This window comes from Pieris brassicae, chromosome 2 (genome assembly GCF_905147105.1).
Source record: "Pieris brassicae chromosome 2, ilPieBrab1.1, whole genome shotgun sequence".
NCBI lineage: Eukaryota > Metazoa > Arthropoda > Insecta > Lepidoptera > Pieridae > Pieris > Pieris brassicae.
The window spans coordinates 18,420,506-18,546,598 of NC_059666.1; the positions used below are offsets into that span (position 1 = coordinate 18,420,506).

The 126,093-nt window shown below is 32.9% G+C and overlaps 7 protein-coding genes across 12 annotated transcripts; 4 read left to right on the top strand and 3 right to left on the bottom strand.

The window, feature by feature from the left end:
• Window positions 1-8,614: 8,614 nt before the first annotated feature.
• On the bottom strand, window positions 8,615-21,220 carry LOC123719989 (acyl-CoA Delta-9 desaturase). The gene is given in 8 exon segments (XM_045676366.1): window positions 8,615-8,778; window positions 8,780-8,805; window positions 9,030-9,199; window positions 9,578-9,763; window positions 12,769-12,980; window positions 14,510-14,640; window positions 15,616-15,890; window positions 21,080-21,220. Coding segments are annotated over 7 exon segments (1,083 nt in total). The 5' UTR covers window position 15,890; window positions 21,080-21,220; the 3' UTR covers window positions 8,615-8,694.
• Window positions 21,221-25,849: 4,629 nt separating this feature from the next.
• LOC123720350 (acyl-CoA Delta-9 desaturase-like) lies at window positions 25,850-45,292 on the top strand. Its single transcript, XM_045676914.1, has 8 exons — window positions 25,850-25,962; window positions 37,731-37,847; window positions 39,071-39,183; window positions 40,473-40,635; window positions 41,179-41,352; window positions 42,281-42,466; window positions 43,980-44,140; window positions 44,741-45,292. Exons 2-8 carry the CDS (start codon window positions 37,759-37,761, stop codon window positions 44,941-44,943), a joined length of 1,089 nt encoding a protein of 362 aa, XP_045532870.1. The 5' UTR covers window positions 25,850-25,962; window positions 37,731-37,758; the 3' UTR covers window positions 44,944-45,292.
• A 22-nt stretch (window positions 45,293-45,314) lies between these two features.
• LOC123720351 lies at window positions 45,315-47,717 on the bottom strand. The gene is made up of 2 exons (XM_045676916.1): window positions 47,366-47,717; window positions 45,315-46,436 (listed from the first exon to the last, which is right to left on the bottom strand). The coding sequence occupies exons 1-2, from the start codon at window positions 47,715-47,717 to the stop codon at window positions 45,874-45,876; spliced, it is 915 nt and encodes a 304-aa protein (XP_045532872.1). The 3' UTR covers window positions 45,315-45,873.
• An 8,788-nt stretch (window positions 47,718-56,505) lies between these two features.
• Window positions 56,506-72,223, top strand: LOC123720070 (glutamyl aminopeptidase-like). Of its 4 annotated transcripts, none has more exons than XM_045676525.1 (18): window positions 56,506-56,637; window positions 60,036-60,221; window positions 61,226-61,587; window positions 63,168-63,303; window positions 63,674-63,950; window positions 64,071-64,241; window positions 64,738-64,835; window positions 65,367-65,501; window positions 65,828-65,994; window positions 66,575-66,715; window positions 67,322-67,407; window positions 67,846-67,976; window positions 68,386-68,586; window positions 69,381-69,457; window positions 69,919-70,070; window positions 70,400-70,529; window positions 71,181-71,403; window positions 71,988-72,220. In XM_045676525.1, the coding sequence occupies exons 2-18, from the start codon at window positions 60,036-60,038 to the stop codon at window positions 72,147-72,149; spliced, it is 2,835 nt and encodes a 944-aa protein (XP_045532481.1). In that variant the 5' UTR covers window positions 56,506-56,637; the 3' UTR covers window positions 72,150-72,220. The 4 variants fall into 4 exon arrangements, with proteins under 4 accessions (XP_045532481.1, XP_045532480.1, XP_045532479.1 ...); XM_045676524.1 differs by lacking the exon at window positions 56,506-56,637 and adding an exon at window positions 57,160-57,272; XM_045676523.1 differs by lacking the exon at window positions 56,506-56,637 and adding an exon at window positions 57,293-57,458.
• A 528-nt stretch (window positions 72,224-72,751) lies between these two features.
• LOC123720275 lies at window positions 72,752-76,316 on the bottom strand. Its single transcript, XM_045676820.1, has 5 exons — window positions 75,712-76,316; window positions 75,260-75,359; window positions 74,656-74,760; window positions 73,533-73,691; window positions 72,752-72,811 (listed from the first exon to the last, which is right to left on the bottom strand). Exons 1-5 carry the CDS (start codon window positions 76,299-76,301, stop codon window positions 72,752-72,754), a joined length of 1,014 nt encoding a protein of 337 aa, XP_045532776.1. The 5' UTR covers window positions 76,302-76,316.
• Window positions 76,317-84,416: 8,100 nt separating this feature from the next.
• On the top strand, window positions 84,417-103,426 carry LOC123717514 (acyl-CoA Delta-9 desaturase-like). Of its 3 annotated transcripts, none has more exons than XM_045673553.1 (5): window positions 84,417-84,535; window positions 93,707-93,915; window positions 97,069-97,199; window positions 100,790-100,995; window positions 102,672-103,426. In XM_045673553.1, the coding sequence occupies exons 2-5, from the start codon at window positions 93,711-93,713 to the stop codon at window positions 103,147-103,149; spliced, it is 1,020 nt and encodes a 339-aa protein (XP_045529509.1). In that variant the 5' UTR covers window positions 84,417-84,535; window positions 93,707-93,710; the 3' UTR covers window positions 103,150-103,426. The 3 variants fall into 3 exon arrangements, with proteins under 3 accessions (XP_045529509.1, XP_045529500.1, XP_045529518.1); XM_045673544.1 differs by lacking the exon at window positions 84,417-84,535 and adding an exon at window positions 86,140-86,294; XM_045673562.1 differs by lacking the exon at window positions 84,417-84,535 and adding an exon at window positions 87,311-87,414.
• A 2,181-nt stretch (window positions 103,427-105,607) lies between these two features.
• On the top strand, window positions 105,608-109,154 carry LOC123720276 (neuropeptides capa receptor-like). The gene is made up of 4 exons (XM_045676821.1): window positions 105,608-106,343; window positions 106,570-106,667; window positions 108,106-108,213; window positions 108,842-109,154. Exons 1-4 carry the CDS (start codon window positions 105,608-105,610, stop codon window positions 108,938-108,940), a joined length of 1,041 nt encoding a protein of 346 aa, XP_045532777.1. The 3' UTR covers window positions 108,941-109,154.
• Window positions 109,155-126,093: the final 16,939 nt, after the last annotated feature.

The following is a 126,093-nucleotide window of genomic DNA, read 5'->3' on the forward strand; positions in this document are numbered from 1 at the left end:
ACTGACCGAATCTATTATAACATATGGACTTTCAAGCTATGGAAAAACATGCAAAACTTATCTAGATCCAAAGTTTGCAATACAAATACGTATTTTAAAAGCAATTGATCCTGAGAAATTTAAATTACAATATAAATAGTACTACATAAAAATATTTGCATGTTTTAAATTATACCTATACAAGAGAAAGTACAACTAGCAGTATTGAATGAAAACTAATTTATAGAAATTACGTTAAAACAATTGAAACTCATATATTCAATACGTAGAAAATTAAAACAAATATTTCATGATTACCTAAATACAATAATCTTTATTGGTAAAAACATTAGAATAATAATTCCAAATTTAATAAACTTGGTACCAGCTGCACTTCTCAATGAGATAATTAAAAACAATATTAAATTAAAATGAAAAAAATATTACATAAATAAAACAATTATAAAACGTCGAAAACAGGTTTCTGGTAATATGGCCTGGCGTTGATGTTTCACTTTCTTTGTTACGTTTTACGTGCAATGGCTATAGGTAATGTTATTTTATCTTAGTATGTTATTGGCCTTAGTATATAAGTTAATTGTGTAAATCTGTTGGACTTCCTGGTGGACAGAAAAACTGTGTCCAGTTTGTGTTTCCACTACACTGTTATAAACTTCTTTTTTATTTCTGACTATGTATACAATAGATAAAGAAATGAGTTTTGTTGTGGCCAACCACTTCTTTTGAGTGTTAACTACTATGCCAAAGTCAGTAGTACCTGCTTTGCTAAATTTGACTTCGGGCTGGTAACAATAAGCAATGATAGTTCTCCTGGGGGCGTCCAATTAAGCATTCGGCGTCAATTGCGTATTGTTAAGTCCTTTGCAGTCCTGCCTTGTTGCGGTTCTCGCAGGTTCGCTTCAGGTTCTCGCTTTTCTTGAGTTTTTTCTGGGCAGTCATTCCTTTGATGTTCCCCTGCGCAGTGCGAACACACTTACTTGTCTCTCGCAACATATTTTAGTGTGGCCATAGGCCTGTTGCACAAGGGACGTTTGATTATCTACCCACACTCTTTGGAGATCAATGTGAAGCCTCTCCGCCTATGTTAGAGCCATCCACATCCTCGGGGAGACCTGTACTATAACGTGGCATTCATGTGGATTTCTAGTATTTTGTCTGTGCTTTTTGGTCATAGTCCAGTATTTCTCTTGTATGTGTTTGGTCAATTACTTATTCCACGTTTTCATGGTTTGTTAATGTCATATTAACAAGCCATATTAACGGATTGGCGAAAAGACTTAGTTCTGCAGCTTACGTGGTTAAAAAGATTCGCTCACTAACTGATGTCGATACAGCTAGACTTGTTTGCTTTAGTTACTTTCACAGCTTAATGACTTATGGCTTATTATTATGGGGTCATACTGATGATGTCGAAACTATTTTCATCCTGCAGAAGAGAGCTATTCGTGCACTCTATAATTTAAAATGTAGGGAATCGCTGTGAGATAAATTCAACGAAATTAATATACTTACCTATCCCTCGCAATATATTTATGAAAATATTATGTATGTATACAAAAATAGTGATAAATTTACCAGAATACAACGTACGCATAATGTTAACACTCGGAACAAACGCAGGTTGCAATTTCCGCGTACTCACTAAAGTTAGTAATTCTTTTTTGGGAAAAGGTATACTTTTATTATTTATTATTAAGGGATAAAATCTCAGAGGCTTTTTTATCTCTGCCTTTTAATAAATTTAAGAAATGTATTCAAGAAAAGCTGTGTAGAAAGGCTCACTATAAAGTTATGTATTTAGTAGTATTTAATTAAAGGAAATCTCTCACGTTTAAGGCCTTTTTTCACGAAATAACTAATAAATAAAATTATTAGTTATTTAGGCTAAGGTGAGAGTTTCAATCTAAAGGAAAGTAATGTATTAGAAGGCGATTTTGTAAACGATTGTAATTCAAAATAGTCAAATAAAAGTGGATGGAAAGTTATGCAGTAGCAATTCCTGCGAACACAGTAGATCGCTGAAAATACATTACATTTTCATAATTACATTTCAGAGACTGAAATGTAATTAATTTTGACCATAGAGGCTTCCTTCATATTGGTGGGTGGGCTTATATGGTTTGCCTGTTTTTTATTCAATGTAACTTAATTTAAAATATTTATTCCTGGTTAATACCGATAAGTTATTTTGATGAATTCAGTTCTTACCACTGGCTACTCAAAATAAAATATTTTATAGATTGGCATTTCAGTTCATTACAACAAACTTAACATATGAAATCTGGGCGGTTAGATAGTGACGCATTTTCTACCCTAAACAATATCTTTTTCTCCAGAGTTGAACCACCTGGGAATTGAGATAAAACCATTTAACAACAGGCGTGACCCATGATGACACGTGACCGCCATGGGAATTTGTACGTGGGTAAAACTGGGTAATGTTTAGAACTGGCCAATTAGAAACATTGCTAATGAAAACTTTTTTGAATTTCAATTTTAGAACTCTCTTGTTACACGTGAAAATGACCGTAATGCGAGAAATTTATGATGATTTATTATGACTTTCGTTGTGGTAAGCCCACAACAAAACTATGATAGACTGCGATTAGCATTTCTTAATGAAGCCCGTCTCGTGCCACTTACAATTGGTGAAACGAGTTTTTAGGTTCGTTTGGTTTATGTTGATTGGTCCTTATTTGGTTAAAATAAAACTTCCTAATAATTCGTTGAGAAGAGGTGAAGATGGAATGTGGAAATGTGTTTAATTTTTAAAACTGTAGATTTATATACAAAAATTATCCTACACTGGCCACTAGTGGTAACATGTGGTACCAAGATGCGAAGGGTGCGTAGACGATAAAATCGAGGCGCGGCAAAAAGTTGTCCTTTTCTGCGCGCAAACGTCGAAGGGTACGAACGTGTTCTTCTCAGAACAGTTCGGGAGTGTTTTTGTCCGGGGTGCATACACCGTGCCTTTTTCAAGGCGCGTAACAGCCCCTCCGCTTCCTCCAAGTCCTGTGCACGGCCGGGCCTCCTAGTAGGCACGTATTGGGGAGTAGGTACGCCAACTACTCTCTAGCAACCGGCTAAACACAGGTCCACTGTTGGACGGGTCCTGTCACATCCGTAGGGGCTCTTATACCCAATCTCCTACGGGCTGGTTAGGTCGGTGACAAACCACACCTCCGCTATCACCAGCGGAGACACACCACATTGTAGGGCAAAATCACTAGCTTAGGTACTCACCTCACTTAGGCAAACTAGGTACACACACCCGTCGTCAACCTGTTGGCTTCCCGCCTTCAGAATGGCGTCCGGGGATCCACCCCCTGACATAAGAAGAATTCTGCTCTTTCTCCAAGAGCGCTTCCCCGACGCATTGCGGGCTTTTAACGAGTCCGTAACCGCGGATTCACCGCGTTCGCCGTCGCCATCGCCGCGTAAGGCGAAGAAAAATGCCTCCGGGAAGGCATCTCGACCCGTTACCCGATCTCGCTCGCGCTCGCGCTCACCACTCCCTGAAGTGGGAAGCGCCAGCGATGAGGAGACGGGACAAAATTCACGCCCCTCTTCGGTCATGTCGACCCAATCCGCTCCGGCGGTAACAGATGACGAAGCCGCATTAATCTCATCTTCCGAAAGCGACGGCTTTCAAACCGTCGGTCGGAAGAAAAAGCGTTCGGCCAACGGCGGTCCCCCCGCCAAAAGGCCCACTCAAGCCGCCAACCCTCCGAAGAGGGATATTAGTTCCCTATTACCGGGAAAACCTGCGCCCCCCGCCCCCGCGGACCGCATTAAAACCCCCCCGCCCGTATACGTTAGGGACAAGGGTGCCTGGCCGGCCCTTTCCAAAATTCTCGACACAAAGTCGATAAATTACAAGGCCCGAACGCTCAGGGATAACCTTTGCGTTCAGGTCTTTTCATCCGACCACCATAGATTTTTAACTTCATACCTTCGCTCTGAAGGTATCGGTGGCCACACCTTCCCCCTACCCGAGGAGCGCGTCCTAAGGGTAGTCATTAAGGGCATCCCAAAGGAAATAGACTCCGGGATAGTCCAATCGGACCTTGTCGAGCAGGGATACCCCGTAAGGGATGTATTCCGCATGCTCAAGAGAACAACTAAAGAAGAGTACGACATGGTACTCGTTGTCCTCGATCCCACCCCGAGTGGGAAAAAGATATTTAGCCTGAGAGAGTGTTGCAAGCTCTCGGGGCTGAGGGTTGAAACCCCCCTCAAACATTCCTTCACACGACAGTGTCACCGCTGTCAACTCTACGGGCATGCGGCCCGTAACTGTTTCGCTAGGGCACGGTGCGTAAAGTGCCTAGGCGACCACGGCACGGCGGACTGCAAAAGAACGCTTCCGTGCGCTGAACCACCGGCGTGCGTGCTTTGCGGGCAACAGGGCCACCCAGCGAATTATCGTGGGTGCCCTCGTGCCCCCAAGGCGCATAAGCCGGCGTCTGGGCGCACGGCGGGGCGCGATGCGGTCCGTCGTGGCGCGGGAGCAAAGCCCACGTACGCGCCGGCCCCACCTCCTAAGAATAGTGCTTGGACCAAGCCCCCCGTTACGGAGGGCCCTCCCCAGCTCACGTCAGAGGCCTTCCCGCCTCTGCCAACAAAATCGGCAGCCGTGAAGCCTTTCCAGGCGCCGGCGCCGACCCCCGTCATAACGGCGAGGCCCACACGCAAGGTGAGCCCTCCGGCTAAAGCCCTCAGCCACACGGCGGAGGCCGCCGCGGAATCAGAAAAGGTCCGCGACGCCTTAAATCTCGCGTTTAGCATCGTAGACGCGTTAGACATAGACGCTCTTGTCGCCTTCTCCGAGGCTTTCAAATCCGCCAATAACGCGGAAGACAAGAAGCAACTTGTAATCGAGCACGTCCAGCTCCTTAAGTCCGTGCGACAATTTGCAGACTCCACCACACCGCAATAGCTACGACCACGTCTAGGATCAAGGCTCGATCACTGTCCGTAGTGACTTTTAATGCAAACGGTTTCAAGCCGCAGGCAGATTTGGTTCGAGATTTCCTCGTTCGCCACCAAATAGATATTTTCCTAGTACAGGAATCTTTCCTCAAGCCCAGCGTTCACGCTCCCAGATTCGCGAATTACAACGTAGTGCGAAACGACCGACCTACGGCGAAAGGCGGTACGCTCATTTATTATAGACGAGCGCTTCACTGCTCGCCGTTAGACCCGCCCTCCCTTACCAACATAGAGTGCTCTGTGTTGCGCGTAGCCATGACCGGCCATCAGCCGATTATTATCGCGTCGGTGTACCTCCCTCCCGCCAAGGACATACTAGAGAGCGATCTCAGAACCCTGTTTGCGATGGGCCCCTCGGTCTTATTAGTCGGGGATCTCAATAGCAAACACGGGGACTGGAATAGTTCAAAACAAAACCCTAATGGGTTAGCCCTCAATAGGCTTATAGACGTGCTCAATTTCAACGTCATTGCCCCCATACAACCGACTCGCCGTGGCATAACAGGCAACGGCCTTCTCTCAACGGACGTCATAGACGTAGCGGTTTTACGTAACGTGGCACTACAGCCGCGAAGCGTAGAGACGTTACACGAGTTAGACTCGGACCACTTCCCGGTTCACTTTGAATTCGGCCCTCCTAACACTCGAGAGAAGAGGTTCAAGTCCATTGTCGACTGGCAGAAGTTAGACGAGGCCCTCAAGCCCGCCGACACCTCTGCCCTCCCAAATGTCCCCGACAATTTAGTCTCGTCCGCTCACGCGTTAGACGCGATCTCCTCGGTCACTAATCACATTCAGACCAAGGTCGCCGAGTCGTCCCGGAAGGTCCCAGATGAGTTCGCTCAACGCTGGGAGCTTCCCCCGGACGCGAGGCGTCTATTGACCGAGAAGAACGCGGCGACTCGCGCCTTCGCCAGAGCACCGACCGACGAAAACCGCAGAGCACTCCGCGTCTCGCAGCGCCGAGTCAAAGAGCGCATGCGGGAAATTAGAAACGAACGCTGGGACCGTCTTACCAGCGAATTGTCACCTTCGCACACGGCCTATTGGTCTCTCGCGCGTTCCCTAAAAACCGACACGGTGGCGTCCATGCCCCCTCTCAAGCGTCCAAATCTGCCTGACGCATTCGACGACGACGAAAAAGCCGAGTGCTTAGCCGTCAACCTAGTGGAGCAGTGCACCCCGTATCTCGATCATAGCGACCCGGCGCACGTGGAACACGTGAACCGCGAGGTCGAACGCATCGTAGCACTGCCCCTCCCTCCCGAGCCGCTCCCTCCTACGTCGATCGCCGAGGTCAAAACTCTAATAAAGAGTTCACTGCCTCGTAAATCTCCAGGTCTCGACGCCATCTCGAACAAGGTCCTCCGGTGCCTCCCGCCCCATCTGATATGCCTACTAGTGTCCATTTTCAATTGCCTCCTTGAAAACTGCACCTTCCCGGCGCAGTGGAAAGAGGCCATTGTCATTGGTATTCACAAACCAGGCAAACCCCGTAACAACCCCACCAGTTACCGCCCTATCAGCCTTCTCAATACGCTTAGCAAGCTTTACGAGAAGGTACTTAAAAAGCGCCTCCTAGACTTTGCCCTAGATAAGGGGCTCATTCCCGATGAGCAGTTTGGCTTCAGGCCGGCCCACTCGTGCGTTCATCAAGTCCATCGAATCACGGAGCACATCCTCTCCGGGATGAATAGCTCCCTGAAACCGAGAGCCACGGGTGCGCTCTTCTTCGACATAGAGAAAGCTTTCGACAAGGTCTGGCACAACGGCTTGGTTTACAAGCTCTACCACCTTAATGTGCCACTAAGACTCGTGCGTATCGTACACGACTTCTTGTCCGACCGCTCAATGCGCTATCGCGTAGAAGGAACGTTATCGTCTCCTCGCCCCATCATGGCCGGAGTCCCTCAGGGCTCGGTCCTCTCGCCCCTTCTGTTCACGCTGTATACCGGCGACATCCCTAGGGCTCCCAATGTGGAGCTAGCCCTCTATGCCGATGACACCGATCTCTATACCACCCATAAAGATAGAGGTGTCATTGTGGACAGACTCCAGACCGCTACCACGTCGTTAGGCGAATGGTTTCGGAAATGGGGCTTCCAAATAAATCCCGAGAAAAGCGTAGCAGTTCTCTTTGCCAGGGGCAACCCCGGTGCTATCGCTAGGGATAAATTTCACCTCAAGACAGAGGTAACCCTATACGGGCAAGCCATTCCATGGCAAAAGTCCGTTAAATATCTAGGAGTCACGCTCGATAGCGGCATGTCTTTCCGAAAGCACATAGCCGCCGTTCGCAAGAAGGCACATTTTGTCCTCTCTCGCCTTCATTTCCTCCTAAATAAAAGGAGTCAAATGTCTCTTAGACACAAGGTCACCCTGTACAAGGCCTGCATCCGACCGTGCATGACATACGCTAGCGTAGTCTTTGCGCATTGTGCCCCCTCCTATATACACCGACTACAGGTGCTTCAGTCGCGATTCATGAGAATCGCGACCGGTGCGCCCTTCTATGTGAGAAACGTCGATCTCCACCATGACCTGGAGCTCCCTACCATAGCCCAATGGATGAAGTTGGCGTCCACACGCCACTTTGACAAGGCTAAACACCATCCCAATCCGCTGGTGCGTAATAGCATCAACTATTACCCCTTCCCGACAAAAAAGGCTCGTAGGAGGCCCCGACACATACTAACGGATCCGGACGATCCAATTACTGTAGCAAACAATAAATTAAATGCCGCCCGCGCGGCCAATAATAAAAATAGCCAATCACAGTTTAGGGTAAAAAACCGCCTTCACCGGGGAAGGCGAGGACCTTTACTTCGCACTTCGCTCACTACAGTGAGCTTCCGTCCTGCCCTTCAGGCGATTGACCGCCCCGCGACGGCCCAAGCCGAGGTTCGAGTCTCACAGGAGACGCCCTTGCGCTAGCCGCGGGATAAAACGCCATTCTGGCCGAGCTACGCTCGCCAAAACAGCCCGAGCTGAGCTGTAAAGGCCCTTAAGGCCAACAGAGAGATTCCATTCTCAAAAAAAAAAAAAAAAAACAAAAAAATCAGAACAGTTCGATATCGTGGTCTAACGATAACGCCAATTAACTGTTCTTTTCAGAACAAATTATTGTTTCATGACGATAACGTTTACAACTGTCCTTGTCAGGACACATCACTGTTTCATTACGACACGTACTAATAATCACCTACAAGTTTAAGCGTGGACGTAGCAATCTCAGCGACTACTGAAGATAACTAAAGATAAAATTCGAGTTATTTGCTTTACGAGCCCTGAAGATGCGATGAAAGCGTACGAAAATGCCATAGAAGAGACCCCTAAGGAAGAATGGGCCCACTGCTTTTCTCAGTGGTTCCATCGAATGCGATGATGTGTAGAGGAACGGAGATTACTTCGATAAACAATAAAGGTATTGGCAACTTTCTACATTAAGCCGTTTTTCATTTTCTAAACATTTTCAGTGTTACCTAGGTATGAGAACGACCCTAACAAGTGACCATTTCCACAAACTGGTTTTGCTTTACTGATGCTTGTCGCAAAGAGACTCAAGTCTCAAGCATCAGGTCAAGTTAGTGTTATTGAATTTCTTGATGATAAACAAATAGTCACAACATTCAATAATTTTTATTTGTATAAATAGATAATATAAAATATTGTTACATTAAATATAAAGTATACTTTGATCTAGTAGGAATGAAAGTTATGTTTGTGGATAAGGTTCTTCTTGGTGGTGGAATGTGCCATCACCGCTTCGCTCAGCTCTGTTTCTTATCATTGACATTGTTGCTGCTTTTACTGAAAAAAAAAATACATATTTAAATATCACAAAAATTTGTCGCAACGTTACTTGACTGGGATTTTAAATGGTAACCGACAAAAAGGAATCGCAAAAAATTACTGGCGTCAGTTGTGAACGTGGTCAAAGAACAAAGGTTGGGCAGGGAATCTTATGTATCCTATAAGAAAATACGTATCCTATATCCTAATATTGAAGGATTATTCAAATTGCAAAGTCTTACAGTCATACGCCCATCCAAATCTAGCGAAGAAGTCAATGAAAGATGTAGATATATTAATTTTGCCGAGTTCTGAAGTCCTGTAGTCCCAAGGGAAGACGTGGTGATAGTTATGCCAACCTTCACCCAGGGCGGCGAGGCTCACGATCTGGTTTTCCACAGATTTAATATATCTAAAAAATAAATTAGATCATGTAATTCTATCTGGAATTGCAATTCTATATAAAAAAAATCCATCTCAAATAGGCATTATATTAATGTTAATGCGATATCGCAACTGCAGGCATATTACTCGTTCGAGATGTCATACATTCAAAAAATATTTTAATTATAGCGCCTTTTGAGTAATACTTAGCAATCTTGCATGTAGCGGTAATAGATTTAATAATGTTTAAGAATTCGTCGCCGTAGAAGCTTGTAACATATCATCCCATTAGAAGCGGATGTCTTGTTTTCGGACCAATTAAACCGGTAATGAAGATCAAGAGCGAAATCAGCTAATACTTAAAAATAAATATGTAATGTATTAGAAAACAGATATAAATACGTACTTGTCATAAGGTTTATTTCCCCATAAATGTGCGAAGCTGTTCACACAGTACGCAATGTTAAGTGTGATGGTAAATCTTAGTACGAAGCTGACTGAGAAACTCGTCATCCAGTCCTCGTCCCAGTAGTATATGGGAATACCCAGAGGTAATATGATGTTAAGTATTAAGAATAGTGGAATGAAGAACCTGAAATTGAAAAAAGAAATATTTAAAAAAAAGAATCCCTGAAATATTTCATAACTTTCGTATGAGGCCAATAAAAAAGAAACATATTTTCTTTTAAACGTCATAATATGGATATTAAAAGTAAGTGAGAGAGGCTGTAAGACAATTTCGACGTTTAAATTACCTTGGATAATCCATTTATTGAGGAAACCTCTAGGCCATAAAACATAAAATTAACTAGGTAAACATAAATCCTTTCACAGACACATAATGACTTATACAAAGTATATAATATGTTCTGATCCTTTGAACGAATTGATCGAACGGTGAAAATCAACCATTTCATAAAAGGTTATAGCGTAAAATAAAAAGAGTTTTTATAATGAATTTCGTCCGTTTTATTTATCAATTGCCAAGTTAATCACATTATTTTATTAAGATGAACCACATTTAATATCCACTATTTACAAGTTTTCATATTAAATGAGTTTTACTATGTATAACCAAAAACAATTACTTTGTCCTTGATATAGCACACTTATCATAGTTTAGTCATCATTATTTTTTGTCTTTCAGCGTGTGCCCCTTTAGGGTAAAGAATTGTTCACGTAATAAAGTTTTATTTAATTTGACATGGTTATTCAATCTATTAGTATTTTATTAGTCTAGTAATTCATAAACGGAACGGACAATTTTTTTTAACAATTAGTAAATATAAACAATATTTACTTGTGTAAATTAGTTTAAAGTTTTCCGTAGTCTACTATCGAAAAACAACTGCATTCCTATAAGTAATTACTATACACTCATGTTGGACGCTAATTTGAGTCAGTTGATAATTATAACAAATTAAACGCTAAGGTTTACATCACGTGTGAACTTTGTACGATTTCAGAGTTTACAACCATTTTATTCTAGGACAATGATAGTGCTTGGAAACTATTTCATCAGATGCCTAAAAATATTTGTTAAATAACCAGATTAGATTCTAATTTAAGGAATATAGATTCTAATTAATGGAAGGAAGCTCACATTATGTTAAGTGATACAGCTGCCCATGGACACTCTTAATGCCAGAGGGCTCACGAGTGCCTTTTAAGAATTGGTATGCTCTTTTCTGGAAGGACCCCACCGAAGTCGAATTGGTTCGTAAATACTTCAATAGGCAGCTGTTTGCACATAGTAGGTATTCGCGCAAAAACGCTCAGTTGTCGGACGTCGAGGCGGTACGGGTCGAATAATTTATTTTTAACTTCTATGTTCTAATAAATATTATTATTATAATTATAGTTGTATGACAGTAGTATTTAGGTGTTTAACGCTGTTTACAAGTTTTACAGTAAAGCTTACTTAATATATTTACTTAATTTTTTACGTAGTACTAGCCAGTTATGAAATAAATTGCCGATTATATATAGCTTATGTTTATGAGCTATTGACTTGATATTTATTCCTTAACGACGATCCTCGTTTTAAGGAATAGATATCAGTAATGTAAAAAGTAGAGTTTATGATTACCTGAAATGTAATCAGATTACATATTGTTGTTGGAAAAAAGATAAAAATTAGATATGACATGATAGCAGCTTTTCTATGAAATTCGTTCTTCTTTGTTGTCTACAACAGTTTTTGGTTAAGTCATCGATTAAATATTATGTGTTAGTAATTTATAAAATTTTAATAATATAATTTGGTAATATCATCTATAGTAAAATATTTGGTATTAAAATTGACATTACACATAATAAAATACAATGGAATAATATAGGTAACAAATACGAACTTATGGCTTAAAAAAATATTGTAACTTTATGTGAATTCCCAGTTCTCACACAACTAGCTGCCCCCGCGAACTTCGTTTCACCTTAATGTGGTTTTAGTTAGCCTCAATACCATGACACGAAAGAAGAATTTCACTGTATTATCGTCACTTTAATTTGAATTTGATTTACACTTCGGTCTAAGTAACACGTGGTTGGCTATGCTAACACCAAAAATGTAAAAAAGTAGAAATAATTGAATTTCACGGTGTTTCGTTTACTACAAAATAAATTTAATTTATACTTTAGCCTCAATAACACGTGGTAATCATGATATTGAATTGTAGCTTATATGACACGTTTGTCGGTTTACCAGAGCAGAGCCATCTATTGATCACTTACTCAATCCAATCGAAAAGTATCGACATCTGTTAGAATCTTTTGGAGTTAACAGATAATTGTGACTGTCAATTAATTTTAGACAAATAATTTGCAATAAAATAAAATTGCGCCTATAATTAAAGATCTAAGCTATTCTATCTCTTAAGTTGGACCAGACTGCTCACGGTGAGCCAATTTAATTTAAAATCGGCTAAGTAGTTTAGGAGTCCATCGCGGACAAACATCGTGACAGGAGATTTATATATATTAAGATAATTAAAAACTGGTATTTTATACCTAACGGGACCTACACACAGGCTACACTTTTAATAAAATATGTGGCTACATCATTGCCGAAAATACAAAAACATTTAAATGCAGCACGTGGCTGAAAAATGTAAATCTCGGCAATATTTCTGTAAGAGTATATGTCACATTATTTTGTCTTCACACTGTTTACATGACTTGGCTAGTACTTATAACCAATATAAACAGAAACAAACACACACGAACATAGCGCTATTCGAACGCATCTTGGCAAACTTCATATAGCATGAAAAAGGGACGCACTTAAGCTGTACTGCGAGACAGCAATAATATGGCTGAGAAATATTGCAGTATTTTCGATTGCAAAGCGATAGATCCGACCATACGTCAGGGATACTAAACATTCATCGGGCGTGCAAAAATTAATTTGGCAATACATACCAGCCTTAATAAAAAAAAAATTAAGTAATGCCGTAAATGCTGGCTGATAATACGACCACGACCACGACCTTGCAGCTATACATTTTCGTGAAAAAAATGGCCTGGCTAAGAGCCCCTCTTCATATGAAGTTTGTTTTTGTCAAGATTTCAGGCAACGCAGCTCTATTAATTACTTACAATTTTTGGAATCTAACTACAGGATCGTCTATTAGATCTTGTGAGGTTTTGTTCAGAGCATTTCGGCGGTTCTCGACAGCTGGGTGAGGGGTCAGTACAAGCCAGCCAACGTGGGCGAACCAAAACCCGCGACGGACATCGTGAGGATCAGCTACTGTCTCCGTATACTTGTGGTGTACTCGATGATCGAGTGCCCAAGTATAGATATCCCTCTGAAATTAATAAAACATGAATAATATTACATATAAATCATTTTTTCCTGCATTTCATATGATAAAATAATGGAACATTAAACAATGACAATAGTAGCGAATAATGTATATTTGAAAATAACGTTTTGCAATGAATAATGAAATGCATGCTTATAGTTTCGTGAAACCAAAAGCTTTGTGCTTTATATCGCGTAGGTACGTCATTCGAATTCTAGTTCAATTTAAATAAGCACAATTCCCCCTAAATTATGATTAAACATATTTTCCGCGTAGGCTGTAATACTATCAACCTTGATAATTTTCAATGTATGTAAATTCTGTTATCTATTTGTATAGTGTATATTCCTCATACAAGTTCTTATCTATCTTAGGTCTCGGTGGTAAAACATTATACAGACGATCGTTGAAACTTTAATTACATTTTATTAGCATTAAATATTATTAATTCTGCCTCTATTTTTCACTTTAAATTTATTAATATGGAGTAACTTTGAGTTTATAATATCAACATCGCTGTTTAATATTTGTCATGAGTGATACGTACATACGTGATAACATTAATTAAAGTTTTAATATCATCCAACCGTGTTTGGTCGGGATACGGTTTTTAAAAACTCATGCATTTCGCATATTTCATTTGCACAGTAACTGAAAGATAATTTTATTCAATATGTATAAGGGAAAATCGGGGAACGAGATACCAAAGCTAAGAGCAAATTACTTTTAATTTCAGTGTGGAAAATATAAATGTTTTATTAATAAACAGTAGTTTCTGTTTTTATTTAAAATATACAGGAAAAAATAATAAAAAATATAGCATTTAACACGCACTAGGCATACAAAAAATTATGAGAAAACCGGCATATTTTAAATCCAAAAGTCAACAGCATGTGTTAGACGGAAGGCTAATCATCTTGTCTATGAAATAAAAATAATCAAAGAAATGGAGTTAATGTGAAGGCAATACCCACAAAGGATCGAATGTGGCCACTGGATTATTATTATATTGGTATTTTTTGTCCATTTGTTCTTTGTATCAAATTCGTCCAGACAAAGGCATATTTTCTGTAAAGTATATGTAATGAAATGGCTCTCGTACAAACAATCCTTGAAATATATTTTAATAAAACATTGTTTCGCATTAATAAAAATGGGTCAACCAATTGACTTGTAATTGACTCACTTGACATTGTAATGACGTATTTCTATTGGGCAACCTAATTGTCTGTAATTGTCAATTATTACAGAAAATAATAATTCATATTTAGATACAAACCAAATGCATATTTTAGTGAAATGAATTTTAGTCTTACTTAGTGGACCCAAGAGTGGCTTCACTTCAAAATGAATATTCTTATTATGTAAATATAACATACCATTCCCATGTGTAACTCTTTAAACTAATCGAAATTGTGAAAGTTTTGGGGCCGGGTAAATAAACATGGACTATCTTATTTGTCCGGTATCACCAAACTGTCTAATATATTGTTGGTATAATGATATAGATTGATACAGTATGAAGCACTTACTTGACCTGTAATGGTGAAGAGTAGAGCGAGCAGGCATCGCAAGGGTAATTTCGCTTTATATGCTCTATGTGACCACAGACGATGAACTCCAGCAGTAATTCCGAAGCCCGATGTATATATTGTAGCAAGGACTGGAAATTTATAAATAATAATAATAATGTGTTAAAGCAGCCTCGTGGTTTCAATATGCGACTGTGAACGAAAACATTGAGAGGAAGGAGGACGTGTGTCAGGCACAGACGACTTATCACCTATGTGTCTATTAAGAAAAAATAAATGAAGTTGCAGAAATAGCACGTATACAAATTTCAAAAACTTCAAATCTTTAATAACCAGAAATATGTTTAACGACCGCTTGCTAGAGCCTTTATCTGGCTAGCGGTCTAGATAGCAATACTATTAACGATTAAATAGTTCACATTTAGGCATTATACTCCTATTATAAACAATAAACCTAGTTAAACTAATAGAGATGACACCCTCAAAAAACTGAAGTTATTTGATGTTGACAGATGTTCTGTTGTTCGTTTGCCATAACTGTATCTTGTATAGGGCCTTGTAATAGTGGCCTGGATATCTCAGTTACAGGATTTAATATTGTTATTTTACATTATATATCATAACATTAGATAAACATAAGGATAACTATAGGAAAATGAAAGAGTTCAGTGGTTTCCTGATAGAAGGAAATCCCACAGAATATATATGTCATTGAATTTTTTAATTAATACATATGTCGTTTGAACTTAGATTATAGACAAGAGTTCCGGAATAATACAAAGGATAACGGGAAGCGAGACCCTTCACTATATTCGTCTGATTGAAATGTTGTTTGGAAACATACATTACAAACTAAATAATTACTTTTTGGTGTTAAAGTAAAATAAGTTTTATCATTATTATTGACGAAAAAACTTCATACGACGTGTTTGAAGATACATTACCAGGTTTGGGTTTTTAAATACCTTTTCTGTGGTTGTTAGGAGCAAAATCAACAGTCCAAATTATTTTTGACTAATAGTTCTGTAGGTAAAAATTTTTATATATCAAATGATATCAGCTATAATATTTACATAATAAATTAAATAAAAAGTAAGTAGACTTACCAAATAATAGCGTATAAAATTTAACTTGATTCGTTAATATCAGGCACAGGCCATAAATTGCAACTAAATGTAGAGATATTTGAACTAATAAATCAGGCCATCTTATCTGTGGTTTAAATTCAATGCTTTCATAAAAGCTTATGTCAAAGTCATCACTTTTGTCACTTATATCACTTTGTGTCAAATTGTTCACTGTGCTGTTACTTTTTATGTCACATTCTTCTAGAAGCGTGACACGACGAGAATGCAAACCAACATTCTGCGCCGGCGGCATCCTGTTGATTAAAATTATAAGTGCATAACATTACTTATATAAATGAAGAAGCGATAAAACTCTATAAATATTATTGTTTCACGAGACTAAATAAAAACTTTAAAAATAAAATAAATAATAATTAATAAACTAATTTTGTACGATGACATCACCACAAACAATTAAAACGAAAATCGTTGATACCAATGTTCAAGACTTGACACTCATTGAATAAATACACATAATAATTAATGAAATATGCATCAGAAAAATAAAAATTCCGTTTAAATACGGGTATTAGCAGCATATCCAGATCGCAGAGGACATGTAATCAATTAAGGAACTTATTTTCGACAGAAAATCACATGTAAAGGATGGCATTTCTACAACCATAGTAGCTGCAATAGCCTTGATTGATTAAACGAGAAACTATTCGATTTGAAATCAGACGTCATAATACTCAGGCCTTACTTAGTATACGAAGGGCACCACCACGATTCTGTTAAATCTTAATTTTCAGGCCTGATGAAGAATTGTTTCGCTGGTAGTCCAATCCCGAACCTGAGCTATTTACTACGTGTGTTATCAAGATATATTACAAATATATATATAATTAGAAAAAATATATTTAATATTTATATTAGCCTATATAATTTATTTACCTGATAGTTGTTCTATTTAAAACCTTCATAGTCATTCATAGGAGTTAAATCATACAATATATATGTGTATTTATATTTATATGAAAATTCTTGTATCAAATAAATAGGGTCAAACTTTTTAGGGCTGTCATAGGGATTTTTAAATATTAAATAATTTCGATTCGATAAATAAATTAAATATATTATAATAATAAATAAATTATTTAAGTAAAAAGAAAATGATAACTATAAACAGTACACTATAGTACATTCTTTACTAGAACAATGCTAAACTGCTTAGGTGTTCATTATTGTTAATAATCTAACATCGATAATAACGCATAAAAGAATCGTATAAATGCAAACCTCAGAAACCACCCATTTACAAACTATACGCTGATAACGAGATTACTGATAAGAAATAGCCGGTGTTTATTATCAAACACCTGTTTAGCTTACATAGGCTTTAGATTAGGTTTTGTTTATCCTCCGCCGGCTGAATTATAAATATATTAATAAACAATTAGAAGATAAAAAACATTTGTGTTTAGATATGTACACGCGTTAGAAGTTATACTTCTTTGGCGTAACAAGATAATAATCTTGTTGAAAAATGTTTTGGCTTTCGCCTTAGAGAAAACGACACTAACAATAGACAAAAGGTATTCAATACATTGAAAGTTTTATTATAACATTATCTAGGTAAATAAAGTATATTTAAAAAGACATATTCTACATAATGAAAGACATGGACATTTTTTATTTTGAAATGTTGACTATGCTAACTACAGTATGTCAGTTTATTGTGACGGTGGGAGGGTATCGGCTTTTTTCACCCTCTGTGTGGGTGTCGGTTTTATGCGACGGTGTGCGCGCGCATCGTAAAAATTTGCTCTTATAATTTTTCCCTAACGCGCTAAAAGAATTATAACTTTAAAAACCTGTATAAATAAAATTTAAATTACTTTCATTTTAAGCTTGTAACTTGTCATCTATCATTTAATGAAGTGGGTTGAGCCGCACTCGTTATTGTTATAAAATGGCCGTAGCTTCTATAAACTGTATCAAAGTCAATTTAATACGTGAAAACATCAGCATATCCGTTGCCTACAGCTCTGAAAATGAATTTCTGGTGATTAAAACTAAAATAATAATCATTATTTAATTGTACCTGCTCTCATACGTTATGAAATATTGTCGATTCTCACACATAAAGACGCAATAACTTTATTTTCTTCATATGACCTTCATAAGTTTTTGACATTTAAAGATACTTTCGGAATAGTATTGCGAAGCCGAAATCGTTCATGTAATAAGACGGAGCAATGTAATAACATCAAAGACTTATAAAAAACTTCCTAAATGAAGCAAATTTGCTAAAGCAGGAAAGACCATCCATCAGTGCTGTATAAAAAACTGACTCCAAGACACTAAATCTATTTTCTACTTCCAGACCATGCTTCTCATTCAACGGAAGTATATAAGAATTGTGTATTATTTACTAAAACGAGTTTTTTTGCATTTTTGACCAACAAAATTGGGTTTTCTGTTTAGCTTGTGTTGTAAGTTTGAAACTGTAGATAAAGATGATTATTTTACAATAATTGTCATCAATTTAACGGTACTTGTGAATAGATTCGCCACTGTCGCATGTTTGACTTCTTGCCATTTTTAATTTAATGTATTTAGCAATCGTACGGACGTGACATAAAATAGCATTTTCATGTATTGCTCGGTTTAACATTACAGGTACAGTTCAGTACAGGTACTTAGTCCAAATAGTACAACTATTCGCTAACTAAATTCACTCTAGTAAATTGCGCTTATGCAAATCCGGGTGAGTAAATAGAATACTTCATTATTGGCAAATTAGGTTAACGACAGTGTGGAAGCCGTACACTGGTTATAAATCCACAGTACTCAACTAATTGACAACTTTGTGTGTTTTAAATTAGATTAATTCGTATAAAACACTGACGAATTTATAGAAATATTTATTGAGCCTTCAACACATATAGATAAGGATTTCCTTATTTATCAACTCTAGTTAAGTGTTTTGTGCCTTTTTGTCAAACATTACGTTGTATATAATACTATACTATAATCATTCCCGACACAAAACAAAATTTATAATTATAACGTCAAATAATAATATATCCTAGCAATATTTATGCCTGAGGTCATGTGTTTGAACCCAGGCTCTGCAGAAATGGATTTTTCAATGGCCGTAATTACTTCAATATCCTTCACCATGTATGTCATATTCAATAATTGGTATTGACGGAAGGAATACCTTTCAGCCTATGATGTGAGTCAGCCACTCGAGGCTCTACTTGTAGAAAAAAACGGTCAATATGCCCAAGGCTATGTGCCTCCCTGAAGCTCCAATTCAGGATTCGGTTCAAAGGTACTTCGTTTCTCAAAGAATTACATTCACTTAGTGAGAAATTTTAGAGTAGGTTAGTAATGCACCTACTAAGAAACTATCCAAAAATAAGTTATATAAAATAAAAATATTAATCGGTAACAATATGTACAATATTTTTTACAAAACGCGTATTTTGTGAGTACATAATTAACATAACATGACTTCAAACGACAAGCGACCAGTGTTATAATTATTATTATTTATAAGTAACGAATAAAAAGTAAAGGAGAGTTACTATTACTTAAAAATACAATGTTAATTATCTACTATTATATTTTCGCTATTGAAGGACATTTCAGTGAGTTGAATGGACTTTATTGGTGCTTCTCTAATGGAATCTCACAGAAAAATGTTGACAAAAACCAGATTATATACTATTTGAATATGTATTATTTGGAACAAGTTTTATTAATTCTGCCCCAAATTTATTGAAAATGCAATGCCATTCTTCTAAATATTCGACTAAATGATGTTATGAAAAAAACCAGTTAAATGTTGTTCATATACGATGGTTTCAACAGCGTTTATCACTCACTATTTCCAATAGCGTTTATATTGATGTTATGAAACAACCTTGACTCGTTATAACCTTAGTCCAAATTTCCTTTTGCTTTTTAACGCTCCGTTTTCCTAATGCTGTTTTACGGACAAGCGCCGATTAACAGAAAAACGTTCTGTTAAATATACCTCCATATACGATATTAGACTATGACGCTATTAGGACGTTTCAAACCTAAATACAAGATACGTGTGTTCAGATGATATCATTTCTTATAATGTGTCATTCTTGCAAGGTTGCAATCTATTAAAGTTTTAATTCAATGTTAGCAGAACATAAGTATTCCATATCATTTACTCTGCAAAGAATTATTTTTGATTCACTTTATGAATTCACAGTAGCGATATTGTGTGTTTAAAGTTATATATTTTATTACATTTAATTTTATTTTTCTCGACACTATGGTTTTAGCATAGTATGTAAGGATAATGTATGTATTTCTACAAATAAATAAATATTTTACAGGTTCATAGTGCTTAGTCGTCATATTTTTATTTTCCTCAACTCACGTAAGATAATAGTATAAACAACACAAACAAAACGCACACACCTCAACAAGTAAATTATTAGTATATTGTCTTCGTTAGTACATAATGTTCTTCGTGTCATTCGTTTTGACTATATATTTTTAATTTTAAAATTGAAATTTACAGTCAAAATCTGTTATAACAACATCGAAGGGACTGAAAACATATGTGTGGACATAAAAACCGATAGTCGTAACAGCCGATGACGTTGTTATTAAGTACATAAAACATAGAATTCCGCTGGGACTTTTGATTTTGGTCAATATAACCGGTATGTTTTTCTACACACACACACACTACAATTATTTGAATATAATAGTTGTATGATGTAACTAGTGGGTCTAATGGTGTTACTTGTATGTGTAAAATTGTAAAACTTATTTAAAATATTATCTATATAAGTAATGTACATATTCTAGAACAATGAACATAATTAAATATATAAAAGGAAGTAGCTATTACATTATTTGGAATTGTACCACACACTAAGTTAAATAGAAATAAAATTTGTTAGTAGTTTATGGAATTATGTAAATTAGTCTATATATATTATAAATATTGTTGGCATCTATGCTGTAAATGAAGTAAAATAATAACTCCGTCCAAAATACCATTGAATTTATCTTAGAGTAAGAACTAAGGTCTTCGGGTTCTTGACTACGGGCACCATAGGTATTAAGATGATAACACCTTTGCATATTAATTTAAATTTAAAATGTTTTCAATATACATACTAATTATTTTTGATGATTATTGATAGTAAAATATTTTAAATTTAGTTACCAAGTTTGGATATTTAGCACAGACGATTAAGGAGATCGTAGATACTATACATAGATATTTTCAATTTAAAAAGTTACTAAAAAGCGTAATTACATAAATTTAATACGTTAGAAGTTGGAGTTGTAAGCGCGATGATAGCTACTTTTACTTACAACTCCAACTTCTTCAAATACATTTTAAAATTCGAACAAACCTTACCGCCCTAGTATCAAGAACTCCTAACTACTCGTGAAACGGCACAGAACAATATTTTTACATATATGGGGAACTAACCTTACTATGTGCGCGCGAAGTTCCTGGAAAAACTATAGACTGAATTAGTCATGGCGTCAGAATGCCGGCGACAATTTTTCCTATCGATACCAACAGCGCGCGCGACGGACGATGGTGAACTGATGGCCTAGAAGCGTCTATACAGTCCAATTCATGGGACGGTGTCGAGGCCAAATATTTCTATAGACTTATCTATGGTGTTTGCATTACACACCATTACGAGACCTCCCTTTGTTTTGTCGCGGTCCAAGTAGACTGTTGTTCGTAACTAAAGAAGGTTTTTTAACTGATTAATGAAATTATTATATTATGACTTACAGGATTAACAAGTTCAACGGCACGGCTCACAATACGCTTAGCCGATTTCATTTCATTCAACTGTTGCATCATAATATTAGATATTTTTTAGTACAATATATCGTGCAATCACCGGCTCTTCGGTTTAGTGGTACATAATACATATATTACGTAGGTAAGTCTTGGGTATGATCAAAAACAACACTAATAAAACAACTGAAACAACTGAAAAAACTTAATGACATATCCTAATGATTAATATGTACACAAAGAAGTAAAAAGGCGAAGATTTTTTTACCCCTTGGCCAATTTGGGAGTATATATTAAATATATTATACAGGATGTCCCAAAAGTCGACGTCAAGGCGAAATTTCTCATAGGTAATGCCACACCAGTTATCAGAAAAATTTAAAAAAAAATAAGTCATGTATTTTTGAAGTTATGGATATTTTTTTTGTTATTCCAGAAAATGCACACCATGTGACAGTTTTTTCACTCCTGTTGTTATAAATATTTACTTTTTGCCAATTTTTTTTCTCTTACGTCATCCCGAATAGTGTTTTATGTAACCTATGATCCTAAACTCTGTGCTGATCACTCCAACTTTTAGGAAAGTGTCATTTTATACCGTACCAAGTTTTCAAAATTAATTTTCGCACTACTTCAACTGATCGTCCTGAAATTAAAATGTATTACTCCAGTTTGGCAAGTAGCTTTAAAAGTTAGCGCATTTAATAAGGATTCTACAGTGGTATAACACTGAGTCTATTATTTCTTAGATCGGCCATAAGAATTATTTTTGTTAAACAAAGTCTGTTTTTAACAACCTCTTTGAAATTACAACAAATGATTCTAGCGCACCCAAAACGTTCCTAATGACCACAGCGTGTTTTAAAGGAGAGAGATATTCCATAAAATGTGAGCGAGACAGATAGTGACACAACACCAATTATTGTGTCTAATATAACAACTAACTTTAAGATATATTTAGGCTCTTGTGACTTGTTCTTATTATCATTCGAGACGCAATTAAAAAATAAATATATAAATCGAATTTTAACGATTAATATGCTTATCTATAGTATAATAATAAGCTATACTGTATTGGAAAATCTAGACTCTTAAGCTTAAGTCCCATACTAAATATCTTAAATTGAAAGGAATAAGTTTTATTACTCTCTGTATTTGAAGATTGTTTAACATTTATAAGGTAAATTGTCATAACCCAATCGGTCTCAAAACTACATACAATTAATTTTAAATTACAAAGCTTTAATTTTCATAAAACGTCTCAAGATATTGGTGTGATGCGAACAAAATTATAGTTTTGTAGATGTGTCGCCACCGATGCGTCATTTGGCGGCAAAGAGGCGAGGCATGTTAGCCCACGCTTTAAGTCATGTTTTCGCTGAAAGGAATTTCATTCACCGGCTAACTATTGGATTCGGCTCTATTATTCTATACAAGGTAATAGAAAGATTGTTACCATGAATAGAAAAATATACGACTAACCTTTTGTAATAACTTCCAAATTACATATTAAATCAATATAATTATACATTTTAAGTAATTGTATCACGTGAATGAGCGTGAATGTATGATGTATTGGCCACATTGACCTTAAATATCTCCTCTTTGGCTAGGAATTCCAAATTATAGTTTTTTACTCGTGCATTTGTTTTTCGAAAAACATGATTCCATATCATTTTCCCGTTTAATCATTTTTTGAATGTTAAGTCACTCTATTTATAAAATGGAAAATACGAATTATCGCGTTATTTACGAGCAGAGTTCCACCGTGGCACCAGTGCTGCAGAAACGGTTCGATGGATGAATGATGTGTAAAGCGACAGTGTCGCAAAAGAAAACACAATACCTTTTTGATTCAAATTTATCGTCAAATCTTGCCAAATCGTGCCCCAAGCGATAGATAATTGACTCCGAAAAACTTACTTGGTGGACTAGTGCCGTGGTCGTTCACTAAATCTGGCCAGACAGTTACGGCAGATAATTCAGGTCTATTATCAGCAGCTGCAAACCATAATGGAAAAGCTAGCTGCTAAACAACCAAGGCTAGTCAGTCGCTCTAGACACTGCTGCTTCACGACAACGCTAGACCACACACTGTATGACAGACTGCAACCAAAGTAGAGCTTCAATTGGAATGTCTAAGGTTCTTCCCGGACCTTGCTTGCAGTTGAAATTTTTTTTCATTCAAAGATTTTATTTATTCCCGTCCAAAAGATTTTTAAGTAAAAGGATCAATTATTATATTTAAAAAAAATCTACTTTTTGTTCTTCCGATACAGAACCAATTCGCCTGATTGATTATGTTAAGCAAATCTTCATAAACTATAATTTGCTACGGCTTGCTCATGTATCTGAAATGTCTAAGGTGAAAAAGACTGATTTCACCTCTCAAGTCTCTGTCAATCTTGCTTGTAATTACTGTCGAATTCGAATTTATACCTGCATATGAGTTTCATCACCATTTGTCTCGACGACCCCTGACGACACGTTTTTTGAGGCAATATTTATCGCGCAACACCACTATGTGGAGCTACACACTGAAATATTTCCGAACCAAACCAAATTCTTAAAAAGCCAGCAACGCACTCGCATTTCCTCTGACAGTGTGAGTGTTCCTGGGTGTATTAGAGGTCTTAGAAGACCATAGGAATACTTGGCCTTAGAATAAGCGTTCAAGTATTATGTAACGAATATTTTTCCTCTTGTAAAACGTTACGAAACGGGGCGGGGATTGAATTACACGTTATTGTTAATATAATTTTCTACTTTCCAGTACTTTACAACACATAATGGTAAGTTGTACGTATAAAGAGGCACTAGGTGGTCACGAAACGTTTAACTAGTGGGTACAGAAAAAGTTACGGCGCGTTTCATGTGGGTCTCCAAATATTGCGTGACGTGAACGCTCCCTAAGCTAGTAGCTAATTTTATTCGTTAAATGTATTCGGCGTTCATAAAAATATAATTCATTGCTCCTCAGGAACCCTTTTAAGTAAGGAAATACCTGGTCAGGGTTCGCATTTCTTTCACAACAAACTTAATAGTAAGTTTCATTTAAAAAAAACAGGTAATACGGTACAAAAACTTAATCCTATATTCCTATGATATGTAATAATGATCATATTTATTGGGCCACAGACACAGACTGGATGTTAGAGTTAATGACTAAGTCCCTGAGGCAGTTATCATGTTTTCCGAGCCGATATAATTTCTTTGCTGGGATTCGAACGCGGCCTAAGCCTACAATAAAAGTCAATAGTATTTGACTAAGTAACGGATGCGGTCAGCTTCAAGGATTATCTTCACATGGAGTTTTCCTTCCACTTACGTTCAACTCAAACAATAACTATTTGTTCCTCGCTAATTTCCCTCGAACTCTCAAGGTCCTAACATTTTTTCAGTGAGAAAATATTATGAATGGAGCTCCTAATTAATTATTAACATGATTATGTGCGTAAGCACATAAACTATGCAAAAGAACATTACGTAATACTTCTTTAAATTACTAATTATTTCATTATGTGTTTCCATATATTTTGTTTATTGCTCAAATTTGACGAATCGGTATTTTCTCAAAGCATTTTTTTATGTGATTAAAAATTATTATCCAGCTTAAACATTCATAATTATTATAATTTTATAATTAGTATTATGAAACTTTATGTGCACAATGCAAGAGAACCTAATTCGCTATTAATGAAATTAAATTTATAAATTATTAAATTAATGCATTATTCAATAATTTATTGTTATTTATGTAATTTAAAACTATTGTATTTTTGTATATGTGGTGTGCATGTTTAACTTGGTGCATGGTAACAGATCATGTAGATAAATAATCCATGTTTTATTTAATTAGTAGACACACTTGACTGTGAATAAAATAAATTATAAAGGGTTGAATTTACGAAATAACTAAAAGCTTATAGGCTTAATAGCTTAATTTATCTTACGATCGTCTTTTTCTATTGTTTCTGTCATTTTGCGGGCAAAACGTACCTTTGTAAAAATAAAAATATTATTTTTGCAAGGTTGCGTAATACATCAATTTATTTATACAACATCATATTTTTATTTTTCTTTAAATATTTTTTTTTGATGCTTTATTAATGTAAGTAAAGTCGAAATGAACACTTTTTGTAGTGAGCGCAACGAACAATGTAGATGCTTAAAAAAACGCGTCAGAAAGTAATTCAATGTTGTATATTCAAATGCTAGTATACCATCTAACAACATAATCTTTAGGCGCCGCTTAATAACCAAAATTGTTTTTAAACACGAAATAAATCTTTCTTTATGTCATTATTAAGTATACAACGTGCATCATCAATTTGATTTTTCAAAAAGTGAAATTACTACGAGATGAACTGGTGGGGAAAGTATTACACGGTTAGCCGAAGCTATAAGAAAGACGCGAGACCGCGCGTGCGCTTAGAGGTACAGCCTTTGTGGAGTCGGAGCCTGCGTCGGATGTTGAGTTGAATTGTTTACAAGTGCATAGTGAATGGACGATTGATATCGTAAAGAAAGCGGCGAGTACTCCATTCATTTGTAATGTAAGTAACTTTTACTTATGATTGACCTTTTGTGTAATTGAGGACACGGTATACTTAATTTTAGTACAGTTATGTTTTTTTGTATTCAAGTACAAACTACTTATATTATTGGAAATCAGCACAAAAAGGTAAGATATTATATTATTATAAAAACATATATAAATATAGGTTAATTTACATTTTCTTTTATATGTACGAAAAGTTTAAGTAACAGAAATATTTTTTATGAGAGTGATAAACGTAAAATGATTCCTTCTTTAAGTAAAACATTTTTTTGTTATTAAGCGATAGACGTACTAGATATAAATATATTTTCTGCCAAATTATACATCTTTGCATATAATTAAGTAATTAATAATCAGATGCATGCAATGATTTAATTGGTGAAAATGAAATCATTTGAATAAACAATCAAAGAAAATAATAAGTTAACTAAAATTTGTTGAAGAACACTTAGGCTAGTGAAATAAGAAGGAATTTAATTGTTAAATTTACCTGCCCATAAAGCTGTTCCCTCTTTAATTCGTGTTGACTCTAGGTGTATCCAATAGGTTCATATTTTTCAGGACCTTTTGATTTGATTTTTCACTTTACCTGTTGCTAAATTCATTAAATATGTAACATCTGCTATGTCACGACTAACTAAGAGAGAAAGCATGTGGAAATTCTTGCATACTGTAGTAGTTAGGTAGGAAGGTCTTAGCTTTATACTCGATGTCTAATAAATGTATTTTGTATGGGTTCCACACTTGCAAGGGATACTCTACGTTAGATCTTATATAGATAGAGTACAGAACTTTTTGTGTCTTTACTTGGATGACTTTAGACAAATCCTATCTATTTTATAATCTTTGCGAACGCTGAAAGTGTAAACTCCAAGATATTTAACTACCTTAACATTGTTTAATACAGAGTTTTTAAGTTTATAGACTAAGCTTCGAATCTATTTAACGTATTGTAAGCTATTATGGGTCAAATGCGGTATACTTTACAGATATATTTTAAGATTTTTCTATCGCGTCGCGTATAATAATATTTTAGAGTGATGAAAGCAAGTTTGAATATCTGTTACAAATAAAATAAACATGTAATATAGAGAATGATTAGTAATCGTTAAACATTAATTACTTTCACTATTTTTTATGCCCTAAATATTGATATCTTTTGATCTTTAAAATTTACCTTTATGACCCGGCGCCGAGTCTTGCTGGAATGACCATTCTTGGTTATTGAACATGGTGTTTTTGAGGCGCTTTACTACCTTCTCAGAATTCGTATATTTATATACTTGTGCCGATGTTTTGATTCCTTTTTCATAAAAGTATGGCTCAGTCACTCCATAGCTAATACCCCATCAAACCATCGCTGTACTCGGTAGTGCCCACGTTGCACTCTGTTGACTAATTGAAAAGCTTCCTTAGAGCTTTGAGCAAAAATACGGTCATATAGATTGTTTAAATGTTGCTCAATTGTAAAAAAAATCTCATCCGTAAACAAAAATTTTCTGTGACCTCCCTTTGCGTACAGTTTCAGTAGTTATTTCAGTTTTACCTTTACCTATTCTATTTTAAAATATCAGTTAATAAATGGCTAGTGCGTCTCTTATAGGCTACAAGTCCTAAGTCATCTTTTAAAATACGTGACATGGTTCTAGGTGTTATCTTCATCTCCCGAAATGAAAAATCTTTTGATCTTTTAAAATCTTTCGCAGGATTTTTTCAAATTCTTTTCCTCACTGCTTTGACCACCTATTTCGTACGCAGACTACGTGGACGTCCAGATCATTTTCTGTCACAAACAGTGGAGGTCTTGTTGTACCTATTAAAACACACATAAACATTTTACTAAAATCAAGCGTATGGAGAGTTTTAAAAATTGCAATTTGGCTCCACTTCCTTCGTGTAATGCAAGTACAGCGATTTGGTTCTCTTTATTACACAGTCTATATAGACTTAATTGGAATTAAGATATTAATATTTATATCGCAAAATATTGTACAATGACCAGTAATATTTTATACATTTTTAAATGTAACATTATTTATGACCAGACTAAGTATACAAAAGTATTAACACTTAATAACAGTACAGTACTTAACGGTTAAGAACACAAAAATTCGTTTCATTAAAAAACAGCTCACTTGTCTCGTTTGTTTTCAGCCGTTTGATGTGTGGAATTATTTTGTTTGATGTTTAAAAGGTAGGCTGAAATCTTTTAAATAAGAAGAATGATTGCCTGCTATTTTTTGTGATATTGTATAGCATAGGCTTTTATATAAATCATTTTGTTTATATTCCGATGGATATTTCATGTCGTGAAATTGGGTCAGTTATTTTTGTCATTCATTGAATACAATAGTCAATTCATTGAGATTTACACTTACACGTTATTTGCATAAGCTTTCTAAGCATATAAAGTTGAAGAGCGTATTTACTGTGTAAATGAAAAACAATGTGAAAGTTAACACGATAATATTAGTTAATCATATTTTAAAACAACCTACATCCTACATATTGTTATATACACAATATTATTTTATCTAAGTAATTCCAGTAGGATGTGTTTTAATGGGGTTTAAATATTATTTTTGTTAATTTGAGCACATAACCAACACTATATACTAACACTACATTTGGAACCTATTGTAGACGGAATGTTTTATATGGAATTGTATATTGATAACTATAATACATATACGTATAAATAAAATATATATATTAAACTATAATTATTAGCCACACTTCTTCAATGAAGACACTTTATATTTGTTATGGTACCAATAGTGGATCTTAGTTAAACCCGTTATTGTAATTTATTTCTGCCAATTTTATAATTTATCTGTTAGCCTTGGCGCTTTAAGCTTACGACTCTTATGCATGGGTCCGAGCCCGTGCTGCATAGTGCCCCAATGTACTTTTCTGTCAATTTTAGCAGTTACACACACTCTAACGGTTAAGAAAAACATCGTAAAGAAATGCATGCCTTAGAATAATAATATATAATAAATGATCACGAAACATATATAGATATTGTTATTTTATATTTAAAGTATTACATAAATATTACGAAATATTCCGATTTAAATAAATTATGGTCCCAGTCTAAGTAGTCTAATAGATGTATGCTGTTAGCATTTTTAAAATGTTGATTAATTAACGTAATTTTTTTCTCAAAAAATATTTGGCTTCATCAATGAAAAAACGACTCAGCCTTAAGGGCAACTTTGAACTTTTATCTCATATCATTTCATCAAATACAATATTCAAATAGTTCTACAAAACCGAATTTATATATAAACTGTTTAACCATAGATGAAAATCACCTATTTCTCTTCGTTCAACTTGGCAAGATTTCTCGATGTAGGGAAAGTTCGTACTTTTAGTAGCATCTAACGACTTGCTAATATATGGGCTGGTAACAAAACAAATTCTCGTTAGGACAACTTATTGTGACCAACTGTCAATCACGTTAAAAAAAGAAACACAAAAACGGAACTTGCAATCTTTATAGAAAGGAAATTTTATATGTCCTACTTTAATATGTATTACTGTTAAGCACTTAGAGGCTTTTGTCTGACATAGCTGTACATGGCAGCTAGTATAACCATAGCCAGTATGTTATTATTATTGTAATTTTATTTTTGCATTTTCGCTATGCAAAAACTTATTTAATGATGTGAAGTATTTTAGTGCTTGTTGGTCTAGTGGCTTCAGCGTGCGACTCTCATCCCTGAGGTCGTGGGTTCGATCCCCGGCTGTGCACCAATGGATTTTCTTTCTATGTGCGCATTCAACATTTGCTCAAACGGTGAAGGAAAATATCGTGAGGAAACCGGCTTACCTTAGACCCAAAAAGTCGACGGCGTGCGTCAGGCACAGAAGGCTGATCACCTACTTGCCTATTAGTTTAACAAATGATCATGAAACAGATACATACGTCTGAGGCCAATACATAAAAATGTTGTAGCGCCATTGATTATTATTATTATTAAGTTTTTAGTGGCTGCTACAAATATGGCGCGGAATAGAATACATGGCCAAATAAATAAAAAATCACGACTAAATCTATGCTACACGTTTTTTAATTTATTTTAAATAGCTATTAGACTCAGTTTGATTATGCCTACTAAATTCTCAGCAAATAATTTGAATTAATTTAGTAATTAATACTCGTATGTATGAATTAATGTTCGTTATAGCAGCACTTCGATATTAAACGAATTTATGAGTACAATCCGTACCAGCTTCAAGTTAAACGGTTGAATAACAGTTACCCGTATTATAGGTTTTTTTTCGTTAATCTTATTTATGATGTTAATAAAAGTAGTTTGTACAGTTTCGATTGAATATAAGTGATGTTTACAGTGGCATAATGCATTCCAGTTCCGTCTTCGTAAGGATGACTTTTTGTTTATAATTAATCTAAATAAAGCATTTGTTCTGTGAATGACTTTAATACAAATAACTAAATACTACGGCTTAAGTAATTATTAGATCTTTATGAAGAATACTGGAGTTCATTGAATGATAGTGATATCATCACGAAACCTGCAAAACCCGGTCTAATAAAAATATTACACAATTTTAGCGATGTTTACCCCTTATTCTATAATTGATTAAAATGTATTTTATTAAATCATTTTTCACCGAATTGCCAATACTGCGATAAGCTTCAAGTTGGAAATGATATTTACATTTGATAAGAGCGATAAGTGAATACAGTCAAAACCGTGTACTATGATATCGTAAACGGCCTTATAAAAAATACAATATATATCTTTAAATGACTACATTTATCTGTAAATCTGTAAGAACGACCAGCCGTATTGTAAACATTTGAATAGGTGGGGGCAGTATCCCCTTTCCACATCTGGCACACTAAAGTCATTGAGATCTCAAAAGTAAAAACGACTCGATTTAGGGTCTATTGTGCGTTTGAAATCTCATTATAGAAGAATGCTAGTGTTAAAGTTAATTCAAAACCTTGAAAGTAACGGCCAGAAAAGCTTTACGGTTCTTGATGCCATTTGATGATATCAGAAACACCTCTTGACTGTTTTGCGAACTGCTTTAGATATGCAGGTTTCAAACACCTCTTGAGAATATCCCAAGATGATGTGACTGTGAAGAGGACAATATTTCTTTGGGTAAATTAGCCCAAAATTTATTATAATTTGTTTTATCTACTATTGAATCAGAGCAGTTTATTCATCCGGAGAACACTATTGTAATTTGTGCACCAGCTACGGAAGAAAGTATTGTACAAGAAGTTCAAGAGGAAAATGACGAACAGTAAGAGACTGAAGAACAATTTACAGTGCCAACTTTGAATGATGGTCTCTTACTCTAAATTACTCTTTTTAATGAACAGTTTCACATGCAGGGAAATTATGACAATACTTTAATTAAAATTCAGCGTGAACTACAATGAGCGTACGTACTACAGAAGTGTTTCAAACAAACTAAAATAACAGATGATGTTAATGTAGAAAAATGATAATTATATGTACGTCTTTTTATTATAATTTGCATATGAAATAAATAATATGTAGTTTTATTTTATACGGAGTATATTAATCACACATTCAAAAATAAGTATTGGGTACTTAATAACAACGTCATCGGCTGTTACGAGTATCGGTTTTTAAGACCAAAGATGAGTAGTCTCTTCGAAGGTTGTGACCTTTACTACGGATCGAAGGATTGAATTTGGGATGCTGTGTGTCTAGGATGTGGTTACTTTTATTGGGTAACTTTGTCACGTGAGTTATTTGCTCTCTTAGTAAAGTTAAATAAACTATAAAAAAATAGGTCAAATAAACTGAAATTAGTCGTGTAAATTTAAAAACATTGTTAAAGTGGTTAAAATCTTTACGTTTGTATTTAACGTAGTACAAAGGGCTGGTTAGATTAAATAAACTAACTCAAAAATTTACTCTCAATTGGGAGAGTTAAGATACTTTGAGTCCCCTTAAATAAGAAATGAGTTCTCATAGGATAAGATTTAGCCTCGAGACTTAGCGCTTAGTATGACATCCGTTTGTCAATTCCACTACGTTGTCATACGAGAGTCACAGCATTATGTCTAAACGAGGACCTCAATGGCTGATTCAAGATATAAATTAATTATGCCCGAACTCATACGACTTTGACTTAACTAATCACTAAGTCTTAACGATAATTGGGTGTTTTCCTTACGCATAATCTTTAAATAAAAATAATTACTATTAAAGATTAATCTGAATTAAATTGTTATATATGAATTAAAAACTATACTGATATAGTTTTTATTTCATGTATAACATTTTTACTAGTATTAACAAGCTTTATTTATGTTGGGTATATAAGAAGGTTTCTTCCTAATTTAGCTTTGTAAATAATATTTATCAATGTACAATATTCGGGTCGTGGCTTACCTTACATTCGTGAATATCACAACGATCTAGTACTATAGCTGTAAAACTGTTACAGGGTCGGGCTTGAGGTTTTGCATTTCGATTATTTTAAAGAGGCATCTAGAATATGAGAACCCAAAACTTTGAACCGGTCTGTTTATACAGAATGTTATAAATATGAAGAGTTTAAACGCGTTTAACACAGGGATAACTGTGTCGAATTAAAAATATGCTTGTGTTAAAGGATCTTGATTAGATATCTAACCTAACTAAACAAGGCGTTTATCTGTGAAAATGTTTAATTTAACATTTCATAATTTAACGATAAACACACAAAGAAAATAAATTTACCAAATCAATAAATATAAGTTGATATTTAATGTATATTTATATAAAACAGTTGATTACTCTTTACTCTAAGCAGTCGTAGTCAGGAGTTAAAGCATTATACTAAGCTAATACACTGATAGTTAACGGCCATTAAATATCAATTATTTGCATTTTCTCTGGAACGTAAAATGTCATTTGCGCAGATTGAATAGAAACTAAACAAACTGAATTAGAGAAGAGTGCACAGTGCCAAGCTTTATTGAATTTTTTTTACCAACTTATTTCATGACCATGGTTTAATTTAAAATTAAGTGGGGTGTTTACGAATTAAATATATTATTATTGCAAGTCCAGAAAAATTAAGCTAAATAAAAAAAGTCTTGATAATCACGAGGATATTTATAATCGAATATGGTGTATCACACCTATGAGTAGATTATTTTAGGAAGTTTTTTTGCTACCTATTCAGAAATAATAGTTCTATTTGAGTCAATTTAATGAACCATGATATTATTTTAAACTCAAATTATACTAAGAAATCGTGTATGTAAATTCAATTTTTAGTATTGGAGTTTATCGCTTTCAAAAGACCACACGCGGCCGGAGTGCTACTTATCATTTTAAGGACTTACTTCATGGTTATCCAGGCATCAAGATAAGAACCTGTTATAAAATATATTTTAATTGATAAATGAAAAAAAAGTGGCCTACGGATCTTCAAACAACGTAGACAAACGCTAGGCAAGTACAAACAATAATTTCTTTACTTATAGATAAGTAAATGTTGCTAAATAATTCGTCATCTTTGTGTTGAGAGAATAAATTTTACGACGAGTTTCTAGGACGAAACTATAAAACATTCAAACTTTTGTTTGGGTTATTTTCAATACTAAACGATTCATTCACGGTGGTAATAAAGTTGCTAAAATTATTCAAATTTCGATTGATGTAAACAGTTGTAATATATTGCGGTTGCTATAATTCACATAATATTTATTTAATATGTTTATTATTTCTTTTCATGTTTGGTATTGCACTTCTGAGTGACACACAGTTTTACATAATTATGTTTTTTATAGCCTTACAAGATTAACAGAAAAATTCAAATACTTTCAAAAATGTTCTGTGTTATATTTACAACATAATTGTCCTCATCTGTATATTAAACGTGTATTTAAAATTGTTCCGAGTCTGTTTGTATACAATGTCTTGCCATGTAAAAAATTGTTACTATGGCAACTCTCATCTTATGTCTCTCCATTTGTCGAGTCCTAATTTCTCTATTTACGTACCAACAAGTCAACAAGTCTTGTAATCAATTTTAAATCATTGATTAATGTATTTTGAAGGTTTTCCTCGGCGGTAAATTTATAAAATCAGTATGCGCTACATTTCTATGTGAAATGTTAAAAAACAATTAGCTATACTTTCTCGTTTTTAACGTAGCCCTTCACATATTGTTATTTGGCTGGAATGGTCATGTTTTATGTAGTACGTACATTGTAGATGCATTAGCGTATAACTAGAAAACATAATGTCACTGCTACTACGTAATAATTTAAGATGAAATCTAGTCTCATTTGACAAACTGTGTATAATAATGTTTGCAGGCAAATTAGTTGCAAAGAGCGATAGTTATTAGCACAAATAATGCCCACGACATCTTCAATGTTCGAGAAAACCGTCGTAAGTTATGCGCTTATGAGAAAGTTTTGTACATAATATTTTATATAGCTTCTAAACTGAGACGTGTAAGCTTTAGGCTAGACAAATACGCAGTTCCGTGTGACCTAGAAAAGTGTTTTATTTGTATAAATATCGAAGGGTAATATGATATACTTCAAGTAAAGAATTACAATTATTTATACTTCATTGACATATAGATGTAAATATATGTGATTTATAGAGTGTGTTTGATAAATAACGGTTTAACAAAAGATGTTGAAGTGAGAAGTTTATACTTATTTTTGAATATTAAACAGTATTAGTAAACATATATAGTATATCTATTCAAAAGCCCACTAAACTTTAAACAGTATATATTTTTAAATAGGTAATCAGCACATAAACAGTATTAAAAAATCGATTATATTGTTAAAGCAATTCGAGACGATTTCAATATTCAGGTTTTCGAATTACATAAGCCGCTAACGCTTATCAATGATACCACATTATAGTGAAGTACGAGCGCACGAAGTAATCATTGCACAGTGACGATGTGGTGAAAGTGGCATTGGATAGCAAATTCACTGACGTTACTCACAGTCGAGGTCAAGTGTAAAACAGGTTCTTCACACTTACTTTTCTTTCGAGGAAATACAAGTTACGTGTGCTTTCTGGCCGAGCTTATTTGTTTGGAATGCGTAATAAAGGTTAAAATTAAATATTTTTAAATTAAGAATTCTCTCAAGCCGGACATTCGAGAATTATAAGCGTTTATAGATTTAAAAAGTAAAAGCCTTTTAAATCGGCTGCGGTTAAAGATATTTTAAATCAAAGCAACATCTTTATTTTAAAAAGTTTCTTAAATTCTTTAAGACAGTTGTTATCTGCATCAATTCAACTCAGTACCTCAGCTTGTGGCTTAACCTCTTTAAACATTTTAAGTATTGCAATTTATCGTTTGTTTCCTAATTTCACTTCTGAGGATAGTTTAAGGCTACAGGAGTTTTCTGAGATATATTTGTCACGCGACAAAATCATTTATTGAAAATATAGATTCAAATCATTAACCTTCAAAGAATGATATCTATGTACTTAACTGCTTATATTCTGTGCGACTTGCGTCGTTGGTACGAGAAAAGGAAAATCCATCACTTTCGAATTTTAATAATATTATGCGTAAGTTTTCGTTTTTACTACATACCAAGACAGACGGCAGAATGTTTTATGCTTTGTGCTTTAGTGTTATAAAAGCGACAGTCGAATTGTTAATTGGCATCTCAAAAGTAATATAAAAGTAAAAATCACATTTAAAGAAATATTTAGTCTCAACTAAATGACAAAGGTCAATACAGAAGCGAATCGAATCGTGAGTCAAAGTCAAAGTTAAAAGTAAAAATCATTTATTCATATAGTAGGTAGGTAGGTAACACAATGTAAACTTATCAAAAAAGAAAAACAAAATAAATACATTTTTATATTTACTGCCAGTTCTCAAATCAAGGGGAAAGAAGGGGGTAGAAAGGAAGAGAAGAACTGGCAATAAACTCTCCGATGCTCTTTTTGATCGCCAAGTTTTTTGTTTTACACAATGTTTGTAAGGAACTGCAACCATTACACCATGTTCCACGTGACTTCTTAAGTAATTAATAGTAGCAGCACGGAGGCAGGCAAATAGGAGCACACACTTTTATTCTCGTGAGAACAACACGCAAATAAATAGTTGAAATAACTAACATCACCGCATACACAAATTCAAGTCTGACCAGTCACCTCAAGTTCCCGTTCACGAGTATGACGCATGGCCACCCATCGGCCCCCTCGCCATATTTTAGGGAGAGGGACTAGCCGACGCATGAACGCCGCCACAAGCATCCTTGAAATGTGGTCTTGGCTACATAAGAAAAAAAATACTAGTTATACTAAAATAATTTGATACCATATGAATCACGGTTTGTTCCCACTTTACATTAAAACAGTCGTGGATATTGACGATCGCCCCGAAGTCCGGAAATGCAGCCGAGAGATTCAGTTTAAGCAAGTCAGTCAACTTTAAGCACTAGGATCGTTTAAATATTCATTAAGAAGGAACAGGTCTATTTACAATTTGAATTCGGGAGAATAATATTTTTTATTGTTCGTTTTTACAATTAGAAAAAGTTCAATTGGTAAACGCATGAATTGCTAAACTCTGGGCAGTTATCTTTAATTAAATTACTGTGCAGTTGAATTTATGATTAGGTATTGTTATAAAATCCAAATGGTTATTAACATTTACATATAATTCAACAGCATAGGTATACTTAGGTATGTAAAACGTGTGAAAATATGTGTTAATTAATTTATTTTGGGACTATAATTAGTACATAAACAGTATACTACAACTATAATTTTATACTGTAAAAAGTTAACATCCGTGTCACTGCCGACAAAATTTTGACAAAACTACAGACTAAATTTTGCAATGGCAATGGAAATAACTAACATTGATTTACAAACATTTTTTTTTTAAATGAAAAACAAGAGCTTATATACAATTTACCGTTGAAGCGTGTATTTTTTTTATTTTTTGCGTATGTCCAGTCTCGCGGGTTTTGGACGAAGAATTTGTCGGCCAATTCTGATGATTGAGGTCAAATAGGCATCGAATTCTCTTTTACCGAAACGGATATAATTCTTGGACGGAACAGATGTTATTTATTTATTTTAAACATTTTAGCACATTTCAATTACAACTTCTTTCTATCAAATAAATTTAGAATATAAATGTACTATGGTTATTTTAAAGGATAGAACACAAAGTTCACATACCTATTTTGCTTTTTCAAGTCCCATATATTATCTTTTGAAATAACACATTTATTCAGTTAAATAATTTAAATTCTCATGATTTGTATAGTAAATGCGATGTGACATTGAGAGATCTATGCGATAGAAATTAAGAACTTTAGAAAAAAAATGGTCCCTTCCTTCTAATATGATGAGCGTAAAATGGTTTTGACACCGTTTCTTTACCGTTAAATGGCAATTCAATACGTTTACCAGCGAACTCCAAGATCGGTACAGAGTTGCCATGTTTTTAGAAACATATAAACATATGAATAATATTGCAGCAGTGTTGGCTTCAGCGTGCGACTCTTATCTCTGAGGTCGTAGGTTCGAACCCCAGCTGTGCACCAATGGATTTTCTTTCTATGTGTCCATTTCGTCCAAAAAGTCGACGGCGTGCGTCAGGCCCAAAAGGCTGATTACTTACTTGCCTATTCGATTAAAAAATGATCATGAAACAGATACAGAAATCTGAGGCCCAGACCTAAAAAGGTTGTAGCGCCATTGATTTATTTATATTTTATGAATAATATATATTCGTTTTATTTTTCAGATTACGGATAAAGCCTAGACTATAGACAATGGCTGCTGAGACTGACAGCAATGCCAAAAATGTTGATGTTGACTTTTCTAACTACGTTGCGTTACGGAACAAAAGAAGAGATTATGAGTAAGTTATAATTTATGAAGTCACACAATTTTTTTTAGTAAAATGATATGATAATTTCACATTAACTTTTTAGTAAATTGTTTTATTAAATAAATTAAAAATATGCATTATATATTTTCCTTACCCTATATAGTTTCATTTATAATCAGGCAGAAATCATTACTTATCATCACATATGGTAATCAACACAGGTAATTCTCGTAATAATTGCACGATTATTCACGAGAACTAACCGCATGTTATTCAAAAATTTCATTTACTCTTTATACTATTAATAATGGCAAAACTTGTGAGAATCGATAAACGAACGAACGTTTTACATATAAAGTCATGTATATTATAAAGATAAAAGTGTTGATGAAGTTGACATAAAATATTCACGCACAGATAAATACGAAAATCTCCCTAAATAATCATCTATTGTTTTTGATAGGAGGGAGGAATGTTTATATTTATATTATAAATTTATTATAATTCGATAATAATGCTTCAATTATCAGTTGTGAAAATATTTCATTTATCATTCAATTATTAGTTCTTAACAACAAGATAAATAATTAAGAATTAGCTCGTGAACCCCCATTTCTTATCTTACAAAAATATAAAGCACTATACGTCACATGCCTTCAACTATCATTTTTTTCTATTATCATAAATCTTTGATCAATTAGTGTTTATTGGTTCCTGGCTCGAAGCCTCGTGACTAAATGCTTTGTAGAGGGACCGCGGCGATAATAATGTTAACGTTTGGTTATGATGGACCAAAGACAATTCAAACAATGAGCGAATGGAACGACGTTGATACGTTCTTACGTACGTAAAAAATAGAGCTATTACAAAATAGAGTTGCAATTAAAAATAATTTTAAAAATGATCAAACGGGACCCACCAGCGTTTCGTCTTTCCTAACACATTAATTAGACTTCTTCATCGCTGTCGGGCTTTAATAACTTTTATTTAATACAAATGAAGGAATAATGGAGCTACGACATGGAAGGAAAGATACATTTAACACTGATATAAAAGGATTTGTAGAATACAAAATAAAGGGACTAGCTTATTTATCTATCAACTTATGGACTAGTTATGAATAATTGTAAATTTATAAAGCCTACCTTCATTTTACATTTACCTTACTCTTCTTCTATTATCCATACTACGTCACTTATATAATTTTTCTGACCTGAAGTTTCCTAATTTATAATTTTTACAATTTTATTCAGATGGCAAATAGTATGGAGAAACGTTTTAGCGTTTATCTACTTACATGCAGCTAGTCTGTATGGACTATATCTTATCTTCACTGGAAAAGCTAAGGTGGTCACGTTTTTATTTGGTAAGTATTTATTTGTATTTGTATTAGATCATATCATTTTTTTATTGACATATATGTACACCTAGTAACGTTAATAATAAAAAAAACACAAGTAGTTGTTTATCTACAAAGCATGCTCTTCTCGACATCAAAATATATTAAAATCTCTTCAGTCCCCCATTATATATAAAATATACTTTGTTATTCGTTTTGAGTTTTGAAATTTTTGCCAGTTTTAAATTTCACATATTCTACGTATTATTGATAAATGTACAAACTATTATGAAAATATACTTTGATGATTTGAGCATAGTCTTGTTTCGTTAGTTTTTTTAAGTCTGGTTCATCTTTTGGAGAAAGCTGCTCGCCTATAAAAGATATGTTTATCACTAATGTGGCTGCTTTATTATAAAATACTGATCCATTAATTTGTAATATAGATTTGAACATATTCTTTATTATTGAACCTGTTATTTTAAAAAACGGTTTTAAAAAGTGATCAAATTAAGCTAAACTTACTTAATGAACATACTTCAAAGAATAAATTTTAAAAACTTTGATCTTATCTTTATTTATAAAAGTGTAATTTTCATAAGTCTAGTTAAAAATAGGTGCTAATTAAAAAAGATAAACCAGATATTGAAGTTAGAAGATAATAACAAGAATCTAAGGCGGAGGCTATATAGGTGGCTAATCCACCTCCGCGAGTAATAAGGTTGTAATTTTAGAGTTTATTTATCGGGGTACACCTACTTGCTTAAACTCTGGCTGAATTCACAAGAGAGGCTAGTTTTATCATTTTTTTCGAGATGACATAAATAAACACGAGTAGAGCACGTACAGACTCGAGCGGTAACGCAAGTTCGGCGCTGTCGAGAGCAAATAACATATACGACGAGAAAATGCTGAGGTATTTGCTCCGCGGCTAATAAATGGACTACCCATTCAGATATTAGATAGTCTAACGCCAACCAATATGAACAGTAAATTAAAAACTACTTTTATATGCATTTGTTTTACAACACTGCTATATTTACACATAAACAAACCACAGGGGTTTTCTAATATAGCATATTATTAATTTAATATATTATTTTGTAAAATAAAGAAATTAATCAAGAAAATCTTAAAATTTAATATAATTAGTTATGGAATTTAGGAAGATACATATTTTATTTGTTTTTTTCGTAGAAATTGTGATAGGTTTATATTTTGTGTTTATAGTTTATAAATTGTGATAGGGATAGGATAGGGAAAGAGATTTTGTGAAAATAAATAAAAAAATTAAACAACTTTTTCTTATGTTTCAGCCGTTGTTTTTGCTTCTATAGCGGCTATGGGCGTTACAGCGGGGGCTCATCGGTTGTGGGCGCATAGAGCTTACAAAGCTCGATGGCCACTGAGACTGTTCCTGGCTATATTACAAACTGTAGCATTTCAAAACCATATTTACGAATGGGTCCGAGATCACAGGTAAACTGGTACTTAATATGATAAGCAAGGTCAGATCTTGCATTCACCTTAGAAGGGTCACACAGTGAAAGTTAAAAAATATAAATGAGACTGTATATTAAGGTATGTGTGTTTATATTTTCTTTCTTTATATTATTTTATTCAAATATTAGTAAAATAATTTAAAGAAACCCTGCAAAAGGACCCTGGATACGCCCTTGATTATACAGGTTATATATAGGTTCGAAACTAATTTGTCTCTTTTGTTATCCAGACCTAAGCTTGTTAGCATATTAATAATATATATAGAACTTTACGATGTTTTACTTGATATATTTGAAAAAAATAATACACCTTTTAAAAATAAATGTAATCGTTAATGACGTACGTGACTTTTATACAGTAGACAATTATTCTTATATTCTTATTTGTTTATTACTATAACATTTACATAGTTACAACTTCATTATACATAACTTATATACCGTAGCGTAGACATAGTTATCTATGTCTTTATTTGATTATTCAGAATTTTTAAGGCTTAAAATTTCTTTTTTTTTTCAGAGTTCACCACAAATTCACAGAGACAGATGCGGACCCTCACAATGCAAAAAGAGGATTCTTTTTCTCTCACATTGGATGGCTGATGTTACGAAAGCACAAAGATGTCTTAGAAAAAGGTGCTTTGGTGGATATGTCAGACATTGAAGGCGATCCAATCGTCATGATTCAGAAAAAGCAAGTATTCTACATATTATTTAAAATTTTATACGTTATTTATATATTTTTTTTTATATTTATATTTGTCGTACGAAAGATTTTGTGAATGATTAAGGTTTGAATAAGTTATATATGTCACACTAGAGAAAAACATATATCATGCCGCTGTAGTACACTGTTACTGAATTAAATTTCATCTAACAAGTCCACTCCTATATGATGTTTAGTTTATATGAATATTATAATAATATGAATTGTTTGGGCAGTCTTGGCATAGTGCTATCGTCAAACGACTCGTGCGTTTAAATCCTTGCTGTGCCAATGTATCTATGTGCATATGCTCGTAGGGTGATGAAACATATTTTCGATCCAAAAAATCATTGGAATCAAAGGCATTGAAACATATGCTAAGATGTGCCTTAGTAAGCCACAAATCTATACGGACTCCCATAATTAAGATTATCGACTACCTATTGTATAGATTTGGATGAACTTTTAAAAGGAGACATAAATGTCGGGTTTCGTAAAACACTTTTAATTATTTCCTTAATATACTACTAAATAATGCATCTAAGAGATATATGTTTCAAGAGATTAAGTCATTATTTCTGTTTAAGGTAATGAGACGTAACGAAACTATGCGTATTTACTATTATTTCTCCCAGTTGTAAGGAGAGTATAGAGAAAGGAGAATACCTAAAAGAATTGTGTTCATTTCATTATTCAAATATCTTTTGTTAGTAAAAGTACCGGAGTGAAAGAGTTTACTACCTTACATATATAAAATATGAAAATACTCATGTCTTCGCATACGCTAATAAAACATAACATTTCTTCAGACGCGGCTTGATATATTGATTTAGCAACAGTTCCACGATGAATTTTTAAATATGAAGTATTACTTTGTTTCTTTTCTCATATATAACATTAATATATCAATTTTCAGGACGTATCTAGTAGTGATGCCACTGCTATGTTTCATCTTGCCCGCATGGATGCCAGTCGCTCTATGGAACGAGAACGCTTGGGCATCCTGGTATGTGGCATCCATATTCCGCTACACAATATCACTCCACTTTACATGGTTGGTCAACTCAGCAGCCCATATCTGGGGCAATCGGCCGTACGATAAGTAAGTATTACTTTCGCTTTTTAAATACGGAGAAAGTTATAAGCATAAACGTTGACCATCATGTTATGTTTTAAATCCCCCCCCCCCCCGTCCCTGATCGTCACTTGTTATGGGCATATTAAACGAGTAAGCACAAGAAAATGATAACTGAGATATGCACTGAGAGAAGCACAAGAAAATGATAACTGACAATGACGGAGTTTTTGGGATTCAAACATGGCACATTCATTTTACGTAAATAGATATATAAATATAATTATATTTATTTTGGTTATCTCCCTTATTCATATATTAAATACGAATTATGCAATAAAGCAAGGTCAGAGGACAATGTAATAATAAATGTAAAAAAAATAAAGTAAAAGGGCAATGGTCTTTATGTAAACCAGCCGTTAGTTACTTAATAACTTAATGAACAACTCTGATTATTTGATTTAGGCTTCAAATTTGCCCTAACGTTATAAAAGGATTATTCTGCATATACGTTTATTAAAGGCGGATTCGATGAATATTTAGCATATTTATGCCAAGTAACTTAAAAAGTAAGTTTTTTTCCGATTTTACATAGAAAACGTAGAATATATGAACTACCTTCGAATGACAAGCGCCCGATACGTAGCGACGAGTCACATATCTCTATATATATAAAATTCTTGTATATATATAAAATTCTTGTATATATATATAAAATTTTCTTGTCACAATGTTCGTTCCCATACTCCTCCGTAACGGCACGAACGATTCCTATGAAATTTTTTATGCATATTCAAAAAGTCTGAGAATTAGCTACTATCTATATTTCAAACCTCTAAGTGATAACGGGTGTCCACCCAAATATTTTATTTTTATATTTTAGATTTTTTTTAGTTTTTATTTTTTTATAATACAACATACAAAAATACATATAACCCTTAATTGTCACCCCTCTACGATCTACCCCTATTTTTTATTATTGTAGATAGTTATTTTTATTGAACTCAAAAAATGTTTCCTTTAAATAAGATACATGGCAAAACGACGTTTCAGCTAGTAGATTATATAATTATATAATCTACTAGCTGACCCGGATGGCTAATTAGCCATCATAGCATAGCATAACTAGCTACATGATAATATGGAGAAAACACTATATATTATACATAATATTATATATTTCTATCAAATTTAGAGAGACACATTAAAGACTTATTTAAGTAATTGAATTTGAGAAATGTAATATGATATTTATGAAAATGTAAACCTAGCATAGTCATTATAACATATTGGTTTAATCCGGCGCAAGTAACACATGCTTGCCAATATTAGTAAAATTAGGATTAACGACTTCGTTTTCATATTATTAATACAATGGCTTTAATATATATTATTTATTATTGTTTAATTCATTTTTGTATTATATTTTACAATGTATAAAAATACCTGTTCACACTTCTTTGGGTAACCCAACCAAATATGTATTATTTATATAAGTCGTCCTCGTTTCAATGTACATGGCAACGTTTGCTACTTACAGATACATAGGCGCTACAGATCATAAAGTTGTCGCGATGTTAGCCTTTGGAGAGGGCTGGCACAATTACCACCACGTGTTCCCATGGGATTATAAGGCGGCTGAGCTGGGAGATTATAGGACTAACCTCTCAACAGCGCTAATAGATTTAGCTGCGAAGTGGGGTATGTAATAATTTCACTACCGGTCTTCAGGGATCACCAAACTCATGCCTTCTTGCTGTTGCAGGGTTTTTATTAGCCTCCGATAAATTTGAAAGCAAGGTACTATTATAGGAAATCTACATCAGATGATTTAAGGCTGATGTAGTCATTGCTGTTCGCTATCGCTTGGTTTCAATATCTTACCTTAAATCAAACTAGTCATGTATTTTCCATTAGGGAGCGTTTAAGTATTACGTCACGCAATTTTGGAGAATATTGACCCCCCCCCATGAAACGCGTCGTAACCTTTCTGTATCCAATAGAAAAACGTGGCCAACCCCAGTGACTCTTTATACCAAAAAATTACCATTATGTTGTGTAAAGTACTGGAAAGTAGACAATAATATTAAAAGTAACGCGTAATTCAATCCCCGCCCCGCATCGTAACGTTTTACAAGAGGACCCCCCCCCCCCTTTTCGTTACGTAATACTTGAACGGTCCCTTACTCAAAAGTACATGTATTTTGAAAATCATTTTAAGCAGTAAAGACGCTGTCTGTATTAACATAATAGGAACCCTTCTTTTAATATTTCAACATATTAACGTTTTATACTCCGTAGGTTTAGCTTATGATTTAAAGACCGTTTCCATGGAGATGATACGGAAACGAGTTACAAGAACTGGAGATGGAACTCATCCATTAGGAATGAAAAACGAGGAAGACGACCACCATCATCCTGAGAACCCAATTTGGGGGTGGGATGACACGGATATGCCGGAAGAAGACCGAAAGTTAGCAGAAATTGCTAACAAAGTGGACTAAAGAAATTAACAAAAAAATATTAAATAAGAATCTATTTATATTGTAAAGTGTAAATATATGTGAAAACGCTTTCAAGTAATAAGAAAGTTGGTAATTCTGAATGATAACGTGTAGTTTTAATTCAATTTAATAAGTATTTATGTGAGTTCCACCTACAAATATGGGTATTGCGTAGAATTTTTCTTGCTGTACCTTATAACTAGCATTAGGATAAGGTTCCCAAAATTATAGGATTATGTTATATTAATTTTGGTTGTGTTGACTACATAATATAAGGTTAATGCTTATATTTGTGATATAGATTGATTATAAGTCGATTTTTTTTAAAGACAATGTTATGTTATATGACCAGAAGGGATGCAATAAAATTTTTATAAATTATTACGTTGCTTTATTCTCATACAGTTACGATCATTGTGTCGTTATACAACCTAATTATATTCATATCTTTAGCATACTCATTAAATTATTTACGCAAGAAACAATTTACTACGAGGAAATTGGAAAATATAATTATAAAAAAAGATCCTAGTGCTCACAATAAACTCTCTGCGTTACTATATTCCTACCTCGAATTACGAATTACTTCGTATTCCTACCTTTATAAATAGTATTGTTACTCCTTAAATATAATATACAAGGCAAGAACTAATTTACACATTAAAGGGAAAAGTATCGGTTTATTCTAACGTTTACACACATATTTTTAGAAAAATAGAAGGAACGAAATCACACAAATAATATTTTTACTTCCTTTGACACTTTAGGGGTTTGTTAGTTTCATTGCGAAAAAATAATTTACTATATACATGTAGACGAAGTAGAAGCCGAAATCCTATTAAAGAAAAAGAACTGTCGAAGTTAGAGAACATTTTAGACGCCTACTCAAAATTAATAGCAATCTGTGGAATATAAAACAACTTGGCAACTTCATCTGTTGCTTGCAGGAGGCCATTTGTTGGGCTTCCGCCAATCAGTTATACTGGGTACTTCACCAATTATCTGCACGTTCTTTACCTTTGTGGGGCTATTTTGTGTGTTTTTCAACCATTCTTCATTGAATGGATATGAGATACCGGTATTGGGATCCACTCCAACGAGGTGGTAGTCCTTTGTGTCGTGGGTGACCTCTGTGCTGTATTCAGTTACGTGATTGGGTTCAACTACCTCATCTAAATTTTCTGATGGTGCGTTCGCCAAATGATCATATTTGGGTCTACCGTAGCCGTATCCATATCCAGCATTTAGATAAATTACCTTTTTCGGATAATTACGGTCGTTAAAGGCATTATTTCTTAGAAGCATGAGCACAGCTCCGACTAACGCCATATTATTAAGCATTACTGTAGCCATGGTAGCCATTTTAAGCGTAGGCAAGAAAAATGGTAGAATTGCAGACATCACTATTCCGGGGAGAAGTAGGAAAGGCAAAGCTTGGTAGAACATCTTTGTCATCTTTTTTGTGCTTGTCCGTCCGGTGTTTGTGTCTTTATCTGAAATTTTAATGAAAACTTTTAAAAAGTTTCAGATTCGATTTATTGGAACCCATTTAAAGATGTGCTCATTTAGCTTAATTACACTTTAAACTTTTAATGACTGTTTAAAGTTATTTGACATAAAGTTTAGGTACGCACAATTTACATTTCCTTATATAAATAAGAAATAAAAAATATGTCGACAAGTAAAGAACATATATGAGAAGCGCTGTTATCTTACTACCGCATTACACAAAGATTATATGCACGCAACATATATTGCATGTATCTTTTTATATATATACATTCATAACATTTGTATTCTATTAACGTATGATTTATTTATCTCGCATCGCTACACATGTAAGGAAGTATCTTATTACATGAAATTTCTGCTTTCCTTCCGCTTTTAAAATATTAAATTATGACTTTGGAACTAAATTTGTTTACAGCACCCGGAAAATAAATGACAGCATTTATTTAATGGCCTTGTGTTGAAAGCGAGTAATAATTATACGATTGCACATTCTATGAGAAATAGAAAATTTGCGACATAAAACAAACGTTTTAGTCAAAGCTTCGAAAAGTTTTATTTATAGAACAAGGGGTAAATGTGCTCGTTTGATGTTAAGTAATCACAATGTCAGAGCTCGCGAGTGCGCTGCCGGCCTTTCAAGAATTGGTACACTCTTTTCTTGAAGGACCCTATTCGAAATGGATAGGAGTATTCAGTGGAACCATCACGTAGTGGTGGTGTGCAGCAGAAATTGCCTTGATAAACGCTCAGTTTCCGTTAAGAGTACAAACTAAAACGTTTTGAAGCGTTTGTTTCCATGCCTACCACGATTAATTAACTTTTTGCCGACTTTTCGATTATAATATGAAAGATATGATATAGAAGTAATATATAGAATTTACGAATAGGATTAATATTAAAAAGTAATTACTTTCTATGACGTCGAAATTAAGCAAGTTATTTCCCGAAGACTTCATGTTCAGCGTGTAGCGATCACCAAGATCCATAGTTAATGGACGATACCGTAACAGCCTCTCCGTACCATCACACAACCTTGAATATAGTTCCTCATCAGTATCGTTAACATAATCAATCCAAATAAACTCATTTACATCCGGTTCGAGAGCCCTTTCCGCCTTCCATACTCCGAATGCGACAACACATTTTGAAAAGCTATTCTGTTTAACACAATTTGTAACATCGCGAAGTAGTTTTGTATTTTTCGTTTCGCGTAAGCCATTAGTACATGTGGCGAGGAAGAAAATCGCGACGATTGCTCGCATAGTTGTAAGCTAACTGCGCGGACTGGCTTTGCTAATGCGCAGCGTCCCCTCTCTTGTAAATAAAGTTGTTCTAAACAATTGACTATTACGGCTAAAGAAATCGAAAGCTAAAGGAAATGATACATATTATACATTATTTATTTAGTTTATTGCACTTTGTAATGAAAAGCGATGCAATTTCATAACTATAATCGAGTAACATATTTGGTCTTTAAACCGCACACAAAGCATTAAATTAAACATACTTTCCATGTTTTATTATATATCTCAATCGATTCGTTCAAATTGTGAGAAACAAGTGCAGAATGCAAAAGGACGATCGTGAATTTCTCCAAAATCGGCGCATTGCTTTGATACGCCGTACACACATCTGAAAAACGTTTTGAGGGAAAGTTTCGCATTCTTTGTTAGCAGGAAATGGCCTATATCTCAAATGCAGCGGTAATTAGCATACACACGGTCACGGACGAGGTGTCGCAGTGGGCGCTTGGTCGTCGAACTAGGTTTCTCTACGTGACGCGATTTAGTATGAAAAATGTGTCTCGCACGCATCTCGTAATTTGCGTAATTATTCAAGTCTTTCGTGTTACTTTATACTTAATAATTTTCTATATCATGAACACCGCAACAGACCAAGCACCCAGACAAAACGCTTGGTTGTAAAAAATCTGATAGGCAAGAAGTGCAAAAATACATGTTATACACAGTTATTAAGACAAAACTAACCAGGAACAAAAAAAAACAAACTAAACTAAAAAGATGATACATTAAAAATAGAAAGTAAAAAAGTAAATTAATAAAGTTTCTTACTTTAACTAAAACGTTATTCAAATTACCGATACTTAAATAAATCTTTTAGAAACACTTAATTGCAAATTTTCTAAGCGCTTACTCTTCTCTACGTATAGATAGGGAACATATTTACATAAATAATTTTTTCGATAAATAAATAATTTTGGTAAGATATAGACAAATTGTATTAGTATATAGTTACAAGTTACATGCAATTATAATCGTACATGCCTGTGAAATCCTTTTTATGCCTACTAATTATTCCACACAAAACGCATGAAACGTTTTATTTTTATTTATTTTATTTTACAACTGCGCTACAAGCAGGTAGATTTTTTTTAAAGATTTTAATACGCTATTGGTTTGTAGGGCCTTGATAGTTCAGCTGGGAGTCAATCGCAGCTCTGGCGAAAAGAAAAAACAAACGAATAAATAATCATATCTAAATAAATCGGTTGAATCATTAAGTATTTACGAGCAAATATAAGATCGGACATGTACATACAATCTTGGATTTTGCTGATGGTATACGCACATCCAATCTTATTAGACTTCAGTTAATTGAATTTCTCTACGAAATGAACATATAATAAATTTATGTTAATGAAAGTTTCCTTGTCTTATATATTACACATCTAGGTTCATTCAAACCATTAGGTTTTAATATGATTATAAAAAATAATCTTTATGTAAAAAAATTATAAAACGTCAAGCTAAAGGGTTGAGATGATCAAATGCACATATTCCGTACCTAACCCAGGTGAATGCCATTGTGGACCCAGAAGGCTAATTATTGTGTAGAGGGCATTTTTAGTAGTTTCAAAGAGGATTTTCAGTTCCAGCCCCACAGTACCCACTCACCTCAAGTCCGTGTACGGATTATTAACTAAAATAAGCAATTCTTTAGCGTGCGACTTCGGTTGTCGTGCGAACCTGGTGCCTTTTCTGTTGTGTTGCTCTTAACGTAAAAATTTGAGACCGTGAATTCAGTTCTCGGTAAAACAACGCTATTAAGGCATTAGCAGTCAAATATTGATCCTTTTGTTGACAAAAATATGTTCAATGCTCAAATCTTTTGTGGGTTACTAAAGTTGTCCCATACATAAACACTTCAGTACACACTGCTTCCGTGTTCCAAAGTAACCACTGGTAATTAAACCAAAATATGTTCTATTAACTGTCACTTTCGCGAATACGTGCATAGATAACAATCAGAGGATGTTCAAGGTACACCGTTAATGATTCGACATTAGTCCTTAAAAGTATGCCGTTATCGGGGTCGAAATTTCTACGGCACGATCACGTTGTCAATCGCTTTCTTTTCGATTTACTTTGCCCATTGTCTTCCGCAGGACACTTTATATCCTTCCAATCGATCATATGGCAAGCAGTCAAATTCAAACAGCCGAGTGATCATCATCATTTTTGTAAGCCCTTCAAGATGTGTAAAATTTTCGGAGTTCTAAGCTTGGCTTACGTCGCAGTTTTTGCGTTCGCGATGGTGAATTGTGAGGATGTGTCTGAAAAGGGATTTGTGGATTATCTAAGTAAAGGTAATAATGGAGTCCTGCTGAATAGTTATAAATCGACGTAGTATAATCGTCTATAATGTATAATTGCATTGACATTATTCCTAAATATTTCAGTAATTTATTGCGTGTTTCTGTATAATTATTCAAACGAAAACTTTCATGATAAAATATGTTTGTATCTGTCAAATTGTAGTATTAATGAATCTTTCTAATTGTTTCATGAAATAAATATATTTATATAAAAGCGTAAAATTTAATATAAACACCGAATATATGATTTAATTTCAAGTAATGAAGTGAATAATTATTTGAAGTGTACATGATTTGTGAAATTACTCAAAAAATATCATTATCTCTAAGAATTGACTTGAAAAGAGTTAACGTTAATTATAAGAGACAAAAAAATATTAAGTGAAAATATCTTCGTTAGTTCACTATCTTTTTTTTTCTTTTAGATAACAGCGTCGGCAGAACGTTTGGCCACAATGCTCTGAAACGACTATCCTTCATCTTCTTACCGGTGATGTTCACTCTGGGAGTTATCTCTACTCTATTAATGGCACTGGCCGTTATATCAGTGAAAAATCTTGCTATTGGAGTCATGCTTTTAATTGTATCAGTCAGTCAGGTAATTAAGATTCGTTTTAAGGTACATCATAAGGAATGTATTGAAAATGGTTATTTTATATTTAGTATATCATGTATGACATTTTGTTATTATTGATTACATCAATTTAATTAGTCGGCCTACGGCTTGTTGAAGTACGGCGTTGAAGTAAAAAAATAGTAAATTTATTCGGACAAACCAACCAGGGAAAATCAGTCGTGGGTAAATGAATCTTATTTCATTACAGATATAAGAAAGATGTAATGAGTTGCCTCATCCCACCTAACATTAATCAATTTTTACAGGCTGTATCCCGGCTATTCTCAGCAGTACCAGCTTCACCCTTGGTATTTCACCCACGCGCTGAGGTCATCCCACCGGCTCTACCAGCTCCTTGGCCCGTAAATGGGCCTTTGCTATCACCATGGGCTAGATCCGACAACGAAGCTATCATCGAATAAAGACGAATTCCAATGTCTGATTAAGGTTCCATTTACTCGCTATACTACCATAATAACAGTCTTGACAGTGACAAAGATATGCTGATAAAAATTAAATCAAGCATATAGAACCTTTAATGTGATGCCCGATTCCCGATATATTGGGAATTACAGCTCAATTTGTACAAAGGGAATGATTGAAGAGTGTTGTTAAAGAGGATCATTTCCGATATTTAATTTCCCCGCTATTTTTATTCCCGAGATATTTATATTTGAAAATTGTAAATGGAAACCTTTTTGACTGTTATCAGCTTTTCGAAAGATATTTTGCATTTAAAAGCATTGTGTATGAAATACATTAAATGCATTTACCTTTGTCTGTATCCCATGATAGTCGTGGAAGACAGACGACGATGACTAGTATAAGATTATTTATTTAACCAATAAAGTATTTTAATTAGTTTGTGTGTTTTGTTATTAATAATGACCTTGGCTTTTTCGTTTAAATTATTTCAATTGTCTTGAACTTACTGTCGCATTTTATCTGACAATGAAAACTCACACCAATGAAATTATCGATTGTTATAGATATAGATATAGAAATAGAAAGTTAAAAATGTGGAAATTACTCTTAGAAAATCAAAGAAATACTGCGTTATTCCACACAATTATCAGAAATAATATGGTATATGAAGAGACAGTTGCTGAGATGTATCCGTAACGCTCTGAATCATATTTACAATATCACGAACACAAAATTGATCTACATTTATAAATGCAAAATTCATATTTCTTTAAAACACCAAAACATTACCCAACCATTTTCAAATATGAATATAATTTTTTTATACCAAATCTACGCCTCAAAAGATCTGAACAGCTTACGATTCAACGAGAAATATTAATCGATTGTAAGTCAGCGGGTATGGTTTCAATTTCTAACCAGTTTAATACAGGTTCCATTCTAAATAGGTAAAACTTCCCTGCATCGATGTATATCTAGAGACAGGAGAGATTTCACTTCATTGAAAAAGTTGTTAGCGATACATGCCATACTAAGAACAATCGAGAAATACGAAAATATTTCTATTACGGTCTGCTTATTCATATCAATGGATCAAATGGATATAAAAATTAACACCTTTTGTCTTTAATTTACCAATAAAATAAAAGCGAAAGCTACCACAGAAACTTGTCACATGAAATGTTTCCTTATTATATTATATGTTTCCTTATAATTCAATGTCTGCACGAAAGTAAAAAAATAATGAAGTTATTGGAAAACTTCATCAACACATTTCTAGCAAATCTATTTTCGTATCATTAACTGGTTTTTCCCTGAAGAACAAACATGTAAGGAGTAAAACAGTTTCTGATATTGATTATTATAGTAATTTATTTTGGCGGAATGCTCGTGGCTATTGTAGCAGAACTTAGCTTTTCTAATGTCGTTGACTGCAAGGGTGGTAAGGAGGGGCACGGTAAAAACATTGGTATCGTGACCGTGACAATGAACGGACATCGCGCGCTGCGTTTGCTCGTTATACTTACAATAGCACTTTGCCAAGTCTCCTGCAATGATACACAGCATATACAAAGAATGGAGATATATGATGGTGTATACGCAAAGATTCCAGATGGTAAAAACACGGATATCCCAATTTCCTTTGAGGTAGACCTGGGCAAGGATGTGGAAAGTGGTAAGTGTTACTCTCACAAATCACTTACTAATAATTATTTATTGTTTATAAATCTCGTTAATACTGTCATTTTGTATCATCGTCGTCGTGATCCATTAATCCATTATTACAATCTCATTAATATAAACACGTTTTTATAGGTACAAACTTTTGACACCCTAAATGAGGTCTGAGTGTAGAGCACAATCAATATGTATAATTAAATAAATTTATTTTTTAAAGTAAAATGAATTATTAGAAGAAGAAATCTGTTTTTATACGCGTGTCGTGCATTGTGCGTCTAGAAAATTAATTAATAGCGAATGTATATAGTGTAAAAGAAAATTGAGAAGTCATTAAAACAACATAAATATTAATCGTTATTTTAGCATTTTAATTCACGAGTATTAAAGATTAAGAGAAATTACAAAAAGCAATAGTTTTATGAAATGTTTTACTGTTCATGCACTAATTGATAATACAGTAAATCTAAAATTAAAAATAATTTTATGTAATAAGTGAAAGTTTTTTCTTACGCTTTAATTCAGTTTGTACATTCTATTCCTTCGAATAATAGTAATAATCATTCGCGGTCGTGTGTCTATAAAAAAAATGGGCACCTAAGGAAATTTACGATGAAAGGTCGATTTCAGTTAATTAAATACCATTTACTTCTATAGATATAAATCCATATATGATTTCATTTTTATCGACGACAATGCTCGCCGTTCTAGCGACGTTTAAGCGTACATGCAAGAAGTTGGGATCCGTCGTTTAGAATGGCCAGCTAGGATTCTTAACCTAAATCCAATTGAGCATGTTGAGGTTGTAAAGAGATGAGTAAAAGCAGAGAAAACAAAACATCAGGAAGGAGCATTGCAGAATAGTGAGAAACGTATTCCTCGAATCATTAGTAAAAATATCGTGTAAAGCATGCTCAGAAGGATTCAAGCAAGAGTAGGTTCTTAGTAGGTTTTAACATTTGTTTATCCATTAAAAAAACATTATAAAAATTATTGTCTGTATTGCCGACAGTTCTTATTATTTAGCTGTGTACGATTAAAAATAATATCATCACAAATTACGTAAAAAATTGCTACAATTCACTTAATGCGTATTAATTTACACGATTATAAGTATAAAGGCTACATTAGAGAATTAAATTCCATTTAAATAACTGAAATTGACATTTGAAAGTAAATTAAGTGTCCATTTTTTTCAAAAGAGTTTATATATCTCGTGGTGTTCTTTACTATACTTTCTCTAGTATTTTCTGAATGTGGGTTTTTAATTAAGCTGCTTATTTTAAATGCGGTCATCGTATGGCTTAACTGTAGCTCTTAACTACTTTCCGTTACCGTACCTTGCATGAATAGAATATAAATGATTTCAATTCAATTTGAAACCTCAAGTTATAAACCAAATTGAAATTCTAAGTAAGAAAATTAATAAATGTAATTGTTGTTTCACCCAGGTCTTTTTTATTGTATTGTTAATAAATGTTAAATTTTCAGCATTATTACTTATAGCAAAGTTCAAATATTTTTAATACCATACATAAAAGTAGTCACGGAATCTCTGTCTCAAATAAAACGTACACACGTTTTATTCTGTAAGAATCAGGATAAATGTTGCACAATAATATAAATGACTATAAATATTACAAATTCTATTCAAAACGAAGATCGGTAGTTACTCGCTGTATAGCGATCCTAATATTTCGGAGTATCTGTGAGGAAAGTACCACGTATGGCATCCTCGATTCTGTGATTGTGCTGACGGCACAGCAGCTGCAGTCTCATTATAAAACTGTATAAGTATTGTGGTTAACGACCACGTGGTTCTATGTTCTATGTAAACAAATTGTAATCGCTATTATTTAAGTTTTCAAATTGTGTAATTGTACTTCATGACCGTTTATAAAACGAGGGAAGACGAATTCATCAATTAGCTGTGGGCCCGTATCATAAAACTATAAGATTAGTCCATATAGAAAATATTATAGAATTATATAGTATTACAATTATTACGATTGATAAATATTTTCAGTTTCAGGACGTGGAAAGCAGAAGAAATTATTGGAGCGACTTTTACCAATGATGGCACTGCCGTTTGTAATACAATCCATGGTCGTGCCAATTTTCCTCGGAATGATTAAGTTTATGCTTTTTAAGTCTCTTTTAATCGGTAAACTAGCTTTAGTATTAATTATAATTAATGCGTTTAGAAACAGTAATAGTGTGAAGGGACGTGACGCAGACTTAGCCGCGATAAATTACGGATTCAGTGGTCATGAAAACGAATATGAAGGTGCTTATATTAATGTCAACAGAGGCAGTTTAGGTTAGGGAAATGTATTTTTAATTTAACATTAGTATTGTTGCTATAAGATTGTCGAAATATTTCGAAAATGCTACGTCGCTTTTTCTGTAGAAAAAATATCAAATAAGTGTGATGCTCGCATAATTTACGAATTGTAATTGGAAGATTGGAACTTTGTCGGTTTATACATCTTTACTCACGCTCCAATGTGTAATTAGCAATTTTTTATTGTTTTATTTAAGTTATGCATCTTGCAATAAATGTAAATATTAGAAGCATATTAGACCTAAACTTAAAAGAATATTGTCATCATTATTATCTCATATGAGTTTCATCGTACATTGTACATAGAGTAGATAGGAAGACCACACTATCGCATCGGATATGTTTATGAAAAAGAAATAGTCTCAATAATTTTAAATTGTTGACACTAAAGTCTGTATCGGTCATGGCACTGCCTTCATGTTTCGCAAATTGTTGTGATTATTGTCATAGAATTAACTGAGTTATGTTTTACAAAGATCCGTCTGTAGCTTATCCCTGGAAAAGCTACTTTTAATGTATAATTTAGCTACATTTAAGATATAATTAATCTTCGTAATTTATCTTTAGCATTGTAAATTCAGTGATTTCACTTCCGGCTGTTCAAAATTATGTTAAATCAGTAATAATATCTAAAAAATAAAAAAAAGAAGCATGAGCCTGTTGATATCAGCATATTCCCTCCACTCGCAATAGGGCGTACATCCGTTCGATTTTTCGTAAATATAATTAAATGCCTATAAATAAATATTTATTAAATGCCTTATTCATTCAGTGCACTAAAACAGATTCATCTCACATTCAGTATCACATAACGCAACGCATATAATATGACATGGTTCTGTTGAAACTGTACCAACAGAAACATGGCGTTCATACTTATTTTTAATTTCGGGAAACAGCAAGAACACTTTTCTGAATACCTAAAAGGTTCAATAGCTTACAAAATATTTAACATTATGACTTTAGACTTTAGAGTACTTTTAATAAAATATGTTGTTTGTGTTAGTATGAATCTTAATAGTTGATAGTTTAGTCTATACTTTATGATATTAATTTATTTTAGTGATAGTAACCTAATTTATGACAATTGTGCGTTCTTTTACCAAAAATTAATTAAAATATAACAGTTTACTTTTTTCTACGCTTACGCCTTATTATATGAAGTTATAAAAAAATTGGAATACATCATTTATTTTTTATATTAAAAACACACAAATATAGAGTATTTACAATATTCTTAACCTACCTAATCTAATAACAATAAATAAAAATAGACAAAAAGAAAACTACAACGAATTTAAAAAGGTTCTGTGGCAGTGTACCTTTAATGCTGGCAACATTCACTCACTGTATTGTGATACTCATTCGTTGAGCGAGCACCAGCTCTGTGGTCACGGGGGCTATATACCAGGCGCCAACTTAAAATTTAATTTTACTACAGGCGCTGTACACTTGTAATCAACGGCAAGAACAAAATCAAAGTTATGAAATCATTACAGCAGTGTAAGTATAATGTTTAAGAGAAGGAGTAAAGTATTACATAGATACGTTAATCCAAAAATGAATGCGATATGCAACATTCCTGAAAAACTAGATACCCAAACATTATAAAATTAATAACGACATTTTCCTTGCCTTAGCAATGACGCGATGAAAATATTTTATACCAATTTCATACAAAAGACAAAAGATTAAAAAAAGTATGTAACGTACAGAATAATCTTAATAAGTATAATTTATGCAGTTCTGTTTATTAATATGTACGATCCGGCCATTATGACACTCCAATAAGCGTAAAGATTATTTCACTGTACCTAATTCGGTATTCTTGGAGAAATTATGAACCTGGCTACCTATTGGTTATTCTACTATTTTGTTAAAGCGGATTCCTTTTTAATAACTTTGACCTTAAAAAACATAACCAAAAAGGGTTATCTTCGATCAAATATAGACAAGATTACAACTTATATTTTTATCTCAAAAGAAAACATCCATACTGACTACAATCATTCTCACATTGATATCTATTTTTGCGATCAGGTTTGAAGTTCTACGGTTGTTATACTTATTAAAGATTTAGAAAATTCAACAATATTCTAATCGGAGAAACATTCTAATGTTGCGAAGGTGGTGATTATGTAAGTATAAACGTTTACTCGCCACAACTTCAAAACAATCACGTCGGTCAGATGCATTTAGTTCGCAAGTGAAATTTATCGTTGTGTCGTAATAAATATAACATTGATCGATTTCTATTCATGGCTCGATGCATTTGTCAATAGACTTAATTTTTCGTCAAGTGTTTGTGAACAGTACGAAATAAGGTAAGTACTTTCTTCTAAGTGGTTTAGACGTTCGTAGCTTAAACGTTCAATATAAATAAATATATTTACTTACAAAGTTTAAAATGCAATGATTTAGTAACTCTTTCCAGTAGGCTTTAAGTCAAATTAAATTAAATTCATAATTTCTCTGAGAATACCTAATTAGGTACATTGAAATAATCTTTACGTTTATTGTAGTGTAATAGTAGCCGCATCGTACATATTAATAAACAAAACTGCATAAATTATAGTTATTAAGATTGTTCTGTACGTTAAATACTGTCATGTCTTTTGCTTCAGGTTATACAAAGTAATGCTTGATCAAAGTTTTACGCGTTTATTTAGGTATAAAACTCACTGAAGTAAACTAAATAAACACCTGAACATTAATAAAGCTACAATAATGAAATCATAATACAAAAAGTAATACCGTTTACAAATAACAAAGTTTACTATACTTAATAATATTAATATTAATTATCTAGAAGGAGTTTGTTATTTTCCTTAAAGGCAATATTTTCTATTTATTATTGCAATAATTGTCGCTTGTTTTGTTTTTGCAATATTTTTCCTCAATTAAAATAAAAAATATTATTCTATTCGTTGGTTACTAGTAGATTGGGCTCCATAGAAGTTTGTTTAGATATTAATACGAATAAGACCAAAAGTACTATCGCCAAATAATTAGAAGATCATTTACTCGATACCTAGAATTCATTAGTACAGGATTTTATCATATGCACCCGTATTATGAGCGACTTAAGAAATTTAAAATCACTGTACGATCGGAGATCTCTAGGCAGTGACACGTTCATAAATTGTTAAATGGTCAAATACCAAATAGTATTCTCTTACAGGACATTAACATTGTCGTCCATTATTAATTACCTGGGTTTAAAATCAGCAGAATTTTACAAATTCTGTCTGAAAAGCCAACCTAGGAGTCGAGGCACCTCTCATTCAAATTCTTCGCGAATATAACTGAGTAAACATTACTTTTCCAGAGCTTGACAAAGTCGATAGTGGGCCGATCAAATTAAAAATCCTAATCAGCTAATATACCTAATGCGCTGTTTTACTAGTAATTTGGATAGTACATATTTTAATTTTTTGTAACATTTACCATAACTGTCATATATTTTAGAAAGGATAGCTTGTAACATATACTATAATTACAGCATTATATATTATGTGGAGAACTTTAATAAATATATGGAAGCCAAAAATGAATGCAAAAACAACTCGACGGCTGAAACTAATTATACTAAGTATTCGTTTTATTTTGTCGTATTTCATGTTTACGGTATTATTGAAGTAAAGAGATTGAATTCCTGTAATTTGTATTATTTACATCGGCATCGAATGGATTGTAATTTCTCGCTGAGATAGATGTCATATAAATATACTAAGTTAAAGATAAGAAGTTCTTTAGTCTAAAACATTGTCCAACATGAATAAGTAAATATATATGAATTTAAAGAAAACACTTTTTTACCGGATTGAAGCTATGTATTATTATAAACTTATAATTATTTTACATAATTTTAAATTTCTCTCGACGTTTCGCGTGCTTTACAGCATGCATGGTCCCCGTGACAATTGGGTAAAAAAGTGTTTTCTTTAAATATGTCAAAGCCATGTTAACAGAAGACAATACTATATATATATGATTTTTTTATTTGAAAAAATAATAATTTCGCAATTAACACTAGTACGATTTAAACATCGTGGAAAATCGAAACATCGTAGATCCCTAAGCCCTACAGATGTACCCTAACACATAAATAAATAGTGAATATATAAATAAGTACAGGATGTCTGCACCAAGAGAACTAAGGTAACAGACGGAGCCCTACGGGTAGGATCAAAGGTTCGAGGTGATGGGATTATCTCAAAGCTATCGGGCAGGCTCACCACGATAATTAAGGGCTTGAAGTAGTCTTCGCCACTTTGAGAGGAAGCGAGAAATCAATACGACAGAGCAATATTCAAATCTGATTTAATGTTCAAGGACAATATCTTAAATACTACTTACACCTATTCACACATACATAATATTATTTAAGTGAGCTGTTGGTGTATTGCGCACCTTCAGCTATTAACATTTTGGAACACACTTGAGTCGTGTCAGCAATTGATCAATATTCGAATAAAATATAATTCAAAATTACTCTTCAGCTAATGTTCAGCAGGTCGTTCAAATGAAATCTGAACAAATTCAATTGTTGTTTTGCCCAGAAATATAAAACGTGCTAATTTTTTACAATTAATAAATAATAAAACCTTTGGACGTTTCACGTGCGTAAAATTCATAAATAATGAAAGGAATTCGCTTTCGTAAATAAATGTTGTTTAAATGAGTTACTATACGCAAATATCAAGGAAATAGTGATGATGATGATTTTAAATAATTACTGTATGTAAAAGATTTTACGTTAATTCCAAACGTACTACCTTAATTGGCAATTTTTACCTAACCACGACATTAAGAATAGATTACAATCAAATAAACCTTTATAACTGACAATTGTAACAAGTATTTTTTTACATATTTCGACATTGAATATTTTCTTTCAGATGTCTTGTCAAAAGCCCGATATGATGTCTTGGGTCTGTTCTCATAAAGTTATCGTGCTGTTGAGTTTACTATCATTCTCTTTGTTTGTATCCACGATAGCATTGTCAGTCCAAACCACAACATGTAGAGTAAAAGAATTAGTAAGTACTGACATATCAAAAAAAACGAAGACAAACGAAGATCATGTAAGTATGTACAGTTAAATAAGTGAAAGTGATTTAAAAAAGTTTTGTGGAGTACTAGTAAATAATCACTAATTTATCAAAAAAAACCATAATTAAAAATATTTATATACATCAGTCACGTGACACAACCAGTCAGGCTCAGTGGAATTGACCAGGACGTTCATGCTTGAAAACGTACGTCTAATCCTGTTTTGGGATTTAGAAACTATTTTGTTTACAAAATATACAGTACTCGTATATACATTATAGATGTAATTTGGATGAAATTGACGCAATACTGGCCCAAAGTTTTCATAAATAATTTAGATTTTTATTACTTACTTACGTAAGCTGAATTGCACTTAAGCAAATATAGTGTTTCCAATAATTGGTAATTGGAGGACGATGTTGCATCTCCTTACGAAGAGATCCCATTTGCGTTGCGTTGCCATTGACATCTCTGGCATATATACCTTTATATAGCTTTTTCGGGGTCTCTCATTTTCGTAATTGAAAATTTTGTCACTGTCTAGCATTTGTTACTCGTTCTACATAGTAAATCACTATTAAAATTTGACACAAATTGCAGAATGACAACGCACAAAAATCTTAACGTTTGGTTATGTGTTACAAGTATGTTACATCATAGTAACGGACATCAACATTCATACATTTTAAAGCCAATACTTTCCGGTTTCAGAAGTTATCTAGAAATGTTTTTTTAAACCCTGTTAAATTACGTATTAGTGTTTTTTTTATATTTATAAAAAAAATGTTTTATTATATGTTTTATATATCTTATATGTTTATTTAATTTACATATTATAAATGTTTTAGATATAACCTTTTATTAACCTAGATGCACGATTTTTATTGATTACTTGTCTCTTTCTATCGAACACAATTTTAAGTAGAAGAAAATCAGTGACGTGGCGTGATTTCGATTTCACGAATAAAAGGGGTAAATATTAACCAAACAGGATACGTTTTAAATTTTATACTATATATACGCTTTTACGTTACAGGTTATAAACTACCGACTTTCAAAAGATGTGAGGCCATTAAATTACACTCTAATGCTATGGCCTGACTTAGAAAGAAAGAGTTTTAAAGGGCAAGTAACGATAAGAATGCGCGTCCTACGACCAACGACCTATATTGAGGTTCATATAAAAAATTTATCGATCGGCTACGTTGAAATCAACGATCATGCAAACAGATTTGTGCAAATAAATACAACATATATAATACCAAAAAGAGAGGTTTATCAGGTGCAGTTTGGAGATAATGAAATCAGTGAAGGGGTGTACAACTTAACTTTAAATTTTACTGGGAAACTTGACAGAGGAATTGTCGGCTTTTATCAAAGTACAATGCGAGGTGGCGTGTAAGTTGTCGTTATTTCAAAGTAGTTTTAAATATATATTTCTAGCTATATCTATGTATCACTAACTTCAGATTTTAAATAGATAAATTTAACATTCAGAATAGACAAATCAAGACACGCTTAGTATCGCAAAGTAAATATTATAAAATATATTAAATCGTAGACCTAGGTAGTTACTAAACTTCGCAAAGGCATAATAAATAATTGCATTCTATTACTGATTACGAATGTCCTTTATTACTAATCATAATATACGAGCAATATATTATTTCGTATATATAATTTATTATAATATTAGGAAGTTACCTATATTACAGAAAATTAAAATATTATATTCCGATTTGCTCACATCTTTAATTTAGAGTGTGGTTTAAATGTGCGTTGAGTAACCTTGAGTTTAGTTTTTTTGAACGTTTAACAATTTACATAACACATACCATCGAATAACTACATAGATTAAAACTGATATTACTAGATATTTGTGTATATATTTGTAATTAAAGTTAGACTTTTATGCCTCATAATTTTTTTTTGTCTGGTATTCGGTGGCATCAATATGCCAATAACCACAGACTTGCTGTGATGTTTGACAGTTCAAGTTTACTGTCGTGACACCTTTCAGATGAGAATGGTATTCATAAAACTTCGAAAATCCGAAGTTTTCAGATTTATATTTATTATTTACTATTTGAGATAAGAAGAAATAAAAAGAGTCGAAAAGATTTCCACTTTGCTGCTAAATGTTATTAACGCTGAGTAACTACTGCGTTAGACTCTATGTTGAAAAAAACTTATGTTCTTGCCCTTAAGAAAATATACCGACAAAATATTAGTTTTAAACAAGATTTTCTATATAGCCGGACAATAACTAGGAGTTATTACGAAAAAATAATGGAAACATCCAAGATTAAGTTAGCTGAAAGATTGTCCCAGACAATTCACCCTGTGAATTACAAGTTAAAATTAAATCCTGATCTTGAGTCAGGGAAATTTCTAGGAGAAGTGAGCATTAATGTTATCGTCGATAGTGAACGAGATAATTTTTCGCTGCATACAAAATTCTTACATATCAAAGATGTGAAAGTGACTAGTGGCCACAACGAAATAACAGTACAGAAATATTTTGAAATTGAATCATTAGAACAATTATATATCCAATTTGATAAGAGTATTAAAGTTGGAAGTTATGATATAAACATTGAATTTAGTGGAGATTTAACCAGGAATATTGTAGGTTTCTATCTCTCTAGGCTTAAAGCAGGAGGGTAAATATCAGTTTTAGTAAATAAGGCCCTTGAACTTCTGTAATTGTAAAATTTTATATTCTTAAATACCAATACCAGGAACAATTAATGGAATGTCTCTGCTAGTTCACCATAAGCTTCTTCTGAAGAAGTTTAATTGATATATATATTCAGCAATTATAATTGATATTTGCTTTCCTTAAGATCTTCAGACTTAATGAAGAAAAAACCAGTATGTAAGCAACAAATAGCAATAATAACAGTAGAACATTGACAGATTTATCCTGTAATGCAATTGAAAATCTTTATTTATTTCACTGAACTTTTTTGTTTCAGTTCGATGGTGGCAAGTAAATTTCAGCCGACATATGCTCGCCAGGCATTCCCATGTTTTGATGAACCTGATTTTAAAGCAACATATGACATAACCTTGGTCAAACCTATTGATTATGTTGCACTCTCTAATATGAATGTAAGATTATTTTTAGAAGGTGAACTAATAAAATTACTATGGTATGCAAAATATGTACATGAACCATAGATTAAATAATTAATTAATTAGATTAATTTAATACTCTATTATATTTGAAAGCCCATAGTCACTAATGCAAGAAAATAAGTAATTGTTGTAAAAAGGGTTACCTGTATTTCTATTATTTTTTTAGTTTCCTATAGAAATGAAAACTCTTTATTTTTTGCTCTCACACAATTTTAAATGTGCAAAAATAGTCAATACAAAACAAGTTTAATAAAATAAATTGCAAACTTGTTTATAAAGAGTCAAAAATCAATCATATTTTTTTTCTCTTGATTCAATTTAATCAATCCAATTTTTCTTATAGGAAATATCAAAAACAGTAGATAAATCTACAAAAACAGAAACAGTAACTTTTGCTACAAGTGTTCCTATGTCCACATATCTAGCCTGTTTTGTTGTATGCAACTTTGATTACAAAGAAACACTCATAAATGCAAGTGGTATTGGTAAAGACTTCACTTTACGATCATTCGCCCAGAAGCAACAGACGCATAAAATTGATTTTGCTCAAGATATTGGAAAACGAGCCACAGAATTCTATATTAAGTACTATGAGGTGCCATACCCTCTTCCTAAACTTGGTAGGTAACATTTTAATTTATACTTAACTTCCTATTTGTCATAGGAATGCATTTTGTTGCATAAAATCTTGTATGTTTTTTAACATAAGTCTATTATTACTAACAAAATAACTTTTTCAGATATGATCGCGATTCCAGATTATGTATCAGGTGCTACTGAGCACTGGGGTTTGATTACATACAGGGAAACATCCTTTTTGGTAGATGAGGCCACAACATCATCGCAGAATAAAATCAGTGTGGCCAATACAATTGCACATGAGTTGGCACACATGTGGTTTGGCAATTTAGGTAACTTGAAAATATTTGTATTAACAGTAAGAGTAGTAAATATTCGGTTTGACCTATATAAGATAAATTTTGGTAAATCTCGGATTTGGAGTAATTCAAACAAATTTTCAATATACCATTCAAATACCAAAAAGAAACCTCAAAAATCTGTTTAATAATCTTAATGCCCACAAACAATACTGTTGACTAATGTTCATATGTTAATCTGAAAAAACTTTCATATTTAACCAATTAGTTTATAATTGGTTATACTTAAGTGCTGATTCATGTTGCATTTGTAAATTGTATGAATAAAAAAATCCATATAATTTAGCAATTTTGTATTAAGTAAGTTTTGTGGTAGTGACTATTTTAGTTTCAAACTATTGCAAATGTATCAAAATAACACACAAAAAATATATGACAAATTGATAATCTGCTTCGTCTTTGTAAACCGATTAAAAATAGCGTGATAACTCAAGAGATCCTATTAAATCATATTTTTTTCTCGTTTCAGTGACAATGAAGTGGTGGGATGAAGTTTGGCTCAACGAAGGTTTTGCGTCGTATATGCAAGTGAAATCATTGAATGCTATTGAACCTTCCTGGACTATGGTAATTTTAATAAAACTAATCTCTGAAGCCATTTTTATTATAGTTATTTTAATATCTATAACACTAATATAAAATATTTTCGATATTAAGTAAATCGCTCTTGAGAGTTGGTAGACGTAGAGATTATAATCGTCTTGATTGCGTAAGCACTAATCTCCTAGAATATAAGAAAAAAATAACAAGAAATTAACCCATATATGTCTGCAAATGACTGCATTTATGATAATAGTTGAACAGTTTCTACTGTATTATTTAATATTTTTAAATTCATTATAAACGCATTTCAATATACGATAATTTCAGGTACATTAAGATTTAGAAAGAACAAGAATTCTATACAGTGAAATACCTAAATGATTATCAACTATCATTGAATATGTTACTTGAGTTACACAGTAGTACAACTGTACTACTGTGTTACACGTTATACTTAGCGCAATCTAGACTCTGAATCTTTTACCCTGCCTAAAGTAAAACAATACAGTAAGATTATTTATTTTTTCATTAATAAGAAAGCTTTTTCTGTTTTAGCTCGACCAATTCCTAACAAAAACTCTGCATTCAGTTTTAGTGACTGATGCGAAGTTGTCAAGTCACCCTATAGTACAAACAGTGGAGACACCAGATCAAATCACCGCCATCTTTGATTCTATATCGTATAATAAGGTATTTTTTTATAATTCAGGCTCGATTTTATAACGCCAGTAAAGATCTGTCTGATTCTATAATTTGACAGAACTGAGTCAAAATAGACTTTGTCGTTCGACTAGTCACTAGAGTCGTAGTAGCTTTAAAAAAAACTCTTCCAATTCTGAACCTCCCCTTGCGTTTGCGTTAAAGTTTAACTCATATGGCAGAGTTTAAAAGTCTCATTTTATGTAACAAATTCAATTATAAAAATATATGTTTAATGTTACCATTTCACATTTGGTATACATTTAATTCCCACATTTTTGCAATTTGCAAATTAAACAATAAAATAAAAATTGTAGGGTGCATCAATTTTAAGAATGTTAGAGGGCTTTATCGGTGAGGAAAACTTCCGTAGAGGAGTTTCAGATTATTTAAAGAAGTACAAATATGGCAACACCGTCACTCAAGAATTACTATCTTCACTGGAGCCATACTTTAAAACTCTATATCCACATCTAAGCCTCAAGTAAGTGCGTTTGATATTTGATATGCGTTTGATAATGTAAGTATTTGAATGAAACATTACTTGATTTTGCTGGTTATAAGGCATGGTCCGAGGTGAGATCGAAATGACTATGAATAAATTCTTCCTAGTCATATAACTGCGATTCCATTGAAAATAAATAATAATATTAAAAAAATATTGTAGCTACAAAGTGGTCAATAAATAAATTTTTCAATCCATTAATAAATAAAATATGATTCAATTCAATAATATTTTACAATGGATTTTCTCTTTTTCTTCTCTAAGCTTTTGGTTTGGTGCAATAATTATTTCTTTCTATTATTTATTGGATAATTTATGACTCCAGCGAACTAATCTACGCTAGACTTGACGTGTCATGCTTTATAGCCGCCCCATACATATTTTCATACACCGTTGTTAATTTTTAAATTCTATATTGTAAATGTATATAGAGGCTGTCTTGCAAAAACACAGAAAATCAACAACTCTATTTAAAACTATGATATTGTCTTTTCGATTTTATTATTTAATTTTAACAATATCATTTTTAAGTATTTCCTCTTAAATAACATTTTCACAGATACATAATGGATACGTGGACGAGACAAATGGGATATCCTCTTATAACAGTGAGCCCTGGAGCTAACAATAGTTATATTTTGACGCAATCAAGGTTTCTATTAGACACGGCTGCGGCTTATAATGATGACTCGGTATTCCAGTAAGTATACAGTATAGATAATTTAGATTTTTTCAGGATGCCCCCAGTTTATAAATCTTCAAATTAAAATTACCAATAAGTTGTCAAATCTATAATGAAGTATAAGTTGACGTGCTAATAATGATGACTATTTGAAATTAATGTATCAGATAACAGTCGTGTCATATTGTCAATGAAAACAATTTTGAGTTTCTGGAGATTTAAAATAGTTGAAATTAAATAATCAATCAAGATTTGAGGGGTGAGAATGCAAAATGGCAGACGCAAGAAGAAACGTTTTGTGATTGGTTAAACGAACGAATGACGTATCATGTCGCGGGCCACCGCATCTCGGACTAGAGATGCTGTTGACCAATCACAATCGATTGCACCTTCGTTTCGGCTTTCCTTATACGTTCTCTAGTCCCAATAACACGAATTGATTATATATAACTGATATTGAATTGAAATTAATTTTTTTAATCAGTATCGCAGTTATAATAACAATATCTACTAATTACACAATGCATAACATCTACATTTAAACACACACATAACACATTTTAACTAAGCGTTGAGCATCACTAAATTCTAAGTCTAACTTATCAAGTTTTTTCTGTTCTTCAGTTATCGTTGGTATGTACCTATAACGTATTCAACGAGTAAAGAGAAGCGAGACAATATACTATGGTTTGCTGATACGTCGGATAGCGGTAAGAAATACTATAATATAGTGATTTATATTTAATCAATAAGTGCTGTGGAGTAAGGAGGTACTTTTCCTCGGGCCTGAAGGGAGGATTCTCGACCAGTCTAACCACGGACGACAGACCCAGTGGTTAAGGTCGAAAAGTTGTATGTATCCTCAACGGTCCGTAAAACTTTTAAAGGCACCGTACTCGCGAGCCCTCGGGCATTGATAGTGTCCATGGGCGGCGGTATCACTTAACATCAGGTGAGCCTCTTGCCTGTTTACATATACTGATTTGTTCTATTAAAAAAATCCGGTAGTGTGTTTCAGAGTTAGACGTCATCGTATTAATTGTAGCCGTAGAATGTAGGTGTCGCTACCGACAACTATAAAGTACGAAACTTTACAACACAATAAACTATTTAGTAAATATTATTTAGTAAAGCATATATAATTTCAGTGGAAATATCTCTCAGCGACGATGAAAAATTGTTAAAAATAAATAACAATCAAGTGGGCTACTACAGAGTTAACTATCCGTTGGATATGTGGAATCAGATTATCGAGAAACTAAAAGTTAAATCTGATATGGTAAGTTGCCGTCGTTTCGTTTCCGTTTGATACATTTAAACGTAATGTATCATTATTTTTACCTTTCGTTTGCCATTGCAGTAAATCTGCTTACATAATAAATGAACGACCCTTGGGCCTTGGCCTCGAATTCGATCCGTATCTTATTTCATAGACAAATAGATGACCAGCCTTCTGTCTGGCACACACGTCATTAATCTTTGTATTCGAAACATACTGATTTCCTTACGATCTTCCCCTTTACCTACGAGTGTTAGAAAGTCCATTGATGCACGGCCAGGTATCGAAACTATGACCTCAGGGTTGAGAGTAGCACGCTGAACCAAGGCACTAAGCGTTAAATTACTTCAGACTATTATTAAAGATTATTTTCACTTCAGTTGGATTTTGTACTTAAAATAATTTTCAGCTAACATTATCAGATAGGGCCCATTTACTGGATGATGCGTTTGCGTTATCAGATGCTGGTATTTTACCATATGACATAGCACTGTCACTCACACAATACCTTCCCGTGGAGAAAGATTTCGTTCCGTGGGAAACAGCTTCAGGAAAATTCAGTCATCTGTCTAACAAACTCCTTAACACCCCTGCGTATGAAAATCTGAAGGTAAGTTTTAAAAAAAAAATTAGGCATGTCAGAAGTGAAACTTCTTCTTAAATTAATTATTACTAGGGTAAAAGCCCCAATAGATGATCACTTCATGTGTTTGTATATCTATATTCACACTGTTTACACTCACTCTCTCTCAATCGGTCCCAATCGCTCTCTCCCTTCGATAAAAACGCTGCACATCACCGTGACGTTTCATCGTATCCGTATCCTATGTCGAGAGTGTTTCCACTACATTATTATAAACGTTTTTTTAAACTATAAAATACCTGTGTCTTATATATATATATAGAGAAATCTGTAAATAACATGGCTTTATAATCATTATGTAGTAAAAGACTTGTATAAATATTGGTTTTGAAACGTCACCTGACACAACGATTCTGATCGAAAAATATACAATAATGTTTAATGTAAGAATGACAATTAACACGAATTAATTTTGGAGGTGGTTGTTGTATGTTCAAATAAAAAAAATTGTTTGAAGCAGGGTGACAACTGGCTTTAATTGTTTAAAAATTGAGCTTATAACTGAGATAACATTAGGGGTAGTGGGGTTGCGACACTGGATTAACAACAACGTATATAATGAAATTTTACGGACTCTGGATTTTTACGAAAAAAAATCAATTTGCGTACAATTTAATCGTCCGTACAAATTCGATTTAAGTAGTTCATCTGATTCTATTACTATACGATCTTACTACATATGATCTACCATTAATCTACGAATTTTCAACTCTGTCATAGAAGCTAGGGATTGTGCTATAAAGATTTTATTTATTTTTCAGAAATATGTTCAGCACCTAATTGCTGGCCTATATACGGAACAAAGTTGGGAGAAGACGAATTTGGATGTGATTCAAGGGTAATATATTCGCATTCATAAATATCCTTTCGTGTAATGCTACTTTTGATGAATATATTTTTATATTATAATTTACGGCAACATTTGGATACGTTCTACCCATAATATCGTATTAATTAGACTATCTGTCAGTTTCTCAGCCCACCAGCAGTCGGATTAATAAGACAGCTTGACGCCTATGGACACTTGTATGACCGTCTTTAAGGTAGTGTAGGTGGCCTCTAAGTCGATCCAGAAATACCTGGAATGGCTGCTTCCATCAAGTGATGGTGCGCGGCAAGTTTCTTAAAAAGCTCCCTTAAAACGTCAAATTATGTAAATAATGTAATATTCTCGTTTCTATAAGTAATACTTACATACATTTTATGTATAATTTTTTTATTATATTTGACATGATGTATGAGTATTGAGTACATAAATTAGAGACATTAATAACTTAATTGATATTTTTTTTATTGCAGTTTGCTACGAACGAGAGTTTTGACGTTAGCTGCTTCGAGCGGCTTGCCTGACGCTGAACGCAGAGTGAGGGATATGTTTCTGAAGTGGTTGAACTCTCACGGAACTAATATTGCCATAGAACCTGATCTACGAAGCTTAATTTATTATTATGGTATGATGCATTTACTTCAAACTAATCTAGTATCCGCTATTTTTTGCTTAAAGTGACATCCAAATCTCATTAAAGATTATCTATTAAGAATCTATCTATCTATCTATTTTAGCAGTGTTGGCCTAGTGGCTTAAGCGTGAGACTGTTATCGCTAAGGTCAAGTGGGTTCAAACCCCGGCTGTGCACCAATGACTTTGTCTATCTGAGCATTATATCTATAGTAAAATAATGTGTATGAATAAAAGTATATAAATTCCGACATAAATAACGCGAGATATATTGTAATTTATTTTTCTCGGATACGTACTAATCTAATTTGATTATCAAAGGTATGAAGCATGCATCAGCAGAAGAGTGGGAGAAATTGTGGGCCATCTATTTGCAGGAAGAAGATGTACAGGAACAGACTAAACTGAGGTCCGCACTCTCTGCGCCGGAAGATGTCGCTATTCTCAAAAGGTTAAAGTTGTATAAAATATGAGTTATTGGTAATTCCATTAATTTCAGAGAGAAAATTTAAGTAGTTTCGTGCAATTCTTGTTCGTCTTCGATCTTCAATCTGGAATCGGGTCCAGTGGAGATTTCTCCAGGCTAAACAAACTAAAAACCCTTTCTTAATAAAGGAGCATACTTCTCTCTTAAATACAGGTAACGGACCCACTAATATCGGTGTCCAGGAGCCGCGGCAACTGCTTTGTATGGTCGTTTGTCATATAAAAATGTACATCGTGTTCTTGCATATATAGTCCTTGATAATTATTTTATTACTTGCGAATTAAAAAAAAAATGCAAAGCTCTGTATTCTAGAATGTCAAACTTCACTCAACATCAACTTTTAGTCATTTTTTCTATATGAAGTTTGACATGTATGACAGCGCTGAATACTGCTTAATAGGGACCTAAGATTATTTCTTTACGCTTACATTTCTTAGAAATAAATTGTTTCTTAAAAAAAAACGAACAGCGTCGTATGGAATTTGTTTAAATTTAAATTGAGTGAAAAGTCTAAACTTTACAGTCAAAAACCGCAATTTACGTATGAATTATAATTTTATGGTTATACCTCTAAACACAAAAACTAAATTCCTTTCTCTTTCTAAATTCTTTCAGATATCTCAATTTAGCTTGGGATGAGAAAAATATTCGTAGCCAGGATTACCTAAACGTTCTTCAGCTGATAAGTACTAATCCTTCTGGAAATGGACTGGTATGGGACGAGGTTCGAAATCGATGGAAGGAACTTGTTGACCGTTTTACACTCAACAGTAGATACCTTGGGAACCTTATACCTGCTATTACCAGCGGTTTTAATACAGAGAAACGATTACAGGAGGTAAATATTCTATTACTGTACATTTTTTGTCTCTTATATGAGGAACAGTTAAACTTCTTCATACGATTCAACTTTATTTATAGTCCATCAATAATGGTAATTTAACATTTTCGATTTATTTGTTTGTGAGCTCAAAATGTACCCGTATTTCAACGTATTACTCTCAGTTCATATTAAAGATAAAATTATTAAAAGTTGTACTGAAATAAGTTTTTTGTTAAATCGATTTATATACATTATTTTGGTCCAAATTTTGTGCGCAGCAAAATATTGTGTTATCTCACAGGCCTAGGTTCAACTTCTCTGCCGTGCATAGATTTGAGTCAACATTTAAATTTACTTTTGGAACACCATTTCTAGAAAATTTTATTTTTACGTCAACAAATTAAAATTATATTGAGGGTATCTATAAAACCAGTGTATAATGTGTCTTATTTAAGCAATACAAAATAATATATACCGTCATTTTTTTAAAGATAATTTTTTGAATATTTTCTTATTTATTTCATTTTATTCTATCACTAACTTACACTAATTTAATCGAATCTCAAACAATACTAACATAAAACATAATTGAATTGCAGATGATATCATTTTTTGAAAAGAATCCAGAGGCCGGCGCAGGCGCAAGCGCACGTCAAAGAGCGCTTGAGAATGTCCGTAATAATATCAAATGGACTTCTTCCCATCAATCAACCGTTGCTTCGTGGCTTGAAATCTATGTGAAGGCAATTAAATCTATATAATGGAAAATATAGTTATTGAAAAGTTATAAAATTAATTACATTATTTTTACAAATAATGTATGTAAAGTTACTTAATTAAAAATTAATCAACATGTTGTTCCTTATTTAACGTATTCTTGTATTACACTTTTGCTAAATTTTAATATTATCTAAATGTAGATAATGTATTAAAAATAAGGCAACCATTTTGAGTATATGGGGGGGTTGTTATTAGCAACTCATTAAGGCATATCATAAGATAGTTATTTTTAAATAAACTTAAAACCTTTTTACGAGCGCAAAGTATTCCGAAAATCAGTGATTCCTTACCGGATGAGCATGTCGTTGATACTTATGGTAATAATCCGTTAAAGTGAAGCCGTAATAAGATTTAACAGTGGCGTCTTTCGTTTCATTGTGATTGGTTAGCTCTAATCCATTCACACGTCACGTTCATCGTCCGTTCCATTAGAAATATTTAAATAGAAAGTTATGGTGCAAATGCTAGGTTTTAAAAAGGTTGTTAACTACTGTTAACATATAGACTTATTGAAAGATATTAAATAGTGATGAAAGTTATAGTGATGATACATATCAATGTTCTTAACAGTCATCTAAATTTATTACTCTTGTTCAGATGTCTGGTGAATCACTGTGTAGTAACTGTATGCTGTTTTAATAATCTGTAAAAAAGGACTTAATTACTGCACCGATTTAATCTATGTATATATAAAATCCCTATTTCACTTGGTCACGGCATCACGCGTGAACGGCTGGACCGATTTTGCTAATTCTTTTTTGTTGTGTTTGTTATTGTCAGGAGAAGGTTCGTATGAAAGAAAAAAATTAAGAAAATTTGCGCGAAAATTTAGATAATTTAAAAATACTTAACCACCATATTAAGTAATCATCACTTTTGTTACGATATCAATAAAAAATAATTGTTTTTTTTTTAAATTAGATATCGTCTGTCGGGTCCACTAGTAACTAATAACTCATAAAAATATCATTTCATGATGTTAATTGTTTTAAAAGTGTTATCATCAGTCCCGGGGGTCGCCCTAAGAATTGAACTATATATTCTTGGCTAGCTGAATAAAGGTGGAATATTGTAGAGCAGTATTGAACTAGTGGCGCGCATTTAACATTAGCTCGAACGGTGAAGGAGAACATCGTGAGGAAACCGACTTGCCTTAGACCCAAAAAATCGACGGCGTGAGTCAGACACAGAAGGCTGATCACCTACATACTTGCCTATTCAATTTACAAACGATCATGAAACAGATATAGAAATCAGAGGCCCATACCTAAAAAGGTTATAGCGCCATTGATTTATATATTTATTTCTATACCTGTATTGTGCAAACAAATATATATGTGAAAAGAAACGAACGACACACAAACCTGAATAAATGACTGAAGGTTCAAAACATTAAAAGGCCCGGCAAAGAGTCTACAACTGTGAGACATGCCTGTGCATAAAATCGCAATTTCACGGCGTACTTTGCCGCTAACACTCCACCAGGATGACGTAAATGGGCCATCCCCAATAAATACAGCACTCTGGAAAGGTAATTACACTTTATTACAAGAAAAAAAGCCTATTTAGTATTTTTGTTAGTCCCTAAAACGTATATCCGTAACCAGTAGGTTAACGATAATTGCTGTTTTACTGTTGATAAATAAACAGTGTTTAGTCGTTTTTATAAATAGGAGATAAAAATGAGATTTAAATTGATACATTTGTTATATAAAGTTTTGATTTTGTATAGTTGTCTTATTCTGAAAAAAGCTATAAAACGCGTTAACTCTACAATAGTTTACTTTTACATAATGCATATGGATCATAAGATTATCACAAATATTCACCCATATCGTGAGGTTATGAACAGAACGGAGAAGGTCTATTTTTATTTTACTACTAATTAATACTATTTTTTACTATGAACATTAAAAATATTACTAAATGCGCAATTATGCATGTGTGTGTAGATTCACATAATATGTTTATTTGAAATACCTATGTGTGCCAAATATTGAAATACCTTATTAAATACTCTAAAATAACTATACCTTTTTTAAATTATATACTTAATATTAACGACTAAAGGACTAGCTTATGAACACACCCTACGCAGTGTTAGACCTTCTTCTAAGACCTAGTATGTAGTTACACTTTATTCATTCACTCACTGACTCACTCACTCACTCATGCAATCAAGCGCGTTGATAAAAGTTGAAAAAACAAAAATAAATAAAATAAAAGATGAAATTAAATTATATATAAATATATGTTACGGAATGTATAATTAAGTTTGTTATGGAAGAGCTGGGAACCCAGACACAGGTATTTTACTTAAAAGGGTTCCCAAATCTTACACATTGTAATGCATATGTACTTAAAATTAATATACACATTTATATTTTTTTATTATTATTATAAGATATTCAAGACCAAAATATAAAATTCAAAGTAATTTTTTTATAAAGTAAACAACTGTTATAACTGAGAAATGTTCTTAATTACCTTGCTTTGTACTTCTTGTCCGTAATGACAGTAAAGTAAAAGCTGTGTAAGAGTCGCGAACATGTACTGTAGCAGAGAGATTAGCTGAGTGGCGCTTAGCTTCGTCTGCAAGGAAATTCAAGTTATTTCAACCGTGATACAATATGTTATAGCACGTTACTACGCTCGCTAAAAGCGAAGCGAATAGAGCTAGGAGACGACAGTATCACGAACAATAAGTAAAATGTTTATTGTTAAAGTAATTTTTTTGTATGAAAATAGCAGAAACAGGTGTATCTGCATATTCGGACTCGATTTCATCCGGAGACCGTACCAAGTCGAATAGTATGCGTGTTGTGAGATATACATGTTGTATTATATAAATATCAAAATCGTGGTAATGATATCGCAATCTTATAATAATCGTAAAGTTCGTAATAAAGATTCCGTGTGGAAAGCTCACTGCTCTATTGGAATCCCTATTTATCCGTATTCGCTATTGTACGCGTGGCATGGCATTATAAACGTATCTCGTTTATAATTATGTGCCTCTAAATAATTATAAAATAGAATATTTTTTATTAAAATTGTGAATTTGGGTAAAGTAGTATTGCTAAGTACTTACAGATTGTAGTTGTACAGCCACTGAACATAAAGTCAAGGTGGCTACGAAAAAATATATGCCGATAATATTCCTTATTAACTCATTCAATTTGTTGACCATGCTACAAAATAATATTGCAATAGTTAAATATAGTTAGTATTTTTTAAATAAAGCTTTCTCTAAATTGAATTTATATTTTGCTTTGAAATAGTCCACCTGAAAGAACTTACAACGTACGTACCTACTCAATAAATATAACATTTGTGTTTGGTATCAATGGACTGTGGGGAGATATTCCTTCGTCTTATTTTCAATACAAGAATATCTTAATAATATTTTAACAGGTAGTCCAGAAGACGTTGGTTTCTCACTATGCCTTCCAAGTCGAAACAGTATCCCACAATCCGTGGAGTATTTTAAACGAAGTGCTTGACTCATGTAAAGTTTTAGTTATCGGCTACAATACTACTTACCTTAACAATGTAACATGAATGAAATTACATTTTTTAATTCGATAATGCGCTCGAGCGTCCCTTTTCAAATTCAAATCACATCGCTTTCCACTTCCACAAATCTGCTTGCTATATTCGCGTAGCGAAGAAAACTGACCACAAATAATTATCATTGTTCCCGTAGCAAATGTATCAAAGGTTATATGAATGGCCACACAGTATATTGATGCTATTATTTCGATGATTAATGTGAACACGTAACCAATAATACTGACATTGTCCAATGGTGACCAAATTGGTAATACATGAACCCTAAAGCCGTCTACGACTCCGTTTGCACTGTATATCGCGTATTCAATAAATGGAGATAAAATATACACAACAGCGGTGAAACTATACATTTTTGCCAACCAACTGCTTGTAGTTACAAACTGTTTGGTATATAATAAAATATGCGGAGAAAATGTTCTGTTTTCTTCATCCTCAGATTCGTAGTTTACGGTTGTATCATCATTGTTCAATTGTTCGTTTTCCATAATATACATTTTGTTGTAGAGAAAACGCCAAGATTTCCTGCTTAACTGTAGCGATGTCAGCTTAATAAAACCCATTCCACAAAAAGAAAGGACGCTGAAGCATCTAAAGAGATGTGCTGGATCATTTCTGTTTATAATCAAAGAAACAAATTGAGCCGCATTTGTCATAAAGAAGCAAATAATACAAATCTTTGCAAACCAGTTCGTACTATCTCCCAGCGGACCAAACCACAATCCCGTCCTCTTGACCCAATGTTTGATTGTTACCTCCATAGTTGTACGTCGGTTTTGCGTCAAATATCTTATATAGTCTTCTGATAGTTCATGATTTCTTTTCTACAACAATCAGGTGATGCTTCAGAAGAGTAATTATATGATTTGCGAAATGGACGGCATAGAAATGCCGAAATTCCAAACTTTAATTTGACTTTGACACACCGGCAACGCACTCACGAGCCCTCTTGCATTGAGAGTGTCCATGGGCGGCGGCATCACTTAACATCAGGTGAACCTCTTGCCCGTTTGCCTTCTGTTCTACATAAAAAACACGGCAAATTATGATATATTTTTCAAAAGAATCTGACATAATTATAGTTTTATAAACATTTGTTTGATGTTATACTTTAAAAGTGCAGACCAAACGGTGCCGACTTTTAAAAATATATTAGTAGTTTATTAGGACTATGGTGCTTTGAAGGTAACTCCCCCACGGATTACATATAATAATGCTATTATTGATAATTCTTTAGTAATTGGTGTGTCACACACGATATGCCGGTCACTCACAATGTTCGCCGTATAGCCGTATTTTTCCATTGGATTAAACATATTTTACCATTATTATTTATTTCTTAGGTAATCAGCCTCCTGTGTCTAAATATATCGTCGTGGTGTAGGAGTGAGATTCGAGAATAATGAGAGATAAATGTAATTTCCGTATGTTAAAACCAATAGGTTTATGACGAACTCTAATCGCGACGCGATCTAAGGGTGATATTAGACGCCGTTCTTTTTGCAACGATTTCCTTTGCAGAACAAGAAAGTATTGACACATATACACGGGCAATCCAACGCACCGCTAGGATTAAAATGTCCTAAATTTGTATAACTTTTTGATAGAAATCAGTTTTATATACTCGTACGTTATTGATTTGTTAAAGATACAAAATGACATGATTGTTAAATAGCTGTTATTAATTGAAAACTTGCAATAATAAAACAACATATTCTTTTAACCATTTATCTGCGTTTAATTTACTTCTATATATCACTAACCTTTGTGTTTTCTTTTACGTTTCGAATCATCGTTGAAACCTCTGAAATAAGACTGAGCCGAGTGTTCAAATAATAATTAAAACTTTGTTGATAATTACGTAAAACTACGTGTTGTAGATTTATTATCAGTCTTTGTTTAAAACAACCGGACACGTCTGTATAAAAAAATTACGGCGGCGATGAACGCTCGAATCTTTGAGTTATCTTTGTGTTCGAATCGCGCCCGTGCCGGATTTTTCAGTGTGCGCAGTCAGCACTTACTTCTACAGCAAAAGAAAACATCGTGAGTCTTTATGCAATATCTTTACTTAAAAGAACATGTGGAACTTAGCATTAATTGTTATTCATGATTATGATTAGCTTTTGTGGTCGTATAACTAAGTCTACTTTGTTATTTGTAATTTCATTTTTTTATTTAGTAAATAATTTATAAAATTTTGCCATTCGTTGCCTAATTAATAATGTATGTTATCTGATTGTAAATATAGTAATGATTGCAATAAAGTATTAATAAATAAATATATTAACTAAATGATAATCGTAAATAATGTGTCAGTATAAAAAATCTTGCTTCAGTATTTCCTAATTATGTCATAATAAGGTATCAATTACAAAGTTACTATTTAGTATAATTAAAAACTTTAAAACTAATTTTTAAGTTCCTCCCCCCACCCCTACATACGTATTACGTTGTATTTTTGCTATATTATTTACATACTCTTTGGATTAATAAATATTACAGTACACGTGGCACAGATTTTCGAAGGTCCGAATAATTTTTTGAGTTGGTACTAAAGGTCAGTATGTAAACGGAACATTGTTACATTATTTACATAATATGACGTTTGGAGTATATTTAAATGTTGACGCTAATGCGTCATTGGTATTTACGATATTCACCGAAATTTACGAGTGACTAAAAAATGAAACAAACTCGCCTTCTACGAAAATCTACGATTCGTAGCATTTACATTTGGTATTTTGAATAAAATCCGGCCTAATTTATATAACAGTAGCACTGTTTTCATGAATGCAATTGTTTTGCATAGTGTTTTTCAGAGTTAAACCTTTTCCTTGTAACGAGGTAAGGGTGTTTATTAAAGAAAACCGCTTTACATAATAAATATAGTACCTATCACATTAACAGCAGTTAGTCGTTCATTATCTAAATTGTCTCTAACAGTAGATTTATATGTGTTTGAAGTTTGTATTTTTTCCTTGAAAATAACTATAAATCATTTATATTAGGCCGGGGAAAAGTATTTTCGCATTATAGTATGTATGAACTTGTAATAAAATCTCTTTGGCTATACTATTTGGTATCATTAAAAGTTTAAATTTTGAAGAAGATATTTTCAAATTCAAATTAGGAAAATGTATGATTTTTATTTATTTTTCGTACTGTCAAGATGAGTGAATCTAATGAAGAAATTCGATATATTTTAAATTTTACTACAAAAAAGGTTAAAATGCAACGCAAGCCGCGAAAAAATTTTGCGATGTTTTTGGACCTAGTGCAGTGTCTGTGAGAGTAGCACAAATTTGGTTTAAGCGTTTTCAATCCGGAAATTTGGTGTCAAAGATGCACGTCGCTCTGGTACCGCCCTATTACGGATAAAATGGATGCCATATTTGAAAAAGTGAAGCAAGATCGGCATATCAGTAGTTAGACGTAGCTGAAGAACTGGGAATTGACCACAAAACAGTTTTGGCGCATTTGAAAAACACTGGATACACAAAAACGCACGATATTTGGGTACATCACGATCTCACTGAAAGAAACCTAAAAACCGTGTAGTCATTTGTGATTCTTTATTACGACAGGTTAGGTAACAGTGTCAGGTTAACACCACGAGAAGACTGCCAACCATATGTCGCGGTATTTTGATCGGAAGCCCCAAAATTTCTATAGCAATGGGATAATGGATCATCCTACCTACAATATGGCAAAAAGTTATCGAACAAAATGGTGCCTACATACTTTAGTTTAATGTAAATAAACTATATTAAAAAATGTTGTGAATTTTCTTAAAAAATGGGAAAAAACTTTTTCCCCAACCTATTATTATAATCTAGATGACACGGCGAACTTTGTACCACCTAACATTCAATGAATATCGTGTTCCAAATTAGCTTATGTATGATTTTATGAAAGTAATAACATTGAATACAAAATAAATATTAAGTTCACTTCTTTATTAAGCGTATCGAATGCGGAGTACTAACAATTTAGTTTGATGCATAATTACGTAAATTGATATATTTTCCTTAGTTAACACAAAATAAAATTCTGAACGAACGCATAAATATTTGACAACTGATATATATGTAAATCCTGTTTCATTTCCGAATTTATATACATTGTCCGAATATTGTAATTCCAAATCTTCATTTAAATACGTTCTTTTATTTAAAGGAAGAATGAAACCGTATCGACAGGATGATCATTAAATTTTTGATAGTTACGAAACACGTGAATATTTTGTATTTGACATTTTTCCACAATTTTACAATTTTTTATTCTGTTATTCGGGACGGAGTCAAATACACCAAATTGGTGCCACCATTCTCTAGTTATTAGTGTTCGATCAAACCATATTTTTATATATTAAGATGTACCTATCCAAAGAAGAATGCTATGACTGATTTTAGCAAGAATTTGGCAGCCTTCTTTTGATTCTCTCAATTATAGTTCACATATACCACGAGTACACGTTTTCCATCTTGAGTTCTAGCATAGTAATGCATATGTGTGCCCAATAGTACAGATTGTGTAAAAGTAAGAGTATTATTATACACACACAATGACAAAAAGACTTACTTATTATTCAAGAAATATTTATCTACATTTTTTTTATTATGACGTTGCGCAAATTATATCTAATCAATTACGTACTGCGCATCCTTCGTTTATAAAATAACTTTTGTGGCTCTGAAATGACTCGTATATATTAAATTTTGTTTCCTCATGTAAAATGGTTACCTGGCCCTAATTCTACCGTCATGCAAAATTTTGTTACGCTATCGGGTCGAATATAAATATTTATGTATTATTCAATAATTAAAATATTAATATATAGAAACACTAAAAACGTTAATGGTCATATTAATATAGCAACTAGGACCTAACTCTACTAACAACTCTAACTTGAACTACATATGGATATAATTTGAAATAAATAAGTTATTACTATTATTTTAGTTAATTACTGGTAGTTAAGTTAATTTACAAAAATATTTATTAGCCCCAATTATTGAAAGCCTTAGTCCTCTTTTTATAGACCTTTAGGTCTAATGACTATGAAGCTAGAAAAGTAATTACGCAAGCCAACGAACCGCTGATAAGCACGCCGTGCACAGGAAGAATACTGTTGCGGCTGTAGAGGATCGGATAGAAAATGCCGTAGATCTCTTCAAGGGTTTATGTTTAAATAAATCAGTGAAGAATTCATTTCCACTGAAAAACAACAAATTAGTCACGTTAACAAAATTAAATACACTAATTACCATACACAAAATAAAGTTACTCCAATTACGCGCAATTCACACAGTACTTTATCACTTGTCTGCACTATTCGTATTATTATTCATTAATCTCTAGGAATCTCACTCGAAACGGACTTTTTTTTTTTGAATGGAATCCCGCTGTTAGCCGTAAGGGCCTTTACGGCGTTATTCCCGCGACTAGCGCAAGGGCGTCTCCTGTGAGACTCGAACCTCGGCTTGGGCTGTCGCGTCGCGGGATGGTCAATCGCCTGAAGGGCATGACGGAAGCTCACTGGAGTAAGCGAAGTACGTAGTAAGGGTCCTCACCCCGGTGAAGACGATTTTTTACCCTAATCTGATATTGGCTATTATTATTATTGGATTTTAATTTGTCATTGGCTATCGTGATTGGATCTTCCGGATCCGTAAGAACGTCTCGGGGCCTCTTCTCTGCTCTCTTCTAGAATATACGTACTCTTTATCTCTTTCGCACATTGTCCTGTCCTTGTCGTTCGGTGTTTAGAGTGTTCAGTCTCGCTTCGAGAAGGATCCGATCTTCCCTCTCTCTCGCGTATCATACCGTCCTTGTCCCACACCTAGAAAATTCGGACTAGAATATTCCTTCATCAAAGAGGTATAACTAGTCCTGACAACGCCTGAAAAAGGGTTTGAAAAAAGTACTGACGGTACCTACCACTCGACTTGAAACTGCCTGAAGGCTGAAACATTTTCAGCCTCCTGAAAAGAAGGGTAACATTATGAAAGTTACAATTTTCTAATTTGAGATAGAGCCTATCATGAAACGACCATAAATAATTTTTCACCTTGCTGAAAACGTCTAACTAGTAGAAAAGTACCTCATATTACAGTCAACCCGTCTTCGTAACAATACGTTAGACAGCCCTAAGAGAAACATTTTTACCTCTGCCAGATTATGTCGATGAAAATATTATAAATATTAAAGCAAATATACGACAGTAACGTGTAACATGGCAACGTATTCATGGTTACCATGTCTGATTTAAGCTAATTTCAATTTATAATATTCCAAAGCAAATCTTTATTATACGTTTTGTTTTCGCAATTTATTTAATGACACTAAATCCATATTACGAAAAACTAAACTTAAAAATATTACAGTGACGTATATGTTTTAAATAAATGCTAATTAAATAAGATATTTAGTAATAAATACGAGGTTTTTTTTAATCCGAGTTATTTAAAAGACATTTCTTATAAGTCTTAAATCCGCTTCCCAACTTAAATTCTAATGTTGTATTGATTGATTAAATGAATTGTAAAAAATAAACATCTGTGCCAATGTGTCTATTATTATATATATTTTCAAACATAAAATTAATTACATAACTAAATCAATTAGATACGATAACGTGTAACCTCGGACGGTATTTTAAGCTGAATAAGAAATTCAAAAAATATAAATAATACGACCTTTGCTCTTGCAAAGCAATTAATTTGTAAGATAATTCTGAGTGATATCCACGTGAAATATTCATATTTTGTTTCCTTTTTTGAATGCAGATTATAACTACATTATCTTATGTTTACGACTGGGAGTAAATTAAATTCTATAGTTAATATTATAATTAGTGTAGACTATTATTTTATATGATTAGATTAATAAAAAATTAAGACACCTTAGACTTATGCGCGCATTTAAGTAAATGCTCTTTTTTTAACAGGAGGCTAATGGGTAGAAGGCTCACCTGATGCTAAGTGATACCGCCGGCCACCGACCTTCACATTGCCAGAAGACTTGCAACTGCGTTGTACGAGTGTGATAGTTTTTTGTGTTCTGCCTTGACGTCCCATGATGAAACTCGGCTTTAGGTGTGAACAACTCCTCTGAACACTCTCCATGGTTAATGCGGTAGAAAGTGCAGAAAGACCTCACATCTCTACGCAACACCAACAAATGAAGCCGCTCGAAAAGTGACTAGTTGCCGACGACTCGAATGACTCTTTGCTAAATACGGTCAAGCAGAAGTTTTCCGATAGACAGTGGTACTGACCCGGTCAGGCATGTCGATTAAGCTGAATCCGAAAGGCAACAGCATGGCACGTAGTACTGACTGATTGCGCTGGTGAAATAACCTCCGTCACATCCTATTTCACCAATGTGCGCTGGGGACATCACATCCTGACGCCGAAATTCTTTGCTCTTAAATTATATACCCGTCTTAATCACAGTTAACGTAATAAAGTCTTAAGTTATACATGTCCTTGACTCAAAAATCGACGACATATGGGATAGAAAGTTAATCACCAATTTGCCTATACAAATATTAATGACATTATATAGTGATGTAATATATCAATGATATTAGAATAGCCGGTAAAATGTTAAGAGACAAATGTGTCTACGACCATACCCGCAGATTAGATACATAAGGTTGTAATAAGAAAAGTCCTCTCAATTTGCTTCAAAGGTTATTATTTTTTGTAGAACCAAATTCCCTTTGACTCACGATTTCTATACACGTGTGTAATATAGTTTAATCTTGCGGCATTTATGGTTGTGGCATGCTCCCTATGCTTGTATTATCCTTCCTTTCACATCAATACCTTATTACCTCCACTTAGTCGTATCCAAGTTTCTGCATGTATTAGATTAACAAACATTCGAAATTTTGCGTGTATGTAACGACTTGTATATCAGTTGGTCCAAGAGCACGGATATCAGCTATTATGCAATTTGCACACAATATCGCACGAACGACAATGTCAATAATGTAATTTTATTGTTGTACGCTATGGTTGAATATATCAATTTACTTTCGCCAAGAAAGACTTCGACAATTTGAAAATTATATTAAATATTAAGTTAAACATATGCCATCAGACACATAAGACATCAGTATGTCTTAAAAAGAAGAGTAATAATCGTTTTTCAATTCTTAACCTTAGGTGATGTACATTATGCATAATCGTGATATTACAAGCAATAACTTAACAAACAATCCGATAAATCTGCCTCGCTAGCCATTACAAAATAAGATTAATAAAAAAATATTTCATAAACAATTCCTGAACTAAGTTTTAGGAATGAAAACAGTGCTCGTTATTCAATAGGTACATGTTTTTGAATTCTAAATGTTTATATTTCACTAGTAATCCCATTATGATTAAAATACTGTATGCATTTTAACACATCTTAATTCATTATTTAAATTACTCGAATCGTACTTTGTAAATAAATATTATTCCCTACAATATACTTATAGACAATGTTGCTCATAGCTTCCTAGAAATTAACCAATGTCCGGTCAAACCTAATTATCTTATTAAACACGTTCAATCAGTTCTTGTGTGTCGCGGGCGTTTTTTTAAATTATCATTAAATATAAATGCGTATCAGAAAATAATGTAAAATCGTTGAAAATTATCTTCTAAGTATGACGTGTGTTTAACCTATTGACAATATATATCTGAAAACTACTTTCTATGTGCAGTCTTGAACGTGATCTTTCCGACTTCAGTGTGGTCAAGCTTTAAAATACTAGTTTGGTGGTAAAATATACTTTAAGGTACGTCAGTTGTTCGTTTAAAAATTATATTCGTATTCATCTTTTAAATATTTTTACGTTTAACGTATTGTTTGTATATCGTCTCATTGTTTTGTTTTAGACGACATTTAATAGAAGACATACATAAAATGTTATTTTTGCATTAATTTCTCTCGCAAATTATTTTTAATAGTTGCTAAGAAAACAGTTTTTAACAGTTGCTGGTATTAGAAATAATTATATATGTAGTTTCTAAATTTAATTTTAGGAATTTATTTTACTATAATACTTTTTATTCTTAAGTAGAATATTATTATGGTGCAGTTTAGTTTTAATATCTTTAATATGCTAGTAAATTAAGGTTAAATTAATAATTATTAATATAATTTTATATATTAATGTTTAAAATAAATAAATAAAAATGACAAAAAAATAAGTATTAATATATAAAATAGTAGTGAAACCTTATAGCTTATGATTGTTGACTTTAATTTAAAATCGGTAATGTATTGTTAATTTCTATTTTTGCATATAGTAATTATTTAAACATGTTTAAACGTTACGTTTGCTTTTTTTATAAACCAACAGATAGCATTTGCGTTAATAATTATAATAAATTATACAAATATTATTAAGGACATTAGCTGCTTACCTAATATGTGAAACGCTAATGAATATTTTATTTACATTTCCTTCTATCGCTAAGTCCTCATTTTCCTGGTTTATTTAGTCACTCAATTTAAAACGTCAAACTCTGAATTCTCTTTACTTTTAATGGCGGTTGCAACAATTTTGAAAATCGAACACGCAAAAAACCTTCTTCTTAACGTTTTTCATTTTATTACATTTTTTAAAACACTTATAGTATAATAGTGTTACTTCATTTCGATAAAATTAATTAACTCAGTAACACTTTAATTTACTTTTTTGGACGTCACGTAAGGCTCAGTCAACATTTACTATTACTTACTAAAACTATTAACGTATAAATTAGATGCTTGCATTATACCCGTAATGTTGGCGTATATATATCCTTTCTTTTAGAATGTAGTGAAATGAAAATATGAAATTTATGAAAATGATAAAATCTCCTGATAAAAAATACATGTTTCTTTATCAATACAGTCAAAATATGTTAGAACGATATCGAAAGGACTACTCCTATTTGGTCGTAAAAACCGATACTCGAAACAGCCGATGACGTTGTTATTAAGTTTATTTTGGTCAATATATGTTGTGTTGATCTAAAAGATGTCGTCGTAAACGGTTTTAATGTTTTTACTTTCCATTTACATAAAATGTGTCCTTTTTAAAGTGAATTTCAGAAATTCAGGGTTCTACGTTAATATAACTTTAATTTCGTTGACGTTAAGATAAAAATGTAACATTATTTGGACGGTTCATCTGGAATTACTGAGCCCAATTTTTAAAAAAAATCTAGGATCGAAGGCTTACATTACTCCTAATTGGTATATTTGTTTGTGATACCTAATTGTTCCTGTTTCTACTCAAACTTGTCCGCGCATTTATCTTCTAGTATATAAAAATAACAATACAGTACGAGCATTTTTATTATGACGTAATCAAAGTCGAAATGTAGTCATCGCATAAAACTGTGTATTGTTACATACCACGAGTAGCCAGTTCGCGGTTGACATTACCATTAGAAAGAGGTCGTCTATATTTTTTAATTCAATTATCTCGGGTTCGCAAGGATTATAGTGCTACCGTGTATTATGTTGGTTCGAGACAACGGAGCTAGTATAAATCGAATAAATCAGTAAGTACTAAGAATGCGTACTTCTGTTTTCATTATTATACAATCGTTAATCGGTGGAAGATCCCGCGCATTGCTTAACACGAATCCATCATTAGTTAGCCTAGTAAAATAATTTTGGGTAATAAAACAAATATCAATACCGTATTTCTAATATTATTTTTAAAGAATTTAATTAAAATACGATAAAACTTTCTACGTATCCAACGATATGTTGATCGATCGATTTTAATAGAAAATAAACAGCGATGGTTATAATATTTATTTTGAATATAATAATAATACATAATTATCATAAGTCTCATTTATTCCTTGAAACATTCTTACATATTTACAAAAGATACACACACTTCGAAATTTATACAAAAATAACAATATTTTTTTCGTGGATCTCTTAAAGAATATTGGCTTCATACAACTGGCTCCTTTCTCTATCATGCATTTTTTCTATAAATTATATCAATCTTCCCCACCATCTTCATTCAGCTTCAGTCACAGTTCTTTTCCTCTTTTCCACCTTGTTACTCTGTTTGTCCATCTGTCAATGTTTATAAGGGTGGCCCGCCCATTTCCACTTAAGTTTTTTTCATTGGGATAGTGCATCAATAATTTTCGTTATCTTTGTATCTGTACTTCTTATCTTGTCTATTTCGTTTTAATATAGTACACTACGTTCAATTCCCCGTTGCCCAGTTACCACTTATAATATATTGATATCAATTGTATTTTGAAACGGGATCTTTTATTGCATTACACTGAACATACATTAAATTCGCACAAAGTACATTCGTGACGATTATCCATTATTTTATAGTCCACTAAAGGGTAATAAAATATTATTGCCGATACATACACAATACATATTGAATTAACTTTATATTTCATATTACATTTTTTCATATTTGTCAATAAATAAAATGTCTCGCTCGCAGTACATTTCCTCAATATTGAATATTTGCGCACAGGCTGACCTTTCCACTATCGATCTTTGTTGATTGTCATCATCTGATCACGCCACTCTCGCGCATGTGACGACTCGGACAATAGCACTTGCCCATGGCCTATGGCCTGTGAAACAGTTCGCTTCAGTCATCTATCTCAGTATTTCATTGCAGTGTTTTGGGTATGGTATTTTAATATGTTCGTAATTTTGTTTCGTGCAGATTTTTATATAGTTTATTTTAAGTGAATTAAAATAAGAAAGAAAATATTTATTCTGATCAATTGTATAATTTTAAAAAGATATTATAATAGAACACTCTAAAAAGATGTTGTCTATATTAGTCCTCAATTTATGATAATTCAACTGTTTTATAAGAAGACTTCTATAAGGTGTACGAGCTAGTCACAGCCATTTTCTTATACGTATTATTTTCTGCTGTCTCTAAGTCATCAGTCAGATCAACGTCGCCTACGCAGTTAAATATCCTAATAAGTATTAAAACGTAGTTGCATGTAAATAATCATTATCCTGCCCATCAAGTAAATAGTTTTAATGCTTAATCATGTGGTTAAAGTGAGTCACTTTAGTATTACTTCAATTTCCCGTCATTTACTTTAATGGAACTCAATTTTGACAGCATTTTCGAATAATTTAAATAAAACCTAATCCCGTATGTACCAAAGACAACGTTTTCATCTTCAGATATTTGTATTTCTTTAATTAATTAAATATTGTAGATAATACATTTGCTTCTTCCCGAGGAGAGAGCACTAGCAGAACTCAAGGAGTTTAATTTAATTTAACTGCTTCAGTATAATGCTTTGGTAAAAATACGTATATTGCATATCGTGATATATTTGTATGAAGATATATACGCTTAATTGATTATTTATGCTTCAGTAGATATTCTACACTTTGAAAGAAGGGAAGAGCTTTGAAAACTAGCTATACCAATACCATTGATTTGAATATTTTATGATAATTCGTGCATTTACTTTGTGAATAATGTATTTTCTCTGGAGATGTTATTACTTGTACTGTTGTAACTTTTAACGTTTTTCCGTCTACTAGTTAGTCGATGTATAATAATAAAGTCATTCTTCTCTTCAGTAATAAGTATTAAAAACCTTGTATTGTCATCTCTCAGGCGCAATCTGTTTGTTCTTAAACGGTTACCACCAATTCCTTGAAACTATATAGCTGATGTTTGTGGTCCCGGTGCAATTTGTGGTCTTTATCGTGAATATTATCTCATATTTGTACACTTAGTAACTGGATGTTGTATTTGTTTTGTAATACCTTTCTGATAAATTGTTTTCGTTCCGTTCTGGCCTTGGCCTTCGACATCTCGGCTCTTTACTAAAATTACAGAATAATTAGCAATTGTGATTTTGTAAGGAAAACAACGTTTACGGTAATATTATTTGAACATAATATAGGTACGACTAATAATATATCACCGACCTCCACAATCTTATCAATGTTGTTGTTTTTACCACTAAATATAATACGTTTCGTAATCTGATATTGATAAAACAAAGCCAGGTTAAGCTAACTTTTATATAAGCATTAAATATATTTTTTATATCTGTATGTATAGTCTGGGTTTATCGTCCCCCCAAATTTCACCTAAAACATGTTGTTCTTCTTGTTTTATATGAATTCATGTATCCCTATTATTGAAAAGAACAATATTGACTATTGTCACAAGACATTCATTATCATGACACATGACACTATAAATTAGTAACTACTTTCATCAAATTGTACCTATTTTTAAATAAACTATTCCTGGATATTTTAAAATTAAAAATATCGTTGAAATCAGTATTGGACATTGCTTAATATTACAACGATTTTATCTCCTTTTTAATTATTAAAACTGAGCTATTTAAAAAGGTAGTCAAGTTCAAACGACTACGTTTATAAAATCAGTTTTTTTGCCTTTAAAAACGTTTCTTTAACTAAGTGCCGCGTAACTTTCATCGAATACACTAGAACATTTAAATAATCAATAATATTTTTACACGCGTATATTGCAATAATAAAAACATTATCACTCAGTTACCCACAATGTTATGAAATTCTCATTTTTATCATATGGTTTAATGAGTCAATAAATTTAACAAAAACTCGACGTATACGTAAAAGTCTGGAAGAAGGTACCGGAACCACCTGTTTTCCAACCAGCTTCCTTCTCTTATTTCTTTTATACTTTTCTATGCGTTTGTTTGGTTTTTCTTCGAAATAAATATATTTAATAACAATACGATATTTATTTTAAAAAGTATTTATATATTATGGAGCAGTGATAGCCTAGTGGCTTCAGCGTGCGATTCTCATCCCTGAGGTCGTAGGTTCGATCCCTGGCTATGCACCAATGGATTTTCTTTCTATGTGCAAATTTAACATAAGTTCGAACGGTGAAGGAAAACATCGTGAGGAAACCGGCTTGCGTTAGACCCAAAAAGTCGACGGCCTGCGTCAGGCACAGAAGGCTGATCACCTACTTGCCTATTCGATTAAAAAAATATCATGAAGTAGATACAGAAATCTGAGGCCCAGACCTAAAAAAGGTTGTAGCGCCATTGATTATTATTTACATATTCTATATATAGACGTACATTTTATATACATAAATAACTTTATGTAATGGAATATTTTTTGTGACCTAATCGTTAACCCGTCTATTATTTAGTTCACATATATTATTCAATTTAATCTGTAATACAATAAGTCTGGCCTAACTCTGAAGTTTTTTCACCGAAAATCAAATTTATGTCTACTATCCGTTGTATCATCTGGCTTTTATTCTTATACATTATTGGGTGTCGTCGTTCATATCTTAATAAACGATTATCTAGTTGATAAAAGAGCTTGGATTAGTGCTAGACAGGCTGGTTCTTATTTTAAAATAAGTGTTGTGGCGAATGGCAGTGGCATGATATTTCGGCACCACTTGTTGTCTTGTGATTCTTTTTTTTTTGTCTTTTGCGGACTGTATCTCCCTCTGTTTTGGTTTCTTTGTGTTTGCCATAGTCATTATTTATGATGATTTGATATCATAAAAGAGTACCGAGAGTTTTGTATGCTGACTTTTTCTCTCAGCCTACGCCCTCTGTCTTCTTTGCCGATGAATAGGGACGTCTACCGATACAAATTTAATGAAGTGGAATAGTGATATTCCATAATAAACATATTTTATTTTTATAAAATTATAAATTGTAACTGGCCATAATATTGTTGTTGAATCAACTTTTAATAATATGTCAATCAGCGGTCGGGTCCACCGGCAGTATCTAACGTCAATCTGACATGAGTTCTATGTCACTCCAGCGTTCATTTCCGACCTTTTTTTGTATAATAACGGAAATAACTTAATTATACATTATTTATGAGCAGTAGCAGCGTATGTCTCTAATAACTAATCTCGTGTGCTTCAATTGATGTTCTATGTACGCATTTAACACTCGCTCGTATGGTGAAGAAAAACATCGTGAGGAAATCGTCAACTTCTGCGTCGACTTGCCTTATGAATACAGCAAATGTTCACGAAACATACAGAAATATGAGGTCCTGACCTAAACGGTAGTGCCTGGTGTTTATAGATTATTATTATTGTTGACTTCTCTATACATATACATATATTTAATAGGGTTACAATAAAAAAACATGACTAGGTGTCGATGAGATGCCACGCGAAACTCAGAGTATATTTCTTAAACAGTATGTAATAAATGTTTAGTGTGTTTGTGTACTTTGTTAGTGAGTTCTAGTTAATGGAAGTAGTAATAGTATGAAAATACAAGTAAATTGTGTAATAGTGTCGTTAGTTGTGTCTAATTGCACATTTGGGAGGCATTCAGTTAACAAAGTTCCTTCCTTCCTATTAAATTTGCCTATTACAAAGTGACGGTAACTTTCTAGCACAACAAATTAATTAATTACGTAATTTGTATTTGGGATATTAACTTTTTTTTATAAGCCATTATTGTTTTATAAATATAATTTAGCTTTATTAATATGTAACTACATATGTTTTTAGGGATAGGACTAAAAGACAATCTACTTTCCAGGAAAAATATTAATTTATTCGTAATAAAAGACATATGCTTAGTGGGGCCGTTATTGATCCAGTTTACTTTTAATAATAATTTGTTCAAGGGAGGTTGTTTAAAAGGTGACATGGCGCAGAAAAATTTCTGCATCGGTACTTTTTATTATTGACCTGTGTTAATATACTTTACCTTCGAATCATATTATAATGCAGAGTTATTCAAATTCAAAATTATTTAATAATTTAGGTTACACAATGTACACTTATGAACGTCAATAAAGAAATAATTAATAAATACTTCTAATTATACAATTACTGCCACTTCTCAACTCAAGGGTGTAGAACGGACGAGAAGAACTGTCAATAAGCTCTCCGCCACTCTTGTTGATCGCTAGTGATTTGGTTGAAGGCCGAAATCAGAAACTTCATGTTTGAATAAATTATTTTAGTTTATTAAAGTCCATTGGTCGAGGAAAATGTCAAAAACCTGATTACAAATGATTGCCTGAATAACATAAAGAATATATGTATACATTATAAAATAAAGCTGTAAAACAAAATCGTATTTCTCGGTTACTTTCAATAAAAGAAAGCTTTAATTCCTGTAGCAGGTGTTGCTAATGGTAACAAATGAAGCCACTTTAAGGAAAACAATTTTCATCAATCTTTATTCTTAACTTTCCAACCAGGAAAGACATTTTACAGGACCTACCAAAAATTGTTTGAGGTTATAAGTTTTCTATAATACCGAGTATTCCGTGTTGTACATCTTACATTACCTTGTGAGATATTACATTTATTCCCACTAGCCTCACTGAATATCAGCTAATTACAACACATAATAAATTTACACCGCGCTTTTCTTCTTGTTATTTACTTTCTATCTATGTAATCTATAATTATTTGTACTTTTTATATTTTATGGGTGTGTGTGTGTCAATAAATGTCTTTTTAATATTATACACGAACAAATCCAAATAAACATGTAAGGGTTCTCTCTTCTGGGTGGCTCACCAGTACCAGCTTCTTCCACTTGACCGTATTCAACCAAAAACAATTCGAATCGTCGACGACCAGTTACTTTCCGACCGGCTTGGTCCCTCTCCCTGTCTCTGGTCTGGTTTATATGGGGTCTCTCTGTATCTTCACCCGCAACCGAGTTTCATCATCGGTCGTCGAGGCGGAATACAAAATTCCACCCGTTCCAACTCGACTTATGGTCCTTCAAGATAAGAGCGTATCTGCAAATTCCTAAGAGGCTGATAACGAACTTGCGAGCCTCCTGGCAATAAGAGTTATCCACTTTACATCGTACCCGGGCAAGGGGCAAATGCCTGTATGTTTATAGTAATAAAAAACGGTGGTCTTACAATTGAATATGTATTATTTTATATATTTGGGGGTAAATTCTTCTATTTTAAGCAACTATCGAGATTGGTCATCGGTCTTATCACCTGAATACCAGTTTCGCGATTTAGGTAAAGTTTTGTAACGGCATAGTTTTCTCTGCATGTAATGAAGGTCTGACTTCCACAGACATGCATCGTTTATGTGCTTCTAAAATTACATAACATAGTTTAGAGCGTGTGATGTTATCGCCAAACTGATATCGTAATGCGTTAAATTTTATATTTTAAAGATATGAAAATAAAGATAAAAGAAAATTGAATACCTTTTGAAGCTTCTAGTTTGAGAGGGATATTTATAAATCAAATTTTATTATTAAATGCTTAGTTTAAGTTAAGAACTTACGATATCCTTTATCTAAGTTTTTAATTTAATAATGATATAAAAGTATGTCATTGAGTAAATTAATCATCTTACAGATATATCCATTATCCATAATTACTTATCATATACTATCTAAAATATCACTTTTATCTAAGAAATCCTAAACGGTATGTAATTTTATCGTAATATATAATAATCATGCTCAAAATATAATGTATAGTAAAATTTATAGCTTTATATTATAAACGGTGATCTTTTTGTCAGTGGATTATCTGGATGCCATAGATCTTTTCTGTAAAATATAAAATTTCGATCATTATTTCAAAATCACCAAATTCCAAAAAAAATCACAAGTCAGAAATAATTAAGATTTTTTTCTAGTACTATATGTCCGTACATTATTAAGTGTTAGTAAACCATATGACACAAAGGTAGAGAGGCGTAAACTTGTATTGAAAATTTCACTCAAACGAATTTCATATAAATAAATCGGGCTAAAGTAACCTTCACACCCTAGAAGTACTATATATTATATGTATAAGTTCAGCAGTCAATATTTAACATATCAGTCAACGGCAGACTGGTAACATGAGCACAGTATTAAATATAATTAATTAAAATACATAATAATTCAACACTACAAGATCAAAGCAACATAAACATAATAATGGTATTTTATTGCAGGAACATGCCACCCCATCAACAGACATCATCTTGGGTGCTATACGAGTCGGATGCAAGTAAAGAAACCCCGGTGGTGCCGCCCTCTGCAGAACAACGGAAATGGCAGGTCGTCTGGAGAAACGTGATTTTGTTCGCGTTGCTACATATAGGTGGCGTGTATGGCGCTTACCTATTTCTTTTTAAAGCAATGTGGGCTACACGAACATTTGGTAAGAATTTTATTAGAATATGAACTTTCGAAAAAATTGTGGCGGTATAATCCTTGATCTTGGAACTACATTCTTCTCTTCTGTAGCTTTGATCATTATTCTTTATAAGCAAGTAGGTGATCAGCCTTCTATGCCCAACACCCCGTGTGTTTCCCCCATCTACTTTTGGTTTCATCATTCATGCTTGACGTATCAGCTAGTAATAATTGCGCATATTAATAGAAAATCAATGTGTTGCCGGGGGCTCAAACACAGCCTCAGGATGGTAAATCGCGCACCTAGCGACAAGACAACTCCACTACATTGAATAACAAGGTTTATTTAATCATTTTCGAAGTACGTAATTCAAATGTTAATTATTATCACTCGTACTTTTTGTAATGAACAAAGGAATTTATTTTCGGTAAATTGTATATTTTTCAAGGCTGTTCAACCGTGGAAGGGAAATTAACGGGAAATTGCTTGGATAAAAGAAATTAAATAGTTCTATCTATTGTTGTAAATAGGTTGTTTATGAATTGTCCTTGGCAGTGGACCACTATACGTATAAATTCATGTATAGACTGCAAGTTTAGCTCGTAATAGTAAGGGGACTGCGATTGATTTGATTAAAAAATGATCTTATTATATAATATAAATTACGATAGTTTTAATATCCTAAATTGCACGGAAAAAGAAAGAATAAACAAAGGACTAGGATTTGGTTACTTTGATTATTTGTATCGGCAAGTAGACTCGAAGTATCGGAAAAATCTCTTTCAGAACTCATTTATTCGATGGTAATTGTACTTGCGCTACACTTTCAGGGCTGTCTGTTAAGTTAGTTACGAGTTTTAAAGAAACATCGAGATATTGTTTAAATATACAATTACGAACATAAGTTACTCTTCTTTTATCTCCTTCCGAAGGTTGGCGATCATCAATTCTACTTTAATTGTGGATGTTGCACTTATTACAATGACTTGGTATAAGGTTTTCCAAGCAAAACTTGCGTCTGCGGCTAGGTCTCTTCCTACCTGTTTCAACTAATCATACAAGGCACTGTGCCTTCGGGGCTCGTATTAATTAATTAAAATAGTAAATCTAACGCCCCAGAAAATTAATTTTACTTATTAAAGAGTAGGTTTTTGTTTTTAAGCCAAGTAACTATAAAATTATCTTATAGCTTATATATTACCTAGGTAACACTAAAAATGTTTAGAAAGTGAAAAACTGCTTAATGTAGAAAGTTGCCAATACTCTTATTGTTTTTCGAAGTAATCTCCGTTCTTCTCTACACATCGTCGCATTCGATGGAACTACTGAGAAAAGGAGTGGGCCCATTCTTTCTTAGGGGTCTCTTCTATGGCATTTTCGTACGCTTTCACCTCATCTTCAGGTATCATAGTTAAAGTATGGGGAATCCATCTAGTAAAAAGCTTCCTGACGCCTAAATATTCGTGTAATATTTTTTGAACTTGACTCATACCAATGCCTAGGCTTGCTCGTATCTGCTGATAGGGCACTCTCTTATCTTCCTCTATCATGCGTCGCACAGCACTGAAAGACGTTAAAAAGACGTCCCTCATACAGATCATCATTGAGCTTTCCATGCTAAACTTGTGAAATCAATTGTAAGTAGTGGCACGAGATGGGGCTTGATTAAGAAATTCTAATCGGAACCTATCATAGCTTTGTTGTTGAGTAAGCCCACAACGAAAGTCATAATAAATCATTTACCGAAAACTTTCTCGCGTTAGATTCAATTTCACGTGTAATAAGAGTTTTAGATTTGCCGCCAATTCACCAAAACAAATTACTAACGAGGGCAATGTACTACATTAGGATACCAAAGAGTTCTAAAATTGAAATTCAAAAAGTTATCATTAGCAATGTTTCTAACAGGCCAGTTCTAAACGTTTTCAGTGTTACCCACGTATAACTCTTGCTTGTTTAAATTATTGTGAAAAGTATGTTTTATACATTATATAAAAAAATAATTGGTTTGTTTTACAATAATAACGTCCATACACAATCGCCGGGATTGTTTTCATTAAAAGTTTTATCGTCCATAAAAGGGAATGAAGTCTTAGTTGATTGGTTTATTCTTGTCTTTGTTACAGAGAAAAATAAATGGAAATTGTACTGTAAAATATTTAATTACTTGTCTAATATCTTCTACCAAAATAAATATGTTTCGTGTATAAATCTAAAAAACCTAATTTATTCTACACGATATAAAATAAACCACAGAATTACAGTGGCACTGATTTCTGTGTTAAAAAATATTTGTAACGTGTTGTAAAGAGACCATTATATCTTAGCAAGCTGAAAAATTGTCCATAAGCAATCAATTAAAATGTCTAGGGTCAAATATTCTTCTATTATTAATAATAATATTTTATTTAGAACGACACACATAAACATAGATCATTTTACTAACTAGATATTAGAAGGTTGAAAAATCCTATCCTGATATTTGGATCTTATTTGACTTCTGCAGTTCTGTTTGCCAGACGGCACAGGCCTCCTCCAACCTTTTCCATTCATATCTTTCTTGGGCCACTCTATTCCACATCACTCCTACCACTTGTCTGATGTCGTCTTCCCATATTTTTTGTGGTCTTCCTCTACTCCTTTTCTCTTCCCTAAGGTACCATCGTGTCACAATTTTACTCTATTTGTCTTTCTTCTTCTTCTTTCTATTAATTCTTCTATTAGTCTAACTAATTACTAATTGATATGAATTTAACTAGAAGTATATTCCAAAAAAGTAGTAAACAAAGCAATCCATACCTTCATATTATATAAAACTCATTAATAGATACCAATATTTCTCAAGGTGGTTAACACTGATAATACTTATCGAAATCAATATTACACTTTTGATCATGATAATTAAAACATTTTAGGGTTCCAAATTTTCATTTATAACCAGTTCCCAAATCAAGAGCATAGAGCGGATGAGAAGAAATGGCTAAAACTATCCACCGCCATGCTAATTTAAATATAACATATAACTGTATTGTATATACTTTATTGAATAAAGCCGATATTTCCATTGACATATAAAAACAAACAAAATTAATACAAAAGAACTTGCGAAATGTGTCAAGAACGAAATACCATTGAAATACTATTGATTAATTTTTTGTCTTTTCTACGATGTTGCAGCGGTGTTCCTATACATTTGTTCTGGTCTGGGGATCACCGCAGGCGCTCACAGGCTCTGGGCACACAAATCCTACAAAGCTCGATTGCCGCTTCGCATTTTGCTCACACTTTTCAACACAATCGCATTTCAGGTAAGTGAATGCTCTTAACTTGATTAACTTGAGTAAATTTATCTCGTTCTTATGACGAACTTGAGGAATATGAGTAGATGTTGAAGAGTTATCACTATCGCTGTAAATATGCATATATAATGTATGTAGAATTTTGATATCTTAAATTATGGTATATTCATTTCATAACTAGTATACATATAGTGTCATAGTTAGCCCATTTTGTATACATTTTACTATTACATAGCAATGGCGCTATATCCTTTTAGGTCTAGGACTCAGATGTCTGTACCTGTTCCATGATAATTTCTAAACGGTAAGTAGGTGTTTAACATTCTGTGTCTAACACACACCGTCGACTAGTTGGGTCTAAGTCAGTCCGATTTCCTTACGATGTTTTCTATCACCGTACGAGCGAGTTATAAATGCACACGTAAACGTTAAGTACATTGGTGCACAGCCGGAGATTGAACTGACGACCTCAGGGATGACAGTCGCACGCTGTTTATCTTCACAGTAAAGCGTTATTAATAAGTCGATATCGTGGGTAGAAAAATAAAAATTCAATATATATCGCGTTAGTATGTAATGAATTATTTATCAAGGTGATTTAACATAAATAAATTTTGCATGTCACCATCAATAATTAATATCGAATTTTAAATTAAATTTATATTTATTAGGTAATGTCGTCGTTACTAATAGAGCATCTGTTTACTGTTATAAAACTAAAGAGTTGTTTGCCAGATCGCGCTACTCTCATTATTTTGTTTAGTATAATCCAAATTATTTTTTGTGTGATTTTTTTTTATCTAGGAAAGTTTTCCTATCTAGAAATCTTCAAACTGCGAGGCACAGCTAGCATTAAGATACGGAGTATGGACAGATTTAGGAAAAGTCTTTTAATAGTGTTGTAAATGCAAAAAAAGTTTCGATGTCATATGGAGTTTAGCCGTAATAAAACATCGAGAATCAATAATAAGAAAATTGCCTGAATTCCAATATCCTATCGATGGGATAGCTACATTTAGTGATTGTAATCAGGGAGATCCGTTAATTTGCTGACAGGACAAAGGAGAAATCTCTACCGGGAAGTAATCTATAGGTTATAGTTTTGTGTTTCCAATAACAATATATGGTCAGATTCTAGATGGCTTACTTGCTTTTTCGTTTTTAAAATATCCTAATAATTCGCAGTTAGTATACATTTAGAGCGTCCGAATTGATTTAGTAGGTTCGATCTCAAACTGTTCACCAATAGACATCCTGTGTACACGCGCTCGTACGGTGAAGGGATACGTAGTGAGAAAATTTGCTTGAAAAGACTCAAAAAGTCGACGGTGTGTCTGGCTGAAAAGGCTGATGTCTAGAATGATCACAAAACAGATATAGAAATCTGGCTCCCAGGCCTACCTTTGCTTGTGTCCTAACACTATTTAAGAAGAATTTTAGATTACAATAAATAAAAGTTAATGTATGAAAGTGTTGTATTCAGTAAGAAAGAAAGCAAACACTGATATGTATTAATGTTATATGACAAAAACAAACATTTGAGGTGAAACGAAGATTGAAATATGATATTTTATTATTGAATGACAATGCATCATTTATTTCCCTCCGTCTATCAATAAAAACTTTATTATAGGAGACATATTTTCGTCAACATTCACGTCACACCGCGTGATATGCAATAATAAGTTATGAAGGAATATTTTTCTATATATGACATATTCTTATTTTTTCTGAATTATCAACAAGAATTTCAAAATAAACTTTGATTGTATGTAGTGTTTTAAATCTTTAGTCGTAGTAAGACTTACTACGACTAAAGATTAAGTAGTCGCCCTCAATGCAATACATATCATCAATATTTTGGATAAACTGTCGAACTCAAAAACTGTTGAACAGTGTTGGATAAGTGGCTTCAGCGTGCGACTCTCATCCCTTAGCATCAATGGACTTTCTTTCTATGTGCGCATTTAACAGTCGGTCGAACGGTGAACTAAAACATCGTGAGGAAACCGGCTTGCCTTAGCCCCAAAAAGCCGACTGCGTCCGTCAGGCACAGAAGGCTGATCAACTACTTGCCTATTAGACTATCAAATGATCATGAAACAAATACAGAAATCTAAGTCCCAGACTTACCATTGATTTTTTTCGAAAAGCAAGCAAGTTTATTAAAATCCATTGAATCACTGCCAGTATTAAATACGACCTCAGGTTGTCATGTGTAAATAGGCTATATATTGAAAATTATGTACGTGGGTAACACTGAAAATGTTTAGAATTGGCCAGTTAGAATCATTTCTAATGAAAACTTTTTTGAATTTAAATTTTAGAACTCTTTCGTAACCTAATGTAGTATATTGCATTAATTTGTCGTTTGTTTTTGTGTATTGGCGGCAAAACTAAAACTTATTACACGTGAAAATGAACCTAACCCGAGAACATTTTCGGTTAATTATTTATTATGACCTTACTTAACAACAAAGCTATGATAGGCTGCGATTAGCATGTCCTAATGAAGCCCCATCTCGTGCACCATTTACAATTGGTTTAACGAGTTTAAGCGTGGACGTAGCAATCTCAATGATGATCCGCGTGAGGAACACAGTGAACTATCAGCAGATACAGACAAGCCTGGGCATTGGTATCAGTCCAGTTCAAAAAATATTACACAAACATTTAATCGTCAGGAAGCTTTGTACCAGATGGATTTCCTATACTTTAACCGACGGCCTTCGTATGGACTCGTGAATAAATATTTGACTATGCTATGCAGGCAGGTGTCGAGGTAATGAGTCATCCGCCTTACAGTTCTCACCTGGCGACCTGTGACTTTCATTTATACCCAAGAACGAGGTGTAGAGAGGAACGGAGATTACTTCGAAAAACAATAAAAGTATTGCTAACTTTTTACATTAAGCCGTTTTTCATTATCTAAACATTTTCAGTGTTACCTTGGTATAATGTTCTAGATTTGTTGTTAATATGCAAATATGATCTTTTCCCATTTTCAGTGAGGTTTCGAATTCGTAGTCGTGGTCAGTTTTAAAAATTGTATTTTCTGTCCTTTATCTAATCTCAGACAGAAACAGCTCTCAACAGACTAGACACAGGCTTTCTACAAAATATATTAGCCTGTACATGAGCCTTCTAAATTACAACAATTTATCCATTAAGTAATTACAATATAACGTACGCATCACTGACCCTTTATATCAATAAAATTGATGACATTTACTTTCATTTCCATAATTTTCCTATACTATTTAGGTTAATTACTTTATACTTAATTTTCTGGTTCTATGTATCTAAATGAAGCACTCATTAGCCTTACCATTTATCTAAATTAATGTTATAAAGAAGAAAGATTGTATTTTTGATATTTCCAACAAATTAACACAAAAATCAATTTCTAAAATTTTGTTCATCGTTAGTATATATCTTTACTTTACTTTATATCTAACGTAAGAGTAACATAGGCTATATTTATTTTCAAAATATATTTATAATAGAGCCGTGTGAAGGGACCATTCGATTTCCTTTAAATCATTGGTGTAGGAACTTTGTAGGGTAACTCAAGCTAAAAATATATTTTGTTTCATCAGGATTCTGCACTAGACTGGGCGCGGGACCACCGAATGCACCATAAATATTCAGAGACAGATGCAGATCCACATAACGCTACCCGAGGCTTTTTCTTCTCACACGTAGGATGGCTTCTGGTTAGGAAGCATCCAGAGATCAAAGCCAAGGGACACACGATTGACATGAGCGATCTAAAGGCTGATCCGATACTGCGATTCCAGAAAAAGTGAGTGATCTGTTTTCATAATAGTTTATGTTTAGAACTAAACACTTTGATTGTTAACAAAACGTTAAAATTAACATATTTTACGTATCGTTTAAACTTAAAAAAAATGTATGCATGTACTAGTCCACATATGAAGGTAGTGAAATTTCTTTATGACCTTATTTTTCGAAAAATTGATCTCTTAACTTAACTGAATAGAAATTGGTTTAATAAAGTTAAATTAGATATAGTGTAACAAAAGGCTTTTATTATCATAGACATGAATACAAATAATACAATTATTTCATTTTACCTTATTACTACTAAGATTATTACAGAATTTCATTAATTGTAAAATAATTATTACTATCGTTATTATATATTTATATTATTAATGGCTCGAATCTCTTCGAATCAACCGTGGTAGGGAGAATAAAAATATGGCGCGCAACGGAAAATGTGATGCGTAACCGAAAAATGTGACGGTAATTTTTTTCCAACGCCGATAAAGAAGTTTCACTTCAAAAATAACGAATTTAATCTTTCTACAGCAGTAACTTTGTCTAGTGTATGGCGTGTCTGTACATTTACTTGTTTATGCAACTACTAAACGGGTTTTATTCGTTAAAATAATTGAGTTTCTCTTAAGATATATATTCAGATATTTATAGTTAAAAATTGCACAAGTTTGCACTAAAAGCTTACCGGCAGGACAACGTAAAAATCCTGTCTCTACAATCAGCAACAATATAAGTCAATTAAATTATTCAAGTCCAAAAAAAAATCCACGGTCTAAATCGCGGCCAACGAACTAGATACAATTTTATCGTATAAAATTGCGCAGCTTGAGTTGTTTGTCTATCGTAAACAGAACAAATTTTCTTATGATATTAATATAAGGTTAACGTATAAAGAAAATTAAGGATATCCGATAAAACAATGTTTTGGAAATGTTTGGATTTTCCATAACTTGATTGTGCCTGAGGTGAAAAAGTGCTACGGGTTTACCTACGTTTTAAAAGAACATGGGCCATTAACTCATTTGAGGTTAGGAAACTGTAAACACAAATTATATTTGTATCTTATTTCGAACGCTGTCAGATATGATCCATTGTTAATAATTAATATTCTAATATATTATGTTGGAGCTGACCGCAACGTATTAAACGTCGGACCATTACAAATTACGTAATATTGATATTATATTCGAAGATAGGTACTGAAGAAGCAAAGTGAAATAATAAAGAATATATAAATATTATTTATTATATGGACAGTAATTTTCAATTGTATCTAAATTGTTTATGTTTAATAATTTCGATATATATAAACAAAGTATTTTCTAAAGTTTAGCAATAAAGATTTAATTGTTTAGATTTTGTATACATCCTACAACTAACTCGCGTGTGCGAACATTTTTTTACAGTTAGCAAGAAAGATTTACAATTTCATACAAAAATGTTTTCACAGTTTCGTACAGCTACTGCCATTACATTTTTATTTTGTGTAAATATATTATAATATACGTCCTCAACTAAGTATACTAGTTGATTAAGTAATCAGATAGAGTCAAGGAAATAATCACGTATCAATAACCATGACAACAAAAACAGTATCTTCTAAGTACTTGTTTCATAATAGTTTCAAAAGTACTTATGAATAAAATTCAAAAAAACTAATGTGTGGCTTTCTTACAGACACTACATGATCCTGATGCCAATAGCCTGTTTCTTAATGCCCACCTACGTTCCTACAATGTGGGGCGAAACACTGTGGAACGCTTACTTCGTCTGCTCTATTTTCCGCTACGTATATGTACTGAACGTGACCTGGCTGGTAAATTCTGCTGCTCATAAATGGGGCAGCAAGCCTTACGATAAAAATATCAACCCCGTAGAAACTAAACCTGTCTCTTTGGTCGTGTTAGGCGAAGGATTTCACAATTATCACCACGTCTTCCCTTGGGATTATAAGACAGCTGAACTTGGAAACTATTCCTTGAACATTACAAAGCTTTTCATCGATACTATGGCGAAAATTGGATGGGCTTATGACCTCAAAACTGTATCCACTGAAGTTATTGAAAAAAGAGTTAAGAGGACTGGAGATGGGTCACACGAAGAATGGGGTTACGAGGACCTTCCTGGTGTGCAAGAAAAAGTTTGTCAGGACTAGTAAATTCATCTAATTCTTTTTACTTTCCAAATTAGGATATTGATGGTATTAGGTTTTAAGACATGAAAAATCTATAACTAAAGGTATAAAAACCAAAAATAACAAATTATTTTAACTAGTTTTTTAGGTCTTTTGTTCCTCTTTCTAATCTATATTTAATGTAGTCCGTGAGGATTTGTGATATAGCTATTTATTTTAGATATATTAATTGTTTGTGTAAGATTATTGATATTTTTGTAATGTGAAAAGACTTTTAGATTCGTAAAATAAAATGTACAGTAAATTGGTAAATTTTATTTTTATCCAATATGTAATAAAGCTAATGAAGCATCCCCTTTTGTGTATGGAAATATTCGAAATTAGTAAATCAAACCTATAATCACTTATAGTGTAAAAATATATGATTTCTATACAAGTTCATGGAGTTGGTGGATATAATATATAAAAAGCACATAGCATATATGTTATAAAATATTGTCCTATGATACGTCTGTATCTCGGTTCGTATACTGAAGGGATTTCAGTATACGAAATCGTCAAGATTCACGGGTACGGGCAAAACCAGGATGGGTTAGTAAATAAATATAACCTTAAATTGTAGATTTTTTTTATATTTTCTACGCAATAACAGCAATTAACATTAGATATAAAAAGCATGGCATACATATGAAATGCATTTAGTAATGAATATAAATTACTAATCTACTACAAAGTACTAAATAGAAATAAAAAATGCCATAGCTAAACAAATATTCGAAAATAAGATGAAATTTACACATAATTTTCGTTCTATTTATCAATCAAACTATGACCTCTAACATAGTCAATAGCTCCTCTGAATCGACCCTTGTTGGTACGGTTTTTAAAACCAAATATATTTCTAAATTTTTAGAAATCAGTCAAAAGAATGTCCTAAAATAACCTTTCTGAAATTTCTAGCACTAGAAAGTGCTGTTATTAAAATAATGTTGAAAAAAAACAAGATTTTCCTCTGAAAGGTTGCACAAGTCATGCAAGTTACGAACTATACGCCAGCACCCACCATCGTCCCGACTCACCTCAACCTAATATAATTATCAACGTAATTTGCAAGACTATCTATCTGTGCACGTAATCAATATATTAATCGCTTAGTCTATCTCTACAATATCGTCAATAAAACCCTTAGCTTGCATAATCTTACTTACTACTAATGTTGGCACGCACATGAACATAGTGTTAAAACATTATAGAACATTAAGCCTGTTAATGAACATTACCTTAGTTTATTCACTAGTATTGTAGAAAATTGAGTCAACATAATATTACTAATAATTATTGTAAAAGCTAGATTATAGTTCATGTAAAGTCATACTCTTTTTTGTGAACTTTTTTGTAGGATAAATAAAACCATGGGCTCGCTACACTCAATTATAACAAAGCAGAACTCTATTATAATTTATTCCTTCATCCATCTTTCACATGCACACATTTACTTAGGTATGTTCGTCATTCATACACACCCAACACAGTTATCAGATATATTTATTATTCTTCACTACCATCGTTTAAAAACCAATTGTGTTATTTTATTAAACCGAGTTAATGAAAGAAAAGCGAAGCTACCCTGTCAGAGGTCTTTGCTCATCATAGAATCATTACTAAAATAAATCATTTTGTCCTTAAGGCCAAAGCCACCCCGCCTTTTTTTAAGAACGACCATGCTGCAGATCCACTACTCGTATAGTCCAAAGGCGTAGTTTACGTACATATTTAGTGCTCTCTTTTGAACCACACCTTAGAAACCTATACACCGACCAACCACCGTACAACCTAGAAACCGTAGGAAAAATTGATAACATTTCTTTGTAATCCACTAGAGTCGGTTAACCTCACTAGAAATACTTGTTCGTTAACATCTGACACGCCCTTATGAATGTTGTAATTTCAATTAGGGATGCCGATTCACTATAAGGTTGCTGTCAATTTCAGTCCCTGTTTGCCTACACACAATTACTTTACGTTAATGGTGTTCACTTTAGAAAAATACAATTGAATTAAACTAGTCTATAATGAGAGGTCCCAAAGCCCTTATTAAATCTAATATAGAGGATTATATCGTATTTTCAAAGAAAATGTAATGTGTATGTGTCGCAATTGGCTTAGGCGATTGATATTCAAATAAATCTGTTTCAGGCGAAAATTTCCGTAAAAAATCGTGCCGATAATATTACGTACAATATAATAATACCTTAACTTATGTAAAACCATTTACCTATATACTTATTTCTATTTACTGCTAGTTATAACGACGATGTATAATAGAAATTTTTATTTTTATACAGCCTCTATATCCAATTTGCGTAATTGCCATCTCTCTTTGAACTTTTAGTTTTTTTCCGCGCTCATGAAGACACTAGACGTGTGTGTGACCACAGAGTGATATCTAACTCAAACAAAATACCAAGCTGCCAAAAATATGGCTAATCTAACAAATGACACATATACATCTTATGGAATCGGAATGTCTTTTCACGACGAAAACACCTCATTTGAAGAGACTAATTTGGTCAAAATAATTTTAAGCGTCGTACTCATTGCGTCCATGACGTTAAGTTTGATCGGCAATTCTTGTACATGCGCTGTCATTGGCCGAGAGAGATCAATGCGAATCCCAACGAATTATTACCTGCTGAACCTAGCTATTACAGATTTGATGACAGCTCTGTTTATTCCTATTGAAATTTACATGCTTTGGGTTCAAGATTATTATCCATTGGGCGATGAAGGTTGCAGAATGCATTTTCTTATTTGGGATGTCCTAAGTAACTGCAGTGTATTAACTATTTTAGCTTTCACCGTAGAACGTTACCTCGTTATATCCAAGCCATTCTTAAGACAGAGATTAGCCTTAAATTCTCGCGTTTTTAAGATAATCACTGCAGTGTGGATAATAGCCTGCATTTTTTCAATACCCAACGGCATTTACGCATATTTGGTAGAGAAAAAAGAAAATATTTACTGTTGTCTTACAGTAAAGGACAATGATAAAATATACTTCATAGCCGTCGAACTCATAGTATTTTTCGTTGTACCAATGACGGTCATATTTGTTCTCTATGTGTTGATAGCATTGAATTTAAAATCCAAAAGGTCGCAAACACCGCATCCCGCGCTTGGTAAACAAAACAAGAATAAAGCTGTCAAAATGTTAGGTAAGTAATCAAATATCTAATTACTATTTACTGTCAAATACAATCTAAGGTTTCGCATTTCACACCTCTATGTTGATTTAAAAAATAAAGGATATGTAGTTCTAATCAGTTTTAAACCGAGGAAGCTTTCTTAAAGAACGCTTGAATTTAAATACAGAATATATAAGGTATGTCGTCACTGCTTATATAGGATAATATCAATAAGATCGACTTACACGTGTTCCAGCGGCTGTGGCAGCTTCGTTCTTTATTTGTTGGTCACCTTACACTGTTCTCCGTCTCATAATCCTAATGCCACGGCAAAAGTACAACGATTACTTTCAGGTATGTATCGAAATTTCCCAAAAAGGAAATAAAAAAAAATATAATAGATTTTTTTATTATATGTACGCTGAATATCCTACATTATTTATCTCACATAGTAGATTAATTAAATAGGATAAGTATATCTTAGCGACTGATATATATGTTTATTGATGCAACTATAAAATGCATAATGACCGTTTTTTAGTTAACGACTGTTTAAGGATTTAATAAAATGTAAATAATTGATTGCCATTGGATCTATAGTAACTAAATCGATGATGAGTAATCTATCATATGCATTTAGAAGGACTCTAGGTGCGACTGCCCTCGAGAAATCTAAGACTAATAAATTACACGGTAACCCGGTAGCACCTCAGTTTAATTAACAAAAATAAGGATATTGGTAAAAGATGATATATTGCATGAAATAAAGGCTAAAAGATAACATATATGTACAATTTCCGTTGAGATAACCGGTGTGACAATGAAAAACGTGTAGTAAACGTGAGCTTCGCATGATTATACGTGACGAATTATGTTATGAATATAATAAAGATATATAAAATCATTAATCTGTGGCAGTGCCACAGTGAACAAACTTGTTTTTGTTTTTAATTTATTATTATGCACAGCTTATGTTAAGATTCTGTTGATTATTTAATTTAATAAATACAATTTATTTACCTCTTCAAACTAAAATTACATGTCATTTAATACAGATTATCCATACCGAATATTACATACATAGTATTCGCCTACACTACCTACTCTGTATATATCACCTGCTTTAATCTTGCTGGGCTTCAGATGGTCTAGGACCAACTAAGTCCCGCAAATAGTAATTTATTAATCGAACAGATTTAACATAGTTCAATAACTATATAATATAATAATTACTAAACAATATCATCTCCGGAATAAAAGTATAGTGTAATTGTAAAAATACCGGTCGACGCAATTAATGTTCTGTATTTGATTTTGACGTTACATAGTTTTTAAAAAAAGAATATGGTCGCGGTTTTTGATTTTAGAAGTAACGAGGCCGATTTCATATGACCATAAGAATTTAATAAATCGATTACACGCTATTGTAGTTATCATAATTTACAACAGAGGATCACTTAAACATTTAAAGACTCTGAGGGTCTGTTTCACTGTGTATGCATAAAGTACCAAATAGCTATGCAACACATAAATAAAGTTAAAGATAAAGAAGAAGTTAAAAGATAAAAGTTCCGAATAAGAAAATTCGCGTTTCATCAGACTCATAACTTATGATGGACTTTATGTCACGAATAGCGCCTATCTGAGAGTCATGAAACGCAAAAATAGTGTTTATCCTACCAATAAGTAATAAATAGCTTATTTGGAACTTATGTAAAACTTATCCGTACATTATGAAACAGACTCTGAATCTTTAAATGTTTTACACAGCATTATATTTATACATTTCCAGCTGGAGCGCATTTTCCTTTACTTAAGCACGGTAAACAGCTACCTGTCGACAGCCGTCAATCCCATACTCTACAGCCTAATGTCGCGGAAGTTTCGACATGCTTTCAAAGTAAGATTGATATCATATAAGTATTTCATATCTCTATGTAATCAGGAGTATACTACGTGTAGCTCTTTCTAAGGGCTCAATAAATATAAAAGAAGAGACAGCGCAAAGTCTCCACTTTGGGTAAGCGCGCTTTTAATAATCCCGTAAGTCAATCCCATTACCTACGCCCATATTTGTATTCAGAGACACTCAAAGTGAAACTAAGCGTTAGTTTTACAAATTTAGATAGATTATTTCATTGTATCGCTTTTGAAATAAATACATCAAATAAATCCGTTTAAATCAAATTTAATACATTTATAAAAGAATATTTTGTAAAATTACACAGCATCAGCATAATAATGTTAATAACAATAAGTGATAATGTATTTTGAATTTCTATTAATGTTGTAACTAACTACACATTAGTTACCTTTATTAGATTCTTGTATAATAAAAAACCCATGTGTGAATGTATAAGATTTTTAAGTAGATCGAGTAGAGAGAAATTTTACATATACCGTGTACACTTTTTACTTATTTTCCATCGATGATATCATTCATTTACGTGTTTCAACTTAAAATAATTCTGTAAAATTCCTATTAAACTATTACAATCGTGACAAATGATTAACCGTTTTTTTTTCAGGATTTGTTAAAGGCGAGAACGCAAACCCGTAACCATCGCAAACGGCAACGATGCAACAATTTACAACTACAACCTGTATTAAAACCTCATTATATATAATGAAAATTTCAAATGGACGGACTCACATAATGTCGTATTTTGACAAGAACTTCGTTACACACTCGGTCAATGTATACCTCGTGCGGTATGATTAAGTTGTATTGGATTACGAAAATAAGTTATAAATTCATAATAATAGGACGTTACGGTTTCTCTTAGAGCGGTTAAACAGAAACAGACAGAAATTTCATAGAATTATTGGCTGGTATTGTAAAATTTCTAAACGAAGGAAACTATTTTTATAGTATCATTATATATTGTAAAGAAAATCAGTGTTATTATTAAAAATATATTACTAGTTTTTATAATATATTATTGTATAGATAATAACGTCCCTCCTCCAAAAGTTGTAGATATAATAACCCAAATGAATCTGTGTTATTTATGAATATATTTCGTCTTTGTCTTATTGTTTTATTTATTAAATAAGAATTTTATTTGCATTTTCGTAAAGTAAAAAGTTTCTTTCTGTTGTGCCTCTTTTCTGCTTTAATCCATATTAGAATTTAAATAATAAGATTAGTAGAAGGGAATGCTTACTGTCTACGAAGCTAAAATCACTTTTTGCTTTGCAACAACAACTGATGCAAACTTATTCTTTTTGGCGCTGTAAAGCGTACCTTAACATACCACGATAAGTCGCTGTTATTCTTGTTCAAAGTAGAAACAGCATAATATTTGTTGTAGTAGTAGGATCAGAAGGTAAAGCAAAAAACGAAAAGATAATATTTTTCGTTTAATTGTTCTTCGGAAACAGCATCTCTAGTACCTAAAAAAAACTAAGCCCAATTAGCAATGTCGCCAATTGCACTCATTGCACTAGACATAAATAACGACAATGTTCAATATGCATCGCGCATTTTCAATATCGAAAGGTCAAATTTTCTCGAATGAACGAGTTTTACGCTTGTGGAAACTTAATTAAGGCCTTTATTTTCAAACTAGGTTATACTGCGATTTCCTTTGTGTTATAAAATTCGCCTTCGCACCTAATTGTTTTATCTAACGATGATATAAAAAACCGTAATCCGTTAATTCAGAAAGTCCCATTAGGTAGTATGGTCTACCGGCGACGTTGACCAAAACCCGAAATCCAATTAGCGAATTCGGTAGGTCCTGATATCAAAGCAATCAAAGAGCAAGTTAGCGTATTGTCTAGAGTCCCATCTCATCTCATGTCATCTTGAGGCAACTGGCATGCCTTTGACCAAAAATTGGCGTGACTGTAAAAAATATCATTCATAGTCCGAATATGAAACAATTTTAAAGTACGATAATATCTCTGCGTTCCATAAGCGGCTGGGCTGGTTATACATTCGTCAGCGACGTGATGCTTACGTTCTCCATCTCTTGTTCTGTCACATAACATATATAACATCCTGTTCAATCCTAAACTCCTTTCTATATTAAAAACTATTTAAAATTTTGGGAGCCTACAGTTTACGTTCTTTCGAAAACTTTGAAATCCCATCTCATAACTCATAAGAAAGGATTCTTGGTGAATCAGGCAATAGAATTCACGTCCTGTCCCTATTAGCTTAGCTCCTTCCCTATGTTCCTTTAAATCTCTACTCTAATCTACTGTACAAGCATTACCTATCCACATCGCGTCCTAACCTAACCTAACTGATCTGAAATTATCGTGAATCATGTGCACTTATTCTTTCTCTATGTCCTTTTTTAAATTTTTGTCCTGTTCACTGTTAACATATATTTTAATAGTTTTGTTTTGTTCCATTACTTTTAGCCTAGAAGAGATCGCTCGAAAGCGATAAGACCGCCGTCCTATTTATTTAATTGTATCAATTGTATTGTATTTCTATACATGCAACGAATTGTTAATAAATAAAAAAATACAAGAAACAAATACACAAATCTATGGACAAGGACCAAAGTTTGTAATTTGTGCACTGGTTTTTTTAATAAATGGAAAAGCAATAAGGTAATTACAACGGGCATTAATTACATATCACGTTAAATTGTTTCATTTATACTTATTAGAGATAATCTCTGGATATTATTATCAACAGCGGAATTTTCCTACCGATTGTATAATGTTATTGGTAATTACGTAAAATTATTTGACCCGTAGAAATTGATAATATGCGTTGATTACAAATTATACTAGACTAGTTCACGCCTGTAACTTCCTCTAGGCAGAAGATCAATCGTTTACATCCATCATATGAATGATTTTTTAACTATATATTTTATATTCACGACTAAGCGTGAAAATTTAAGTGTATGATAAATATAATTTTAAAGAAACTTGAATATTAAGTATATATGCATTGGATTGCTTCTTTATCACAGAAAAATCACAACTATCAACATAAACATTTCTAGATGAAAAGAAACTTATTACTCTCTTCCGATTCGATGTTTAATATTTTTATATTTATTTTAATTTTAACTTAATCGTATTTTTTGTTTTATATCAATAATATATGTATTTAATTTTCATGTGGATATCTTATTCGAAAACAATAATTTCACGTGCGGTCGTCTCGTCGTATTTTAAAAAACAGCAGACGGCTTATCATCGACAAAATATAATTTGATAAGCAAAAGTTATAAATGGAAATTTAACCTTAACATTAGTATCTATGGTTTATGGATTTTTTAAATGTAGGTTATATATGATATAATATGTTTATCCCAGTCAAGTCCCTTCAAAGTCCTTCTGTGTTTCTCATAGCATTGTACCCTTGGTAAAAACATTTCTTTGCACGATTTGATATTATATTCCTATAAACTTTATGAACCGATAGGCTTAATAATAATAATTATTTCCTACGGACTCAACACTTGTTATTACGGGGGTAACACTGAAAATGTTTAGAACTGGCCAGTAAGAGACATTGCTAATGAAAACTTTTTTTAAATTTCAACTTCAGAACTCTTTGGTAACCTAATGTAGATATATTGCGATATTAAAATATAACTTGGCTTGAAGGTCTCGTTATCAGGTCATACAATTACTAAAAATATTAGGTAGTATATTGCATAAATTTGTCATTTGTTTTTGTGAATTACCGGCAAATCTAAAACTCTTGTTACACGTGATAATGAATCTAACGCGAGAAAACTTTTGGTCAATGATTTATAATTACTTTTGTTGTGGCCTTACTCTTACAACAAAGCTATGATAGGCTGCGATTAGCGTTTCTTAATCAAGCCCCATCTCGTGCTACTATTTACAATTGGTTTTAAGAGTTTAAGCGTGGAAGTAGCAATCTTAATGATGATCCGCGTGAGGAACACCCTTTAACAGCGACTACTGAAGATAACATCAGTGCTGTGTGACGCATGATAGAGGAAGATAAGAGACTGACCTATCAGCAGATACGGGCAAGCCTAGGCATTGGTATGAGTGAAATTCAAAAAGTATTACACGAACATTTAGGCGTCAGGAAGCTTTGTACCAGATGGATTCCCCATACTTTAACCGACGACTAGAAACACCTTCGCATGGTGTTGCCAAATGTTACATAAGTTCAACGGCGGTGACTGTATTTGACGTCGTCAATGAAAAAAGATCATTGCCTCATTCTTTGGTTGGAAAGGTCATATCGCGACAGTTGTGCTAGAAGATGGAAGGACAGTTACTGTAGACTGGTATGTCAATCGCTGTTTGCCTGTTGTCTTGGAAATAAATTGACAGCAGCGGCCTCGAAGCAGGATTCTCCACGACAATGCTTTAGCGCACTCCGCAAAACGGACTGTTGAATATTTGACTATGGCAGGTGTCGAGATACTGAGTCATCCGCCATACAATTCTAACCTGGCGGCCTGTGACTTTTATTTATACCCAAAAACTAAACTTAAAATTATATTCTTATTAGTATTCGCTATACGAGCCCTGAAGATGCGGTGAAAGCGTACGAAAATGCCATAGAAGAAACCATATTTTTTACTAAGTGAACAATACCCACTTAAACCACATCGAGTAGTTCCTACAAAGCCGCGTTACAGAGGCTCCAGGGTCGCTGTCGCATTCTACCGGGACGTCAACGGCATGTTACCCTCACAAACCTATAGAAGAGACCCCTAAGGAAGAATCGGCCAACTGCTTTTGTCAGTGGTTCCATCGAATGCGACGATGTGTACAGAGGAACGGAGATTACTTCAAAAAAACAAAAGTGTTGGCAACTTTCTACATTAAGCCGGTTGGTTCTAAACATTTTCAGTGTTATCTAGGTAAAAAAAATACCAAATTGTGAAGAGTAATATGTTCTTATTTCACTGTTTGACGTTTTACGCATGTAATTTCATATATATCTTCTGTTTTGGAGTAAACGGTTAATTATCAAAGACACGTATTAATTATACCATATTATGTTCATTATTTTCTACTTTATTTATCAACGTTAATTATTTTCGAAATCAAATTAAATCAAAATGTGAAATATTCATATACATAACTTAATGCACACTGCCAGTTCTCAAATCAACGGCGTAGAACGGACGAGAAGAACTGGCAATAATTCTCCGTCACCTCTAAATCACCATGGACTTTTTAGAAAATGTTTGTAAGCTCCAACAACCACCACCTAAACAATAAATAAATATATAAGAAAACCAAAACTCTTTTTTTTATAAAATAGGGGCAAACGAGCAGGAGGCTCACCTGATAATAAGTGATTCCGCCACCCATGGACACTCTCAATGCCAGAGGGCTCGCGAGTGCGTTGCCGGCCTTTTAAGAATTGGTACGCTCTTTTCTTGAAGGACCCTAAGTCGAATTGGTTCGGAAATACATCAGTGGACAGCTGGTTCCACATAGCGGTGGAGCGCGGCAAAAATTGCCTTGACAAACGCTCAGTCGTGGAACGTCGGATTTCACTTACATTACTGTGGAAAAAATACGCAAACAAGTGAATCAAGGTAGAAAATAATTAATTCGTAGCCGTAGATACACCGGAACTTTGACCAGTCACTACAAGAAGCAACCGTTCACGACTACGCCGCATGGCCAGCCATCGGCCCACTCGCCGAGAGACAACCCGACGAGATAAAACTTTGCGATTTTATGTATTACAAAAGCACCGTAATATAAATAACAAAAAGTAATTTCGATTAAACAAGCCCATAATAAAATAATTTCTGAGCTAAATCGCTATACATTCGGTTAATACTCAATTAACCGAACCGAATTAATTACTTATTTGTAAGGCGAACCACCAAACTTACATTCTTAATTATATTAGATACGTATTATAATATACAAAAATAATTTATCTTTATTTTATTTTATTAAAGTATTCCTACAGGTACTCATTAAACAATATTCAAACAATTACATTATACACAAAAGCCAACAACGGAATACACATTCAAACATAAACATAAAGCACAGTTTTACCTATTTATACAATTAATATAACAAAGTACAAATTCATACTAAATTCTAGATTATAAGTACTAAGTTCTAAGATTTATTGATCATTATACTAAATATTTAATATAAAGGAAGAATAACAAAACCATTATAAATAAAAGATACCAGAGTTTTTTAAATATTTTTAAGCATTCTTTATTCACTTTAAATATATCTATTTAATAATTGGTAATTTGTGTTATCATCTGAAGGTATACGATACATGGCTGTGTTACGTTAATAGTTTTTAGACCGAGGAATCTGGAATAGTTGGGTTTGCCTTGTATTGTATGATGAAGTGGTGTGAAAAAGTAAAAGCGACAATAAGTCAGGGGAGTCAATTAAACCGTTGCAAATAGCGTGTCGAATAATGTCGACTTAATAATATAGTCATAATAATTCTAAGATTTCCACAGAAAAAAAGATAAAACTAAAAAATAACAAAGAAATTTATCCTAAAGGACAGGCGATTACTTCAACATATGGAACTCTGTCCTGACTCAAGACTTAAGAAGGACCTTTCCGGTCGCCAAACTCCAAAAAAGTACATAGCTTCTTTCCATTTGTTATCATTTCTTGAAGTAAGGCAATTGGAAAAAATATATGTTGGAGTTGAGTAGCTTATGTATCCATTTTGAAAGATCGATACACGATTTAAATAACTTTAAAATTTAAATTATATAACCTTAAATTAAAATCCAAACATAACATAGATTTTGTCATTTACACGATATATTTTATCGCAAGCCAAGTAAAGTAAATAATAAGAAGTAAGTATTAATACACTTTTTATTATCACATTCTTATAACAACATTTCATTTGTTTTTAATATACTAACGAAGATTTAAAAGTACAACGACACAGTACATAGTGGCTTAACGAATAAAAATAGACTTATAAACAAAACTGCAACATCACTCTTACAATGTTTTGTAAAAAAAACTAATCATAACCACTTTTACCATATTTACCAAACAATAAAAGTCATTGCTATAATATAGATGAATCTCAGTCTTTAAAATCCTTCTTTGCTTCAATATTAACGTTCACAACATTGTAAAATCATATGAAAATTCGATTCGCTAACGGCAACATTCAGACTGTAAAGTTGAAAATTCTCTTTGTATTTTCGTACGAATCAAGCTTCGCTATCTACTTTAGATAAGAACCTTTAGTTAAACGAGTACCTTCTCTATTACGACTTATTATCGTATAATACTAAGAATAATAAGCACGCGTAAAAGGGTCTTGGTAGGAAAATGTATAGCACCCTACTAGCCCATGTAGTTCCCTCAAGATTTCTATCCTAATAACGATTTATTAATGCTTTTCAAATGGCCTTTTGGAAATACTACAACTGATATTTTACATCGAAATTCATTTCTTCTATTTAATAATATTTTATCAATTAAATGTTATATGAAACGAAATTGGTATACTTGGAAGAGGTTTTACATAAAGGAGGTTTTACGTTTATGTCGTAATGTGCTAAATCGGGGACATTTTACTGCCAATCATTTGTATGCCCTAATGCCAAAATTTACTGATGTACCAAATACAATTGTAATTAACGATGTTGGTAAATTGTGTTGGTGGCTTGGCAAGAACAAAGGGACTTTGATCTGATATATTTCGACGCCGCATTTATATTTCGACATAAAATATCTCCGCGTACAGTCTCCACAACGTAAACCCAATAATAAAATGAACTTATTTATAAAGTAATAGAACACAACCTTCAAATCCTTCAAAGGAGTTTTTAAGTCCGTTAGCGTAAAAGTCAGCAATTTTCGGCTTTATCCCTTAGCGTTGCGTATGTGATCTCTCTGCATCTTCTACCGCATTTACCATGGAGTTGTTCGGACCAATACTTGCAGATAAGTTTAATCGTCGTTTCACAACTAAGCGTTATTTAAGGCAATTTCTGCCGCACACCACCAGCCACACTACATTGACTAAAGCACCAAAGAAATCGAGCAATAAAGTATTAATATAGTTTTGTAGTTTTTGGATTAAATTTATTAAATTCTCTTTTTGAATTTGTACTATTCGACTATCTACTTTGTGAAATGTTTTTTTTTACCCTTTTTAGGAACCAGCTGTCGCCTGCCCGCTGCTGTGGGGTCGTTTTAGAACATCCATGTGCACATTTAAAGAGGCCGGTAACGGACTTTTATCGTATTTTAAACCAATGCTTTCTTTATAAATAGCTTTAGGGTTCACCCTCGAAGCTTGTAACATTATATTGTTTCCAAAACTTGTAATAAAGGAAAACTTTTACTTAAGTCTAAAAAGGTCTTTGGGCCGTTGCCAACCAGCGTTTAGCGAGCGCCTGCTACGAAAATAGAGCAATTCCGCATAAACGTATAAACTATTAAGATTTTAAAAACTAAAGTCAATATGTACTCATACTAAATGAGCTGAAAGTTTTCTAAGTTTTGAAATATTCCTTATTACACAACATTTACTACAGCCAATTAAGCACTGTTAGATGAAACAGCGAAATGTATACAACGCTTACGTAAAAGTTAAAATACTTCTAAGAATCTAAGATTAATACGGACTTATAGGTAGCTATCAACTGTAAAAAGCTGCCTGAAAATACAATGGATAGAAATAACAGATTTGCCATTTTGGACGAACCTATACATCCAATTATTAAAATTTGAGTACGGACACAAGGTTGTTGGCCCCACTCATTTCTTAACAACAATACATACCTTCTTCAACTGCATACTCAAAATGCAAAATAAAATGGAACTAGTTATAAAAGATAACCTAAGTTCTAATTAAATGAATTTTGTAATCAAAAGCAAAAAAGATAAATAGGTTTATATATACGTTGAAACGACTAACGGAAACTATTAATCAAGATACGGTCTTAGCCGCTTATCATGAATATGTTTCATCTATACATAGATATGGAATTATAATTTGGGGAAAAACAGTCGAAGTGTTAGAGCAATTTCATTTTTTTATAGAATAACGTAGAATAAAGTAATACTGCCGCCCATGGACACTCTCAATGAAAGAGGGCTCGCGAGGGTATTGCCGGCCTTTTAAAAATTGGTACTCTCTTTTCTTGAAGGACCCTAAGTCAAAATGGTTCGGAAATACTTCAGTGGACAGTTGGTTCCACATAGTAGTGGTGCGGGGCAAAAACTGCCTTGAAAATCGCTAAATTGTGGAACGGTGGACGTCGAGGTCATACGAGTGGAATTTAATATTCTGCTTCGACGTCCGATGATAAAACTCAGCGAACAACTCCTCTGAACACTCTCCATGGTTAATGCGGTAGAAGATGCAGAGTGACCCAACATCTCTATGCAACGCAAGAGGATCAAGCCGCTCGTAGAGGGGTTGGTCGTCGACGATTCGAACCGTTCTTCGTTGAATACGATCAAGTGGAAGGAGATGGTACTGGAGAGCTTCCGCCCAGTGAAACGAACAGTACTCCATGTGGGGCGTCATTTGCGCTTTATACAGTTGCAAGCGGTGGCCCGGAATTAAGTACCGTCTTGCCTTGCCGAGCACACCAAGCTTTTTGGAGGCTAATTTAATGATTTGCTTAAAATGACCGCGAAACTAAAAGTCCTTCGATATGTCAACGCCAAGTATTCCGATGCTGGCTGTGGCTTTAAGAAGAGTGTCTTCGAAAGGTGGGGTAGCGACAAAGGGTGTTTTTTTTAGCGGAATACACGCAAACTTGTGTCCTCTTTGGGTTAAATTGGACTAGGCTTAGTCTACCTCAGTCCGAGGCTCCACGTAGTAGTGTTTCGACTTCAGACACAGGTTTGTTCCGGTACTCATCAGTAAAGAGTTTATAAAAATAAAGAGTTTATTTATATACTTATATACGTATATTGTAATATCTGTTATTTTTAGTTACCATAGTGATGTTGTTGTTATGTTATTTTTCTTAGTTATTTTTCTTAAAGCTGTATTCTTTATCTTGTCTCTTCCTTTCCTCCCTATCATACATCCTTCCATCGATCTATGTTGCGCTTCAGTGGGTGCCCAAGTTTGAGATCTATTTGAACAGCTTGTTTTAATTAACATGCTCTTTTTCTTATTTTTCATGACTTTTTAAGCGCCCAAAAGCTCGCCCATGCTTTCTTTATACTTGTGTCGATTTATTTCATTGTTGCATCGGTCATAGATTTGGTCTGACCGAGGTACAGGTATTCAGCAATATATAAGACTGTTATTTAATAGTATTATTTCCTTTCTGGAATCGGTCATTACATGGGTTTTCTCGGCATTCATTCTTAGACCGACAATCCTCATTTCCAAGGTATGTCATCATCTTCTCCAGGTTTTTTATTCGTCCGTATTTATCCCAACTTAGCTTTTTGAATACTTCCTCCAGAACAGCCGAAAACAGTTTTGGTGATAAAGGGTCTCCCTGTCTTACTCCTCGTCCAATATCTATAATCCCTCCTAATTGATTCATTTTTACTCTAGTTTTTCCATTTACATATGTATTCCATATTTTGATTAGATCGGGATATTATATTCTTTGCGTTTTTTGAGGATTTGCCTTACTACGATGATATGGTCTATTGTAATTGTTGATGTCAAGTGTATGAGTGTACATCCGGCCGTTCGATTATTTTATATCCTCTATTGTTTTTTTTTATATATTTGACATCCAGTTAATATTAGTTTTATGTTCTTTGACGGCTTTCTTGATGCCACCTGTTTTTTGTTTATATATCGGTCGAGTGAGTCTAATCTCAGTTTTTTCTGTCGTTCCTAAATGATAATTTATTTGTTAACTAAGGCTCGATATTTCGTGTCTGATCGATTTATTCTCCAATTTAATTAATTTATGTATTTGCTTAAGGACTAAAAAGTTCCGTCTGATATCGAATGCAACTTGTTTCTAATTGGAGGCATTCCCTTTGAACTGCAAGTTATGGCTTCTACAACGCTGCTGTACTTTTCCTGTACTGATAATTCTTCCGAGATTAGTTGGATTAAATGATGTTTTATTTCGCTGACATTACCGATAGGTTGTTTAGATTCTATTAGCTTTAAAAGGTCTTATGATGCATATGTTTTGTCTATACATAAATATGGTAAATAGTATAAATAATAAGTAAATAGGAATGTACAAGGATCGAAGAAGGCAGGGAGAAATTGGTCTTCTTCTTAAGTTATTTGAAAAATTTTGTGTATAAAGGAATTTAAAGATCCTACCCTAGACCCTATTAGAAAATCGGCTTAAAAATGGAGTTATGATTTTGTAATTACATTCTTAAAAATTATTTGAATGAAGCATTTTTATGATATTAATGTTGTTAATACGTAATTGAAAATTTTACCGAATTATCCTAGACAAAGGGCGATAATGACGGAATATGCGTACTCAATCATATTTTATGTATTATAGTGTAATGCATTCGTAACGAATACCATATTCGTGCAAATAAAAGATCATTAGTTTAGGCTCTAAAGCGTGGAGAAAAATAATATAAATCTAAGAAGACTTGATCCAAATGACATAGTTATTATTAAACTACGGACGTTAGTCACAGCAATCATATTATTATGTTCGCTCTCACTCGCTCTGTCTGATTGAGATCTTATTACGAAATCCTATTTATTTAGTAAAATGTATGTATGTTTTAAAATAATTACGTAATTTAAAATTTAACAAAATCAATGACAAAAAACTTTTAAAATGAATTATTTTAAGGTTTTAATTAGATGGTACCTTGGTATGGTAGATTACCATTGAAGATTATTACAAAAGTTAACCGGTTCTCGTGTCACTATCCATTAGCCGCATACATTAAATATTGACAATGTGTATATGGAAATTGGTGTTCATTTGTAGATAAGCCGACCTTTAAAATTTAATACAAATTATACAAATAAAACAATGAACTAGAAGAGTACTAACGTACGGATACTAGATCTAACTGATGACGCTCAACAATAATCAATAATCAAAGAAGATTAAATCAGATTAGATTGCTATTATTACGACGATTTAGATATTATTAACGCCATTCCCTACAGCAGCATGACTGCTTTATTATTAAATAATAAAAATAAATGAAACTTTATTGTTGCATTATTTCACAGACGCTGTTCCCCACACTGGGGCATTCCTGTGTTGTGGGTGACTACAGTCTTCCGAGGTACAATAAAATAACACGTTTAATAAAAAAAAGTATAAGATTAAATAAATCGCTCTATCAGCCCACCGAGAATAGACAAATATTCAGTGTTGCCAGATAAAATGGGTCAGATGTAATTAAAGAAGTGTGATGTGGGTTATCATTTCACGAGTCATTTAAGCGCCACTTAGGTTGTGTCTATTATTTATATAAGATATTGTTATTTGGTGTCCATCTACATATTTAATATTTCGTTTAATTTTTAAGTAAAAAGCAATTAAATAATAATCTTCAAACAGTTTATTTTCAACATATCACTTATTTTAAAAGAAAAAATATCGAAAATTACTTGTATATTACTTCACTCACACATAACGGCTGATTTATGAAAATAATCTAAAGAAATATTACTGAATTACAATCTTATATTAATAATGTAGATACCACAAGATACAACACTTGTTGATTGACTAAAGAGTCTTTGGATACCACAATACGCTTTTTGAAAAATAATTAAAAGACGTATTACACTACGGTAGGAATAAAAACCCATTGTGACTGAAATGACAATTTTATTTTACGGTAATAGTATTACGCGCACGGAATAATAATTTAAATTTTTTCAGTAAACTAAAATTTAGAATATGTGAAGGCTGGATCTACTTTACATTGTTCTTTTTGAACTATTTTTGCTTTTTTGAGTTTTTTAATGAAATATAATATTTATAAAATCATATTTTTTATAAATTCATATTATTCAATTCTTCATATTGGTTAATTCTAATTAATGCAGTCTGGATTTTATAGTTCATATACTATATAACAAAATAGGAAATAAAATAATTGAATAAAGGAAATTCAAGAAATAATATAACAAATATTGTTGTTAAGTTTTGTTTTGCTTTACTAAATCAACCAATACTTGATACTTCGTACAATAAAGTACAAGAAAGAAAAAAGCCATAAAAAAGTATTCGTTAAAATTGAATAATTATTTTCAAGGTAAACTACTTTTTAGGTACTATTAATTTGAATCGATTGTATTTAGTTAATGATAACGGTAATAGGTAATTTTTGTAATATCAATACTTTCGCTTTTATCATTACTCTGTTTTTAGAAAATAAATAACATCTAAAGATGCATCCTGTCCGCCCTGGATCAAACTCCTCGTAAGGATTTAAAAGATTATATAGAATTTAGCAATGAAACTACGCTACTAAAAATGATTAAATTTGCATACAAAATCTCACCTTAAAACTAGCGTTTCCGAAAATTTGTTCACAACTTACATATCACACATAAGCTTCGTAATGGAATTGGGCTTATTTAACGTACTTTTGTTCGTAATAGCAGTTTGGAAGTCCACATACATTTCATTTTGTGTGTTAAATTTTGTGATAAAGGAATCAGTTTTCAAGTTCGTATCATCGTACACTTACAATATGTTCAACTTATAAACTGTTCCCACTCATTGCCGTGTGTTCTATTAATATTCTTAGGGTTTGTTTTCCTTCATTGATATCAGAATCTTTATTCGGCGTTTTTTGGTTTTTCTACTACGCCAATCTAGCAAGTACTAAATCGAAAATAATATGAAAATAACGTTCCAGAAGATTTCGTGTTATTTATGTATAATCTAAAAGTATTGGTCCCTTACAAGGTAGGTAGGTAGGTAGGCAAATTAGTTTCTGTGTCCGCAACAGAAAAATATTTATTATCTACTTTATAATCTAACATTTTATTTGCAATTATTTCTTTCTGTACAAAGGACGATTAAGATTACATTATTGTGACTCGTAAATATCTTGCTCACAATATTTTAATGTTATCATCTAAGATTTTGATCAACTGGGTTAGTGTTTTTACATAAGCTTTTTACTTGCACACAGCGAAGGTTCCAATAGTTTAAAATAATACTGCCTTTTAGAGCCTGCTTGTTAGTTCAGCACTTGTAACTCCCGATAACGATTTAGTTACGCAAAATGAAAGGTGGTTCGCTTTTCAAACAAATTAAAAACTGAATAAGAATAATGTTTTATGAGATAAAATCCAAATTTGCAATTACTTTTAAAAAGAACGTTGAGACAGCTGTTTTTGGTAGAAATAATGCCGTATATAAATTATTAGCGGCTTATTTAGGATCACAAATAGAGATATAAATTCACCGTAATTGTCTTACTTAGTCAGCTCTGTCTTTTGGGGTAATGTATACTACTACATGTGTACTCACAATAAATAAAAATCAAATACTAAAACGAGCGTAGGGTATGATAAAGACGGCAACCAACAAACGCTTCAAATGCTGGTCTGAGAATTAATCCATATAGACAGGTTGATCAAGTAATTTCATATTCCTAATATATAAAATAAATAATTTATCAGAGAATGCGCCCTTTAGGCACCATGGTACTTCTAAGTGTATTTCTCTCCTTCTTCCTCCTCCAGCCGTCTCCGATTTCAGTATTGAGTTTTCACGTCACGTAAACTGAGAGGATGATATTGAAAATAGATTGCATCTTTAAAAAAACTCAGATTTCTGTATCTGTTTTGTGATATTTTTTCTAAGGATACAAGTAGATGTACTGTGTAGTGCCTGACACGCGCTGACGAAGTATTGGATTTATGGCATTCCGGATTCCGCGATGTTTTCCGGTACGGTACGAACGAGTGTTAAAAGTGCGCCTAGTTCCATAAGTCCACAGCCGGGATAGGTCGCTAAGCTAACACTAACCATTGTTGCGTCCTAAGAGGACGTATTACCAGATAATAAATAATGTAATAATTGAAACATTGATTTTACAGAATTAAGATTTTATAGGGAAAACTTACAAATGTTTTTGTATAAAAAATTCAGAATTCTAAAGAAATGTATTCTTAAATTTTTAATAATTAGAAAAAACCAATTAACTTTCGTTTAAAAGCATGTTAACAAAGTCATTTATGCCTTGACTTGACAATCATAATTCCGTATTTAAAAAAGTAATTACATTCCAATTCTGGTTTACACAAATAGGCAGGATATAATACTCGTAACAGAATACATTATTCAAACCTCTCACGTAATTATGATTATGAATACGAAGAAATAGGTTTAATATCTGTATGGAAAATTATGGTTATTGTTTTGTATTATTTCCATTGAAAACATTATTAGGTGGCTCATTTATCGTGGTTTTCCGTAGGGCTTATGTTTAGTCGAATGGCTTTCAAGATATATATTCCAATTATGTGTATACATTTTATGCTTGATACTTCTTGTATCATCGATTTTGGAATAATTTCGGTGGCGATAAATACAGGACCTCTTAACTACTTTCATCTAACTGTGGCGATGTTTGAATGTTTAAAAACTGATATTTACATTGTTGAAGATTATGGCCATTGCTAGAATAGGTGACATCTGTAATTCCACCATTAGTTAACCAATGTTTTAAGCGCAACCGTGTAAGATCTTCTGCGTTATGCTTGCGTGAAAATGATACGAGTTAAACATTGGTTATGGCACACCCAGCACACAATGTATAAAAAATTAAGGCTTTTGTTTGTTTTGACTTTTGACACAAATATAAGATCAGTACTATACACGATTGTCCGACAAACAAACATTGTCATTACTAAGAAGTTTCGCAATCAGTCGGAGACAGTCCAATAACCTGGAGAATCTGATCATATTACATCGATAATGAGAACTTGTTCACGAACGATCGCCACTTATATTTTCCTATCCTTTGTAACGATCAAAGTTCTGCGCAGAGCTCTATAATGAACTTGGCACTTTATGTTTTTTGAGTACTTCTATTGTAGCTACAGTTTTACTGCAATTAAACATATCAAACCGTAATGTATCAAACCCAAAACATACTTTATATCGTCCCCGTAGAGCGAAAATTCATTAAGTCCAAAAAACCTGTTTCGAGATAATGAGGGTTAAAGTTTTGAAATATATAAATTGCCATAACTTAAGCATATCATGACATATTTTTATGTATTTCGTTTCATTTTGAAGAAAATTAAATTATGTTAAAATTATGTACCTAAAGTATTAATTGTTTAGTTACTGAAAAAAATAAAAAAAGCAATTAATGATTTTTTCTCTGTATCCGACGTAGTTATGAATCAATTAATATTCGCACCTAATTAGTGATTTTTCACTTAGATCGAACTTATTTTTAATGATAATTAAAATAATATTATAACTCTCAAATTGTCTCTTCCTCTGTATTCGACTGGCTCCAATAGTCGATGGATTTCGTCTTTACTCGTCGGTAAAGACTGATACCACAAGTGGAGTTCTCGTGAAATTATCCCTTTGGCACACTAATTGAAAATATCTTGGTACGTGCGTTTTTTAACCCTTCTAATAGTTCTTCTGTAGTAGGTAGACCATCTTGCCTCCTTTTCCTTCTTGTTATAAGTGTTGTGTTGGTCTGAACTTCTAATATAGTAAATTCAAGTTTATATAATATATATCCATATTCATGGATATCCATTATGATCACACCGTAACTTAACTAGACCTGGACATTAACTCTCAAATCGGACACAAACACGGCCTTTTTCATTTTCAACTTTCTCACATCTACAATTTCCGAGTAATAGTATTTATATAATAACCGAGTCTTTGACAACATAAGGTGGTGCTGAATCCCAATTTCTTTTAGAGCGAACACATGTTCTCTCTATTGCACTATACATGGAATCCACTTTCATATGGGTATGACTACTCCCTAAACATTTTTGTTCTATCACTTCAAGAGACACATCCGCTCGTTGTATAAAATGTACAATATGTGCCGTGATAAATAGGTTTCTTTACTCAGCGCATGTATCTCAATATATGGTTATTTCTTTGACATGGTTTGGTATTTGGGTAATCCACCAGTGTATGGCACTAGCAATCTCAATACTTACTTCTTTTCCATCAATCTCATTCCAATTTATACAAAACGCTTCATGAGGAGATTTAGCAGTGTAAATCGTATAATATTGAACGTTTAACTTTCTAGTGAAATATATATCTACGTATAATACAATACCGAAATCAGTGATTGGTATATAGATTGCAAGTCAGAGGTTAAAAGTAAATAACTATGTATCATCAATGATAGACCGCTGTTTGTCCAATTATTTAGCATGTTGTGCTTCATTCTTTCTAAAAAATATGTGATTTGTTATCTTCCTTTAAACGTTCTGGATGTCCAGAACTATCATAACGAGATTTTAAGTATATCAACATAAATGTTTTAATCCATTTATAGTATAAAAAAGTACGGATATCATTATTTCTTACTTTGGAAATATTTTTTAAACTCAAATACATTAAAGATTGAACAAACGATATTTGGATTTTATGAATTTTCGCCTTTTAGTGTTACTAATAATGCTAATAATGCTTTAGTAATTTTAGTTTATCTAAATGCCTAACTATGGATTAAAAATGTTATTATAAAAGTAATTAAATCTCTTTATTTTCAAGCTATGTAATTTTTTTATAAATAAAAAATGGTTAACGTGATTTAGTTATTTCTCTTATTTTCTAATAGGACCAAAGAATATATTTATCAACTTTTCACTCTTCGTAAATCAGAAACTAGGATCCCTACAAAATTTACGGTTAGGCAGTAAAATTAAGAAAAATATATT

Excerpts from the sequence above, each read along its gene's own strand:
- LOC123720351 (XM_045676916.1), bottom strand. The coding sequence starts at position 47,717 with ATGCGAGCAATCGTCGCGATTTTCTTCCTCGCCACATGTACTAATGGC. Across the intron at positions 46,437-47,365 it reads TAATTTCGACGTCATAGAAA|ATAAAGACACAAACACCGGA; the intron begins GTAATTACTTTT and ends TTAAAATTTCAG.
- LOC123720276 (XM_045676821.1), top strand. The coding sequence starts at position 105,608 with ATGGCTAATCTAACAAATGACACATATACATCTTATGGAATCGGAATG. Across the intron at positions 106,344-106,569 it reads TAAAGCTGTCAAAATGTTAG|CGGCTGTGGCAGCTTCGTTC; the intron begins GTAAGTAATCAA and ends CACGTGTTCCAG. Across the intron at positions 106,668-108,105 it reads AGTACAACGATTACTTTCAG|CTGGAGCGCATTTTCCTTTA; the intron begins GTATGTATCGAA and ends ATACATTTCCAG.
- LOC123717514 (XM_045673544.1), top strand. The coding sequence starts at position 86,251 with ATGTTGGTTCGAGACAACGGAGCTAGTATAAATCGAATAAATCA. Across the intron at positions 93,916-97,068 it reads GTGGGCTACACGAACATTTG|CGGTGTTCCTATACATTTGT; the intron begins GTAAGAATTTTA and ends ACGATGTTGCAG. Across the intron at positions 100,996-102,671 it reads ATACTGCGATTCCAGAAAAA|ACACTACATGATCCTGATGC; the intron begins GTGAGTGATCTG and ends GCTTTCTTACAG.
- LOC123720275 (XM_045676820.1), bottom strand. The coding sequence starts at position 76,301 with ATGGGTTTTATTAAGCTGACATCGCTACAGTTAAGCAGGAAATCTTGG. Across the intron at positions 75,360-75,711 it reads ATTCATGTTACATTGTTAAG|CATGGTCAACAAATTGAATG; the intron begins GTAAGTAGTATT and ends ATTATTTTGTAG. Across the intron at positions 72,812-73,532 it reads ACCTTCAGTCATTTATTCAG|ATTATTAAAACAGCATACAG; the intron begins GTTTGTGTGTCG and ends CCTTTTTTACAG.
- LOC123720350 (XM_045676914.1), top strand. The coding sequence starts at position 37,759 with ATGGCTGCTGAGACTGACAGCAATGCCAAAAATGTTGATGTTGACTTT. Across the intron at positions 41,353-42,280 it reads ATCGTCATGATTCAGAAAAA|GACGTATCTAGTAGTGATGC; the intron begins GCAAGTATTCTA and ends ATCAATTTTCAG. Across the intron at positions 44,141-44,740 it reads AGATTTAGCTGCGAAGTGGG|GTTTAGCTTATGATTTAAAG; the intron begins GTATGTAATAAT and ends TATACTCCGTAG.
- LOC123720070 (XM_045676525.1), top strand. The coding sequence starts at position 60,036 with ATGTCTTGTCAAAAGCCCGATATGATGTCTTGGGTCTGTTCTCATAAA. Across the intron at positions 61,588-63,167 it reads AGTACAATGCGAGGTGGCGT|TTCGATGGTGGCAAGTAAAT; the intron begins GTAAGTTGTCGT and ends TTTTTGTTTCAG. Across the intron at positions 65,995-66,574 it reads TATCCACATCTAAGCCTCAA|ATACATAATGGATACGTGGA; the intron begins GTAAGTGCGTTT and ends ACATTTTCACAG.